This window comes from Chaetodon auriga, chromosome 16, assembly GCF_051107435.1.
Source record: "Chaetodon auriga isolate fChaAug3 chromosome 16, fChaAug3.hap1, whole genome shotgun sequence".
NCBI classification, from domain to species: Eukaryota; Metazoa; Chordata; class Actinopteri; order Chaetodontiformes; family Chaetodontidae; genus Chaetodon; species Chaetodon auriga.
In genome coordinates, this window is record NC_135089.1 from 12,415,861 (window position 1) to 12,557,066 (window position 141,206).

Here is a 141,206-nt window from a genome sequence, read left to right on the forward strand (position 1 = left end):
TTACACCTTCCTGCCACTTTATTACCATCTTCTCTCACTAATGAACTGGCCATCTGCAGAGGCCCGATTCAGGCATACATGGCGTTCAAAGTCTGGTTCATACGTGACGTGGAGTAACTGATAACAATGACTGTATTTTCTTGCTGATATTAACATGTGTGGAGGGCCTTTTTTCAGTTGTGGATTGAATTCATCTGGATTGTCCCATTGACTTTTATGAGGTTGCCCCAATCCCATTTTTTTGCCTTCTGATACCAATTCTGATATCCAATACCAGTGCTCTCTTTTTCCCAAATTTAAAATCAGCATGCCTCACTGTTTAAAAATCATAGTTTTATAAGGTAATATGAGGCCAGTGATTGGTGTGGCACTAAAAACTGAGCTGACAACCTGCTATGATGCAATGAATGTAATTGATAGCAAAACACCGAATTTCATAATGATAGACAAAGCGACCATATTTAATGCAGATGGGTCCCATCTGACCGATACCTGACAGTCTCCACTGTTCTACACCAAACAGTGCTGTTCATCATTTATTTATTTTGTAATATGCAAAGGTTCAGCATCAAAATGTCTTGCCTCCTGACGGAGCTTCTGTCACAACAGGATTAGACCCAAATGCAGAAAAGCAGGCAGGCAGGATGATTCCAGTGATGCACTGATAAAGAGAGGCTGACAAGCAGGTACTGGTAGGTAGGCAGTTAGGTATTGATACAGGTAGGCTGGCGAGTGGGCAGGCAGGAAGGAAGGAAGATTCAGGTCAATGTTCAAGTGGCAGATGCTCAAAAGCAAAAATAGAAGGCAAGAAACCAACATTGCAACTGAAAAAGTATGACTGTGAATGGGCTGGTTGAGTATCTGTGGGGCTGACGAGGAAATGAGATTCAGGTGAGGAGGAGGGTGAAGTGGGAACAGGTGTGTAGATGGGCGGCACGGTCAGGTGATGTGGAAGGGGTGGAAAGTGAAGGGACATCTGATGGACGGGTGGAAAATATCAAATGTTTTTTTTCCAATGAAGCTCCACTCACTCCACATCAGCGGGAAAAGCACAGAAGAATACAAAAACACCGAAACCTTCTGTGAAATTACGGCACCAAAACTGCAGAGGTCTAATACTTGTTATTGTGTGACCCCCCTCAATCACGATAGGTGAAGAAAAAATATTATTTAGGGCCTTTCAATGTGTGTTACCACTGTTGGTCCGGATTTTCAGTGCCCTCTAATGTGTTCTCAGCAAGAGCAGGGTAAGATGAAAAGCAGAACAACCCACGGACAAATTTTCCACCAGGCAACAGGAGGATCAAAGAAGTCATAGTTTTGAGCGAGCTGAGCCGAAATCCTTGATGTGCACACTGAATAGCCTAATTTTCAAAAGCAGAAGCTCCATCTTGAACTTTACATGAATTAAATCATGTTCCACCAGAGTGGCAAGAAATTCACACAAATGAAGTGTAAAAAAACATCCACCCCCGTCCCCCTCCCAGACCCCCTCCCTGTCTTTTCACCTGAATGTAATGCAATCATTAAGCCGGCCTGTGATGCCCGTCTAACACCAGGCTTTTTTTTTCCCCCTGACCAATGTCTCTAATAAACCCCTTATTAATTTTGGCTCCCGCCCGGTCCCCACTATTGAACAAGCTGAGAAACAAGCTCCTTTCTCCACAGTAACACTGGACTGACTGGGCTGAGAGGTTGGAAAGTGACAGTAAAGGCCAACTAATGATGCTGAGCGGCAAGAGGGGAGGAAGCCGGGTCTCTTAGCAACAGTTTCTCCTCTCTGCCGACACTCTGATACCAGCTGGAATAAACAGAGTTGGTCTGTGTGTCTGATATATGTGTCTGCTGTAGCAGGCGTCATCAGTTTGACACTACAAACAGCTTAGCATAATGTCTTACGGCAACTTGGACCAAAAATTGCCTTTGTTTTCCTGTGTGTGCATGTGTTAGTGTTTGCCTTGTGTGCGGGTAATGAATTCAGCTGGAGAACAGTCTGTCGAAGAGATTTCAGACTGTAACTTCAACAGAGTGCATCACCCACCAAACAGAGTCAACTGCTCTTTAATAAATCTGTGATGTGGGTGTGTGTGTGTGTGTGTATGTGTGCACTGCATGTATTGTGTCTGTAGTAAGTGAGTGTGTTGTAGGGGTTTAAGTAATATAACTTATATATTTAATTATATATACATATGGTATATATTTCATTCTTCCTGGCTGTTTGCAGCTGCTCAGTACCACTCGTCCTTACTTAAAATTCCTCAGAATCCCAACAGTAACTGTATGTGCACAAAGTTTTTCAGTGTGTGCATGCTTTTAATAATAGTGCTGCAGAGTTGTGTGGGAGTTGCAGTTCGAGCCATGGCACATGCAGACCTTTATATTTGTGGTAGTTTGTGATGTACTGTGTGCATGAATCAGATTCTGTGTCTGTGCTGGTGCCTCTGTGCTGTCTTGTTCTGTGACACTAACAGTGTAAGAAATGTATTTGAGATACACAACACATGCGAGGGCATTGCACCCTCTTGAGTTGAGACATAAGAACTTCTGTTTCCTTCCTTTACAACACGGAGGAAAAAGTTATTTCACCAACTCTGAATGCCACCAGCAACAGCAATGGCAGTCCACTGCTGTGTGATTTACACAAAACTAATGAGTACTAGTCTGGATGAATCTTAACTGTCATGACTTTCACTCTAGTTTTACTGTATAACCTTATAGCCAATACATGCTGCATCTTCAAGTTCATCATACGATATTGTCTTCTCTTACTGATAATTCATACCGTGCAGCATATGATCAGGGTCTTCAGGGTTTTAAAAATTCATTTAGTCACTGTACTTAGAGCTCAGCAGCTGGCCATGCATACCTCATGAAATTCAACATAAAATGAATGCACACATACATAAAAACACACACATGCTGTTGACCTTTCCTGCAGAAAATAACACAAGTATCTACAGTTCCTATTGACTGTGTCGTGCTCAACATCGTGACAGAACCAGAAAAGCCTTTTCTTATTGCGTGTAAATGAAAAATGAAACAAATTTTAAATACTACCGCCTCTTCCTCGCCTTGCCGTCACCTGTGATCAGATATGAAGCTCTCTGCTGCCATCTGCCGATTGAAAGCAGTACTGCATGTTTTGATTTTCTGCTCCGTTCATGACGTGATAAAAGTTTTTGATATGAGACTAACAAAGCACAATATAAAACTTTAACAAGTAAACCTGGATAACACGACTTTCCTCCGGAAAAAAAGAGATCCTGGTGTGTTTCCAGTAATATACATCATTAAGGCATTTTTTTCCACATGGGTTTGTATCAGATTCATTTATTAATGGCGGAGTTCAAACGGGGCAAGCTTTACTTTAACTGCTGGAAGAGCAGGGCAAATGGTGGCTACATGATTACACATGGATGCACGGCTACACTACAAAATAAACATCTTTTAAGCATCTTCATTAATATTTTACAGATCAGCTATAAACCATTAATATGAAGAATTTGTGGGTTGCCAGGTTGTGGCTGGTGTTTATCCTCCACCAAGACGCATGCTTTGTCTTTTTAGCTCTGTAATTCATAAATACATTTGAAGACTTGAGAGGGAAAAGTGGTTTTATTTTGGTTTTGAAATCACATTTCCAGCTGGCTAAGGCATATGTTAAAAACTTTAAAACAGCAAGCTTTAACTCGCGGATGAGTTTCAGAACCATGGCCAGCTCCAGTTATGAACCAGGGTCAGATCTACAACTGTGTTCAGTCACGGATCAGAACCAGAGACTGTATACAGTCCATGGCATTTAGAGGAGAGCATCAAGGGGAAAACTACCTCTGCCAAGGCTTTGTGAGATAGATGCCACGGTATCACATAGCATGGATGGTTAAAACGTAGGTTATCATCCCGTCTTTGTGAATTAAATCACTGAGCTCCTCAAGCTCATTATCTACGCTGCCTGTCCGGAGAGCTCCGGTGTGTTAAACGAGCCAGAAAAACACGCGGGACTTCCGATCGCGTTTTTCAAAATAAGATCATGTTTGACGCAAAGGGAAATACCGATTCAGTCAGTAGTACTCAGATTAAGGAGCTACAATACACATAAACTATTTGTCATATTCATTATACAGTAGATCAGAGGCTGCGTCGTTCTTCATTGTCATGCTTTTACAGTGAGGGTCAAATCCTCCCCTTGTTTCCTGTCTCTCTCTCCCTCTGTCGCTTGACGAAGCTGCTCCAAACGGCTGCGCATCCCTGCACGGAGCTGTCAGGAAAACTCACAGGACCACGAGGCACGCTCGTAGATTTGGACAAGTGCTTTCAGGTGAACACGGTGAAACGAAGAGCTGAAGAGCCCGGGAGCGACGGAGAGCTCGATCCTTGACCTGGCGGCAAGAGGAAGCCGCATGAAGCTGCGGCTGCTGTTGCGAGCGACTTGTTAGGAGTTTGATTTCTTGACTCTTTCCACAGCTGCAAAAATGATGCTGGCTGAGTAGTTTATACAACCGACAGCGGCAGTTTTTACAGCAGGGTTATTGCAGCCCTTGGAAGACCCTCTTGCACTTTGGTTCTGCTGTGTGTGTGTTTGTGTGTAGAGACTCACGTAGGCACAGCAGAATCGTTGCAGGTGCTGCAGATGCAGAAGTGAGGACGGGATTCAGTGAATTCGTCTCAGCGGTCTCGTTTTGTTGGACAAATTATTTCAATTAAACAACTGATTTGTAGGATCGGCCCCCCAAAGACCCGAAATCCGACAAGCTTCACCTTCTTCTGTGTTGCTATCACCGTTGTGCAAGGACTATGTTGATGAAGGAGTACCGCATCTGCATGCCTCTGACGGTGGAGGAGGTAGGTGAAGTTTATCTTGGTTTTTATGATGTTTTGCATCCTGCTCTGCCTGCTGATTGTCCTCTCTTCCATCACAAATCGATGACTACCAGCTGCAGAGTTGCAGGTTGCCACGTTTTGTTTGATATGCTGTAGTTTTTAGCTGTGGAGCTGATTATCGCAAAGTTATCAGTAATGCGCTTATCATTTTGCACCAAAGGACATGCTGAGCTCCTACAACCGAGGTGCGGTAAGGCAGCCGCCGCGGGGTGGAGCTGCTGTTGTCTCTCCTTCAGTCCGTTGTGTTGTGTTCAGGACAAGTCGTGCTGTTTTCTGTAAGGAAGATTGTGTACAGCAGCAGCAGCAGCAGTAGAGGGAATAGTGTGATTATTTGAGGTAGTGAAGGACAAATCGTGGATTTATTTTACTGTGAGTGTTTGGATTGTGATTGTATGCTGTGTGAGTGGTTACAAGTTGCAGATAAAAGAATGCTTTCATGCACAGTTCACAACTCTTATTCTGTGTCCCAACGCCATGTATTATACCCTGGTCACCTATTATAAGGACTCATATTCACACCTATTAAAGGAATGTAACCTTTGTACTCATTCCTTGCAGGAATGAATGCATGTGCAACTGTGGCGTGAATTATATATCACTCTGTCTTCGTGCTAAATGACTAAAATGCAGACTTAATTCACATTTCTGGTCTTGTTTCATTGTGGAGGCACATTTACGCGCAGTAGTTGTGTTCAGGGATGGGTAGTGTGAAAGAAAGGGTGAGGGAGAGGAGCATCTGCTGGCTGAAGTTCCCCTCAGGTCACAGTGACACACAAGCAGCTCATGATCAAGCAATGCTGCTGTGTTTTCACATTTTACGACGCAAATAAGACACAGTATTTCTTGAATGTTCAGTGCTCAGCTGCATTGATTTTTTCCTCGGTCCTTGATCTGCTCTCATGCTTCCTTTGAATGAAGTGACATTAATCGCATGAATGGGCACCCACGCTTCATGTCTATACTTTTCTCACACAGTGCTGGTATGTGATATTTTAAACAGTGTAACACATTTGTAACTGTGTACACTTACTTACCCTCCTGTTGTAAAGCAGATAGTGTCCTGATTCTTTCTAGTGTTGCCTGAATATGAACAGATGCTGGTTTTACACACCATTTAACCCAGCTGACGATGTGACAGGAGCTGCCCCTTATAGAGAACCAGTTCACTTCTGAATAACTGTGTTATCAGTGTGTTTTTTAGTGTGTTGTGCTGTTTGTGAATATTCAGTCCTTCACTGTCGTCAAGCAAAACCCATTATTGTGGTCTTAGGTTGAGTGAGGATGAAATCGGAGTTATCTGAACTCTTAATCAGAGATTTGAACAGCTTCTCCTGAAGCCTATTGATCCTTATCTGACTTGATTGTCCTGCTTTTCACCCTTAAGTAATGTGTGAGTTTCATGTTTATAATTACCAGGATGCTGCTTTATCACATCTTGTCCTGAGGCTGATTGGCTCCTCTGCTCTGCTCCTGCTGTGCTTCAGTGGTGATGGAAGATGCTGTTCTGTGGACAGCTAAAGGCTATTACATCTATTGTAACGATAATAGTGGGGTCCAACCTAATCTATTGATCTGTCATTGACTTTACAAATGAACATGTCTAATCTCTACTCACATATCTTCCCTTCTTCTGTCCAGAAAATGGTTTTCTAATGCAAATATAATGTGAAAGGAAAACCATTTGCTGCTCTATCCTGTGTCAGTGCAGCAGCAACCAATGACGTGGCCAGTGTCTTTCAGTGGTGCTGTCATCTGGAATGGTGCAAATTACATATCTCCACTGCTGTGCGCTCCTGTGAAAATTGGATGCACGATAACGCATCTTCACGGAGTCAGTAAGCTGCATTTTTCCTTGCATTCATGATGAGTAATGATTCACTTAGTGCTTTGATGTCTTGGTTATATTGTCTCCTGGAATGGCGTTGCAGCATGAGGGCAACATGCTCCTCTTCAGATAAATGAGTCTCTTACTGAAGTACACTGTTGTGCACAAAGACATGACTAGACAGCTAAAAGTTAAGTTGCATCACCAGCAATCCTCCACACGCCCTTAAGGAGACTCTCATCTTTGAATGGCGATTAAGTTGAAGCACTGCTGAGAAAACCACTCGGAGACACTGATACATCATCTCCTCATGGCAGAAGTGCAATTCAGTTTTTTTGATTGTTTTTTTTTTTTTTACTAAAAACTTGTAACTAAAGCTGCAGTGCTCTTTTTTTCATGCAATAACCTGAATATACTGTATATATATATATATTGTGTTTCTCTCACAATGATTCTGCATTCATGCTTGCACTAACACAAACCATGTAAGGAATCTTCTACTGCAGCATGAGAGGAGAGACAAACACCTGTTTTGATTACGGTGACGTCAGTCGATGTAAGGTCAGTCTCTGGGGGTTTCCATATGTTTGTTTTTGTCACTGCACTCTGAGATGCCCCACAGCACGTCTAGGCCCAGACCCAAGATCTTGTTTACGTCCCCAGAGTGGAGGCTCGGTGCTCTGACTAATGAGAAGCCTGTTCCTTCGTTGTTCCCTGAGGAGCTCGTAGCTCAGCCAGACAGTGACCTGGCTCACATGCACCAGATGGAGAGAAGCATGCTTATTCAGATCGTCTGCTAGACGTCAGAGAGAGAGAGAGAGAGAGAGAGAGAGAGAGAGAGAGAGAGAGAGAGAGAGGAGAGGAGGCATGTGTGTTGAGAAGGTGATTGATTGCTTTGGGTTCTGTCTTGCTTAAGTCAGCATGTTTTGTTTTGGTCACTGTAATTGTTCTGCACGTCGATTATTCTCAGAAGCATCTGTATAGGCACAGATATTGAGGCCCTCTAGATTAGTCGCTTCTATTTCATGATTTTTATTCTCTGTATCTTCTTTCTAATATGCCTCGAAGCTAGAACACAGCAAGCAAGTGTCACCCCACAGGTATATATTACTATACCTGGTTATTATCTAATGATGTCTTCAGTACCCACTAAAACAAATCTCACATACAACTATGGAGGATTCATCCTGACATTTATTTTCAGACTATGCTGAGCAGAGCTTTCACTGCCTCATCAATTACCACACAATTTCCTCTGCAATTAATCAACCATCCACTGGTTAAAGAACAGAAAGTGTCTTTTCTGCACCTGAGCAGTGGCTGAATTACTCTCACGGCTTGCATGAGCAGCGCCTGAATAATGAGCTTCGGAGGATATGTTGAGGGAACAAGAGCGTCACCTTTTCTCAGCGTGGACAGGCGAGGTGTCAGTTTGCCCTCATCATTCACTAAAGGCGCTAGTGTAAATTAGCCCCCTGCTTCATTAAAATGGAGCTTGGTTCCACTTTCAGGCAGTGGCAGCATTTAAGATGCTTATCAGATTGGCCTTGGATCTTCATTAAAAACCTCAGAGACCACCTCTGATGCTCAGTGATGTAGAGGAGCATCACTGTCAGATCGACAGAGCCATCAGTCCAGATCCATCATAGCTCATTCAGTACTTTCACTCAACTGTTGAACCATATGCCACTTGCTCAACGAGTGCCGATCTGGAGCACATTTGTGACTCTTTCAATTTTGCTGTGTGGATTTAATCGTTAAACGAAAGAAAGAGAGTTCATGACGAGAATACGTGAACTGGTTCTCTTTCTCATTCTTCACTTTATGTCTTCCAGTAACAGGTTGTGTTTCTCTGTTGGACTGTGTTTAGTCGTCTGAGTGTGCAGTCGTTCAATACGCCTTAGTTGCGTTCCACCGCTGGTTGTTACTGATCACTTCTCTACCTGCCGTTAGTGTGATTATTTATCTACATACCATTATTTGAATTGCTTCCATTTGCCTGACTTCTGTGGTGATACAGCTGCCAGCCTGCTGACTCACAGGACAGCGCCCGCTGTGTGGATAATTGAAACCCTGGTGGTATTTTCAAGGTTGCGCACAAACTTTGTCTCAGATTATGCTTCTGCTATTAAAGCTAATTTCCTCTGTTTCTCCAGCTGAGAACCCTTCTTTCTGCATCTGGCTGTTGCTGTTTTCTCTCTAATACATTATTTTGAGATCTTGCAACAAGGAATTTTAAGCGTGTTACATTGTGTTCAGCGTCTTAATCTTTTGGAGAACAATTTGAAATTTAAAGCAATTTCGACAATATTTCTCTTCGGGCTACATCATTTTAATGAGCTACCGCAGTGTGTTTGTGTTGCCATGTTTTGTGACCCTCTGATGAGACGAGGGACTGCGGGGATTCAGATTTTCGTGCACTGGATTAGTGAAGCAGTGGCAAGTCACCACAGACACCTTTTACAGCAGAGCGAGGGCTGGAATACACTTACATGCATCTTGAAAATCTGTTTTCTGTTTATATTTTAAAATGCAGATGTTTTACTATTGGGATTCCAAGGTTTTTCATATAGCATGGCCTGTAAATGGATTTAGTGAGTGTAATGCAGTCTACTGAAAAAAGGACTCTGTTTCAGCCATGACCAGCAGTGACTGAGGGTGTTAAGTATTAATAAAATAAGGCACAGAAGGATCATCAATGAGATAAACCTGCCAGGTGAAAAAACTAATAAAAAATACATAAACTGCTGTTGTTGGTGGAAAGTACACAAGCTGCAGTGTGAGGAGAAAGAGGGGTGATGTGCAACATTTGGGAGGTATGTCTTAGTAATTCATCAGTGCACTGTCCAAAACAGCAGTGCAGAAAACAGCCGTCTGACAGTTGTCTTTTGGCTCCATCACACACTTGAAAGCCACAGCAAAGTTCAGTTTTGTGGCCAATAAAAGACACCTCTCTCTTATCTCATCTTATCTTATAGTTAACTTGAAAATGAACTGAAATCACCTCCAGTAGCTCTTCCCGTAGCCCATGTCATGCTCACAGCTTGACATCTGTTGTGCCCAGTTGCTGCTCCTTCTGGCGCTGTGTTTGAAGCGCCGCACATTGCAGCACTGAGCCTCAAGCAGAGGTCCTGTGGGGTTAGAGAAAGCAGACACATTTTTAATGCTCCCTTGCACACACCGCAGACACGCATGCACTGACGCTCCCCAAGAACCCAGGTACACTGCTTTAAATCCAGAGAGCAGCTTCATTGATACATTATTTATTTTGCAGAGTCTAGTAGGATGTGCAGCAGCAGAGTGCTGCTGAGGTTGTGGAAAATTGAGGCAGATGTGTGAAATGCAGGGGTCGCAGAGGGTCTCGACCCCCTAATTAACACCTACGACCCTCTGTGCACATCAAAATCACATTTTTGACAACTGATGCAGACTGTGGCAGCTGATACCGGCAGTGCCAGCAGCAAGTGCATGTTTGTGCGTGCCACAGATCAGACTGCACTCCCACCACTTTAATGGGCAGCTAACATCATTCACCTCATCAGAATAGGAAACTCTTAATCACCCCTTTCTGCCCGTATACCGCCTCCTCTCTTCCTGTCCCCCTAAACCTTACTTACTGTCAACATCCTGTCTAAACAAGGAGAAACAATAGCTACTGAGAATAGAAGCTGCCCTGACACACTGTGAATGTGTCAATAGAGTTATGGGACAGGTGTTAGAAGAGATGCAGCATGAGCGAGGGAGCAGCTGGGCATGCCGCACGATAATGTGATCACAGTGTATCAGGACGCATGGTGCACTCTGATTGGTGATGATGTATGTGATCAGACTCATTATATGATAATGGAGAGTGACGTGGTCATTTTCTGTATTTAAAATTACGCTGATTCCCCTAATCCGCTTCCGCCTTAACAAGCAATGCAGTCTCATATTCAGCCTTCAATATTAAGTTAAAACAGGAATCAAATCTGCCGGGTTTCGGCTGAGGTAGACGTGTTTGCAAACCTTTTCAGAGAGCGGTTTATGTTCACTTATGTGCGTCATGATTTCATTTTGAACTCAAAGATCTGCATTTGCACATTGTCCTTCCCCATCACATGAATTCACAAAGATGAAGACGCTAATCATGGTAGCATTCTCATTCTAGTGGTGGTGGGGAACAAGTGCATGTGCCGTTAACCTTCTCAGCATGTCAAAGGTCTTCACTGTAAAATGGCCACACACACACACACACACACACACACACACACAAACATATGTCCATACCCATCTACATTATGTGGGCGTATGCACAGATACACAGTGTGCATACTAGAATAATTGGTACAAGTGTCCCCAGTTGCTATAGGAACATCAGCAGCTCACAGCTGATTAGAAATCTCTTTGATGATGAAGTGGCTGTCTGTTCATGTGTGTGTGTGTGTGTGTGTGTGTGTGTCCGTCGACTTGAACCCAGCTGACCCAAGGAGCCATTTGGTTTTCCTGAGAAACAGCAGCGGGAGAGAGTTTGCTGGAGGGCACACACTTATTAGCAGTCATTATCGTCTCACATTAAGATGTTCAAATTAAAATGTTCAACTGCCTTTAATGATTTTTGTTGTTTTTGAAAGACCTGAAACTGAGAACAGCTGTTGAAAACGGGGCTGCAGCATCCCAAAGGAACAAAAAGAGGCACTTCTTTTTATCTCAATGAACTGGTAAATGTCACCTACTGCGAGATGTGACAAAGACGCTTCACGCGTCAGAAAACCGGCGGAGACAGACAGAAGAGCATCGTCCCAGGAGAACATCTTTGACTGAACTCATGTGGGCAAGCATGTGCACAACAAAAAGCAATTTGAACAAGCTGTTGCATGACATAAATTTTTCAAATCACCAAGTCAAAAGGAATGAAAATCCTCTCATCTTGTGGAAAATGAGGTGATTATGGCATTCTTCACAGTGCGTGTCCTTCCTTTTGTATTGTCAACAGTTGACACAATATTTTCTTCTTTCTGTGTATTTGTTCCTGCCTGCTCTCTCTGACTCATTGTTCCTGGGCAGCTAGTTAGTGCCATGTGTGCAGGTGGCCAGCAGCATGGATCCTCTTCTCTCTCCCTCTGCATCTGTTGCTTTTGTCAGCAGACTCCAATGAGTTATCCTCCGCTCTCCAAATTACTATTTAATTGCAGTGATGCGACTTTTCCAGGAGCTGCTTTCAGCGCTATTCAGTTGTTACATTTTCCCTCTTCCCCAAATGACAATCTTTCTCTAGACAAACATAACACATGGCTTGACCTTGTGCCCAAAATCATTTTGAGCTTATAAGGTGAAATATAGAGTGCCAAGTTGTTTCTATTCACACTGACGTTCTTGAAGCATTTTTATTGACATACACTATTCTTGTGTGACGGCTATTTTGGCACAGAGGTCATGAACACTGCTCTCATAGTAAAATATCATTGGCTTAATGCCTGTGAAGATCATGTGAGTGTGTGTGTGTGTGTGCGCGCCTTTGAGCGGTTGCTTGTAAAACTCTGCAGCTGTCTTGACGTAAGCCTGCACTTCAGGCACTGAGCCGAACGGCTGGACGTATTTGCATGCACGTCTCTCGTCTTTCTCTTCTCCACTTCACAGTCGACTTTCAGTTAACCTGATTTTTTTAAACGCACCAATAGGATCAACAGTTTCCGGTGTGAGGGTTGAAGAAGCCTGATTTCTCCAGCTAGATTCTCTTGGAGAAAGCCAGTTTTGCTCCCATGTGCTGTGCTGCGATGCATTGTCACGTTTTAATAGACCTCCACCCATCGTCCGACTAAAACTGGCATAAAGTGGCCTTTGACAAACATAATTCTCTTCAGTTGTTTTGTACTTGACAGTCGTGTTGAAGTATTGTTTTTTTTTTTTTTTGGGGGGGGGGGGGGGTCTTTCTGTGGGAACTTCATTTGACACAGAGATCAGTCCCAGCAGAGAGCCTCCACACATCAAAACACATTATATTAGAAGCTTTGGTGTCTTGCCACCAGCTGTCCTTTGTTCTCTGGTCTGTGTGTCGGCTACAAGATTGGAAGAAGCAGTGAAGGCATGACACTGTGTTATATTAGCTGTGTGCTGTCTGCAAAGGCTGTGACTGTTAAGCGCCAGACATTCATTCATCCACTTAGGTGCTGGAAAAACTCTTCACAGTTCCACATTTGGCGATTTTTTTTTTTTTTGTATGTTTTTACTTGATTTTTAAGCCTCAAAAGGTCTTGACATCGCCTTTGAATTGAAATCTTTTGATCCGTGGGCTGAAAAATCACACTCACAATCATAAGTGCGTCCCAGTTGATGTTAAAGAGAATCTTTTTCCAAGGCTTTTGTGGAAGAAGTGCGTTGGTACAGATTTCAAAAGAGGGAAAAAATCCAATTATTGTTTCTTAGTTAGAGCTTTAATTCAAGATCAAACGCTCAATTTCTGCCTGATTAAAGTCTGAGTGCTACTCAAGATTCACTTGTAATTGTATTGGAATATCCTGCAGGTGTGTGTGTGTGTGTGTGTGTGGACGTGTATTACTGATTTATGGGGACATAAATCTGTTTACATGGACACAGAGTAGGCACTCGTCTGAGCTGCACCCAGTCTTCTCCCCCAGGTGCCTCCCGTGGGTGCCAGCCTCCAGGTGTGAAGGGAAGCACTCTTCTTCTGTCATCACGGTGCAGGTCGCTCGCTCTCAGCCAGGCCAAGCGTTGGCGTTTCATTCAGTCCTGTGTGGTTCACGGTCACGCTTTGATAAAAGAGGGCTGCACGACGATTAAATGATCTGAATTATTTATCGTGATTATTGAATATTTTAATTAACATTTACAAAAACGTCTGCCTTCACTATCACTTCAATCTTACTGACATATTTAAATCAAACTTGCTCTAAATATTTACTTGTATAACCTTTTTCTTACATTGGATGCATTTTAGTGTGTAATCGAAATAGCATACAATTTTGGATCATTTATTTATTTTAAAAAGCATTTACAATAATGGAGAAAGAGAGAAAGAAATATAGAAAAAAAATACATGAAAAAAACGATCTGATGGGATGTCAAGGTTGTGGGATGTTGTGTTGCGTTCATGTGATTTTTTTTTTTTTTTTTTTTTTTAAGGTATGAGGAAAGGTTGCATCGAACACAGCCAACCTTGACAAATCTCATCTTTCTCAGTGAGGACTTGAGAGCTATACGACGGCATGTTTAAATACAGAGGGACTGAAAGATAAGCGCTCAGGAGCATCTCAGGAGCAGTTTGCATCAATGCACAATACAAGTTTTTTTTCCCCCTTTTGCATCTAAAAAGGTCAATGTTTTTATGAAATTGTTACCGGTATAAATAGTTGTTGCTGAGTTGATGTACAGATTGTTGTCACAGCTATGGATGCTTTGACTCAAGTGGTACTCAAGGTCTCAGTTCTCACCTATCCAGTTAAATATCTCAACATCTACTTCATGGATTGACAAAGTATTTTGTACCAACATTCATGGCTCCCTCTGACTTTGTTGCTGTTTTGTGGTTTTGAGTGAAATGTGAAATTTGAGTGAAAGCGGTTAATGCTAAATGTACCAATTGCAGGGTTGCCCCGTCAAAGAGCTCCATCAATAAAGGCAAACGCTGAAAAAAATAAATCTTCAGAACATACGCTGATTAGCTTTCCTGCACAGAATTTTAATAAAGTGTAAACCTACACAACAATGAGGAAACAACCTTGTCACAGGTATTGTTGGCAAAACAGAAATCCTTGGTTGTTAACATGCAGTGCAGTGAAATGCAGTAATATAGTGAGGATGTTTGGTCACATTACTTTATTCCAAGGGTGGGAGGATCCTCTGCCTACCACTGCTGGTAGGCTGCAAAGCATCGCAAGAACCAAACCCATTTCTTGACATGCGATCTCATCAAACTTATCTTTATTTATGATTATCATCATTCCAGTTAAACAGGCTTTTTTCAGTTTAGCATTTGCCTTGCTCTTTCCCAGATGTGCAGCTTTTCTGGGTTACAGGCTCCACCACAGAGAAGATATGAGGTGGTAGGAGGCTGATGGAGAGGCTGATTTTACATGTATGACCAAACAAAGATAGCATTTGTGGTCAATCCTTTTCTCTCTTTCTCCTTTGCTCTGCTTTTCCTGCTCACTTTTTCCTCATCTCTCTGTTTCTCAGCACAGCTGTAAGAAGTACACTGTGCTCTCTCTATCTATGCATAATAAATGAGGTGGTTTTCCCCAAGCAACCAGAAATTAAAGTGTACCGAAACACTCCAGAGTGGAACAGAGGGGCAAAAGCCTTATGCAACATGGAGGGAGACTCAGACCTCATTCACTTGGTTTATCAACCAAGTGAGTCAAAAAAAAATCACCTGGTTCCTCAAAACTGAGTTCTTTGAAAAAGTAGAGGTGGATATTTGACTGAGAATATTGTGTATTGCTGGTACAATAAATGATTTTTAATGTCACAATGAGTGCAGCCCCAAAATGAGTTGAAACACAGTGTTTGTGTGTGTGTGCCCACATGTGCATATTATGCACGAATTACAGCAATCAAATTGCTCGAAATGAGCATCACTGCTGATGTGTATCGCACCTTAGCATCCACCTGTGGGTTTTGCTTTTTTATTTATTCTCCATGAGGGTGGGGTGGAATTGATTGATCTCTCCCTGCTCCTGCCTCTTACTGGCTTTAAATTAAGCTTTTGCAGGGAGTTATATTAAACAGACTGGATAGCTAAGTAAAATCCATATTTCCATTTGTTCTTAATTAAATTGCTCCATTCAATATTTGAGTTCACTCACAACATGTTTCTCGTTGCTGCAGTCAACTGAACATCACAAACCATTCCCAAATGTGTGCTTGTGTGTGTGTGTACTGGACCCCATATGACTTGAATGAGGAAATGGATTTAATCTAGCATTGCCATTCGATGGTGAACCAAAAGCCTTTGGCAGCATGGAGCCTTCACTCATTGATTCTTTCAAGTAGTAACTCAGTTTTATTTCCTCTGCGTGAGTCTCTGTTTGGCTGTTCTCTCTTAGTAGTTCACAGTGAGTATCTCTGATCTCTTCTTCTTCTCACATCACACAAATATCGATCCCATCTTAAAGGCTCTACTCATCACTAAAGCACTGCCTGCACTTCAGGATCTCAGTACGTTAAATGAACCAGCATCACGGGGCGTCAGCAGTTAAACATCAAAGGTAAAATGGCAAAAAAAAAAAGTCTATTTCCTGCTGGCTTTTGAACAACATTTGAAAAACGCTTGTCGTTCATTCAGACTGTACTTTAAGATAAATGCTATCATCAGTAAGCCAACCTGCTCACAATGCTAACATGCTGATGTTTATCAGGTATGATCTTTACCATGTTCACCATCTTAGCTTAGCTTGTTAGCATGCTAAAATTGCTGAGGGTATTATTATTTTGCAGGTATTTGGTCATAAACCAAAGTATTACGCAAATTGCAGCTTTGACCTGATGATGCTGTATGAACTGACCGATCGATCAACTGGCAGATAAATTGCATCCCTACAGCCATAAATCACAGCAGCCATAATATTCCTTTGGCACTGTGTTTACACTTCAGAGCAAATTCCTCTATTAGATGAAATCTGAAAAATATAAATAAACACACATAATCTTGCACAACACACAGTAGGGAGGAGGAATAAAATGGGACATAAGTGTGAAATCAAAGCTTCAAACTAGATACAATACATACACATAACACATGATCCAGTCGTATTTAATTGTCGTATTTTGCAGGCATTTGTCACATCAAGAGTCCTTTGAAGCAGCATGATTATATACTGCCGCCACTGCCAGCCCAGTTGAGGTCTAATGTGTTGTTCATTGTGACAGATTTTCAAGGCTGTTATTGTAGGGTTTGAATAAGATGGGTGCGATGCCTTCAGGCGCTACAGCATCGGAAGAATGTCTGACATAATGATGCTGTCACACCTGGTCTGTAGATACAAGAGGCAGAGACAGAGAGGGGAGGACATGAGAAACACTAGGAAGAGGGAAAGAGTCAGTAATGCAAAGCAGAGTAATGTCAAAAGAAAAATGTTGAAAAACGGTGAAAGGAGAAAGTGACATGCGTCATAAAAATGGGAAGAGGAGGAGGGCAAGAGAGAGACAGCTGTCCTCAATCAAATCCTCTTATGTAATGGCTCAACATTCAGTTTCCTGACCATCTTTCTTCTGCAGCACTTCCCTCTCCTGCTCTCTCATTCCTGCTCGTCAGCTCTCCCTCTCTCCTTCACACTGCACACCAGCCCATCCCTCTCTCCTCACCCTTGGTCTTTCCTGTTACATGCATGCATATGAACACGCCACTTCAGTAGGACACCCAGTGTGCTGCCAGGCGGGGAGCAGAGATGATGCATAGTGGAGTAATCTGTAGTGAGTGATCTTGACGTTATGTAATCTTTGGTTCAGTGACCTCTGCGGGATGAGAAGAGATGGATGAAGAGAGAAGCACAACAGGAGAGTGCTTGCTCCCACCTGCAGCCATCAGAATGAATAAGTTACACCCCTCCACATGTCTTTGACATAGTTTATGTAACGTTTTTCACCTGGCAAAAATAAAGTGCAAATGATTGTCACCCAGTGATGCTCATTTGAGCAAAACACATTAAATTCCCCTGCATTGTACTGAGGTGTGTCTCAAAACCAGTATCTGTCTAGATTTCTGATATTGTTGCTGTGCATCCTGCGCGTGATAGTTATACAGTCTGTGCTATATCTGAAGATGCATGCAGGTCCTCTAATGGCTGATTTTATGACACTAGAGTAGAGATTTACATTTCCCGTTCAATTTTCCCTTAATCTTCCCCTTAAGAAGCACAAAACACCATTAATCAACAGTATAGGCAAGCAGGTGGTTTGCTCCAGACATGTTTTTTTCAGACTTTAAGTGCTTTTAAGGAGTTATGACTACGACTGGTTATGACTAGGACTTGTTTACAAGGACACATGACTACATCTATATATCTTGTGTAAGAGGATTTGCTATAGCAAGACTATATCTCAAGACTATACAGTCTAGAAAATTCCTTTCTGCTTAGGTTGACACGAGGGAGCAAGCCCACTCAGTTCAAAATGAGCCTCCTGGAATCTGAAGCTGCTGTTCTTCATGAGGAAAAGGCACTGACAGCAGGTTAACCTGCTGTCGGACCTGTCACGCCCCATTGGCTGCTGCACTGCCTGATTGACGCCATGAAATTAGGAAAGGCAATTGTTCGCCAGTGTGTTACGGCATACGTTCGTGTTGAGCCAAGTACCACCACGCACACTGCTTCCCCCAAGCCGGCCACCATCCTTGACAGCCTCCTTCATTTGCCTATGTGACCAGCACAGCTACAGCATGTGAATTTATCAAACCATTACAGGGAGTTAACATTGACCTTCACGTTTTGCTGAATCAGTGTGAAATGGAGCGATCGGTCATACTGTATGCGCTCACTCTCAGGAGCATTTCTGCTGAAACAGCAGTGTGTGATGTGTGTGTGAGTTGTCCTTTAGTCCTTGTTAAAAAGCACTGTTTTAGAGCTTGAGGCTGAGCGACTTTCTGCAAAGTGAGGTAACATCATCCGAGTTAAGGTTGGAATGATTGTTGGTTTGGGAGAAAGTCCTCAGCGGTCGTCCGATGTGGCCCTTTCTTTTTCTGTTCTGGTTCTGTTCATTTTCTCTTCATATGTGAAAATGAGCCCATAAATGTGTCCTGAGGTGTTGGTAATCATTAGCAGCAGCATCGCAGGAATACTTGCGGACACATCAGTTGATGCAGAGCTGAAGCTGCTCTCGCGCTCTGTGCCTTAACAAGCTCAGCGGGCTTCCCTGTATATCTCTGCTGTCTGGTTGAGAAATGAGTTGATTGGTGAGGTCGGGCTGTAAGCTAAATCATTGGCTTCAGGAATGTTAACATGGTAGCATGAATGCCCACCACAGTGTCAGCTAAATAAGACTTCCATCCTGTGTGAGGTCCTGTGTGGTCCTGTGTGGGACTCCCACTCCCCTGACACAGCTCTGCCCTGCAGAACATGTCACTTATAACAGTGAATGAGCTCGTGCGCCTCTGTGTCGGCCACCAGGCCTCCTGCTTGTATTTTTAATGGAGTTCTGTGATCTCTATGTTTGATATTTAGCAGTCCTCTGTTTACCATGATGCTGGCTGCTTTCATTAAGTCTGTGAGATGAAGAAGTAAATGGAGGTTGCTCTCTCACACTGCCTGAAGGCACGATGCAGTGTTGTTGTATGTGTTTTTGCTTCATCTGCTGGCAGATTTTGAGTCTGTTTTTTGCAGCTAGCTCTGTAGAAATATGTGCTGTGCACCTGCGGAACCACATGTAATATGTCAGTCAATGTCCTTATCTAGTATGACTTTAGATTCAGGTGATTATGGGTCCATTATAATGTACAAGCAATGTACAGCATAATTCTTCCCAGTCTACTGTGTAATTTTGTGTGTATGGTGTACCGGTCCAGTGCATATGGAGGTGGAAGGGAACAAGATGTGAACACTGACAGGAAATAACTTGTTTTAACCTCAGGTTTTTGTTTTTTTTTAAGATACATTTGCTGCTGCAGTGTTATTCATTCCAAGAATTGAACATATTTGTGGTCCAGGTTTTGGAATATGCTTGCTAGCATATGGTTCGATAAATCAGGAACCATCTTGGCCAACATATATGAATATGTCTGTTTACATTTGTGAAATTTTCATTTGGCCACTATTTGTGTGCATCTGCCATGAGAGGCTTCACGTTTTTTTTATGTGTGCACCCTCTGATGCTTTATTCACCATATGGGCAGATGAGATAAAACAAGATGGATTGCACAAGGATACAATGGAGTATGGTATTTTGTAAGGAATAACTCTGGAGCCTTTCGGTTTTACACATCGTATGTTGAACTCAAGGCTCTGATAGTGCACAATGTGAATCAAATCACAGCTTCACATATACATGATTACACAATGGGTTACCAAATGAACTGGGCCAATAACTGTGCCAATAATGTGATGTTTTATTTATCCCCTTTTGTGTGAGTACTGAGTCAGATGAAGGACGATCTGCCTACGCACATGGACACACATACACATCTCTGTCTCTCTCCCTCATTGACACACTCACAGGCCTAAAATGGACATTTAACGCAGAAGCTATTCATCTCAACGGGAGCACAGTCATTTCTTCAAGAATGCAGAGCAGTCACAGCACTAATTACTCTGTCTGTGGTTGAATTTTAATTACATGTTTGCATTGCGCCCAGTATTGTCCTATGTGTGTGTGTGTGTGTGTGTGTGTGTGTGTGTGTGTGTGTGTGTGTGTGCGCGCGCGCTCTGTCAGGACTCTTATCTTACACTCACACTAACACACTTCTTGGCTGTAGGACAATGACCACAGCTCCCCACCACCTGCTGTTGTGTGAGAAGACAGAGCCAGAAAGGCAGAAAGAGACACAGTTTGATCACAGAATAGACTCAGTGCTTTCATCCTTAAGTTCAATTCTACATTTTATATATGCATATTAAGCTATGATCACTCATTTTGCATGCTTATGTACTTTTTCCTTGTTGTTGTTATTGTTTTTTGTTGTTTTGGGTTATTTTTTGGCATTTATTGGAGAAATCATTCTCAGTTCAATCATTCCCGTAACACCCTTCTATTTCTAGGTTTCTTCACAGAGGAATAAATCCAGCTTTGGTTGAGATTATTGATACTATTGTCATATTTGTCTATTGGAATATAAGGCTTAAGCCCGCAGTTTGCTAGCTTAGCATAGCACTAAGCTAAGACTGGAAACAGATGGAAACAGCTGTCCTGGCTCTGTCCAAAAGTAACAAAATCCACCTCTAAAGCTCACTAATTAACACGTTACATGTCCTTTGTTAGTGCTTGTGTAAACCCGTCAGTTCACCGTTTGACCGTGGATTATGTACCGGACTATCTCTTGGCTTGCAGCGAGGCTAGCTGGCTCTAACCCATTTCCAGTCTTTGAGCTAAGTGCTATCGATCTTCTCATCTAATTCTCCACCAAAGAGGCATATTTCCATAAATGTCAAAATATTCCTTGAACTTTTTCCTCACCCAAAATTCTGTCCCCCTCCTCCTCTGTCTCCACCGTGCCCCAAGTTTATTCAGGCTTTCTTTCTTTTTTTCTTTGCACTTTTTGCTACATCATCATATCGAATTTGTGATGTGAAAACAGAGGTGTTTCACAAAGGCACTGAAAGGAAGGTAGCAGAAGGGCCAAAATCAGATGTGTTTTTGGTGTTATTATTTGTCTTGGGTCAGCTCGCCCTGCCGGTTTCCCTGTTAAAAGTGGCCTTTTAGCTGTCAGAAGCCTAAAATAACTGGCTTTAAGAGTAGCTCCATGTGTATGATGATACTCCATGATACTCTGCCATCAGTCAGTTTCAAGTTCTGACAATTAGCTGAGTTTTTGTATAGAGGATATGGCGGAGGACAAAGCTCTCCATCCTACTCAATTGCTCTACTGTCTTCAGAGAGAAAGAAAGCTAGTAAGAGATTATTTATGGACACTGTGATGTGCGCAGTGACTAATTGCTCACATTAGAGTGCCCATAAGATTTCCAAAGACAACAACAATGAAAACAGCCTCTCATTCATCAGCCGCAGCTCGCAGGTAAACAGCCATCAGGAATACAATGGCAGGTAGGAAGAACATTGCAGCAGCTGGCATGTTTATACAATACGCCTGAGCCCCGAATGAATGAAGGGAAACAGGAAAGATGGTGCTTAATGCTAATACATTACTGTTGGCAGCCATCAGTGTGATCAGAGTGGCACTCAGGGGTCCTCTCGAGTGGGTAGTCTGCCTTGATGCTTTTCATCCAACAGGGAGACTGACGTATGCTGTTCTCTCGTTCTAACGTGAATCTGTGGAAGTGCAATTATTGATCAGCCGCGTCCTTGTGTTTGCAGTCTGAACGTCATGAACTCCCTCACGCTCCATCTCTCTCGCCCAAATGACACTCACAGTATATTGTTTGACATACTCAACAAATAATACTTTGACGCTGTAGAGCATTACAAGGAGTGGACAAGATGATGGGAATGTGAATTATTCCAACAATTACTTCGCCTTTGAAATAACTAACTCACTTTAGCGAAAGTGGCAAAGACTTAAAATATGTAGCCCAAAAGAAGCCACAGTTATCTTAAAAGTAGTGCAGCCAGACTAAAAACAAGTGCTTTTGTTTGGATGTAAAGAGATTCTGACTTCCACAAAGCAGTTTTGTTCTTGTCAGTGTTGATCAAGCAGCTTTATAATAATGGAAACTCTTAAAGCATTAAGTTAGTAGAAAAAACCTTGAAACAAGTGAAATCCTCAAATTGAAAAACTACCTGGTAAGAAGATTTATTTCATCAGACAAAAAACAAGCATATATTGGCTTGATTGATTATATTTCATCTCACTTGTTGCAGTGTAGAGCAGTTTTTGAATTGTTTCAACCTGCATTAATACATTTTTGGCCCCTTGTGTGGAGCGCAATGAGCCACAAACACAAAACTGACATATTATCAACCTATACAGATGGATAATGGAGTATCAATGCATTAGCAAACAGTGGCTTATTTACACATCCAATAGAAGCAGAGCAACATTAGTATTCAATCATGCAGTTGTTTTTGTGTACCTCTGACAAAAGTCCAATGTTCACCATCATTTTATTTTATTTTGATCTGCACCAACTCCTGAGGGAAATATCTGTCTCTTTAGCTGCTAAATGCTCCACTATGTTCACCGTTGCTAACTCTGTCTGTCTGCTCTTTGAGGCTTGGCAGGTAGTGCACGATCAATTTTTGTAAAAGCTGTCGTTGCCTCTGAAAATGACACCCGTGAGACTCAACCAAAACTGTGAAGTTGAGGGTCATAAAAGCAAAACACTGAGTTAGTCGACTGATGCTTTGTGTGCCGTTATGCCTGCCCTGTGACTGGTTCACTGCGGCGGAAAAATTATGCCAGACTCCAACAGCTGTTCAGTCAGAGACGCACCGCCATCAACATTCCAGCTGGGAATACTCTCTCCCAGCCCCTTTGCTTTTCTGTCATGGTCGGCAGATGGAAAAATTTGACATTGTGATATAAGAACTTACACCCTGAGCTTGTTTACCGGTACATACTGGCTCTGCTTTTATTTCCACTGCACGATCACATTTCTCTTCTCTCCATTCCTTGCTGTTTGTGGCTGGATGTAGAGTCACAAGTCAGGATCCCAGGCAGTCCTTGTCCTTTTTTTCCATTAGCTTAACACAGCTATCCTTAGTTGGAGCTCTGTTTATGTGTGTGTGTGTGTGTGTGTGTGTGTGTGTGTGTTTTGCAGTTGAGTCCCAAATGAAGCCTTGGCATTCCAGCAGAGTGCCATAAGTCACCATCATGGCCGGATCGATTTCCCCGGCCCGGAAATAGGCCTCAAAGTAATCGGAAATCTCCGTCCTGGAGCACTCTCGCTCCAGTGCTTGTCGTTTTCCAAATGTATGGAAAATAGTTTCCGTGTGACGCCCCAGTCCGGCCTGTCAGGGCGGCCAAAAGTGATATTGTCAGTGGGCCAAGTGGGTCAGTCAGTGGTTTGAAGAATGAAAGCTGTGGGTGTTGACTGATGTGTCGCAAGGGGCCGTGGGATAGGGTCACCTAGCTGGCTACTGGTGCTGCTGTTACTATTGTTGTGCTGCTTGGTCCAGACCTGATCTGAAGCCTTTGTCACTATGCTGCCGACAGCTCCTAATCCCACATCTTTTCTTTACTCTGGCGACTGTCCCCAGGTGGCAGGGCAGTGCAGTGAGAGTGGTAATCCGGGTATTTTCCCTTCTGCATCTATTTTTATGGCAGCTATTAAATGATACCGTTGAGTCAGTCGTTGGACTAAAAGCAAGTGCATCTTGTTTCCATTCAGAGTGGCTTCACAGTCGTACTGCAGATGTTTGCTGCTGTCAGGGTGACAGATTTAATAAAACAATCAATCTCTAATTTCAAGCGTCTTTGTTTGTCTCCTGTCTGTCTTTCAGTACCGGATTGGCCAGCTGTATATGATCAGTAAACACAGTCTTGAACAGAGTGAACGAGGGGAGGGGGTGGAGGTGGTCCAGAATGAGCCGTATGAGGACCCCGTGCACGGATCGGGCCAGTTCACAGAGAAACGGATTTACCTCAACAAGTGAGTGTCTTCCTCCTTCCATGTAACACATGTTCGGTTTACGTTGTTGTGTGTTTTATGTGATACTCCATTGATCCCTAAAGGAGAAACCTGCCCACAGATTCTGCTGAACTTTATATTTTCTTAATATTTCATCTCACACTCGTAATCCTCAGCATTCTGTCACCAAGTAACCTCATTTCACCGCTTATAAAGCTTTGAGGAGACGATGCGACACTGACTTTAGATTAGTCATAGGTTTATGTGTCTAATGATGTGTTCTTGTCGTCGTCTGTAGGCTGAGTGTATATGCTCGCACAAAGCACATGATGATAACATATTATTTCACATATCATAAGGCTTAGCGGGCTCCACTAAGCATTGCTGCTGAGTTTCAGGAATGAGCAGGGAAAAATGTATTTAGGGGTCTCTTTTCATCGCTCTCCAAGCCTATTTTCCGGCTTTGAGCTGGCCCTGCACTTTGTAAAACCTGATAAGCATGAAATTGAGCACATGATTTTCTGTTATGTAGATTGAATTAGCTGCTGCGTGCAGTCTGGAATGTGTTCTCCTCACTCTCATTTGTGACCCCGTCATTACACACCTGCAATGTTTTCCTCTGTGCTGCAGAAAAAAAAAAAGTCATAATTGTACAAAATGTTACAGACACTCAGACTTTTCACTGAGGACACTGATGAGGTGAGTCCAGGTCACCTTATTGATTTCCCTTATTATATCTGCAACGATTGCAAAGGTTGGGATGGAGACAAACACAGTGTATGATTTGGAGAAGAATTTTAAAGGTTTGAGACAATTGAAGCATGATTTTTAAAGAGATGCCTGCAAGTTAATATCAGCATATATTGATAATATTCTACACACTCAATGTTAGGTACAAAATCTAATGCAGTCCAATACAGCAGCCCTGCCATTATGTCTGTCTTTACAATGCTCATAATGCATTATTACTCATCATAATTAGTGGTGGTGTTGAACTGGACTGCATGATTAGAAACACCTCTCATTATAATGCAGTCCAGTGCAACAACACCACCATGATGCCAGTGCTAAGATATATGATTTAACACCTCTATGTACAACAAAAACAGGCATCATAAAAGGAGATTTTATGGCAGAATGGTTGTGTTGGATTGCACAGGTGTGTCTGATAAAGAGCGTATTTAAACACCATCTGCAGACGTCGTGCTCATGCCGACCTCATATTATTTACTGGCTCTCTCTTCGGACTAGGATTTGTTTTTGTTTTGTTTTTGTGTGCATTAATCAGTTCATGGCTTACTTCTACAGTAATAATTCAGTTTGCTCATGGCCAGTCATACACAGTAGGCCTATCATCGCCCAGTCAATGGGTTCAATAAATCCATACCAAACACTTGGCAGGAGCCCAAATCCATCAATTCAGCCAACTCTTATAATGTGATTTGAAACTATTGATTTCCATAGACCGACTGGAGCACAGGGTCAGCTGCAGTGTACTTGCACTGGTATGGATTCAGAGTGCTGGTCCACATGGGCTATTGGACCAAGGTGGGACGTGCAGGCGTTTAGGCGGGACCTTAACGAATGAAGGGTTTCACAGTTCAGTCCTGCAGGGCAACTCAAGTTCAAACTAAGTCAATGCACTACTTTCTTTCCAGGACTTTCACACTGTCAGACAGAAAACTGACTGCAAACAGCAGTGACTAAGCTATTATGCTTACACAAGAAACAGCACAAGAGACGGAACAGGAGGTAGCTGTTTTCTTACATGGTGTTCACTGCAGCGACAAGGGATATTAGTAATATATGCGGAAACTATTACACAGAACAGGCATTCAAATCTATTTGAACATTTTAGGTGTAAACAAATTATTACGTTCTAGGAGTATACAGCAATTTTGTAACCTATCCTTATGATAATGAGGCCCATTATTATGAAGATAGGTGATGAAATTGTCCCTTAGTGCACCATTTGCTCCACTCATCTAGTTCTTTAATGCTCAAACTGAAGAACGTTATGGCCAGTTGTCCCACAGTATTTCTGCAGAGTTTCATTTCTATGTGTTCACCTTCTGCTGTGATAAGACGGCTGATAAGATGAAGTTCACATGAAGCAGAATCGAATACTGTCACGGACAACTCAGCCACGCATTCCCCTAAAGTAAGACAATGATCCACATGGAGGAAGTGAGAGGCAGAGAGGGTGAGGTTCAGTGGACACAAGTGACAAGTAAGTGGGCCTTTGGGAAATGTGAAGTGTCACTGGCAAACTCTGAGAAGAGGAAAGTGTAGTACTATTATGTGTGTGTGTGTGTGTGTGTGTGTGTGTGTGTGTGTGTGTGGGCAGAGACAGATGAGGTCAGTGTAAGTAATGGATAATTTGAGCAGTCACTCTCGGACGTTGCGCCTGCTTCTCTCCACCCACAAACCACCTGTTACCATGTTATAGCTGCAGTGTGTGTGTGTGGCTTGTGTTTAAGGCAGTGTGAGGACATGTGACCAGTCTGCTGTGTGTGGACCCCCCCCCCCCCCCCCCCCGGCTGTTTGACAGTCTATTGGAGAGAGACCAGAGGGAGCTGTCTTTCTCATGTCCCAGTGGTCCATACAGACTCTTAGTATAATCTCTGCATTCAATTACAGCTGCAAGACACAAAATAAGAAGGCAGGAGGGTGAAAATGTGGGAGGTAAAATAATCAACTGTCTTTAAAGTGATGGCTTTGTGTCCAGTTATGGTGCTACTTGCCTTGCTAGATTGATTCAAAAGTCTGCTGTATTCACCTGTGAATGTCTCAAATCTGTGACTTGGTCATTTTCCCCCAGCTAACCAAAGTTTGTCCCCCATTGTTCCCCTTCCTCAGGAATCATTTCCATTTTGATTGGACGCCCAATAAGGTGCCTGGCTCCTTGGCTGCAACTGTCAGCATTTAGAATCCATTTGTGCTGAGTAATAGCTAGTTCTCTGTACTTTGCGCCCTCTGTGCCCCTCTCTGTATCTGTCACAGTGCCAGCTCCGATGAAACTCCACTGCAGGGTTCAGGCTGTAATCAGTGTAATCAACTTCCTTGGGGGCCATCATGGCCGCCTTGCATGGCCTCCATTATGGCTCCACACAGCTGGATGCTTGTCATTGCCTTTTCTGGGTGGAAGGGCCGAAGGAAAAGAGTGGAGCAACTTTAACAGAGGACTGTTTTTGATAAATCCATCCACACTTCTTTCTCTGTGTTTTAGCAAGCTGCCCAGCTGGGCCAGAGCAGTGGTCCCTAAAATCTTCTATGTCACAGAGAAGGCTTGGAACTATTACCCATATACCATCACAGGTAAGGCTTTAATTCCACACCTTGTGCTTTTGTCTACAATGAAATAGCATGTGATTTATCTGAACATTATGTTATCTAACAAAAATTAGCATTGGTTTAAAAAAAAGTACACAACCGTTGCCTCTTTGAATAAGGGTCTCTTTCTGTAATGGCATGGCTTCCTGCTGATTTGTACTAGAACAATGTACACACACACACACTCACACACAAACTCCCATTTTCTGCAGCCCTCTACAAACATGGCTCTGCTCAACTGCTGACAGCCATTAGATGGGATCATTGGGAGGGCAAAAGCACATGGAAGCAATATTCTATCCAACACAGTCGACTGTGAGCAGAGAGGAGGGAGGGACGGAGGGACGGAGGGACAGAGGTCGGGAGGGATGGCGGAAGCGATGAGTAGAGGACAGGGAGGTTTAACTGGAAGATAACGAGTGAAGTGAAAGGCTAAACATGACCATGAGTTTAAAGCACAGTCACGATGTGCTTTTCAATTATAGTTTGTGTCTGACAGTGAAACGCGTTTTGACCTTTTTGTCAGTAATTTGCATCACACAGCAGCAACTTAAGTATGACACGAAACCGGCGCATAAAAATAACAGGCTCGAATTTACATTTTAGTGGACTGGTCATGTTTTGCAACACCATGCTGTGACGTGTTACATAAGATATGACTGAACCTGTTATCTGCAGCTCATCATATATGATTTTTGACACACTTTAAGAGATGTTTTTATCATCCACTTATACCAGACTGAAATGTACTTCAGTTTTGAAGCGTTCACAACAAACTTGACACAAACATCGTATGTTGTAAAGAGGAATTCCTGTTTCCTTTAAAGTCATCAAGTCTGCCGAAAACCTTTGAAGATGTGACAAACTTTTTGAAGAAGCGCAACTGCTTTACAGTTTTTCAGTAACACACACATCTCTGTACTGAGTTCCCTTTTTCTAAACTGTTCAGACACTTCTGTTTACCAACATGCAGCTCAGCATGATTCTTGATCTCACACCCAAAATGCACTAATGCACCCAAAACACTCAACTCTTGTACCAGAACACCGACAACATTGTCTCCCAACAGGAAAACTTTGAGACTTAAAACAAGTCTAACAAGCAGCAGCATTACAATATGCATCACTATTGTCACTATGTATTATCTCATTTTATTTTTGTGTGTGTCATGCACATCACACTTTGTGTCCTCTTTTACACCTGCACTCCCTGCAGTCTTCTGCAGATATACATCCAGCATTCATTTGAGAGGGACATCTGATCACGTGGCTGATGGTCATAAACCTTCCACCTCCTTGAGGAAAAGAATTCCTCTGGGGGGTTGAGGACCCTCTTTGGAGCCTCTCTGTGTGTGGCTCAAATACTCAATCCAAACCCTTTGACAGTATAGACAGGGCATGAGATTGAAAAGCATGGTCACCTGGGTTGGTGATCATGTTTGGGAATTAGCTGCACTTGCTCTGTTTTTGTATATTTAAATGTAGACTTAGCAGAAATTGCAGTCTAATTTGAGGTAATTTTGTGTTATGGAAAGTTTTGAACATAAATAGCTTTTACAGTAGTACATAAACGTGTACAAAATGGAGTGTAAATACACAGAGGTTTGGTGGTGGATGAGATTGAGTGTATTTTGCGTCAAAGCAATGAAATATGATCCACTGTTTAGTTCACACTGACTTCTGCTCTGCTGACTGTGTTAAGAGTTTTGAAGAAGTGAACTCAGTATGTAAGTAATAAGTAATTCACCACAATCAGTCTGCAGATGTCACATTGCTTCATGGTCATGTTGAACTTTCAATAACACTGCAGCATGCAGAGAAACACAGGGACGTCGTCCATGTGACAAAAACATGTGACTAAATGTGCCCTCAGTAGGACCATGCGCATATAAATATAATCAGTGTCACACATTTAAAAAATGGGGCTGTGTCACAACAAAATGGGCTCCTCGCATGAGCTTTTGCTGAGACTAAAGTGCTATTGCTGAGGCTTAATGGTGCTGCTTCCATTCTGAACTGAATTATTTTTTCTTCTCTATTTTACTCTCATACTCGTTTCATTCCTTTGTTGTCTTCTCCCTGTCTGCCCCATCACACATCTCCCATGTCTGTCCATTACACTGATGGCCTCTGCTGGGGATGTGGTCAGAGTACACGGTGAGTACCTTCATTGTGGCTGCACTCTTTCACATGCTCACACAAAATCACACATACAAAATAATACTTTGATCCAAAAGTGGATATGTAAATCTTTGTGGTAGAGCTTAAAGGTGAGAGTGGCTACTCCTCCTGAATGCTGCTGGCACAGGATGGCATATATGTGAGGTGCCTTTTCTGATAAAATCCAGTCTCCAGCAGGAATTCATGGTTACTTCCACCGTGACATACAAATGTCTTGCTGCACCATCTGTCACACTGTGTGCACGTCTGTGTTTCTGTTAGCTGTGCATCAAAACACTCGTGTATTGCAATATCATCTCCTGCCCCAATTTCACATTAGCTGTTTCCTTCTTTTGAATATTATTTATTTTTTAAATCCAAACAGGGAGTTTTATGCTTGCTCCTAACTACATACATAAGTGTAACCTACTGTAGAAATCAGCATCAACCTTCATTTTCCACTGCTTACCTGGGTTAGAGTCATGGTGGCAGCAATGTAACCTTGATCTTCTTCCTTGGACATCCCAGGCCAAGTGGTATGTGTAATCCCTCTGTCATGTTGTGGGTCAGTCCCGGGGGTAATAATACTCCAAGGAGGTGTCCAGGACAAATCCTGGTCAGACTCCTGATCAACAGATGAAGTAGCACCAGTTCTACACCGAGCTCCTTCCAGATATTGAGCTCCTCACCACGTCCCTGAGGGTGAACCCAGACACCCTGCAAAGGAATCTCATTTCAACCGCTTGCATCTGAAATCAAATTGTTTCATTTACTGCTCTAGAGCTCCTGACAATAGATGAAGGCTGAAATGTGAAGTGGACTTGTAAGAGCTCCACCCTCAGGCTGAGGTCTTTCCTCAACCCCTGCATCTCTGCTGCACCAATCTGCCTGTCAATACCAACTAATCAAGCAAATTCCCTTTAAAAACATTAAGAACCCCCCACAGCTCTTAACGGGGATGACTGAGAAGAAGCACTAATGATTTGCTCTGGGACATTAAAGGGACATTAACCTGCCCACCTTATGTCTAAGGCAGCAAAGAAACATCAGTGCAGCTCATGAAATCAGCTGCAGGCTGAACAGAGACATGGAGCATCTGGGCGTTTGGGGAAATGTCACGCCAGCTGATGTGAAAGGAACTTTTTCTGAGTAACATGAAGAAAAAGGGTGTTGCTGAAAATGAGTTTCTTTGAAGAATATGCTGGACAAAGCCGCCCACAGTATCCTCAAATCAGCAATCATCATGATTTGGATAAGAGCCCCAACAAGACAGAGACCCACTTATAAGTTAAGTATTTATAGTCTGTGTTGATGGTGCTTGTGTAGTCACGCTGACTCATGGGACTGATTAAGCTTGGGAATGTTTTGTTATGATTAGCCCAAGGTGGGTGGTGGTGATGCAAAAGATGAGGATAATTACCGGCGGTGACAATGACTTTGTTATTCCACAAAAGTGGCCATGTTATAATCAGATTGCACGTACACATTTGTGCCCCCCTCAGGGTGAATTGTAGTCACTTTGGACATTTTAACCAGCACCATGACCGTGTCCAAAATGAAATTTATCTGATACTTTGAGAAACAAATGGCATCGCCTGAAAACACTGACTTTTTTGTTTTACGCTAGTAAGCTAATGTTGTGTTTACACGGTGAACAAAATACCAGCTTATCATCAGCATGTTAGTCTGCCGACACATAGCACCACTGAGTGTAAGTGCAGCCTCACAGAGTCGGTTGCATGGCTTTAGACTCTAAGTCTTGTTTCAATTAGCAGTGATTGCCTGAGATGTAGAAATGTCATTGGTCATCTTTAGTAAGAAGAGCAAAAGTAGATGATACCAGAATAAATTTAAATGTCTTAAATCCTCCACACCTAAGTATTCACCTTGAGCTCCCAGCATCACGCCGTATAACCATTGTTCTGTCTCTGCCCTGCTGTGCTGCACGAAAACACACATACATTGTACATAAGCTTGTACATCAGCAGCTTATGTAACCAGTATTCCACTCTGGGTTTCTAATAATTGGTTGGTGTTAAGCTTTAATCTAATCAAAGTGTTGTGTTTAAGGGAGCATGTGCGGTGCAGCTGTAAATCTACACTGTGAGAGAATAATCATGATTGCTCATCTGGTTTGGGCAATAAAACACGGACATAGAGACACATCATTAGTCTGACCGTGGATCAGCTGACAGAAGTTATCATCGTGCGTATCGATTTCTCACTGTCTTGTCTGTTCTGTTCCCTCCAGTGCTCCTTCCTGCCCAAGTTTTCCATCCACATAGAGACCAAATATGAGGACAACAAAGGGAGCAATGATAATGTGAGTGGAGCTCAGAGTGAATGTGGTTGAGAGGGTATTGCGTGGGTGGATCTGACAAAGAAAGAGGGGATCTCAGCATGGCTTTTCAGCATATTAGTGCTTCGCTTGTTTCTTAAGCGTTTTACACTCTTTTCTTGTACCTCTGCCTGCCCCCTGTTAAACACTCTTTACTCCCTCATCTTTTTATTAAGTTAAGGATATGATTTAGCACTCAGCTATGTTCTCAATCCTGTAGAGTTTTTACACACAGCGTGATCAGTTCTCTGTTATAATTGGTAGCTCACGCAAGCTAAACAGCTTGCTGGAGGTAAATCTCTTTTTTACTCACACACAGCACATGTCTTATAATGCTATCTGATGTCTTGATAGTCATATAACAATAATAATAGCAAAGAAAATTTGAAGAAAACTACTGCATAAGGTAAACTAAATGCTGACTTTCTCCATGTGACAAGTTACACATGCTTTTGTTTAGTCTTTCATCACAGTCAAAGCACTCAACCTGCTCTTCACCTCTCCTTCAGTGCTGCCCAACACTTTGCTGGCAGTTAGGGCAAATCTGAAGGTTATGCAATAACTACCTGATCAATACTGTAGCTGAAAACGAAAGGCCACAGCCCCACTTAGTGGTGACTCGTGGGAGTTACAGACCCATTATGATGGTTTCACAGACGGTCATGATTACACATTTCAGACTGACCGTAACAAGCGGGGGTGTTTTACAACTGAATTAAATACAAGTGTTTGCTCCTTCCGCTCTCAAGTTTACGCTTTCTCCCACCGCCCTCACCATTTGTACAGTTCTTCCTCAATTCTTCTCTCTTAAAAACCTTTTCATCCCTCCCACTGCCCTGTCCTCCTTCCACTACACCTGCATAAAAGTTTGAAGGACACGGGACATAGCCTGCTCGGTCCTCTGTGACGCAGGAGCGGTGAAGTTGTTCAGAAAGGAGCGGATAACCAGCCGACACCGCTTTGGTGTTCGTGTGTGAGTCAGACACAGGAAGAAATCACTGGCCACACGGTGTGTCACTGCCTGTGTGAGTCACATTCACCCTCACAGTTTGTTTAATGTGTCGTCTGAGGGTAAAGCCAGGAGGGAAGAAGGCAGCTCATCATGTACTTTTAAAACCAACAGGAAATTAAAAACTCTTTGAACCATCCCGAGTGACAGGGGAAATCACAGCACATCATCCCACAACATTTTGTCAAGGCCCGAAGTGCCGCATTGATTTAACTGTCCTCTTCACACATTGAACTGCTCCCTGCTCCTCAGATCTTTGGCAGCGAACCCAGAGAAGAGGAGACCGAGGTGTGGGTCGTGGACATCGCCTATGATGAGATCCCTGAGCGCCACTACAAGGAGTCAGAGGTGAGGGGCAGCAAGTCGCTGACCTCAGGACACACAGTTTATGTTTGTGTGTCGTCGAGGAAGGTGGAAAGAAGGATGTGTGCGATCTTTCTCTAGCAGCAGTGGCTCATTTTTGACCACCAGCTGGCCATCTGCCTTCCTCAGAGTGATGGAAAATGCATGTTTGTGTGGGGGGAGGTGACGGCCATTAGCTGTGATGATGTGACATTTGTATGCGTGCGTGTGCGCCCGTCTATCAGGGTGTGATGGCGATAAAAAGCTGAGCTATTAATAATCAAGAGGGGTCATGATGTCACCGCGGTGGTGTTTTATTATTGACACCCCCGCTTACACACACACAAACAAGCACACACACACATATACTCATCTGGCAGCTGGATTTATGGTCTTCTGCTCTTATTCCATCAGAGCTAAGAATAGCTCAGAGATGCTGTCCAGGGCTAAAAATGGATCTTGTGATCATTGAATTTTACAGAACGATGGGTTTTGGAGAGTCACCAGAGTAACACCTGACAGTGCATCACAGAAACCAGTATCACACGTGATTGAACCACATTAGCAGCGTGATCGGACGCCTCGAACGCAACGATGCATTCATTCAGCGTGCATGTTCTTTTTATTTATGTGCTGGACTCACCATAGATTGTCTTGTTCCAATAAAAGACAATCGTCACAGACGTGCTTTTCATACTCTCTCCAGGCTCATTTAGATATTAAAAAAATAGAAATAAATAAACTTTATTTATATTGCACCTTTAATACACAAGACACAGATCAAAGTGCTTTACAAAATTAAGAAAGACACTTTTTACTTTTTTTACCAAGAGTTTGATAAGTAGATCAATACTGCTTTCAAGTCTGTACACTAAGTATGAAGCTACAGGCAGCAGCCAGTTAGCTTAGCTCAGTACAAACACTGGTAGTAGGTAGAAACAGCTAATGTGTTTCTGCGCAAAGGAAACAAAATCTGCATACCAACAGCTCGAAAGATCATCTGTACGAAAACTGAAATCTAAGATCAACACATTGTTGTTTTAATGGAGGATAATTAGTTGCTGGACTATTTCCTGGCTGGGTGCAGTCACTTCCTGGAGTTTTGTTGCCACTATATGGTCGCCAGGCACCCAGCAGGGACTTCAGGAAGCTACTGCACCCTGCGCATTATCCCCCATAAAACCACGACGTTCTGTTTCCAGTCTTTACACTAAGCTCAACTAACAGGCTGCTGGCGCGTATTTAGCATACAGACTGGAGAGTGGCATCAGTTTTCTCAGTGAATAAGCATATCTCCCAAAAATATCCATTTAAATCAGAATTTTACAGCAGCGGGCATCTGTAGTGATGTTACTGCAAAAGTAAGTCATACTGCGGTATATCAAATTTTAAAAAAGCTCTGTATGACAGTGACTTATCACTTTTAACACCAGAAATAACATTTTAAAAAGGACACGTTCTCATTAACTTTCCTCATCTTTTAAATCTTTGTGTGCCAGAAACTTGGTGACACATTTTATGTTCAGACAAATGCAACAGGCCTGTTCCACCTCCACCGCAAGTGCCTTCCCAGCAGAGTTGTGTATCACCCCCGCACACACACTCACAGTCAGACACATGAACCTAAGACAAATGAGCGTTACAGCATAATTAGTCTATAGGGAGCAGTGAGTTATGCACGTAAAGGCTGTGATTAGAGACTCCTGCTGTGCAGCCTGGTTGCAACCTGCATGATGCTCGTAATGAATGCAGGTGATCCTGTCCTATAACCAGAGGCGTGTGTGTGTGTGTGTGTGTGTGTGTGTGTGGTTGTGTATGTGTGTATGAGAGTGAGAGAGATAGACCCAGAGACAGAAATGACTGGAAATTGAAAAGCAGTTAACTAATGCTTTATGGGGATGTTTGGTCTCGCCCTTTCGCAGACACGCTCATGCAAATCTTTTTATCCTGAGGAGGAATTCCTTGTTTTTCTGGTGTCTCATGATCTTGCAGGACCTGCGGTATTTTAAGTCGAAGAAGACCAACCGAGGCCTCCTGCAGGAAGGATGGATCAACAACCAAGACCCCATCATGTGCTCCTACAAACTGGTCACGGTCAAATTTGAAGTCTGGGGCCTGCAGACACGTGTGGAGCAGTTTGTTCACAAGGTTGGATGGAAAAGTTCTTTTGTGATTTTTTTTTTTTTTGTGTTGCAGACTCAGAAATACTCTTTCCTTACAAACTTTTTGACCCGTGAAGGTCAGTGTCAGTGCCAGAGGTGTTTCATTTTCTGCTCTTAAAACATGTGACATCCAATTCATTTGTCACCTTCCACAGTATGTGGCCTGTTCACATCCTACAGATTGCCTTGCACCTCCTCCCTTTACCTTGGCTGCACAGTTTAAACTTCCTCTCTCCTATTTCCCAAATCCATTTCACCTAGCCCTCTACAGCATCTGTCCCTGGGGTGAACTGCCCCTGTACTCTCCTTGCCAGAGGCGCACACACACACAAACACACACTCTCTCTCTCTCTCGCATACACACACACACACAGGCAGGGTCATTACACACAGGGAGTGACTCATATTAATCACAGTCTTCCAGTGGTGAACATCTTAAAAACTCTCCAGCCTTCAGAGTGAACTCATTCTGATAAACACTGTCTTCCTCCCTGCTTCCATCCCTCTCTACCTTTCTTTCCTCTATGATCTTGCCTCCTTTGCTTTCTTTTACTCTCTTTATTTTTCTAATTCTGCTCAGGTGATTCGAGATGTCCTGCTGTTAGGACACAGGCAGGCCTTTGCCTGGGTGGATGAGTGGATTGGTAAGTTTAAAGGGTCTAGAAGGGCGGTTTTTATGTTTGAGTTCACTGAAAAGCATCAGGTCCAGCCAGGTGATGCATATTGGTTTTGAACTACACAGCAGGAACCTTCTCTGATCTTTGTACTCGCAACATTTTGATGCTATTCAGCTTTCTGTTTGAAGAATACGTTGAATCATCGGTGTAAAATCAAAGAATAAGTGTGTAGCAGGTACTATAAAACTAACCTCCACTGCAATGTTGTTTTCAAGTGATTAGCACAAATATTTTAAATGAGGCTTCTGGTCAGCGAGTCCACGTGCCTTTGATTTATCATTGATTTGTCACGGTCAATATTCGTTTTGTCTGCTCTTCTCACTACTTTAAATAGAATTGCTTTAACAATAATTGCACTTTTTAATTAAGCTTAACCATAAATGAGATAAGATAAGGCTTTATTGATCCCACACAGGGGAAATTTACTTGTTACAACATCAAGAATAAAAGGGAGAGGTAGAGAAAAGATAGATAGGCGCCGTCCATTTAATTTCCTAAGCAATCGACTTTTTCTGCACCGGATATTGTATCGTTGTCTCACGTAGAATTATATTATGAACCATCTTTGTCATAATCAGACCAAACGGTGTGTAATGCCTCCATCCCAACAGACATGACCATGGAGGAAGTCAGAGAGTACGAGCGTGCCACGCAAGAAGCCACCAACCTGAAGATTGGCACCTTCCCCCCTTCCATCTGCATCTCAGAGACCCCCTTGCCATCCAGCACCCGCAGCGGCCCGAACAGCGCCCCGTCCACCCCCCTCTCCACAGAAGCCCCTGAGTTCCTGTCAGTGCCAAAGGAGCGTCCCAGGAAGAAGTCCGCTCCGGAGACCTTGACCCTGCCGGACCCCGGCCGCAGGGATTCAATCTTCAAACTGCCCAGCTTTTTCTCCTGGAACTCCAGTCCACAGCCAGAATGAGAGCGGGGCTGTGCCACTGGTGAACACCCTCGACCTGTGGATCAGTGGAGGATGCCTGCCCAGCACATCCCACAATGCCCCCTCAGTCAGCTGAAGTGAAGGAGACTTTTCGCTGTCCTGGTGATCCCAGCCCCTTCAGCAGACTCGCCGGTGTTACAGCAAAGCCATCAGCTCTCAGGCTGCCTTTACACGCACAGGCAGGCAGCCTGATCTCCACAGCGAAAAGTCCCACGAGGTGTAAAAGTTACAGCGCATCCCATTGAGAGTCTAAACGCCGCTGGAGGCTCCTCATTCTTCTCTCCTCCTCGGAAAACGGACCACCAGCACCGTGCACCAGACAGTGTGGAGTCCAATTAGTCAGATTGAGTGTAGCGTACATTCCTGAAAAAGTTTTATCCCACAGAGCGTCACCTTCCTTTCATCCAAGCTCAGGGTGTGTTGACAAGACATGTTGATATCCAGTCATGTACAGAATTTGTTTTTGTTTCTGCGTTAAGTGTCAGAGTCTCTGGCTTTGTTAACTGGAGCTTGTGGTTTAACGTATCTACATATTTATGCGGTTGGGGTTTTTTGACAGATTCGCCACTGTATCAGTTGAGTATTATGGTTTTCACAGACAGCTGTAAGGTGATTATGTATTCTTGTAAATACTGTATGAACATTATTTAACCGGTAAAATGTCAGTGTTTTAAAAAAATATATATCATATTCAGTCTTGTGCATTTTGAGGGACAGGACTCTCTCTCTTCTTTAAGTGTTTATTATAGTGAGTTCTGTCAGCCTCAGTGTCTGTAAACGATCTCTGTATGCATGATCTTGACTCCAGAGGCTGCTTTTAGATATTTGTGAATTTTAAATATTCTGTTTTCTTCGTTACTGTATCTCAGCCTCATACTCAATGTCGTGTTTTAACTGAGTTTTTACGGACTGTGGTTTGCATGTTGTTTTGCTGCGTTCTTCATTTCAACTGTTTTCATTTTTCAGTCATACTGTTGATGGGTTTTGTATTCAGTAAATTAAATTAAATCCTGCTGCATTCATTATTGTGTTGAGTCTCTGTTAATGCCATGTTTTTGAATGGAATTCACAAAAAAGAACGTTTGGCTGCCATTTGCCATTCTCAGACATTCATGTATCCTCTTGTCAAAGCACCATGCAGAAGTCAGTGTTTAGAAAAACTTTTATTTTAAAAATAATGACCTGACTATTACAGTGTTGGACAGACAAGTAGGCACTTTTAAGAGTTTTACTTAGCAGGACAAACCCACTAAACTCTTAATTCATTTGGCCTATAGTCAACAGGATGCTGTTCTGCCCACCACAATACATAATGTAATAAATATTACACTTAAATGTTCACACAGTACAACCACAAAGCACATTTTCCTGAATACTCCTCTTCTAATTTAATTTAATGAAATGCGAGTCAACGATGGCAAAGTTATGAGTTGATAAAGTCGGAGGTTACAATGTGCAAGTTCAGTTTTTAACATAAAATGTTGTAACATCAACATTAAAAGTAAGCGTCCAGAAATCCAGCCTAAAACATGAAATTCATTCTAAAAATTCAATGCTTGTACAACACAAGGTGCAACGACAGCACAAGGACAAATAAAATGAGGTTATGTTTCCATCCTTACATGTAAACACCACAGAAACCACCACAGAACATCGACTCTGTTGATAAGTGCTAGCAAAGAACAAGGAATGAGTCCATTTCCCGTGTGCATGATTGTGCCATCATTCCTTTTTTCTTCCCCTTCATCATCTCTCTAAGTCTTTGGTGAGGCTGTTTGTTGTCCGTCCCCTCTGGGGGTTTCGCATGGCATTGAGGAAAAATTCATACCAAAAAAACGTGAAGCCTGTTGACAAGGCAGCCTTCACAAGGCTGGGTGAGAGGCCTTTGAAGAAGCCTCGGATGCCCTCCTCTTTGGCTATTTGAAGCATGCAGTCCACCAGGCCTCTGTAGCTCCGCACCTGCACGAGAGAAACAGATGACGCTTAAACGCCCAAAATATGAGCCCCGAAAATGTGAAACATGACATGGAGGAGCTTACCTGCCCAAAGTGGACTCTAGCTGCCTCAAAGCCCCCCACCTGCAGTCTCTTCTTGAAGAGGTCAAAGGGGTATGTGATGGCTTTGCTGATCATTCCAGCTCCACTGCCACAGACCAGGCTCCTCAGGCTTCCTTGAAGGGGGACATAAAAAGTGAATACTTCACATGTGTGTGAAATAAATACCATGGGCGGGACGATGAGTTTGACCTCCTCTGACCTCCTGAGTTTCCAGTTTTGGGTGGTGGAGCCAACAGTTTTTTAAAGACATTGTAGGAGAAGAACTGCAGCCCAGCGTAAGGAAACACTGCCATCAGTGTTGGAGACAGGCCGCGGTAAAATGTCAGAACTCCCTCTGAGCGGAGCATCGTTGACACAGCATGTCGCAGGTTGCTGTACACCTGAGGACAGATGAAGCATAACACAGGGAAGTTAAATACCGGACAAAGCTAATTATATGTCTTTTTTTTTTCAGTACTTCCCAGCAGTAAATAGCAATAGTTCCATAACTGAATTATCAAGACCTGTACCCAGATAAGCAGCAGAAAACAGATGGATGCATTCAGCAATTAAACATGATTTATTGATGTTCAGTTAAGTTTTAGCACTTGCTCGTTATGAGTCAGTGAGCTTCCCAGCTGCTGTACTGACAGTGTTTGCTACAGGTCTGAGGGTGCTGACTGAAACTCCACAAGAAAAAGGGACACAGTCCACTGTCACAACAGTCCTAATTTTAGTTTGTATGTGCGTAACGTCTCCAGACAGCCACAGTCACATACAAAACATTTATTATTCACTAAACAGGCAAGAAAATATTTGATTTTTGTGAATGAAAATTAAGACTTTAAAGACTTTCTAAGGCCTTTTTTGAGGAAACTGAATTCACAGCTTTTTAAGAATTTTCAAGACCGTCAGATACGCTGTAAGAGTATGAAGTGTAATCATATTTGCATCATTACAAAAAGAAACACATAAACTGACCGTGATGGCCCTCATTGGTTTGTGGAATACCATTTTAAGACGTGGTAGTGACTTGTCAATCAAAAAGACAGCCACACCCTCGAGTATACCCTGCTTTATCATCTTTTTTTACTCCAAATGGGACCGCAACTTACAGAATGAACATCATGCTGTATAGAAGAAGATTTGAAACTGGTGACTTAGACCATAAACTCATCAGGAAACTGTAGTAAATGCATGGAGAAATGCTGTTATTTTCCCATAAGCTTACATATGATCGGCCTCCTGCTGGCCGTTCGAAAGAATGCAGGTTTAAGGTACACATTGGCTTCACTTCTCAGCTCTGTCCACTGTTTAGACAGCCTGTGGTTTGGTTTCTGTCTGAACACGGGACAGTTTTCTCAATAAAATCAACTCACCAAATCAATCAAAAAAAATACTAGAAGAAGAACTATGACTGTGAGCTGAGTTGAGGAATTCTGTCTGCTAGCAGAAACTTTCTGACAGCTCCAGAACATCAGCAGTGGCGAGTGCTACCTTGGGTTCTCCCTGAGCTGCAAAGCGTGTCCGCAGTGTGTCCAGAGGCTGGCAGACCACTGTAGCAGAGCAGGCAGCCAAACCGCCACATATGAAGTGAACTCCTGCTGTCTGGCTGTCATACGGCGTCGTCTTGTGGACCACCTCAGTCAGAAACTCAAAACTGGTAAACTGCAACGCACACATGCACAAGTAAGCAAATCCTGTAAATACAGGTAATGGTTTCATTACTGTCAGATAGTTTTAAGAGGTTTCCTTGTTTGTGTGTGTATGTAGTTTACAGTTTACAGGCTCTACCTGGACAGCCCCAAAGCAGATGGAGAGGAGCTGTGCAGGGATGTGGCCCTTCCAGAAAGCAGAGAGTCCCTCCTCTGAATGAATGCAGCGGGACGCCTGAAACAACCCCCGGTACTTCCCCTCCGGCTTCTGTGAAGACACAGGCTCAATCTGCAGCTGTGGGTAAAGAATACAAACAGCATTAACAGCACATTTAACTTCTACAGCACAAGTTTGTGTGGCACTGAATACACTTTAGTATCCTGCAATATTTAAATATTTAACAGCTTGAAATGTGAAAATATTGAAAAATGATTTTTTTAAAAGGATCTGATTAACAGACACATCATCACCTGAAATCTTATTTTAAGCACGTCAAAGGGGCTGATGAGGGCTCGGGTGACCATCCCAGCAGCTGACCCAGCCAGGGCCGCCTCTTCTGGAGAGGGGGTCGCATCTTCATTGCTGGGGTCATAGCCCACCATGTCTCCACAGCCTCAAGATTACTGTTAATGCTGCAGACAGAAACCATCAATAATTTGTGTTTTGTTCAATAAAAGAGTTGTGTGCTTATTTTCTGTCATACTACATACTATGATGATTGATCATTTTCCCATGAAGTGGCTCACCATAAACCTGAAACACTCACATGATATTTACATACTATTTATTCTCATTTCTTTTGTGTTATATGGCTGTGGTGGAATCAGATCTTATACTTAAGCAAAAGTAGACATACAATAGTGTAAAATATACATATCTATTGGATTAATATTATAAATGCATTAAATTGTCAGTAGCATTTAAATGATGAGCAAGTCAAGGTAGAGCAGTTTTGAACACTGCATCATATTTTATACACTCATCATGTGTTTTCTATGTGAAATCTTAATCTGCTACGTAAAAATTCAAAATTTTCATAATTTTTTTCTTTTCTTTTTTTTCACTTTTTGTTTGAACAAGCAGGATCTGGCTTGTGTTAATTTGCGGTGTCTTGTAAGACCAGTAGTTGTTCCCATCACACATTATAAATAACTTCATTCCTTCAGGCGTTTGTGGCATATCTTCCTCCATGGAGATCTTACGTAATGCTGTTAAACCTAAAATACTGTCAGATTCTCAATAGCAAGACAAAAGCCCGTGATATAATACAGTATAAATACTAACAATAGGCATGGAACACGCTGAGGATCAGAGAAGGTAATAATCACAGCATGTAGAGGACATGCAGTGGGACCTTGGGACTGGCTAAGGTAAGCTAAGAACAGAACAGCTGTTTCCTTTGTACCGAAGCACGCGGCTACAGCGGTGAGACAGGTAGAAAAACACTTACCTTACAACAGTAGGTCCCTCATAAAAACTACAGCTACAGTACGTATTCTTGGCGCGTACAATCCGACACTAACGGGACACGAATAAGTGTCCATGGCACGCCAAAATTTCCTGATATTGCTTCCGGGTTAGCTGACGTATGCTGACTCCACCTTTCAAAGCAGAAGTATCACAGCAAGATGCATCACTGACGGACGTAACATAACCACCACGTGATCCATCGTTTCCTTCGTGTTTATACGTCGCCGTAGAGATAAGCGGGTGTTTATCTTGCCGTGACCCTTCAGCTCTGAGAGGCTGTGTCGAGTAACGTTTGCATATATCTACCCAAGTGGTATGACCGGCTTCGATATAAAGAATTTGTGTAAATTTTAAGTACAATTTCGCACATAATTTTCGAAATGTAAGTAATTTAGTTCATCTCTTTTTTCTACCAGCTCGATATGTAGTTAATGTTAACCCGTTTCTTCCTTTTGCGAGCGGTTGTAACGTAAATGTTGGTGAGTTAGCGTGAGGTTTACAACTTAACGCTAAGTCGTCTTAACGTTAACGCTAACGTTCAGCGCTTTCGGTTATTTCTGTAATTAGCAAATTCACCGTTTTACTGTTTGTGCTAATATCAGCTGTTAGCCTGTTGATAACAAAACAACGAAACTGTGTTAACGCTAAGTTACATTAGCTGTCGTTAACCCAGCGAAATAACGTTACTCAAATTGCCGTTAAGATAACGTTACATGTCGCGTTAGCTAACGTCAACGCTTTCGTTACATGTAACGATTAGTGTAAGTTACTTGTGGTGGGAAGCGGCTAATATTTTGGCATTAATACCTCACTGATGAAACGACTACTTCGTTCTTGTGTTATGCGATAAATCTGTTGATTTGGGGGTATCAGGTGACCTTTTGGTTGACCTGAGTAATCCCTCCGATCCCCCAGTGAATGAGCTGTGGGGAGCAGCCAGTTTGATGACAGCACAGGATTTTGCAGTTATTGTTGTCACACAAATCATTGTGTCCTCTCTGTCTGTAACGTATTTAGTGCCCAGGCTTGAAGCAGAACCCCAGTCTGTTTGTGAAAAGCTTGCATTTATTTTAAACCACCTTTCGTACTTTTCCCACCCTATAATGCAGTAAAAAGTCTTGTCTGGTCTTCACAGCGTGACAGCTCTCAGGTGTATTTTGCTGTCATCCATCATGGAAAACTCTACTGAGGACTACAGGATCCAGTCATTTGACCTGGACACCCAGATGTTGCTGAAAACAGCCTTGAAAGGTCCTCTTTCTTATTACTGATTTGTAGGAATTTCAGCATCATGTCAATGCTGCAAACATTTCACATAATTTCTGAAATCTTACATGCATAGACCTGTTGCTGAAACATAATCGAGCACTCAGTGTTCACTGTGGTGATGATATCTTTCAATCCTTATGTAAATATATCTTTTTGTTCTTTCAGACCCAAGTTCAGTCAACCTGGAGAAGGTTTCCAATATCATCATGGATCAGTCTTTAAAGGACCACGTGTTCAGTAAAGAGGCCGGACGCATCTGCTACACCATTGTGCAGGTCTGTGCAGTTTGCAGTTTGATGAGCTGACATTTCATTTCACAGTAGTTGTTGGCCATGTTAGTTTGTTTGATCAAGACACTGAGCACCACCGAGGCAGAGGGATTAAAGAAACCAGAGCAAGACTTAAACATCTGATTGAGTCTCTTTAACCAAATTGTTAATCCTCTTACCTTATTAATGCCTAACTGGTAGTTTACACCTGAGCAACAGGAGGCTCCTAAGCCAGCTTACCTACACCACTGTGTTTCCTGTCTTTGTGTTCATACTATACCTTGTCTCTGACCTCTCTTGGTGACATCATGCAGGCTGAAGCCAAGCAGAGCAATGGAAATGTGTTCAGGAGGAACCTGTTGAACCGGCTCCAGCAGGAGTTCAAGGACCGCGAGGAGACAAGGGGGCGTTCGCTGCAGGAGTGGGTGTGCTATGTCACCTTCATCTGCAACATCTTTGACTACCTCAAAGTAAGCTAGTCTTGTTTCACATTCGGATATTTCAAACTTCATCATGTTATCATATTGTCTTCATCGTGAATACAGAGCAGCACAGAGCCTGATGAAGGAAACCTGGGTTAACCAAGAAAGTTTACCACCGTTGTGATGCCCATCATCTCTGACTGGGGCTTTAGGTTTTGTCGAGCCAGCTCACACAAAGAAAGCCTGGCTATGTTGAACTTGCTTCATAGTATGCCCCCCAGGGTAGGAGTCCCCCTGTTATTTGGAATTACCCCATTCTATCACTTTCACTCTCCTCCATGTTTGGTTGTGTTGCTTTCATGCAAATTTCCTGCCTGCATCTATGTGGTGCAGAAGAATGCAAAGCGCCATCCAGACAACAACAAATATTGCTTTAAAGAGTGTGATTTGTGACAAAAAAAAAAAAAAATTGTCATATTGCACAGCCCTAGTAAATACTACGTATGTCTTTACATTTAGGTGAACAACATGCCAATGGTGGCCCTGGTCCATCCTGTGTTTGACTGTCTGATGAGGCTGGCCCAACCAGATGCTCTTATGAATGAGGAGGAGGTGAGAAGAATTATAATTTTCTTTTGTTTGTTAGATGCTTATTAGGTAAGCTTTTATACCACATCATACATAAGAATACATTAATATTCTTTGCATATATTGTTGTACTCCTTACCTTAGTAATGGTAAACAATACTGCAGAATGTTCAAATTTCAAGTTAAAATACACTTAAAGCAGAGTTTGTGTTTCACGACAGTGTCTTTAGTTTTCTATAAGTTACTGACATGTCCTCCACCTCCCTGTGCAGGTGGACTGCCTGGTGCTGCAGCTGCATCGAATCGGAGAGCAGCTGGAGAAGGTGAACAGCCAGCGGATGGACGAGCTATTCTTCCTGCTGCGCGATGGCTTCCTGCTCCAGGAGGGCCTTTCATCCATGGCCCGTCTGCTGCTGCTGGAGATCCTGGAGTTCAGAGCCGGCGGCTGGCTGCTCAGCAGTACTGCCCACAAGTACTACTACAGTGAAATTGCTGACTAGGGTTGTTGCAAGGACAATGGCGCTGAACAGCTGTTTTGCAGGTGCGTTCGCCAACCTTCAAGCACCTTGAATACCTCTCCTTAGTCACCACTGATTATAAAACCAGCGACATCCTCCAGGAAATCAGTAGAGGGTTTTGTGAAGAGTGCGGTTCATAAACTGTAAAAGACTTTCATTTTGCTGGATTGTTCCTCGCGTTTGATAATATTACTGAGACGTGGTGCCGTGGATGTGGAACGTGCAATAGCTCACAAGGAGTTGAAGTTAAGTTAACGAGGTTTAGCCGCATTCAGGTAGACTTTGTTTAAGGTCTGATTACAGCTAAAGAAGCTGAATAGGTTTTTTTTATTTTCTTGTTGTTTTTTATCTTGCAGGCATTCCTGTTTTGAGAAAACATTTCAAAGTCCTAGTTATTTTTTACCAGAACCAAAGGGCTTGGAACAGACATTCCAGTCAGGTGCAAGCTGATTTGGTCTTTGCTTTACTTTTTATTGTTGTGTGACCAACATTTTAATTGAACTGAAAATCAATATTTTACTTATTTAGTTGAATTTTTTGCTGTAGAATTTAAACTTTACAAAAGGTTTGAGATGCAGTTCAGAGGAGTTTTTTGCCTAACCCTTTGTCCTGTAAGATTCCTGTATTACTGGTTTGTTACATCCCGTCATCTGTGGCCGCTTTGTCAGATGAAGCATTGTGTCTTAATTCAGGGATCCTTTTTTTTTCTTTTCTTTTCTTTTTTTACAGCTCCACTTTTAAAGAAATTGGTCACAGTTCATATTTTAAACTGTTCTACAGATAAATCAGTCAGATATTTGATTAACGTTTGATCGATTGTTCGTTACGCAAGTCGTGCCAATTTAACAAGAACAGCATCATCTAATACAGGACACTTGACAAAGCCAAAGCTATGAATCTGTAGTAAGTGCTGGAGGACAATGGTGGAAGAAGTACGCCTATCATTTACTTAAATAAAACTAGTAATACCACTTGGTAAACGACCTGCATTCAAATCTTTACTTAAGTAAAAGTATAAAACTATGAGAATCCAAAACTACTTAAAGTACTGAATATAAAAATGCATATTCTGCAGAATGACCCATTTCAAAATCATTAAGATTATATTATTGGACTACATTTATTGATCCATTAATTTGTACATCACTTTAATGTCGCAGCTTGTAAGGATGGGGCGAGCAGCACACTCTGTGTAGCTGAGCTCAGTTGTACGTTGGAGTCTGTTGTTACCTTTGTTGATACTCAGTGTCGGCTTCACAGTCTTGAAAGCTGTGCCTTGGAATCAGACGGACACAAGTCTTTGAAATGACGTTATTTTAGAAATGCTGCACCTGTAATCATGTTAAGCTTTTTTTTTAAAATTGGCAGTCAGACAAATCAACTTTGATCAATTCAAAGAAAGAGTCCTCAGAGTTAGACATGAAATGAAATGTGGACATGCAATCAGCAACACAGCAGTGAATATAAGCAATAAAACAAAACCTGCATTTATAAGGATTGGTCAGTAAAGTAATATGACCGTCCCACAAAAAGCACACACATTAAGTCCCTCTAATAAATGCAATTTCCCAATCAAAACCTGGCACAAGGTCAGGGATATCTGCCCACCATAACGAGTCTACTGGCAATAGGAGGCATGTTTTCTCCAGAATACAGCCATGAATTAGTAGACAATTCCTTTTTGTTCGAGTTTCACACAATACTTTGAGCAATGAGAGCTCTTCAAGTGGAGCCCGCCAAAGGATGCCATAGCTCTTCTTAACTGTAGGTAGAAATAGAAAGTGGAGTGTTGTACATTAAACCGGATAGCGAGCTAATTGGATGCTTGCCAATCATCAACGCATCATTATTGAAGACAGGAGTTCCAACTGGATGAAATCCGCTCAGTTTCTGTTCCCCTCCAGGCGGCCGTTAGGTAGAAATGAAAGGAATTTAATGAAAAGCCCAGCCATGGTCAGGAATTAGGACGTTATGTCTCCTCAAATTGTTTTTTTCTAGTTGTGTTTCACGTTTTGTGTATAAGCTTAAATATTTGTCACCACATTCAGATCAAGTTGATAAAACAGAGACAAAGTAGGTGTAACTGATCCTAGTTCAGTTTGGAATAACCAGGATGGAACGCTGTAGAAACGAGGCGCTGAGGAGCACAGGACTGACTGTAATATATGTTTATATATTTTATTACACTGTTGCAACTTTTTTACATTACTCAATTCCATTTTTCACGGTTGGGTTGTACATTTAATGCAAACTTATTTGTTCTAATAAATCTTGGACGTTTTTCATGAATCCAGTTTTATGTGTTTATTGGGTGTGAATTAACAATCCAGCTGAGCTCGGGTGTTTATTGTGCAGAATGCAAGTAATCCATGTTACCCTCCTACAGCACGTTTTACAGCACAGTCCTTCCACCACAGGATTTTCATGGTGTTCACGATTTCCAATAGCGCTTTGAGCCAAAAAATGCGTCACTGAATCTTCTGTGACACTTTGTGGCCGACGCAACGTCTGTCAGTCTGAAGAAACATTTGAAATGGCAGCGTTTCAGTCCGGACAGTTTCTCTCTACCACCAACGGTAGTGAGCATATGCTCTGTTGGATTCGGCCATCTTGTGCAGCTCATACTTCTTCTTGATGACATTGCCCTCCTTCATAGAGGCTGCCAACAGTTCCTGGGAAAGTTTTTCATACATGTGCGTGCGCCTGTGTTTGTTGACCCTGCATTCTGTGATCATCCATTTCATGGCGAGGAAGCGGCGTCGGTTGTCCGAAAGGGGGATGGGCACCTGGATTGGGATCAAACAGCATATATTTAGACTTTATGCTTATTCTTTGTTGACACAAGATCAACAACAAAGGAGCACTGATCTGCCTCATCACTGACCTGGTAGTTCTTTCCTCCTTTCTGTATGGTGGCCAGCCCAACAACAGGCTTACAGTTGTCCATAGCCCGGTGAAAAATGGCGTAGGGGTTACACTCAATCTCCTCCTTCTTCCCTTCTGGAGCTTTGTGGTATTTCTCCACTTGTTTCCTCTTTATGTCCTCCAGGGTCTGGAAGCAGAAAGACAATTTGTGGTAATTCCCTTACTGTTAGAGCAACAGCAAATCTCCAGAGACTATGAGCAGTGTTCACTTTCTCACCTCTGTGAGGATCTCTCGGGCCAAAACCTTGTTTCCGTGTTTCATCATCATGTTGATGAATTTACTGGAAAGTGAAAATAATAATGATCACCTCACATGAGAAATCAGATGCACAGCTTTGACTTAACATGTAACACCGTCCTGCAGTGAGCTGGTATGTGTTTGTTCTACCTGATGACTGGGTCGTCAAAAACCGAGCTGGTGACTCCACTGCCTGCTGCTTTGATGGGTCTGACTGCTTTGAGCTGCCGCTGCTCCTTCTCCTCAGCGCTCAGCTCTGTCTCTGGTTTGCTGTAGGTCTCCTTCCTGACCTCTGGCTCCAGATAGTAAGGGTTGTATCTGCTCCATCTCACCAGGAACACTCTGCAAAAAAAAGGATAGAGAAGAGTGTTTATGTGTGTTTAAAACTTGGCACTGGATTACCTGATTACTTAATCAGCACCAATCACAAAGTGCCAATGATTCACTGGCTGTGAATGGTCAAATTTGGTCATTTGCTGTTTTGTTCTGCCTTCATAGTAAATTAACTTTCCTTGACGTTTTGGCTGTTGGCTGGACACGACAGACAATTTTAAGACTACAACAACTCAGACACTGAATGATTAGTTGAAGGAAAAAATATTTAGGACATTAATTGAATGATGATTAATCTAATTGATCAAAATTTGTCTTTTACATATTGAATTGTATTATTAGTCCTGATGTTTTTACTGTTTTTACAACTTGTCGGTCAATAAAAAAGTAATAATAATAATAATAATAATAATAATAATAATACACAATGAAAAAATAATCTTTAGAGGCAGCCCTGTTGAAAACATGACTCCGATCTGTTAACGTGAGATGGGAATGTCATTATTTTTGACACTTTACGGAGAAAATTATCGATAGTCAGGTTAAAAAAAAAGATTGACATTAAACACATTAGCGGATTAATAATGAAGAACGTGTTTATTGCGTCCTTGCTACTATACATTTGTGTTGGCTAATCTTTGGGGGCTGATATTTAGCATAAGAGCTAGTTCGCTATGCAACCAACCAATTTCCATTAGCGTTTTCATTCTGAATTGCAGGAAACATGCACCCATAGCACGGACATGATAACTAGACAGTTAACACCGCCTGTTATTGTTTGTGTTTTTTAAAAAAAAATGACAATTACCTTGGTGTCCAAGGTTTTAATAATCCTGTGATGGAGGCAACCATCTTGAAAATGTGAGTGTTGGTTAGGACCCCAGATTAGTATGTCCTGCACATGCCTTCGAAAAGAGTTTAAAAAAAAACAGCGTTCCATTCGCCAGAATTTAATTTCAACAACAAAGGCAAAATTTGTTTTTCGTTTGTTTATTTATTTATTTTTACAATAGCTGATGCTGTTTTTGTTTTTTGTTTTTCGCAATAATTCCGAACAATAATGTTGGACTCTCGCGCACAGGCTGGTGACATCACGCGATGTTTTTAGTGCTATGGCGTACCAGGAAGGGGAGTCGCTTGAATCTTGGCTTAGTGAGTGATTAATCCCATTTTATGAATTAAATAATATAGATAATTAGCTCGACATATTGCTCCGGGTGACAGGGCAGTAAATCCGTGAGTACAGAAGCTGTCAGCGCGCTGAGAGCCGCTTTCCGCCTGATTCCCTGCTAGTAGAGGGTCCTGCTTGACAGTCTCCTGTCTGCATCATTAGCAGGTTGGGTGGAGAGCTTTAATAATCACTGTCTGGGTCACATTTACCTGTGACAGCTCAGTGTCTGCAGTGATTATTGAAGCTCGACAGATGGGTATCCCCCAGTACAGCTTCATACTTGCAGCTGTTGGACAGAAAGCAGATTCGTGTGAATGATGAATGGGCAGCACTGCCAACACAAAGAGCACTACATCAATAATTACAGAGTGGAAGACTGTTAACAAATACTGCATCGTTATGTTGGTCACAAGACAAGGAGGGAGCCATATTCAGAGTATGATGTGATGTGCATTCAGATGTATGTTGCACAGCATAATGCTCTTCAAACAGTTAATGTCTCTCTCCAACAGATAAAGCCACTCATCCAACAAACAGACAGGAGGACTGGGAGTACATCATAGGCTTCTGTGATCAGATCAACAAGGAACTGGAAGGGTATGTCTGTGAAGTATTTGCGGACCATTTTGTCAGTCGCCTCGGAAAAAGGTTTCTCATCTGGAATTTATTCTTGCAGCCCTCAAATAGCTGTACCTCTGCTTGTCCACAAAATCCACTCACCACAAGAATGGGAAGCCCTTCAGGCTCTGACAGTAAGAAATGCTTCACCTAAATGTCAGCGAGCAGCCTTTTCTCCACCACTGAAGCCCACGTTTAATCTCAGTGGTTTTGTGTGCAGGTATTGGAGGCGTGTATGAAGAACTGCGGGAGAAGGTTTCATAATGAAGTCGGAAAATACAGATTTTTGAATGAGCTGATTAAAGTGGTGTCTCCAAAGGTGAGCAGACTACAAATTTATATTTCATGCAAATGACAGGTGTGCTGACTGTATGCCCTACTATCCAACCTCTCTTTAACCACCCCTTGTTTTTAGTACATGGGTGACAGTGCACCTGAGAAGGTGAAGATGAAGATTGTGGAGATGCTGTACAGCTGGACAGTGGCTTTTCCAAATGAGGCCAAGATCAGCGAAGCCTACCAGACGCTGAGAAGACAGGGTGTGTTGAGACGATTAGCATAATGCATGTGAAAATACATGTCATAATAGTGTCTTATCAGTCCAGTCCTCCCTCTCTTCACCAGGCCTTGTGACACGTGACCCGGAGTTACCGCTAGACAGGACTCTGATTCCTTCTCCTCCAACACGACCTAAACATCCGGTGTTTGACAACGAGGACATGGGCAAGGTGAGCAATCGAAGGAAGACAATATCTGTAGTGTAATGCTGTTTTCCATGCTGTATAATAATAATGGGCAAAGAGGTGGAGCGGGGGTGGAGCTGAAGCGGGCAGAATGAAGCATGGTTGGTGAAACCTAGCGACTAGCTGTCACTCAAAGCAGCCATGTCCATAATTATGCACAAGCCTTCAAGCCTTGATATAATTTTTTTTACAAAAGAGTTATATAAACACTCACTCCTGTACAGTTGTTGTGAACGGGGACATTGGCCGTTCTGCTGTAAATTTGGGTATTTTTTAATATGGGGGTCTATGGGGATTGCCTCGCTTTTGGAGCCAGCCTCAAGTGGCCATTTGAGGAACTGCAGTTTTGGCACTTTTGCGTTTGCTTCACTTGTCAGTGCCAGAGGTTTCCGCTTGGAGAAGACTTGGTTTAAGGTCAGGGTGTGTCTCCAGGAAATTAGTGTAATGTACTGAAATAATGAAACACAACTGTGTGTGTGTTTATGTTTAGCTGCTTGCTGAGCTTCTCCGGAGTAAAAATCCAGAGGACCTCCAGGAAGCCAACAGATTAATCAAAAACATGGTGAAAGAGGTAAGAGATGTCAGAACTGAATATTCATTCGTCACATTCATTTCAGATATACCACCAAGATGCTCTTCCTCTTGAGTTTCTTTCATGGTGATATTACTTTAACATTCTTCGTATGATACGGCCATTTCTAAGTGTAGTATGCTTTGTGTCTTGTTGTTTTTGTCAGGACGAGGCTCGAGTGCACAAGGTTACAAAGCGTATACACACACTGGAGGAGGTGAACATCAACGTTAAGTTGCTGACAGAGATGCTGACCCACTACAATAAAGACAGCTCCACTGACTCAGACAAGGAGATCATTAAGGTGTGTGTCCACACACACTCTCTCCCTCTCTCTCTAAAGTGTGTAGTCACTTTAAAATAAGAATTGTGTTTTTATGACCTTTGCTCTGTGATATGAAGGGCTCATACTAAGGTAACGAAAACAGCAGTTTGTATTTTCAGGTGCTTTTACACTCATGAAAACATACATAATATTCTGCTGATAGATCCCCATAATTCCTACACAGTGGACCTTTAACTAAGTACTGGAATTGAAACAACACCAGTACACACCAGCTGGTGTCAAGGCTGTATTTGAACTGTACAGAGCCTCCTTTGTATTTCCTCGCAGGAGCTCTATGAGCGGTGTGACAAGCTGAGGCGTGCTGCTTTCAAAATGGCCACAGAGACAGAGGACAATGACACCAGTTTAGGTTTGTTAGTTTGCTGTTTCCTTTGTCTAAAAACACATTTTGTTGATTTCTTTGCATGTAATCTGTAATAACCTTTGACCTGTGACTCCTCAGGTGACATCCTGCAGGCCAGTGATGACCTCTCCAGGGTCATCAACTCCTATAAGAAGATAGTTGAGGGGCAGCCCATTAATGGTGACAGTGAAGAGCCTCGATCTACAGACGGTCACAGCGAGAGTGGTGAGAGGCGTTTTCTAACTGTCCGCATGTTTGTACATTTTACATGATTGCTTTATGGTCCTGCCATTAATTGCTCTGCCGCGTTCAATTCTCCTCTCTTTGTCACTCAACAGAGACCACAGATACACTGATCGACCTCGCCGGCCTCGACACTCCCAGCCCCCCTCAACCTGCCGCCCATCCCTCCCTGTCCTCAAATCCAGTCTCCACCAATCCCTTGGCTTCCTCCATCCCTATCCTGCCTCCTCCTCCCAAACGCCTGGCCGGCTCCCATGGTAGTCAGAGCAGCAGCCCGAGTCACCCCCCCCTCGACAAGGCCTCTGGTGCACTCTCTCTTCTTGATGATGAGCTCCTGTCTCTAGGTAGGACATAAGACTCCAGGTGGTACAGGTGGTTCTGCATTGACTTACTGAGTTAAAGGATCAGTTGTTCCATTTTGGCAAATACAAATAGAATCCTCCTACCAGCACCTTTAAAGCTCACTAAAAAACATGTGACAGCTTGTTTGTTTAGTCCGGACCTGTAACTGCTTGGAGTCTCCACTGGTTGCCTGGCAAGTGCTTCCCATTAAGAGGTAGTTTGGCATTATAACCCCCTGCAGAATGGTGAATTGATGTTTTTGTATGGATTAAACAAACAAGAACAAATGAGGCATGATGTGTTGATTAGTGAGCTTTAAAGCTGTAGTTGTAGCATCTTATTTAATGGCCCTATCTTTAGCCGTCCACCAGGAGGAGACTAAGCGTATTTTAAAAATAGTCAGACTCTTGCTTTAATGTGGCAGTTGCCCTCATGTGGAGCTCCACTGAGTACTGAAATAAAACCTGGGATCACAGGTAAAAAAAATGTTCAAATAAAGCACATAACATAAAAGATTTTCTCCCTTTTGTACCTTCTTTCAGGACTGAATGACCCGCCCCCTTCTCTGAGCAGCCAATCAAAACCCAAGTTGAGCCAATTGTCCAATCAGTGGACTTCCCTGCAGGTACTCATGAGCAACTTTCACCAAACCACAGCGTGTTGGTCAGTGTGTCATGGGAGAGGGTAAATAATGTCTGCACATCTCCTCTGCAGGCTCCAGTTTCAAGTGTGCATATGTTTGGCAGTGCAGCTTGTTCAGGTCCAGTGGGGCCCCCACCCGAACCAGCTGCTGCCACGCACAGTCTCCAGAACCTCCAAGAGCTGGCCATGATTGGCTTTTCAGATCATAAGAGGTACATGGTCATCTACGCTGTTTTACCTGGAAGTCAATTTGAATAATGGAAAACTCAATATATTTCCGTAGCTCTTATTATGCTCTTCCTTGACCAGTCTAAAGTGCATTAAGGTCACATAGAGATCCATCAAGTGTTATTTTCAGTTTGTCCAGCCAGATGACGTCCAGAGGAACCAGCTTTGGGACACCTGTGGCAGCACCTCCCCTTGTGCCTGGGCAGGGCTGTCCCTCCTCACCCTCTCTTCTCCTGGGTACAATGCCTGGCTCTCCTGCTCTGTCCCATGCCAAGACCCAGAGCCTGGGCTCAGCCCCGGGCAGCCCGCTGTTCCGCTCTCTGTCCCCCTGCCACCCTCCACTCCAGGGCAGCCCGGCCAGAGCCATAGACATCTCCCTGAGCAATGTGCACGTCCCCCTGGAGGCCATCAGACCCAGTAAGGACAGGAGAGGGCAGGGAGAGAGGAATCATGGGCTTGAGGGGTTAAAACAAATGATAAGAAAACACATATCTGGATGTAGACTCTTTGAATAGCACGTCTGCCTGTTCCTGATTGGCTGTGCCCCGTCTGTCCTCAGGTAAAGTGTTGCCTGTGACGGCCTACGATAAGGACGGTGTTCGCATGCTCCTCAACTTTGCGTCTGACTGTCCCCCCGGCAGGCCTGACGTGTTGGTGATGGTGGTGTCCATGCTCAACACAGCACCCCTGCCTGTTCACAATGTGGTACTGCAGGCTGCTGTCCCCAAGGTACACATATTTACTCCAGTCCATTCAAATGCTTTGTATCCTCCTATGTTTGCTATGTTGTCATTGTCTCAGTCCTCCTTGGCACCTCCTCTCCTGCGTTTTTTGTTCCCAGTTTATCTAAAATGATGGCAAAATCCACAGTCCTCATTCTGTGTAAAAATACATTCTTGAGTTCAGGCACCTTTCAGAGTTATGTGTGTGTTTATTTATGTATAAAATTGACATTTTGTGTTCCTGCCCCTCAGCCACCCTCAGTAAGCAAACACTGTCAGCAGAAACATAAAGATAGAATTGGGGAAAAAAGGTGAATTCATCCTTCAATAAAGGCTCTTTCTTTCATCCTCCAATAGTCAATGAAGGTGAAGCTGCAGCCTCCATCAGGAACAGAACTGGCACCGTTTAACCCTATCCTACCTCCAGCCTCCATTACCCAGATCATGTTGCTGGCCAATCCAGCAAAGGTAGGTGACATAATAACACGACCAGGCATAAAATGCAACATTTCTGCACTAAATGTCTGAAAATGAGAATGAACACGTAATCATCACAGTGTAACACCAAGTCAGTTAAACTTCAGGGATATCAATCTGTCCATTCAGGAAGCACAAGTGATTGTGACTCAGTCACACCTGCTTTGGTGCAAATGACAACAGGTGCGACAGAGAGGCAAAAGCAATCCAACCCCCACAAAGGGAAAGGTTTTGCATGTGGTGGCCACAGACAGTTGCTCTCTCCTTATCCTTCCTGACTGATTATTCTCTAGTTAAGAGTTCGGAGACTGGCTGTTACACAAGCATAGCTGGCCAGGGCCGTAGAAGGGCATCAACCCAGCAGCAGGACCAGTATCTGCTCCCTTGTGCGAGGAGGAACAGGAGGAGCACTGCCAGAGCCCTACAAAATGACCTCCAGCAGGCTACTGGTGTGCATGTTTCTGACCAAACTGTCTCCATGAGGGTGGCATGAGGGCTGGGTGTCCTAGTGGGACCTGTGCCCACAGCCCAGCACCGTGCAGCTCGATTGGCATTCGCCAGAGAAGACGAGAATTAGCAGGTCCGCCGCTGGCGCCCTGTTCTCTTCACAGATGTGAGCAGGTTCACACTGAGCACATTCTCTACTTACTATAACTTCCGGGGAAACGCGTGATGGAGCACAATTTTTCAATGGCAGTGGAGGTTGTTTAAAAATGAAGACAACTCCCATGATCCCATTCGTAGGTGACAACCGATGACGCCTAAAGATCTGTGTCTCTGTGTCTTCACAGGAGAAGGTGCGTCTGCGCTACAAGCTGGCTTTCACGCTCGGAGACCGTCTGTGCAACGAGGTCGGAGAGGTCGACCAGTTCCCCCCACAAGAGACATGGGGTCATCTATAGCAGCGTGCAGGCCTGCTACCACTCAGCAGGGACAGACTGGTTCATACTCCATGAGGGGGTATGCCGTGCTACCTTCAGCTTCACATTCCTTACAGTTGTTCATTTGTTTTGGCCTTTGTTATTCTTGGCAGCGAGACGCTAACAGCAGACACTTATTTATACAGTGCTTGTATATGTTTCTGCAGATAGCTAACAAACTAAAGATATACACTGGCAAGTGAGACAGCCATGGTGTTTACAGGTCGGTGGTATCGAGATAAATATTTTAACGGATTTTCCCCAAGATGAATACAGCGGCTTTGAATGTACTGTAAATAATCAATGCATTAGGGCTCAGCCTCACACTGACGGGATGCATTACAAATTAACCTCTTAAAGGGCCAGTGTTTAAGGTTCAGGGGATCTATGGGGAGAAATGGAATATAATATTCAGAAGTATGTTGGCATTATAGGCTTGGAAAGGGGTGAGGCGAGGGGTATTTTGGTGGTTGCAACGTCCCACCTCACCACTAGGTGCCACTAAATCCTTCACACTGGTCCTTTATGTTAACAGCCTAAGAGACAACGGTTGTGCTTTTATTCATTCTTCTGGCTGAGCGCTCGCTCAGCGCACAGCAAATATACTTGAATACATCCAGACATAAGAAAGTAGGATCTAGTAGATGTGTTAGGATGGAGTTAAACTGGAAAATAAGTGAAAGGTACTGTCACAACGTCACTGCTGCAGGAAGATAGTTGAGTGTCCATGTATTTATTACATGATGGTTAAGTAACTTAATTTAGCCCTATTTTACATCAGTGGACCAATAATATTGAATTTTATGTTGTAAAGGCAACCAACTGCACTTTATAGGATCATTTCGAATTACAAGTGTTTCATTTTGACTTGAGTCAGAGTTCAACTGGTTTCATATGATTAGTTTTGTTCTTTTGAAAATAAATTATTTGCAGACACTGTCAGCGTTTCAGTCGTGGTTTTAGCAGTAGGTATCCTTGTTTTTGTTATGTATTTAAAGATGTTGACTCTTCTACCAGTGTCAGTATTGGGAGTATTTATGTCATTTATTATTTTCTGTTATAGTATTTCAGTGCATCACTGAGCCGAGAAAATGTGAACTGAGAAATCTGAATTTAAGTTTGGTAGCTTGAAGGCGAAATCTGTCACCAGGCAAATAAGTTTCCAGTGTGCAGCAGCAGGAGTAAAACTTTCATACATCAGTCCACCTCATCCTCCCTTAGTCCTCAACTGGTCATGTGAGATTTATAGAAGTGTGTGTGTAATGTACATAGTATGTAATGTACCGATCGTTTGTTGTATGGCAAGTTACGTGAACATGTGATGTGTACATTTCGGGAGTGTTAGGTCTGTACATACTGTATGATGTGCCATGTGTTTGCTGCATGAAATAAACATTTCCTTCAGTGGACGTCTGACACAGGTTTTTTTTCACTCGACTAAACAATATACATCGTGAAAAGTATTTTATTATCAAAGAGCTCATTTTGATCACTTGAAATATATGTACAGTACAAAAATGCAAAAAGAGAGCCTTTCTTTTCAAAGTCACCACTCATGCCTCCACAGTTCCCTCTTTGACTATAGCCATGGCCAGATTCCTGGCCAGAGCGAGTCTCAGGAGCTCCACTTTGGTCAGCTCGATGTCTTCATCCTGAAATGACAGAAACACTCAAATAACACGTGTGGTGGATTCTATGTAACATTGTGGCAGATCTTTGTACTGTAACTGAAGAGGAAATACACTGCTGTTACTACAGTCAGATGGCTGAGAGGACAACTTTGAGGCTTTTAGGTTGTAGAAAGTCCTCTTTACAAATAGGTATTTTGCATGAAGGGTTTGCAGAAAAAAGTAATGTTTTGTACATGGAGACCAAAACGCAGTGCAATGGTCCAACTGGCAACTGAGAGGGTAGACAGAGACAAAGATACCACTGAGCAACAGTTAAATAGGAAAATAAGGCATCATGCAGTCACTGGTGAACGAAACTGGAAGTTCAGTTCAGGAACAGGTTCCTGTTTCACTGTCAAGTGCACAATAATGCCTCCAACAAGCTGCAATTAACAGACGTGTTGCTTTAGCAAAGCTATACTTAAAACGTCTAAATAGAAACAGAAGGTTAGTCGAGGGTAAGACTGCTGGAGTATCAGATGAACATACTACCCGAAGAATGCACCATTGAAAGAGCTCAAAGGCACCAAATCAAAGAGTGTTTGGGGGAAAATGGTTTCAACAGTACTCTCCCCTGTCATGACACACTGTGGGAACATTGACTGAATGGAGATTTAATCATTTAATTCTTATTGTTTAGGGGTCACAACTACTTCAAATGTAAATAATAAATTTGGTGTCTGAATTATACTGTTTTTACCCATGTTAGAATAGTGATTATTGAAGGAAGACTGGTAGTGAATGATGACAACAGCAGCTGAAACCAACAATTTTACTGGTTTCAAAAAGAAAAAAAAAAAAAATGGCACCTTCAACTGAAAGCTAGTTTCTCAGACTAACAATGAACTGCATCAGGACAACAGAGTCACCTGGGCAGGATTAAGGCTGTGTGAGGAGATGCGTACCTGCATGGGCCTGTCTGTGCTGGGAGCGGTGGTGTTCAGTGAGGAGGTGAGCTCCTCCAAACAGAACATCAGCTCATGGGTTTGGTCTGCTGAGAAGATCACCTTTAAAAAAAAAGAAAGAAAGAAAGAAAAATCAATGAACAAAGCCACCACAGACCAAATATCGATGTTCCACTTTTGTTCACGCTTTTTCTCACCCTAAAATTCATTTCGGCAAAAGAATGCAGGAGAAAACGGTGTCAGATTTGGTCTTGAGACTCGTAACTGAAAATGCTTGATTGGACACGTTTATCATCCAGTCACAGACATGAAGTGAAGTAAAGAGAGCAACGCACAAAGTTCTCCGAGCCTATGAGACAATTTCCACACATGAAGAGCACAAATAAACGAAGAAATGGGTCAATCAGCTGCAAATCAGACAGATGTTTATCAAACTAAAACCATATGCTGTTTTAGTTGGAGAGACTGAATTAACCACTGTTGGTATAAACCAACAGCTTGACGTGGACGTAAGTCTGTCCTGCACATTTCAGCATGGTTCCTGCAGGTTTCAACAAGTTAAACGTAGACTTCTTAAGAGCTTATAAGACCAATATGAATCAGGGTTTGTAACATGATCCAGTCAGTGATTATTATTGTGTTAAGTTGTTTTATTTCCATCCATTTAAACTGTACTTATATATTGGTATTGGTTTTGTTATCAGTGTCACTGGCATTATTACTACTTTTGTTACTTCTATTTGAACTGAACCAATGTCTTGTGATTACAGTGAAATCCAGTGTAGTGAGCACTTTGTGGCGACTGACCTCTTTCTGCTCCAGCAGCGGCAGGGCGTCGGTCAGCAGAGTCATCCAGAAGCTTCGGGGGGCGATCTTGGCCGTCATGAGGGAGAGGAGCAGCTTAGCGGCCTCGCTGAAGCGCTTCTCTCCGTACAGCTTGTGGAACTCGCGGTACTTCCCTACGGATGGCGACAGAGCAGCGTGTTCAGACTGTAACTGTCTTACCTCTCATCTAAATGAACTGTCCACACTCATATTTACTGATCTGTTTTTCTTATCTGTTCTTTGTCTTCATTCTTCCTGCGGTGCTCCAAACGTCACTGATACCCACCAAAAATTTTGAGCATGTTCCTTTTTTAGCAATGAAATGTCAAACACTGAATCATGAACTGTTTAACTCCTTAATAAATACACACGTCTATTTATAAACTAGATAAGTGGCTGGTCTCTGAGAGGCTTACACTCAAGATGGCAACAAAGATAGCAAAAACAAGGACTTATACGTCTCATATCAAGCCCAGCTTCAGTAGATCATAACATATCGGATATGGAACTAATCTGCAAATGTTCCCATTCAAGATGAGACCAAACTTTTCTATGGATGTCAGTTATTGACAGTTATTATCGGCCCAAGCGGAAACAATATTCCAAACTGAAGCGCTTGTTGATCACTTGCAGCCCCTATAGGCCGATGAAGAAGAGCGAGGACCCAACAGTCAACAAGCACAGAAAAAAAGCTTGTAGGATGCAACTAAGAAAGTTTACAACAGACATAACCCACAGAAAGGCCGTTCCTTTAAATGTACTTGTATCTATAAATGCGTTCTCTCTTTGTAGATATTCTTCCAGTGAAACACGGCGTCACATGCTGCTGCATTAAGCCGTTCATAGCTTTATTTATAGCTCTGTGTGCACTCATGTCTCTGAGGCTCATGTGACAGCCTAAGAGAGACGATTAGGGAAGAAGTCCAGGAGACGATCTGCCCTGACTGAATGTTCTCTCACTTAATGTGTGACTTTCACTTGTGAGAGGGGCTGAGTCACAAGTTGAGCAGTGCTATCATTACTGCAGTGTGTGTGTGTGTGTGTGTGTGTGTGTGTGTGTGTGTGTATGTGTATGTGTGTTGTTCGTTCATACCAAGGAAAGTAAGCCTGTCGCTGAGCAGCATTGCTGGACCCAAGTTGTCTATGAGGTCCAAATCAGAGAAGGTCCCTCTGGCGCAGTAATCCTGTAAGAACCTGACACACACACACACACACACACACACACACATACACACACACACACACAGATACTTCTAAGTCTGAGGATAATACAAGAGCATGTCCTTGGTCGGTGCTACAGAACAGTGTTCATCTGGCAAAAGCTTAAAAAGGCCTCCTTCAGTGCAGCCATCGGCCATGTTGCCAAACATCTTGAACAATAAAAGTGTGTTGTTCAGGGAAGTCACCTCTCTGAAATGAGGGTAGCAAAGGCAGCATCTTTGGCCCGGATGCTCCAGGAGAGAGCCGAGCCCAGTCTGTTGTTCCTCAGGGCCCGCATAGCCATGATCTTACAGATGCTCCGCACTGGAAGAGGGCAAGAAATTAAAAGGTTTCAGGCCCAACTGCATTTTAAAAAAAACATGTGATTATATTAATGAGAGGTGGACTGAGAGTGAAAGAGTCACCTTGTTCTGACATTTGTCTCTGCTCACAGATCCGGAGCACCTTGAGTGCTTTGCGCTCCGTGTCCAGAGGAACACGCTCAATCTGCAGCTCCAGATAGACGCGGCCAAACTCTGGGCAGTGGTCAAAGTAGTCCACGGCCAACTGCCACAGACTTCACACAAGCACACACACAGAAAGGAATTAACAGAAATTCCACATCAGAAGTATGATTAACAGACTGAGTTAGATAACATACCTGTGATGAGTGAAGAGACCAGAAGCATATTCTAACAGGAGAAACTCTCGCAAGTTGGAGCCAAAACTGAACACACACACATCAGAGAGAGACACAGTATATGTTAATCAAGTGTGCAATCTTGTTCTCTCCAGATTAAAAGTGTACGCAAGGACAAACACAGCCAAACAGAGTCCTTACTGTAGATTGTGAGACTGGAGGAGTTTGCAGTGATCCAACAGATCTGTCAAATGGGCCACAAACCACCAGTTGTTGAGAGCAATGCTGAGGAGACACGTGGCAAAGAGTTTAAGTGCTGTTGACATAAAGATTTACTGGCTTGTGTGTGCTGTATACATTTATATACAGATGGATGTAATCATGCATGTTACCTGCAGTCCTTGATGACCTGATGGATGTCAAACTCAAAGGCAGCCAGTAAGATGCTGTCCAGGGGCTCTGGGACACTCCTCGGGTCCAGAAACATGGTCATGCATGACTGCAGCGCACGCACACACACACACACACACACACACACACACACACACACACACACACACAGTAATTGACCTAAATGTAGCAGAGGTGAGTATGATCCTGAGTTGTGCAGCAGCAGGCAGTTTAGCTTACCTGCGCATAGTAGTGTAACTCAGTGGGTTTGACTGTGGGGTGGCAGAAGAGCAGTCTAGTGACCAGGAAATGATACCAGGTGCTCAGCAGTTCTTTGTGCTCCAGCAAAGTGTCTTCATCCCCAACTAGGATCTAAAATGAAGTGAAAGGACAGGTGGGGAAGGGTGTTAATGTTTGAGATTTAAAAACTCACACAGTGCAATTAAAGCACTCGAGTCTGGAAGTGTAGGTGCACAGATGTATGGAGAGCTTAATAAAACAGTACACTCCACTGTCTTGACAGGACTTCCCATTGGCTATACAGTGGCATGCACAAGTGTGGGTACCTCCGTCAAAATTTCTGTTACTGTGAATAGCCAGGTGCATCTTTTACAGTTTCAAAAGAAAAAAGGAAAAGGCCCATACACCCATATAAGCCCTATATACAAAAGATAACATCTTACATATTCCATACATGTAAGAAAAAGATGGACAACAGCTCAGGGGAAAAGGTCACTGACCTTGCAGATGAGCTCCAGGTGTTTGTTGCTTGCAAATGAGTTGTCCTGCAGGCAGCGGTCCACCTCCTCATGCCAGTGTCTCCACTTCACATCAAACTCTGTCAGGGTCTGGGTGCCACCAGGCTGAAGGATCATCACAGAGTAGACAGTTCAGAGGTGAAAGCCTCAACTAGTTGGTTTATAAGCTTTGGTTTCTAAGTCTGAATTATGCAGTAAGTCGTCGACAAAAGATACACAATGAGATAAAACACTTGAAGATGATCTTACATTGTAGAAGGGCATCTTGCTGAGCAGAGTGTCCATCAGTTTGTACATGTTCCTGGCAGCAGGCTGCAGGGTGGCCTGCTTCACCAGCATCTGTCGGGCTTCCTCCAACCTGCCCTGCAGCACATAACTCACCACCTGCACAGTTCACATGTAAAACGTGGTAACGTAAGATCTCAGTGTGGTGGTTTTGTCAAAGAGAGCAGGATGTGTGTGTGTGTTGCACCTACCACATCCCAATAGTCATGGTGCTCAGCAGGGCTCTCACTTTGCAGCACTTCTCTGGCCTTCTCATCCACATCAGCCTTGTGTAGCCTTACCCAGTCCAGAAGGTGGAGCAACAGGGAACCCGCTGAGGACACATGCACGCATGCACACGCACACGCACAAGCAAACACACACACACACACACACACACACACACACTTGTTTGTTTTCATAATCTCAAAGTCAAGTTAGAAAATGTATCTCTAAAATAAAGAGGGTGATTCACTAAAAGCCAAAGTCAAACTCTAACCTGGAGCAGCATCAATGAACAGCACTTCACACAGATTCCAGATCAGTTCTATGGCCAGCAGGATGGACACCTGTCACACCAAAACAGAGACCAAGTTAGGACCATGTCAATGGAAACAAAATAATGCAAAAGTGAATTTCAGTCAAAAGTTAAAATGTATTCCTCTACCTGAGCACCTTAGCATTCATTGTCTTGCTATTACAACCCGTGCATTACTATATCATCACAACACCATTTAACTAAAAGATAACTAATGTTAATACTGAATTATTGCCTTGCTTTACTGAGAAAAAAATACACTGATGGCATCCTATATACATTTCACATAAGGATGCAATGTCTCTGCATGGTGTGGCACACACACAGTAGAAGGACACACCTGATTTCCATATTGCATCGCCACTTCTGCAACTTTTGTAGAAACTGCAGAGAAGAGTCAAAGTTCAATTTGATGATCCATCGTGAATCACACTGAAGACTAAAATATTAACATTTTATTTCTAAATTCTCACCTGCAACTTGCTGAAGCTCCTCCATACAGGCTCGTATCACAGATCTATAGTTCTTACTGATGCTGACAAATCTAAGGAGCAAGATGGAAACAAATCACGATGTGTAGTCATTCATGTAGATGCTTCATCTACCTTTTGCAACAAGGATATGGTACTGAAAAGCAATACAGTGACATGCACAGGAAGAGAGGATCTGTCCATCAGGTGTCCTTACTGGGGTTTCTTATTCTTGCTGGGGAGGTCTTCTCTAATTGTCTGGAGGCCAACAAAGATGTGATGCGACTCATTGAAGAGTTTGCGTAAAATGGGGGAATATATGTCCTCGTCTTTCCTGACCTCATGGATGACGGACCATCCTGATCCTGCAGCACCTGAAAACACAGGACAGTAAGAAGAAAAGAGTCACATTAGGCAAGAACGAGGGCGAGAGAGTGTGAAACCTTAGGTGGGGGCGTGTATCAATATCTACACATACCTGATGCTTTGTAAAGGGTCTCATACACGAGGATATCACCAGGTCCCCATGCAAATCCCAAATGTGTCCCATCACTGGCTGCAGGAATGTTCTGCATTTAAAGAGGACAGATCACAGTAAAACAGGTGATCCAAAGACACAAATTGCCTACTTACATTGTGCTTTCTGTAATATAACCACATTTCCGACTTTGTAGTAACTTAAACTGTACTCTGTAACTGTAACCTTCCCATGATGCAAGTAGACTACTAGTTTAATTACCCAACGATAAAGTTGGACATTGACTAACTAGTCCTCTAGTATTGTACATATGTTCTTACTACTTTGAAGCATGTCACACGCTTTAAGACGTAGCTATGTATTTTCGTAATTAAGCGTTAATGTGTCTGACTTTTCTGACAGACGTTATGGGACTTTCTGTGTTTATATACTTACAGTAAGAGACATTCAGTTACGTTGCTGATATAGAGTTAGCTAGCTTTTTAGCAATGCTATTCAGTGGGAGAAAAGAGAGAACACTAAGCTACAGCGATTACTTACGGTGATTGCCGGCTCAACATCCACCTCCTCCATCATGGAAAAATGAAATCACTGCAATGATATTTGTGAAATGATTAAATATTCAGCTGTAAACACTTCACGCCATGAACTACAGGTGCAGCGCTGCATACGCGCCTCACTGGTTCATTCGGAAGCCCTTGCGGCGCATGAGTTATGACGTCACGACAGGGCTGCCCTTCTTCTTGCCTGTTTTTTCATCTGCTGTGTTTGGCTCTTATTGGTTTTTGCTTCGAAATACAGATAGATAACTATAAAATTCATAATCAATAAGTACAATAATACAGCTAATCAGTAACTTTAAAGTACTTTCGAAACAGGTTCACATACAAAATGGAAGTAATGAATCATCTAAACTTGGGAATAGTTTTTTTCTGTTATCCATGTACAAACCAAACATACAAATAGTTTCACTGGAATCTGTAACGAATCAGTGTTTAGGTTTGACTTATGCAAATACACTTTTTCAAATGTAAAAGTCTTCCTTTTAATGTATAGTGTATCTTCATCATCACACAAGAAAAACAAGATGGCCGCTGGGATTTATGGGGTTAAAAAAAGAAAAACAAAAAGTGCAAATACTATATTACTACTATGTGCACTTTATCATGGTGATGACTGAACCCTGCAACAGTGATGAGAGAGCAGCAGGGTAATGCGGTGTATGCTGTGCGATCGTTGTACCTTTACAAACCTGTCAACGAAAGGAAAATCATCGCTGTGCGCGTTCATGTGTTGCTGAGTGTCTCTTTAACGCGCACTGGGACTCTCCCGCCCATGCCCAGACTGCGCTTTCATCCATGTGATTACCTGCAGCCAGTCAAAGCCCGTTGCTGTGGACGCGCACTGGCTCGTGGCCGCGCACGTTAGGTTCGAATGATTTAACCGTGCGCGCACTCGTATTCTTTGTGTGGCAGGGTAGAGAAGCGCCAAAAGAGTGACCATGGCTGATGAAAAACCAAAGGTGAGTGTCTCCACATTGTACCAATATACCATTTTATTTCACCAGATATGTGGCATAGATGTTCATGGAAAAATGGGACATTTTCACACGTTCTCTTAACCTTGTTAAAGTTGAGAGCTAAATTTCAACTACTAGCTATACCTACTTTGATAGACCGGAAGGTTTGTGAACGCGCATCCGCAGGCGCGCAGGTCGCTCTCTGCTTGATCACAGCCAGCCAGCTGGTGTCATCCTCAGTGCATGCCCCAATTTACCACCGTCTGTTTGTGCGTTTCAATGACTTATGCTGCGAATAGCTTGCGTGTGTTCATTTATGTAAGTGGGAGAAAGTTTGTGCGCTCAGATGTGGTGTGCCAGTAACAACTGCCACCACTAAAACTACAGTCTCCTCTTTTGTCGTACTCGTGCTTGAATCAGGCTGCGGTCAACTTTGCAGACACTGAAGCAGAAGGTAAACAAAAGCAAAATGTACCCCAGGAAAGATTTGCAAGCTTGCTATAATGCATTTTCTGAAAATGCATTTTAAAAACCACACCTTAGCATAACTAAACTGCATGATAACGTCTGTTCTATAACCCAGCGAGTTAAATATTTCATCACGTTGATGCAAAGATCAAGTATATTCAGTATTATTTGCAATGTTGTCAGCACTAGCTTATAGGTCAACCAGAGTTACTAAAGAGATATCTGCCTGGGTATTAACTCTAGAGCAAAGCCAGTTTTCATTATCTCTTTTGACTCAGTATGTAATCATACTTCCTTACTTACCTGAATGACATGTTGGAGGTGAAGTTCATCCACCCTGAAGTAACCTGTTACATGTAGGTGTTCATCTAATCTGTGGCGGCTGTAAATGTGCAGTTGTTTACATCTGTAAAACTATAACCATAAAATAACTTCTGCTCCTGATTGACACATTTAGTCAAATGTGTGAGTGTGCCAATATATTTTCATTTGTAAATGACTGCTTATCTAACTATTCCAGCTCTGCTTCCCCGCGTGCTGATGTGAACTGTTTTTCTCTCTGACTTCATCCTGCAGGAAGCAGTCAAGACAGAAAACAACGAACACATAAACCTGAAGGTAGCAGGTCAGGATGGATCTGTAGTGCAGTTCAAGATCAAAAGACACACGCCGCTCATCAAACTCATGAAAGCCTACTGCGAGAGACAGGTGGGCACGGCGCAACCTCAGCACACCACCACCACCACCACCACCACTGATTGACTGTGAACACCGAGGATGGTGCTACAGATTCAATACAGAAGCAGTGATTCTGGGGGTGCAGAGCTCTTGTAGTGTGTGTGTTTGACTTGTGCACATAATGTTATTTGTTGCACATGTGCACATCATGCACTTCTCAGCACATACGGCTGACCTCATTTTCTATAACATGTTGTTCTCATGTGGATACTTCCTCTTAAGATTTACCGTCAAATCTAGTTTTGAGACTACATTGTCTGCAGGGAGGAACTGCCCCCGACAACTTTCTTCATCTTTCTAGAACGAAAACTTGTAGCAACTCCACTATTACTCACACCCATTGCATTTAATGCAACCATTGATTCAATTCTTAGCAAAACTCCTGCTGTCTCTTAACTGGTCTTTTCACTCCACGATGACTCCCTTCCATTTAAGTGTCCCAGTAAGCCACACCAGTGAGTCAGCTTGCACGGTACTGGGGCCCTGGAACTGGCACACCTGAATATAATACAGCCATTAATAACGCTATTAAATATCTTGAGCTTTTCCTGCCTTGGCATGTCAAAATGTCTGCCAATAAAAAACCTATCAGAGTGGAATATTTTGGAGACTTTGCAGGCCTGAATATGTAGCCATTCATAAGAGGAGTCTGTTTCCAACTGTATAGACAGCATGGATGAGGCCTTGGAAGAGCCATGTTGCTAAGTTATGCTGCATTTACATCATATGGAAATAATTATTAGAACTGCTTGATGGTTCAAAGCAGCTGCTTTGAAGTATGCACATGTTTAATCTTGTTTGAAGACTAAAAAGGCTGCGATAAGAATAATTATTTTCAGCCCTTTCACACTTGGTGTCTGGTAATTTCAGCTTTTGTTGCACAGTGCTCTAAATGATGCAATGTTAACCTCAAGCAAACAAGTCGTTATGTCTGGGAAATTTAAAAGTCCTACTTACCACATACTGTAAATGGTGTGGTAAAAAAAAAAAAAAAAAAAGGTTTTGGCCGTGATTTGACGTGACTCAGGTATTTACTTAATGGTAAGGTCACAGTTAGGTATGTTGGAGAACTCAACACATCACATAAAGCCACCTAAAAAATATTCATTGCTATCATGTTTTCAGTCATTTCTTCCTGAAAGAGTTGTTGTGTATTGTTTATTGGCTATGATCCAGCTCTGCTCCAGTGTTGTCAGGGCTATGGAGTCAATGCAAATCTTCCCTCTCTCGTCTCATCTGCTCGTCATTCTGATTCCACATATTAAACACAAAAGATGTCTAATTTTTTCCATCAGCCATTATGAGCGAAATCACTTCTGAAGTTGTCTTTGCCAGACTACTTCCTATAATGGGATGCAGGAATGCTGACTTATTCTTATGACTTATTCCAGTGAGTTAACGTTGGGATTTACTGTTGCTGTCATGGCTACAAAAACAATCCAGAGGTTTGATGATAATTATAACAGTCTGAGGTATCTTTACCTAAAAGCGAAGAAGACAAAATCTGATGAAACACAACCTCTGACATTCCTCTTTAATCTGAAAGTCAAATGAGTGTTCAAGTCTCTGGAAGAATGGAAACCCAACACCAGTGTTGTCTGTTCCTCTGACTGCCAGCAGGGCAAAAGAAACATGTTTGTCAGGCAGCTCAGTTTTAAAAATCAGTGAGAGCCAGATGTTTTTCATTATTCCTTTATTTGTGTTTCACTGCAGACAGTGTAACTCATTTTTCTGTGACCTTCAAACTTCAGGAGGCATGTGTTAAACAAGGCAGTCATTGCTTTAAAATGTTAGAAATATGACATCTATATTATTTTCTTGGCTTTTAGAATAGACGTTTCCATGAAAATGTGCAGTATGTGACTAAAAAAATGTGCTTTTTTGTGGCTTGTCTAATTAATCTTTAAATCAGACCACTTTTTCTTTGTCTTGTCCAAAATAATAGTAATCTATTGTTCTTGTATTAGACTGTTTTCTGACTGTAAATCACTTTATAACTTTGTTTTGAAATATGCTGCACAATTAAATGGATTTCTATGTTGTTAGTAGTGGCACTAATGCTAACCCATTATTTGTTGAGACCCACTCAGCTACAGTGAAAACAAATAGAAAACTGGTGGTTTTATGCATTAACCTCACAGTGAAAGTGTTTTCCATTGGCCGTTTAATTTTCCATCACATTACATCAAGTTGACAGAATAAAGTAATGGTTAAAGTTTAAAAAATGGTTTCTAAGTGGCTGTTGAGTTTTCAAAGAGTTGGTAAAAGTCTGGTATGCACAGTCTGTTTAACAATTTGGCCGTGCAGGCTTGATTTACAGCAAACATTTTTATTTGTTTATCTCTCCAGGGACTTGCAATGAGGCAAATCAGGTTCAGATTTGATGGACAGCCAATAAATGAGACAGACACACCAGCACAGGTAAGTGTAAAGTCTTGAAGCAATGACAATGACAATATACAGGAGAAAAGTTAAATATACAGCAGGAGATGCTAAACTTTGGTGTTCTTAAACTTGTGTTGAATATGACGCTAAATAGATGCAGTAGACTTGATAATATACTTAATATAAAGCAAATTTAAAATAAATACATGAGATGCAGACCAGTTAGCTTTGAAATGTAGCCAAAAGAGAAACTTCTGTTATGTGACACATGTTTAAATCTTTTTTTTTTTCTCTTAACAGTTGGAAATGGAAGATGAAGATACAATTGACGTGTTTCAACAACAGACGGGAGGCCTGTTTTAATCACCCACACGCATCACCATTTTCCTCCTTAACACAGCCGACCTTCCCAGCCTGCGATACACAGCGGCTGCTTCTTTGCAACTTGTCCTATTGTCTCAACAGAATTCCATGCAGAAGAAGTCGTCTTTTCTCTGCCACACATAACTGCTGTATAGTATTGTCATTCTTGCCCTTGTTACTTTTCTGTTTTTGTACATAAATCACATCCAGATCACCCTGAGTTTTGTTTGTTCATGCTGTATTGTGATAAATGTTAAGGACTTCCCTTTGCAGTTTGAAGGGCTTCCTCTAAGGTTGCAGACTGACAGGACTGGTTATAGAGTGACAATTAATAAAACTGACTGAACTGATCAAATGTCGTTGCTCCGGGCTCGGTCAGTGTCCAGCATATCTGTTCGTGTTAGTGAACTGTATACCCAGTTTGAGAATGGGGCTGGAATGTCACTCGTTTTCTGTCATCATCAGAAATAAATATTTGATTTTCTACATTTTTATATAGTGGATGTGTAGAGAAATGTTTGGATTGATTGTTTAACTAGGCCAAGTTTTAAATTTTGGGAAGCCTGAAGAGATGTTTCAGTTAAATAAATGACTGTATTGTCTTTTAAGATGCCTGTTAAAATAAAGCTATTGTCTTTTTCCAAACTTCCATTAATTTTGTCTGGCTCTCTGTCTGGGCTCATACAACCACTATAAAATATATTTGTGGAAGTGTAACAAGACCACAGGCCAGACAGGAATTTTTGTCTGAATTCCCAGGATGTTTTTCTTAACCCTTTAAAACACTTTGCAGATCATCATGATCAATGCTGATTGATCAGATAACAGGAAAAAAAAGCCCTCAAGGATGTGGACGCGACTGTCTGATCACTGACATGCATCCGAGACCTGCCACCAACAAGAGAGGCGATCTCTAAGGTTCTGTCCAATGGGAGAGGAGTTCTGTGATGTTCTGTCCAATCAGAGCTGGCCGAACGCTGGTGGGATGGGTCTCGTGGGCTGGCACCGCAGAACCAACGGATCTGGTCCTCGTTATGTTTTTCAGTGTCGGGTGGAGTCTACATCCTGTCGCATCTCTGCGGGGAAGGAGGAGGACTTTTTTTTTTTTTTACACTAGTTTCTCACTGACTATTTCTTACTGCCAAGACATCGAAATACTCCTTAAAGATGACGACGACCACCACCTTCCAAGGAATGAGCCCCGGTGCTAAAAGCAGTTCCAGGTAAAAGAAGCTGAAAGCCTTTCATGGAGGAACAAAAGAAGTGTGATGCGGGCGAAGCCTCTGAGCTAGCAAACGCCTCTTTCCTGCGTTTGCCCAAAGGCAGCCTCACATTAGCACGCTGGTGGCATGGCGAGGGATTTCTCTGGATTTAGCTAAAGTGTCACATCGTCTCGCCAATTAAGTTAATCTTATTGGGTGACTGATGCAGCACACCGCCTTTAGCGACATGAAGTTAGTCCGGCTAGCCTGTCTGAGCGTGGACAGTCATTAGACATGCGACTGTGAGGGAAAAGGGAGAAAACCCGAGGGGATGTTTTCCATCTATTTTCTGGGAGAAACGGTCGTAACGTTAGCTCTCGACTGGCTGTGGTCGACCTCAAGATAACTTTTTTTTTTGTAGTTCAAGTCCAGGTTGCTTCCTAAATGCTGCTCGTTGGAGCTGCTGAAAATGTTAAACCCACAGCGTTAGTGGATGTGTTATCTGTGGATTTGGTAGAGGAACAGAGACACAGCTCAAGAGTCCAAGAGTCCAAGTATGTGATTGACTGCAGAGAGACTCCTTTGGTCTGCATATGTCATTATCACTGATGGTTACGGCTAATGGAAGTTTGGGGAAACTCGGATGGTGTCCATTTGAACTTTCAGTAGATATGTCTGCGCTATTGTTTGACGCACAGTGTTTGAACAGTGTCTATAATCGTGGAAATCACCTTAAGAGGGCCACTCATCCTCCAAACACGCAGTCACAGCTTTCCAGTAAGTGATGCATCTCGTCTGGATGCTTTCCTGCCCCCTTTTGCAGTGAAAACAATGCAAAGAAAGCAACTTGAAACCATGTCTGGCCCAGTAACGTTGCGTGATTTTTAAAGGGCCTATCAGCCAGATTTTGAGGAAAAGTACTAACTTTACTCGCGTTTTGTGTGTGATCGCATCAGATCTCGGTCAGTCTGAAAGCGTTTTGAAGCCGCATCCTGTTTTCGGATGATGCGGGGGCTTGGGTGGGGGCTTTGAGCTGGTTAAGCCTATAAATCTTTCCTTAGCGCTTCGCTTTTGCTCCTTAAAGCCCCCCTCCCTTACAAGCTGCTGGTCATTTGTGCTGCTGGTCGACGGAGGAGATCCGTACGGCAGCAATTTGAGCAGAATGAGGCTAAAATCTTAGTAGGCCATCAAAAGCCTCCTGCCCTGCCTTATCAGACATGCCATCTTTGGCTTTGGCTCAGCTGCATCTGCCCGAGCTCCACCTGCCTGAAGCTGCCTTTAAGCTTCTCAACATTAATGCCGTTTCATTGATATTATTTGCAGTTTCATTCTAGGGTGGGGTCTGCTGCCAGGCAGCTAAAAGCTTTTCCCCCCAATAGCAATCCGTGTGGAAAGCATGAGCTCATCCTCTCTGGCCGGGAGGTGAAGTCTGGTTTAGGCATTACTGTCACAGCCAAGTGTGACGAAGAATTGATTGAGAAAATTCAGGTGGTTGCAGTCCACCCGGCGTGGATCTGCCTCCTCCGCTTGCTTTCTTTTGTAGTTGTGCTTGGAGAGCAGGGTTGTTTTTTGGACTCCATCTGCCCGCCTGGCCCTTGGACAGCTGCTCAGTGTGTCAGCTGGTGGCTTCAGGGGCTCTGAGGAGAAGAGAGTTTGCTGGAAAAAAAGAGGGAGGGGTCCAGCAGGGCCGCTGCAAACACATCAGTTTTTGTCAGCCACCCCAACTGTCCTTCAGCACGGCAAGGAAAAAGGGTTTCCCTTCTCGTTATCGCGCTCCTTTTGTTCAGCCTGTGGTGGGAGGAATGTCAGTGCAAAGTGGGCTTTGTTGGTCTGCATGCAGGCCTTCTCTGCTCTTCTAGAAGCGTCTCTTGATCAGATGACCTACATTCGCTGTGCACCGCAGACTTTTCACCTCTGTTGTGTAGTTTTGACCCAGAGGAGGCATCGGATTTAATCTGCTCATTTAATAATGGAGTAACAATGCAAAACCAGGAACTGACACCGACCCCGCTTGTGTCACTGCAAAGGAATCTGTGCTGAGGAGAGGCAGCAGCTAGCCAGCTAACTCTGTGATTATATGCGAGTGGAGTCAGCTGCCGGGCAGAGATTGTGACTGTCTGTCTGACAGGCTGACAGCCGGGGCTTAGAGAGCAGAGACCTTGCTGGTAGCTTGTGAGTTTTTGTGCGTGTGGTATGTACATAAAAGGGTTGGGGTGGAGTAGAGAGGAGGCTGGAAGTAGCTTGAGGCGTCCTCATGTTATATTTGACTATTGATTTTATTTTACCCCCCCACCCACACACTGTGCAGCTAATCGGTGGCGTGTGACACACGGTTTTTTTAATCGTGCCTAAAAAGTGGGCGTTGGACGCATGAGAGCACGATGTCAATCAAATGGCATTATAATCCATCATTTGTTGATCTCTAGGGTACTACGACCGCCAGGCGGGGACTCCAGCTTGTCCTTCGGCACAGATGACAACACAACCCCCCAGCGCAAGAGCAAGATGGCCTCCAGCATCTTTGCAGAACCTGAGGACCCCCATGCTCATCGGAGGAACAATCCGCCCAGTAACTCAATCTATTCACTCTATTTTAGTTCATTTTCCATGTGTCAGTATCAAAGCCAACTGAATAGAAACAACAGGGTTTGGAGTTAATGTTAATTCATTTTGCACAAGGTAAGAACTGATGTAAGCGCGACTTCAAACGTGCAATACTAAACAGAACTACCAGACGCCTTAAGTAAGCAAAAAGCGCCATGGGAGCGCCGAGTACCGTGGAATTAGTTCCTCTAACTTGAGCTCGGAAAAGATACAAACTGAGTGTTTAGTATTTTTCCATTTAGGTTGTCAGAAAGAACATTCCACAAGTGCAATAGCCAAAAAGCCCCGCAGTACTGGGATAAGGGTAATTTGAAGCCAAGCTTTGTTAAATGGGATGAGGATCGGCCCTCAATGGAAAGAAATAGGTCAGCTAAAAAAATGTGTCAGTTGGTGAAATGTGTGGCCTTGTATAGACACGAGGGAAGTTTTATTTTGAGTACACAAGGAGCGGCAGACAAACGCAGCAGCGGGGGGGAGAGGAGACCTGTGAATGGCTTCGAGTTGTCAAGGTCACTGCAAACATACAGCCACAGAGGCTTGAATGAAAAATTAATGCAGTCTGACATTATTGTGCCTGCCAGTATATGTTTACGATAACCAAGATAAAGCTTTAGCCAAACATAAATCACTCCTCAGTGTGCATTATCTTTATTGCTTGTAATTTAAGGATGTCCATTTTATCCCAGCTAGTCAGCGTTTGGTTAAGGCTCAAAGATTTGATAAAGTGCATAAAGAGGAAAATTCAAACCCCACAGCAGCAGGATTCTGTTTCAGCTCAGTGCTTTGAAGTTACTCACGAGCCAGAGATCATGTTTTCACACTGGCTACTTTATGGAAAACTGTTAACACTGTGTATCCAATCTTCTTGGCGTGTGTGGACGATGAAGAGTTTACAGTAAAATCATTACTTCATCCTCTGACCTCTGCAGCCTGCAGCTGCTCACAGCAAAGCCTTTTCCTGCTTGCATTGTTTCATTTCGGTCTGGGTCATGTTCAGGGGAGCCTTTCCATAGTTGTCCCGGATACAACTGGATGAGCATATTTCTCTCTGCCTGAATGAGCAAACTTTATTACTCTAACAGGTTTCATAAGCATTGTGCCGTCTGTCTGACTGGGTATGAACTCCTATTTTAAAAGAGCAGGTGTGTTTGCTTTGGCATGCTGTCCTGTGAAAATCTTTTTTAAATACATCTTTTTATATGCCGAATACATATCAAGACCATCTAGAACAACATGCGTTTTGTTGTGAATACTGTGCTGCAGCACACATCCAGGCCCCACCCCTGCTGTAACCATCAGCTTTGTTATGATGGGACGTTTCATTGTGAACACCTGCAGAAATTAGATGATACGTCTTTGCATTTAGCCTCAGAGTGACAGGACGTATGGAGAAGATTTGAAGTAGAAATGTTGTATTTAAATGGACTATTCATCCCAAAATTTAAAAAAAAAAAAAAAAAAAAATTCCTCTTACCTGTAGTGCTGTTTATCCATCTAGATTGTTCTGGTGTGACTTGCCAAGTTCTGGAGATATCAGCTGAAAGGGCGTCTGCCTTCCCTCGAATATATAATGAGACTGGATGCTACTTGGCTCATGTTGCTCAATGTGCTGTAAAAATCCATTTGAAAACTGTCTCTTTTTAGAAATCATGACCCGGTTACTCAAGATAATCCTCAGACCTCGTTGCGAGCGGTGTCATGTAGGAACTAGTTTCTGTCTTTGCAACTCCACCCACCAACCGTATTTCTGTAAGTGTGCATCTACTCATGGACAAGAGGCTCATGACAGCGCAGCTCCTAAACATTAATGCTGTCCTCCTCGGCTGAGGTGTAACGTTAGCTGGCATATAAATGATCTCCACAAGCTAGCAGTGTCAGACAAGGGCATGCTTCCCTTTGAGTCGTGATGTGGTTGGTTGGTGTAGAATGGTAGAAAGAAAATAGCTCCAACATGAAACTAACTGGGTTATGATTTCTGGAGAGAGATATTGTTGCTGCTGCTGAACTGTACCTTTTAGGTGCCACACATCTTAGACCACTGGGCCATTGGGAAAGCTGGATTTTTATGATAATTGAAGGTCTACATTGGCTGTGAGAAGAGCTTATGTTGTAGTTTATGGTCAATCAGAATTCAAATATCCCTGACTTTACTCCGGATAATCCTTCGACGTCACTGTGAACAGTTTTAACACATATTTCCAGTGAGAACTGTTCACAGCAATGTCTGTGGATTATCCAGAGTGACTAAGATGTTATGTCTGGAAAGACCTGTTGTTGAGTTCTTCAAGCATTGTCTTTTTTTTTTTTGCTTTGAACAATCACTTTGTATTTACTTTAATAGTGTTGGGCGGATGGCAGTAACTGATATCTCTAAACCCGAGTAAACAAACTTAAAAGTGTCTTCATGGCTCCCACTAGGAGTACCTTATTATTATTCATAATGGGAGGTTGCGGGTCAGGTTTTATGGTTTTCAGATACCAGAGTTGTTGGTTTGTTAAGGTGCCCTCAGCTTCTGGCCGCATGAGGAGCACTCTGTAATCAGAGAGGAAGCCAAGACTATCAGCAGCTGCATGATTGCTGTTCCTGTCTCCAAGCTTGTTGACTGGTGAGGTCAATGTTATCATACATTTATATCATGGGCCCAGGAGATCTATAAGGTTAAGTAGACGGTTATGTGCTGTAGTGATGATAACATAATGCATCAGTGTCCAGCCCATGAATCTAGTTTAATCCTCTTCCATTTGCTGTTTGTTGTTCACTGTCCAGAGGATTGATCAGACGGAGGAACGTGGAGCCAATAATGAAGGAGCCCTTGTTGAGTGATATAGGCTCTCAACAGTGCTGATTCACTTCAGTCTATTAACAACAATGGCCACTCCTCTGCTTCTTCAGCAGCGTTGTTCCCCTCATGACAAAGACTGTCTGTCCCCTCCCTGGCCCTCAGGGCTGGAGCTGGGCTGTTACCTTATGTGGCTTTGGTTAGCACAGCTTCGCCACAGTGGGCCGAACACTGTGCTTTAATGCTCTTTCTGCTAAAGGAGAATGCAGGCGCTACAGGGTTATGTGAGTTTTGGCATTCAGGTCGTCTGCCTGGAAGTGTTCCACTGTGTTTCTGGGTCTGTTGCAGACGCCCAAGCGGATTTGGTGATGTTTCCTGTTGGTTCTCAGTGATTTTGCCTCATGTTTTTTCAGTCCAATTCCCTCTAAAAGCTGATGTTTTATCAAATCTGAGAAGATGAATCTTGTGGTGAGCACGGTTAGACTCTTGTGTTAGAAACATTGGGGTCTTGGGTGGCTTTGCGGCTAATTGGATTAGTGTCCATATGGTATGACTCTGCTGCTCTGATGCCTTAGTCATGTTTCGTCATTTGTCTCTTGTTTCCTGTCTAGCCTCAATTTAATCCGCTGGCCAAAAAGGGACAAAATATGCATGACAGCTCATGTATTTTACTCTGCTTAATTGCTCTATCCGTCTCACTCTTACCTTCCAAGGCGGGACACCCACAGGAACCCTGTGCGGGGAGCCTTCAGCCCCACTGAGGCGGTGCCAGCAGCCTCTTCTCTTCCCCAAGAACCCTCAACCGGAACTGACCACCATCCACAACTCCGGGGCAGCCTTGGTCTGGACCCAGAGACAAGAGGTACCTCTCATTGAGTCTGACAGGCGCTGTTTCCAAAACAGAGCCACAGCCTAGTTTGGGGGCCGAAAAGCACACAGTCATAGATTAAGTATAATTCCAAACAGTTCAGTGGAAAATTCAGTGGGGGAAGGATGATTTGATCCATCTATTTGAAACTGACCCAGGATGTTGTTTGATAGATACTCTCCACCGACGTTTGTAATCCCTATGGAGGTTTAATTTTTACTCTGGGAGTGTGCCAGTCCTCACTGCCTGACATGGCTGCATGTTTTTTTTTTTTTTTCTAAATGGCAGAGCCATAAAGAAACAGTAGACAGCGTATCTGTTACGAGACGTAATGCGAGGGCAAGGGTCCACCTGGTAAATAAATGCATGCAATGACTTATCTACTAGAATATATGATATGTTCAGGGTCAGAGAGCTCAGTAGGGGTGTTATTAATCACTGATAATTAGCTGCTGATGGTGCAGAAGCTACTGCTGCTTCAGCCTCTGGAAGTATTTTTCTCTGCCTTATTTTCTGTTTTGGCTTTGTTTTATATTTAACAACACTTCCAGACTGTTTGTTCAGGTCACTGTGTTGGTAGAAGTGATGGGATTCAGTTATAGGAAAACAGGAAGAGGGACCGAAAAAAAAGTTACTTTGGTTAAGTAACAATCGCTGATATCATTGTCTTATGTTTTCTTTGTAGGTTGAAAATGGCCAAGAACCAGCAAATGATGGTGAGTATCCTGGACTCTTGAACTGTTTATAAAGAGGCTCTTAAATTTTGTCACAGTCTCACAATGTCCATGACTGAGATTATTCAGGGAGCAGCTCCATGGCACACGATAACCAATCAGGTATTTGCCCTCTCTTGCCTGGTGACTGGTGTTGCCCCACATGCTGCTGGCATACCATAATTTTTACACTACCATAAAGATACAGTGCACACGATCTCCCTTTCTAATTCAACATCGCATTATCTCTTTGATGTTTTTTTTCCCCTGTCATGATGGCGTGATGGTCTGTAGTCAAGCAGCTGTTCTTTGATGGCAGGCTTCACTTAGTATGAAAAGCTTTTTATTAACCTCCAGGTGCACCTTTGTGAGAGAGTGGCTGGCTCCGCAGATAATGGAGGGTTTGACCGCACATCTCGGCGGACATTTAGAAATCAAAGACCACTTATTTGCTGCTGCTTTTGAATATGACTGGAATGTGTGTGCACTCTGAAGTGTCTTATGTGCGCGTGTTGCCGTTTGTATGTCCATCAGCAAATAACTGAGGGCTTCAGCCACTTTATTAACACGGTGTGACGAGTAGTGTTTCATTTCACACATTTCTTTGAAACAAGCAGACAAGGCCATGGTTCAAGTCCGCCTGAGAAGAAACTGTTACTATCACTCAGGATATTACTCATAGAATTATGATATTAGCATCCATCTAATTAGTAATACTTTAGGCAATAAAAACATTAATGAAAAAAGACATTCAAATTTAAGTTTGTGTTTTTGTGTCTAATAGTTAATCCAGTGGAAAACATAGTCATCCTGTGTTAACATGCTATTATGTGCAGCATCCTCCCTTAAATGTATGTCATGAGGAGAGAGGCGCACCTGGCAAACACCAGCACAAATGACTTGTAAACTGCTGCTCCAGGTGCATCTGCTTGATAAACACAGCACGTGTGTTTGGGACAGAATGTGTCACATCTGGGGTTTTCACAGTATGAGATTTTCATGTCTTATATGGTGTTACAATGTTATTATTGTTGTTGTTTTTAGTTACAATCACCCCTAAATGGATGAAAGTAGGATGTTTTTGGTTTTTTTGGTTTGGTTATGTCCTGGCAGACATGGAACTTGATGTAAACTTGAAATATTTTTTTTGATAATGCCTAATACAGTAGCATTAAATACTTTAGGTAAGCAACTGTACCTGGAATGATAACTGTATACCGTGAAACCGGTATCGTGCTGCAGCCTCAGCCACATCTGCACCTGGAAAAAGGCTGCAAAAGCCAGAGAGAATCTGGCCCAGATAGTTAAATTATGGGAGCTCCTGGATGCACACTGACCAGGCCACGCTGAGCAGTCCCAATATCTGTGCCGCCAGTCTCTTTTATGCAGCTGTCACAGCAGCCCTCCGCCTGTTCTTACATCAAGCTGAGAACATTTGAGAGTCCATTCAGCCTAAAAAAAGAATTTGAAATAAAGCGTTGACCTTATTTGTGACATTTAAGTTGAAAAAGTCCTCTTGAATTTGCACATTTCTACAGTAATTCAGGCACTAATGGACAACGAGAGCCCAGTGCTTCAGCACTGATTTCATTACAGAACTGCTGAACCTCACTCACACGCTGCAGCCTTCACAACCAAAAAGCAGTGAAGTCAAAGTTTAGTTAAGATCGGTCTGGCTTTTTGTTTTAACACAAGAGTAGCAGCTGTCTTTGAAATGTAGATTTTAGGAGAAAAGCTAAGGCCCTAAAGTCATCATCCAGAAACCCTCTGATGGTTTGGTTTAACGCGTCGTCTCTTCGGTGCGTCTGCAGAGTGTCCTGACGATGCGGAGCAGCCGGAGCAAGACCAGCAGAAGGAGATGCCACAGCCCTCTGACCCGTCGGATGGTGCCAACGCCGCCACGGGCAGCCGAAGAAACCCACCTGGTGGCAAGTCCAGCCTCATCCTGGGTTGAGACCACTCGTTTTTTTTTTTGTTTTGTTTTTTTCATTCGAACGCTTTTTTTATTTTTTAAAGATAAATACCCCCATCACTCTCTTCCTCCTCATCAACCTGTCACCTTCCTCCCTCCTTCACCTACTTCACATGCACTCGTGCCGTCACGTCCACGGACCCCCGTGTCCTCTCCCTCCGCCCTCAAACCTTTCGTTTTGATCCTTTTTTCTATTAAAAGAAGAAAACTGTTGACAAAAGCACTTTATGTATCTCCTCCTCCCCCCCCACCCTTCCATTTCAGCCCATCCTGTAGTGCATCGCGCCTGCTGGGAAAGGCATGACGTTTAGCTTGTCCCTCATTCTTCCCTGTTGTAAATGGTAAAGGAAAAAAATAATAAAAAAGATTTGATGCGTGGATTTCTAAATACAATAAAGATTGATATGAATTTCCTGTGGCTGATTCTTCTTTTTCTTTTTTCATGTAGCCATAGTCTTGTCATAGTGAATATTGCTATTCATTAGTCATGTGCATAATATAACGTCCATGAAGTAAAATGTCAGCATAAAATCAACAGTAGAGTTGCTTGTCCTCAGTTTTCATGTTCATGAACGTCTCACCACATGGAGCTGAATATTATTTATGTGCAGCGAGATGGAGCCTGAAGACTGGGACTGTTGAGAGCAGAGACAGGCTCTGGACTGGAAACCTGCCCAGCCAAAGTAATCGCAAAAGCTGCCTCCAGTTCTGCCAAAAGAGAAACTGCACTATCTGTCATGACATCACACGCTGGATATTTGGCTCTCTTTGCAGCGTTTTTTGATGTCAGATAGGTGTTGCATTTTGTCAAGAATGTTAGCCGGGACGTTTTAACTGAACGTTGGATTCAAAAGGTGATGTGATTCATGCAAGATGTAATGTTACTCCTGAAACATTACCATGAGCAGCATTCCTCAAAGATGGCTTTATTTGGAAATGCTTGTCTGAGTTTATTGCCGTCTTCAGCACCGTGAGGAACACACAAAAGTGGACACAGTGCACCAATTGTTCTTAACCAGCACCTGTTATGTGTATCAGACTCGTCCAATATTGCCTCTCTTCATATTTTCACATGTTTAGAGAGCACAGTTTTCTGCAACCCTCTGACAAAAAATAATACTGATAATCTTCACACTGGCAGCGAATGTGTAAATAGTTATGAATGTCACTTCTTATCATGCGTCGACTGAGGATCACTTGGATTTAAAGTCATCTTGTCTTAACTCCGTGACTTTGATTTGTATTGTTGACTTGATTAGTCCTTGTAAGCCTCTTACTGTGGAGCTGAAGGGGCCCAGAGGGCAGATCATCTTTTAGCAGTGATAACACACTCCTCAGAAATTACAGGGAATGACAGAAATGGTAATTTGAGTGTTGTTCTGCAAGTTGTCATGCTGTGCTCATCATGGGCTTAAGCAAACAGTGTCCACTAAATTGTGCTTCATCTACCCACAGACTAGCTTCATGCTGTGGGTGGTGTCCTGAACAAAAGTTGCTATCGGAATAGCTTCAGTCTCTTTCTTTTCAGCCTCCTGAGCTACAACTGGAGCTCCTGCAGAGCCAAACCCTGAGCGGCCCGCGAAGAGTGCTGTGGTGCAGCAGTGTGTTTTAAGCCCTCATCTGCAGTGAAAGGCATGCAGAGGTCACTCAAGATCAGGAAAAGAACTTCCTGCCCTGGAGAAATGCCAGGATGTTGGAGTGCAGTCAATGAAGGCTTGTTTTCAGTAAGTGCTGTACCCGCAGGGAAAGTCCTGTGCCTTTTATTATACCTCAAGACACAGTCAGCCTGGATCTCTGCTGCTTTCCTCAGTCCTCTTCTTACTTACTGCATTTTTGTTATTGTTGTTGCTGTTGTTGCCACTGGTGGAACTCAACTAAGTACATTTACTCAAGTACTGAACTATGAGGTACAACTCAACTACTACTTGTACTCCACTATATCTCAGAGGGAAATACTGTACTTTATACTCTGCTGTTTATCTGACAGCTCGAGTTACTGGTTACTTTACAAAATAAGATTTTTACACAGAAAACATACAAAGAGATTATAAGATAAGATGAGACAACTGCTCATCTTACAAATTACATTTTGTCATAATTGATGACAACATTATAACATAATGTAGGATTTTGTTATGAATTAAACTACCCAGCAGTACACAGTTTACAAGTACAGCTGAAACCATCAGCTGATTCGTCAATTGACAGAAAATTGGTGACCTTTTTGATACACTGATACATATTTTGAACATTTCCAGCTTCACAGATATGATGATTTGCTGCTTTTCCTTTTAATTTGTTTTTCAAATGATCTTTAATAAGTTTGAGGTTTGAACACTTTGTGAAGGTGTAATTATGGTGACATTTCTCCCTATTTTCCAAATATTTACAAGCCAAACAATCAATCGATTAATGGAGAAGATAATCACCAGATGAATCCATAATGAAAATAATCATTCGCTGCACTCTGACACAAAATAGTTCAAAGTGAGCTCCACCTCAACCAACTACAACAGTAAAAACTAGTACTGATAATCCACTTTAATGATCATTTACTGTATGATATTATGAGTTAAAAGGGACATTTTTTGGCATTGAGTACTTTTGACATTCTTAGTACTTTTCCCTGATCATACTGACATATGTGAGTAACATTTTAAAAGCAGAAATGTGTAACAGAGTGTTTCTACATTCAGGTCCATCCCTGGTTGTAGCAAACAAATGCAACGCTGCAGTTGGCCCTTTTGTCCTGGTCAACAGCTAATCAGTAAAACCACATTAGAAGCAGACTCTCTTCTCTATCCCCCTCGATCATCCTACTAATCTTTCTAGAAAGACGGGAGATTACCATTGTCCTCCCCCCACAGCCATATGCCGAGTCATTTAACTGCTGTCTGTGATGAATGCGTAAGCATGCTTGCTCATTGACAGGGTCATTATGCCGTGTGCTCTCCAGATGAGGCCCGTGAGATGTCTCAAGAGGACAATAACGCCGGAGTGTTGAGACGAACTGGGGAAATGAGATGAGTCATCTCTGAGTGGCATGACAATCGATCAATCAATCAATAGCCACATTCATACTGCACTGACTCAGCAAATACCAGGCAGGAGGAAGAGAAGCTATAGGAGGAAATGCACGACTACACAATGCCGGCCATTAGTATCCTAACTAATAATTCTGTTATCATTGGCCTATAAAGAAAAACTGAAATGATTAAGTTAATGGTCTCCCCGTGTTCTATTGTTGTTGTCTTCCTGTCCTCTCTGTGACCAGAGACAGAGCCTCCTGATTGTCCTGCAGGCTCACAAACATATAACACCTCCCACCCACCAGAAGCCCTAAACAGGAAGCACTGGTTGGCAAATCTACTGGGCTGTTTCCGCACTAACAAAGGGAGCGTAAAAAGCCCTCCTTGCAGCGTCTGCTCTGGCTCACAGTGCACCTTCTGAGCCGGACGAGACTGGAGGAGGGGAGCTGATGGGGGGGGGGGAAGAGCGGTGGGATGGACAGGGACCTTTTTAATTCTGCCCCAGAGGGAGGCAGAGAGAGCAGGAGGTGGGTGTGTTTTTGAATTTATCTCCAAAGACTGGAGAAGCCTTTATTGATGTTACTGATGTTGAGTCTTTCGGTTCCCTCAGGACAGAGGCATGTTAATGGAGTCTGCTGAGGTCATTTCAGCATCAGACAATGATCCTCACCTTACGTATGGAATAAAACCCTGTCAGCTATACGTACATCCCTGTGATTTTACTGTCTCCTGATATGTGCTGGGATATTTTTGTTTCAGTTTTCTCTGATGCAAACACATGCTGTATTTATTCAGTTTTTGTCACTTCATACTCTCCATCATTAAGTGAGAGATTGGATGGTCATACGCCTGAGTGAATTTGAGTGAGTCCATGTGATTTCATGGTTTTCAGTGTGCTGAGTGAGGAGGAAATGGGTTTCCAAGGATGTAATCAGAGGGGGACCACCTTTACGCAACAAATTTGAGTTCAGGTTTTGGTTAAAAAAGAGGCTTGTGTGTGGTGATTTTAACTGTAAGTTCATGTTCTTGGCTTAGTTCATCTCAGTGTTTCAATCCTGAAATCTCAGGAAATAAAATGGGCAGTGTTAGAGGGTGTGTGAGGAAACTTTTTCATTTTTTTAAGCCAACCCTTTCAATGTGTCTTTTTGTGTTTTCTGTCATAACTAGAGATGTACTGAACCAGTGGTTTATCTTCCCATAGATCTTAAATATAGCATTGACTTGCATTTTCTCCATTGTCACTATATGAGTATATCCATGTATCCTATGACAGTTACACTTTTCTGTCATTCATTCTCTGTTTGTACACCAGCCTCCATTTCTTCCATCGGTGCCCACAGGATGACTTGTAGCTGTCAGCAAATTAATGCTGAATAGCTTTTAACATAGGGGTTCAGTATATTCCATCTAAATGGTTAACACTCACACATGTTTGTTCTTCTGCCACTAGAGGGCGATGCAACCGCTGTAAAACTAAACTTTTGACCTACTTTTCGCTGTGGAATATGCTTTGACACCCTATTCCTGTGGTGCAAGCTCTGAAAAACACAGCAGGCCGGGCTGATGTCTCTCTTTGTGTCTGCTGCTTCAGAGAGGTCTCATGGAGAACAGTCTGGCGTTCGACTTCACTTTCAGTATGCGTCATGTGGGAAAAATTGCTTTGTTTTCATGTTCTTTCAGAGTGATAAGATATTCTATGCCGTGCATGAATTTTGCTGAACCCTTTTTTACTGACCCTTTAATTCAGTATTGGTTTATGTCACACCTGCTGATACTGTATACTGAGCCAGGGATGTGGTTTCTCCTCCTATATCTGAAACACGGCCTTGGCTGGCACTCACGCCGCTGCCTGCTGTCTGTATATGAGTGCATCTACTCAGAGTAAGCTCATCTTTTAAACATATGGTATATTGTACAGTTATGATTATCAGTACACAGCCAGTGCTTGTGACAGCCAGCTTCAATAAAAGCTCTTTTTACAGCAGAATTGCACCCAACTGGTTCTAACTGCTAACATTTACTCTTATTTTGGAAGTATTTGTACTTTACTTGATTTTTTTGCTGTTTCATACATCCGCTCCACTGCATTTCAGAGGTGAATTTTCCACTTTTTAATAGTGCATTTATTTGACAGCTTTAGGGCTAAAACTTTCTCAAATATTAAAAAAAAAAAAAACCCCAAAACAAATTTGTGTAGCAAAACCTTTTATCTTTATTTTCAACTAAGTGCATTTAGCTGATAGTACCTGTAAGACTTTGAATGCAGGGATTTTACTTTACTTTTACATTGCTGTATTTTTACTTGAGTAAAGATCTTAATACTTCTTCCACTGGTTTTCTAGCACTTCTTCTTCAACCACTAACAGGCACTGTTGCTGCAGAACAGGGACCTTTCACCCTCTGCTAATGCTGCAGCTGCACTGGTGCAAGCTCTCAAAACATACCGTGATAAAATCTTGCCTTATGTTTTAGAGGAGGATAAAAGCAGTCCAGTTTCAGTACAAGTGGGTTGATGCAGAGAAAAGTTGCTCTTTACAGCAGATCTAAGCCGGCGGTCTAATTATAATGTCGGCTGCTCGCCCACAACCACTTTGATATAGGTCACGTGTTGCTCGTAATCGTGTTGGGTGATGTGGGTGAAAACAAGCACATTTCCTACTAAGGGGTTAGAATTCAAGTGAACCCTGTGTGACAGTCTGTCAGCATGTGTGCTGTCTGGTTAAAGCTCGTAACCATCCTTTGTCTCTCCTGCACAGCGCTGACTGGCCCAGGTAAGACTGATCACATGAATAATGCCTAAACATGAAACAGCTGTGTATTGTATTAATTGATGGAAGGCGGGGCGAACTCATAAAGGTTTTTCAAATGTAAAATGAGACAAAGTTGTTTTTGTGTCTACCTACATAGAGAGTGGTGGAGTGGTATGGAGAGATTTTGGAGGATCAGTCACTATCCAGTGCAGATCTCCAGAGCAAGACCAAGAGTCCCTGAGTCTGAAGAAGGGTCTCGGGGAAGATGAGATTTTGTTCAAAGAGAGCAACTCAGAAAAGCCCACCATTTCCAGTGAATTCACAAGCAGACTTGAGCTACATGGAGTATTCCCCAGCATGGACATTTTCATCAAAAACTTGACCTCAGCCGACACAGGACCGTACTGGTGCACTTACACAAAGTTTGACCAGATGACCAGTCAACGCGTAACCATGAAAGGCACAGGGTCTGTGCTCCTGGTGGTGACGGGTGAGCCTTATTAATTTACATGTTATCTCACAAAACCTTTAGTTTTTACAGTTCAACTTCATCATCTTTCCACAGGCTAGAAGTTTCCTCTGAATGCCAGTTTAACATTGATCCATCTAACAAGCATGTAGAGGCACAACAATGCAACGTAACGGTCGGCAACTGATGTAACTATATTGTACTACTGTAAGCATTAACTGACTGTTTGTAATCAATCCAGGAATAACACATACTACTGCAAAGTCTCAGACACATAACTTAAACTGAATTATATCCCTGCTTTCTACCCACGTCATTGCCATTGTGACTGTTTTTGACTCCACTACCTAATTTAAATAAAAGGTAAACAACAGAGTCGGTTCACACACATTTCTGCACCATTTCAAACACAGGGCTGGTACACAAACTTCTCCAAAACAAAATTTTAGAGGGAAATTGGAAGAGTTTCACTCAAAATGCAAAGTGACCTGAGCAATGTACAAATGAAATAACACAACAGACAACAACATTATGGCAGTGAGAAAAATGAAAGCCTTGACAGCTTGAGCCTCAGATTAACACGCTGTGTGTTGATGACAGATACGATGAAGCAGTGTGACCCAGAAAATAAGAATCTGGTGCTGGTGTCTGTTGTGATCTCTGCTGCTGTGCTGCTTGGGATCATCATGGGCTTCTTCATATGGATCATCCTCAAGGTACCAAAGTGTTCTTTTTTTTGTTTTGTTTTTCCTCTGAGTGTGTGTGTGTAGGTGTCATTTCTTTGTTTGATTGTATTTTGTTATGACTCACAAGCCCTACTGGAGTCTTGGGGTTGTTTCCATGTTCCTGTTTTTCTCTTTGCTCTCAAAAGAACACGTTCTTGTTATGTTCGACAGTACAGTATGGTAGAATAAGAGTTTGACACATAGGAAAACTGTTTGTGGAGTTAATTGTTTGTTTCAAAGCTGATGTTTATTGTCACTGTCACACTTTTTCACAAATGAATGCTCATGAATCCTGATTTTCATTGGTGGAGTTTGTAAAAAAAAAAAAAAAAAAAAGTATTATAATTGTAAGTATATTCAAGTATTACTCAAGGACTACTTGAGTACACTTAAATATACTTGAAGGCAACAAATACAGGACAAAGTGTAGACTTCAAAAAGTATAATTTAAGTATGATGTTTTTCACCTGGGACAGCCCCACATCTAATATGTTGTCAACAATATCTGTTGTTACCAGACAAAGACTTTGCGCAGCACAGTGAAACCAAGGCACACCACCACCAATGATGTGTATGAGGACATGCGTGGAACGCTGAGGCGCTAAAAATCTCATTCTGCAAACAACCTGAAACTCCATCTCTGCACCACTGAGGTGCAAGTGATGCATCTGGAGCCATGTAGCAACTCAGCGTGCTCTCTGACATCTCTTCATGCCTTGTGTGTCTCTGATCGTATTCAGTGAAAGACAACTGAGGCAACAAAGTGCATGGATTGCTATACAACATGGGGACAACTGCACCGTCAGTGAACAGCTTGGCACAGCGTATGAAAATACATAACGCAGCTCCTTTTGAAAGTAAAGAAGCACAAAATGTCTGTTTGTCTTGTCTTTCAGTGGCAAAAAAAATTGAAACTGAAGTGTACCCTGACATGGTCTTGGCATGAGAGTCTGCTATGCGTGTTTAATGTAAATATGTCTTCTTTAATTTCAGTCATTTCTTGTTTTTTGAATGCCATAAACGATAGATACTGTGTATTGTAACAATAATAACTGTAATTAGTTGTCTACATAAATAAAACAGGCAGTTTGTCTGAAATCATTTACGTTTGGATGGTGAAATATCTGAAATGGTGAAACTCATTTACATAATACCAGGATGCTCGCTGATTGTGGCACCACCTCAATGACACACAACACAACACAACACAACAAAAAAAATCCCAAAAAAACCAACCAAAAAGGGCTTTAAATTATCTGAAGTGAGTTTACATTTCAAGTTCATATTGTATAAATAGATGAAAAAGATCAAAAACAGGTGAACCAGAAATTAGGAAAGTATTGTATTTTGTGACTTTTTGCTGGGGAATGTTCACTGTATCATCTGTAAACCATGAAGCATGAACCACGCAAGTCTTATCTCTGATCTTTGACTTCAGACTTTGATGATTGATTAGCGGCGCGGCAGCGCTGGAATTATGTGGATAGCTGAAAAAGTGAGCAGGTGACGACTTGAATTCATAGCAAACCTGGATGTCTGTGGTTCAAATATTCTCTCACAGCTTCAGCCACCACATCCCCCGTCAGCTGCTGAGATTTTTTTGAAGCCAATTCTTTAATGACTGAAACACCACACCTTCACCGTGACACAGGATAATTCAGAGTCCCAGCTGAACCACACAAGAAGAAACAACTTTCTGAAAAACAGCACAGTAATTTATCACCAGTGCCAAGTCGAGCTTAGTGCATGTGTTCACTAATGCAAACACTGTGTCTTCAAACACTGTAAATCAAGGAGCAGTTCAAACAATATAAGTCAGGGCAAGTTGCCTCCAAACTCAGGCCTGAGAGACACACTGTGTGAGTCAACATTAAAATGTCAGACAAAAACAAAAAAAAAAAATCTCATCTCGTAGCAGCTTGCAAGACAGGAGCGTGTTTACTTGTGTTCTGCATCTGTGTGGTCACAAGCTGCTACTTTTTTTTCCTTGAGCGAGCACCAAAGTTGAGCCAAAGCGTTAAAGTGTGAAATGTGTTTACGTCTGTATGCGAGGTGTCAGTGGGCTGAGAGTGCAGTTTGTGTGTGTGTGTGTGTGTGTGTGTGTGTGTGTGTGTGTGTGTGTGTGTGTGTATAGGGGGACCACAAACAACTTGTAGGACGTCCAGCGAGGAATGGAAACTGCGGTCGGTGAGTGACACACACAAAAAAAAAAAAACGGAAATTGAGACCCCTCAAACAAGAAAAACAGCCAAAGTCAAGAACATCTACACCGCAGTGTCGCCACTTAATCTGAGACTGATTTGAATCTTTTTTTTATTTTAACCCAAATGTCCCATTTTTTTTAATCAAGTGTGGAAAACTCCTGAGCAACTGCAGCACTTTCTGTACCTGTCACAACTTGTAACAGGAAGCACCAAATGATAAGGTATGTAAGACCCTGAGGTACAAAAATACTGTATGACACTGAAAGAGATGATAATCTAGCCCAGCTTTAAACAGCCAATAGGCGTTGAGATGCATGTTTAGAAAAAAAAGAGGAAATGCATCTTTACTTTGAAGCCACATTTAGTGTACCCCCCCACCCCCCCCCCACCTACACCCACACACACACACGCACACACACACAGGTGTTGTTTATAAAGAGTAAAGAAGTACATCACTCCCTCCTCGTGTTTTTTGAGCTGCTGCAGAATTTGTCAGTAACAGAGGTCAGAGCGGAAACTGTGACAGTCACCAGGTGCTTTTCGAGGTGTAGGAACATGCTGTGTGAAAAAACAAAAAAAGTTTTCGACTCAAAGTGGTTGGTTTCTATCTGATTTGTGTTTTCCATATAAGCGCCATAAAGTTTAAAAGATTTCTTGGTAGACTCAGTATGTGTGCCTTAGATAAGGTGTAGTGTAGTAACAGGATGTGGCTATGGCCTTACATATGACAGCATAGGTCAGAGACCTTATCTTTATCAAGCTAAACTTGTATGTACAGCATATAACTTCTTTTTTCCTAAGGGTATATCAACATAATTATATCTGCATAGGTATATTTAGAAGTAATGCTATGTTGCAACCTATTTCTTGGAATTATGTCTGTGGAAGAAATTAGTATTTTCATCAGCAACTGCATGGGCACATTGATGCCTTAAGTCCAGTCCAGCAGAACCACCAGAACTGACCCTGTCGAGTTTTACAGAGGATTCACCGAACAACTCTTTCCTCTTAGTTAAATGCCTGACTCACATCTTGTTTATGTAGAAGCTACAGCAGCCATTCTGACTGGCAAGCCTCTCCACGCAAAGCCTACGCAAACTTTCAACAGATTGTAATACTGGAGGACTTGGTTGGTGTCAGTGTTTGCCGCTGGGTTCCAATCATGTTATGTGCACGGTGGCTTGCTTTTTGATCAACAATATTATGCAGCTTTCCTCTTTCAGTGGTTGGCAAACAGTGTGGTTTTCTGGTGTTCTCATTGTGCTGATGCAGCACATGCTCATCCTCTTGAATCTTGAATGTGGGCCAAAGTGTCTCCACTGAACATTGGACTTCATTCTCCTCGGCGTGAATGCTGCAGATGTTTGGGATGCTCGCCCTGCTGCAGAGATCTGACACCATGTCAGACCACAGGGTCTGTCATTTGATGTAATGATGGTGGCTGATGTGCTGTATGGAAACTGCGCTCGGCTGGGTTTAGACGGGGACCTGGAAAAAAGAAACACAATTTTAGCTGATGTTTGACTGACATTTTAATTATTTTTTTTTATTTTTTTTACTTTAATAACAATAGAAAATGAAAAGTTAATACAAAAGTATTGTCAGCCTCAGATTTCTGGTGGGTTCTCGGTTTTATTCAGTAATACTATGATATTTTAGTGATGCTGCGTTGTGACATTGGGCCCAGGAGTCCTACAGTGATGTTACCGCCTCTGGCAGTCACCACAGTTTGGTACATCTGGAACGCAGAGACACCAAACCTCTGAATCAGCAGTTACAGGATATTATCCAATTCCTGGAGAGGGGCATGATGAGGTTTCTGGCTGCTGCTGGTGAGAGATTCATGGCGCCTGGCGATGCAGGACTTCCCACATTTGAGACCGTACAGAACACAAAGAAAACTGACCAAGCGTGGTCTTTTCACTTTCGTGACTTCAGATTTAAAGATATTTTAAAGGTCACCTGATATCATTCTCGCTTTTTAACTCACAAGTACGTTTAGTTTTATTGTGTTACTGTTTTGGTGCTTATCCAATCAACCAATCATCAATCATTCAGTAACTACTTAACACCATGTGGGTGGAGGCTTAGGACAGAAACGATTCGACATGAGTGTGATCACTGAGAATGTCTTTATTCTTTGTTACTGATCTTTAATCTTTGTGGCTGAGCCTAAAGCCTCAAAGCCTTCGGCACGACAGCTTCATCAACCTTTAACAGTGAGGTACAAACACTCGGCCGTCTCTGGCCGCTGCACAACAAGTACATTCATCTGGTTTCTGAGAACAGCGATGACTCACTCGACTTTTTGTGCCACTTCCCTTGCAAACCTGCATCTTCAAGAGAGACGGTGTGACTTTTAAAGAAGTAATGCATCCTTCCTCCCACAAAAGACAAGTTAAAGTCCTAAGCCATTAAACCCGCCTAACGTTGATTCAACACACTCGGCGGCCTTGTTGCTACATCTGCACCTTACTCCATCTGTTATGACCAGTAGCTAATGGTGCTAATATGAACTAATGTTAGCAAACTTTAAGTAAATATTTCTGTATAACTGACTACGCATTCGGTTTACTGACTCATTGCATCTTGTGCTACTGCTAAGCTACATTTTAGCATTTAAGATTTTCCCATCTCTTGGGAGTTGCAGTTGCTCAGCAAAGCTGTTGCTTAGAGGTGCTAAATAAGTATCTATAAACAGGCTCGACTGTTATCTGATTCAGGATCTTGCTTATTTTCAGCTTGCAGGTCCACCCACAGTCCATTTCCAGTATCAACACATCAGCAGGTTTTCTCAGTTAATGAAGCCTCTCACAAACACGCTCAAACCTGAACATGCTTTTAAGTAACCTAATATCAGCTATTGTGCCATTTCTTTTAACAGGAGTCACTCTGCCTGGATGAAAGATGCAGAATTGAGCGGTGGACACGCCTCATAATACAGAGATCTGCTGTGTCAAAGCAGACCAGAGATCAGCGCTGAGAGGAGGAGGACGAGACAGGCAGCAGCCACAAGAGGTCTCTGCAGCTCAGACCTGCGGCTCCCTGAGGCAGGACGTGAACTCAGGTCCTAGGAACATGAAGTAGGTTGCCACATTTTGACGCGGAATTTGGAAAGGTTAAAGGGCGTCAGCGCAGCTTAATATTTGAATGGATGTGAGCTAACTCAACACGTGGTGGCTTTACCTCCACCACAAGAGTTTAGACGACAAACAAATTGCCCCCGCACAACCCCATGCCAAACACACACGCACACTCACTCATGCACACACAACACACATGTGGTTGTGCGGCACGAGCTCCCTCATAAATTGTAAGCTTTTACACACAACACACACAAAGTGAGTAGAGTTATTTTCTGAGTTTAAGGACGACTATCATGTCTCATAATCTGTTGGATGACATCGATCATTTGGGTGCGCGCATGCCCACGTTACATGTTGCGCAACAAACGAGACCCGGGCATGTCTGATTATCAGGATTACTGAGCTGTCCAGTTTATTGAATTTGCTTCAGATAGTTTCCTTTAAACCACAAATCCCCATCAGACATTCTTTAAAGATGGCTTTATTCCACCTCAGAGCTCTCGAATGTGAAAGCCCCCACAGTTACTGTACACTTAACCACTCCCGCTCCTGGACTGGGCGTGCGTCAGGAGCGCAGGTGTGATTGTATCCATTCCCAACAGACTGTCTCCTGAAGTGTCTCGCGGTAGGAAATTAAGACGGGTTTAATAAGTAGTGAATTTACCTGCGACCAGGTGCGTTTGGAAAGCTGAGCGTCCAGGAGTGGAAGTGGAAAGAGAGGCGCAGAGAGAGAAGGAGGAGCGCACAAAGAGAAACAACCTGGAAAAGTTGCGGATGCAACCGTCCCATTGGCACACAGAGAAACCGGAGCGACCCATCAACTCGATCAGTTGTGAAACCACTTAACGACTAAGAGAAGAAACATCTACAATCATGAGGAAATCTTCATATACAGGTAAGTGCTGCTCTTAAATAAAGGGACGAGGGTTGAAGGAGTGTTTTTGTGTAAGATAGCATCAGGCTGTACTTGTAGCCTGATTATAGGAAAAGCCTCCAACTTGTAAAGCACTGGTGAGTGTGTGAGAGCTGGAAACAAGCAGAGAGAACGGGTTAACATCATTTCTGGTAAATGTTTAACAGCATTAACTTCTATCACTGCCCCTCCACATTTCAAAGTGCGTCTTTTGAATGTGGCCTTTCCAAAAAAAAAAAAAAAAAAAAAGGCCCACACATGGATCTGTGGTTGTAAAACATTTCTCCAAATGCCAGATGATGTGTTGACTGTCACGTCACACACATGACATCATGACAGATAGGTGGCACGAGCAGCTGCAGCTCATTCTTCTGTAAGTCGTCATGCAAAGTGTGGGTTTATTTCAGGCTCTGAAGAACACAACAAAGCAGATGGTTAAAAACGCACCACAGAAAACAAGGACTAATTTGTAGTCGGTATAAGTCGGTATACTCCAATCATGAGACAGTTACCTTGTTAATCTTTTTTGATTGACAGTTTTATGGTGCAGTTCCTTCACTCCTCCCCTCTAACAGCCTGGAGGATGGCTTGATTTATGCATCTGCATCAAATCTGCAGCGCACAAACCTATTGGATCAGTTTATTCTGGGACTGTCTGGATCTGATTGTGGTTTATTGCGAAATAGTCTTTTATAGGACGCAGAGGTTAACTGGATATTGGACAGTTTGCTGCTCATCAAAGACCTCTGGACCATTGTATTGTGATAATACTGATTGTGCAGGTACAGTCTAATGTTGCTGCCTTGCTCCAAGACACCTCAGCAGAGAAAGGATTGTTGCCTTGAGGCTTGAATCAAAGCTTTTTGTGTGAAGGATGGTCTCACTAACCACTCGGGCTCCCTTGTCACCCTCAAGCAGTCCATCACTGCTGTATAAGGCCTGACTGATACTTCATCCCTTTATCCCCTTCTTCCCTACTTCCTTTGTCTCTCTTCTCCTCCAACTCCTCCTCTCTCATTCCCCTCTTCCCCCTCTTTGTTTTCAGCACTGCTTACTATCACTTCCATCGTCTTCTGAGCCTCCTTGCCCTCCTCCGCCCCCCCCTTTCCCTCTAAGCTCCAGCTCAGTCCAGTGTACACAACCATATCCCGCGGAATGCCGACTTTCCCGGCTCCTCTTCCTTGAGTCTTTGTGCGATGGAGCGTCCGACGGTTTTCCATCAGAGCCAAATGCATGTTGGGTCATGCCGCCTCTCCTCCTCCTGTGTGTGTGTTCTCCCTCTGCTGTGCGACATGTGTGGAGCTGTCACATTCTTTGTCAGAGCTTCACCCGGGGAATAGTCTAATAACAAAGTGTGTGTGTAGTCTGATGTGTGTTGTGAAATGCCCTCCTCTCTAATGTGCAGGGGTGTTTAGACAAGCATCAGAGATGTGGAGCGGTGACTTTGAGAGAGGAAGGTCGGCCTATGTTTTGCACGCAAATACCCTTGCGCGCACGCACACACACACACACACACACACACACACACACACACACACACCTGAAGTTTGAGTTTTTATGTACTCAAATGTGTGTATGTGTCATCTTTTTCGGGGATGGTGTGGAGGGGGTGGGTTGTTTATACGAATACATGTGTGTGCCTGCATTCACTCATGCAACCCCTTGCAGCTGAACCCTGCTCGTGGAGCCATTCCCTGCCTTGTACACCACTCCCTCAAGTTGTCTGGATCAATGAGTAACCTGTATGAATAACAGCCCACTCCAACACACACACAGAGCCATTATTTTCCAAATGGGCTACACTCCCCCCCGGTATGTGCTTTTATGCCCTACTCAAAACACACTCATACACACCTAATTCTGCTTGTACCTGTGTGACAAACGCCTCTCTCCGGGCTGCGTTATACAGCTTTTAGCCTGTTTATACTGGAGAGTTGACACAGCTTTGATATGGAGCCCAAAGCTATTGTTGCATGGTAACTTGAAAGTCAAGCTGTAAACTGTGTTGAGACATATTTGCCCTGTCATCTCACAGAGCATGCCGAGGATGGTCTAACCCTCAATTTGGCTTCCTAGAAGCCTGTGAATAATGGACTAATAAGCTACTGGAACATGTGGACATGCACGTACAGTACTCTATGATCTAAAATAGGGGTGGATTTCAGTGTAGTTTTTCATGCTCAACATGTGACTGTTTTCTCTTCCTAAGAGTTTTGATTTTATGAATTGACCGTTCGCTAAAACGCAATCACAGTTTAGCAACCGTAACTACCTTTGGATGTCGGCACATGCTGAAACAGTGTGCATAAACACTAGGGCTGTAGTAAGAGTGTGCAAAGAGTTTGGAGGATGGTTGGGTTTTTTAGTTTTTCTGAAACCTGAACTACAAAAGAAAAAGTGTAAAGAGTGGATTAAACAGAGTGAATGCAAACGTTAGTACGTCCATTAGCAGCTTTGTCCTGCTAACCTCAGCCAAACATATTTCCTTAAAGCCTTGTCACTTATGATGTATAAAGTGAAACATACCATTTTAAAATATGAACAATAAAGCATAAATCTTACCTCTGTCTTGATTGTCCGAGTGTGTAGACTAAGAAAAGGAGCTAAACTTATATATATTAGCATGAAATAACATGTTACAGTATAATCCAAGGACTAACTAGGTTTAAACTGCAGTACAAAGAGAGTGCTGTACCTTTATTTTCAAGTCCTCTACCCAGATCATGAACCAATCAGGCGCTGGTCTTTCCAGTCTTTTTAGCACAATATCATGTATTAGCCATCAAGTGTATATTTAAAACCAATTTTCAGAGTTCTTGTTTCAACATGAATGATCTGGAAATTTAAAAGTCACAGATTTCAACCACTGAGCTTATGTGTGAGCTTTATTTGTTATTTTGGTTGCTGGCTAGGAATTGGAAGATTGCTTTTGTCTTCCTTTGGCTGAAATCAATGACCCATTGTTTCCAAAATTACCAAGAATTTGGTTAAGAGGTAAATCTATCTGTTTTTTCTTATGAGGAATATGAAGATCGACAGGTGGAGCAACAGCAACAAAGGGATGTGGCTTAGTGAACAGTCAATTTTGGCCATTTTTCTTTAGAGATAGAGTATTACTTGCAAACCACTCTGGTTGTGTACAGAGCTGAAATGTATTTAACTTATCAATTACTTAACTGCTTTGAACTACACTATACTCAATAGTCTTTTAAACACAGTGTCATAGATATGCTCTGGAATGTGGAGTTCCCCCGATTGCAGGAGACCTACAGTCCTTGTCTCTGCTGTGCATGGTCCTCCCCTCTCAGCCATGTGGAGCCTGCTCTGAAGTGTCCACTCCACTCAGTGTTTATTATCTGCAGCCAAGAATGCAGCTCTGTGATGCTGGCTGCTGCTGCTGCTGCTGGGGGTGTCAACTGATACAACAGACTGCCTGTACTGTAGGCCTGAGGCCAGGAGAGAGCCTGTAAAAAGATAATAGCAGGCTCAGAGAGGTTCTGGTGTGTGGTAGAACATGTGCGGCATCTAGATGTGTATCACAATAATGAAGTGCAGGCACAGACACACATATATTCACCATTTCAAATAGTGTATTGATTGAAATACTTCAAACTTACCTTAAATTCAAGTTCACTGATTAATTTAGAGACTTGATGGGAAAGACTTTACCACTAATCTGTAGGTCACAGAGACAAAGCCCACACAAGACATAGCAACTCCACCATTTGGCAGGAGCAGCCACGTCCTGTTGTGACATGAATAAATATTTTATTGCAACTAGTTTAAGTGTCAGTGATTCATATTGATTCAGCGAGCCTTTTGGCGTGGAGATAGAGCTCCTGAATTAGAACAATAATGCGTCTTAGTTGCATTGAGCCTCGCTGTTGGCAGCGTACAAAGTCTTGATCTCGTTTACAGCAGAGATGTGTTCAAGACAGCCACTCTTTATGGCATTATGATGAGGTGGGAGTTGAATGAACAGCACTGGCTGAAGTCATACTTCTATTTCAGTTTTGCAAAAGAGATACAGCTATAAAGTAATGTAACGTTTTCATGCACATATACAAACCCATGCATATGTAAAAGCATGTGTTCATGCAAACATGGAAATTCCTGCAAAAGCGCAGATGCTGAAATGCTTAAAAACACCGTTTAACCTGAAATCTCTTTCTTTCTATTGTTCTCAGATTCCTGAACATGCACATAGATAGAGCTCACCCTCAAAGTTGTTCACCTGTGACATACAGTAACAGCATGTCTCCTGGGGAAGTTTCAGCCCATAAAGGCCTATTGGCCATTTAAATGACTGCGTGGGTTTTAAAAGCCTCACAAGAAGGAAGGCCGATCCTTATCTGTCGCACCAGTATTGTTTTATAGACTGCTGTGGTATCCTGTCTAACCCTGGCCTAAAACACTTTTATGTATTTGGGCTTGTGTTTGCATTGTGAAGAGTACAGAAAGGTGGCTGTGTGTTTGGCAAAGCGGTGTTGGTTTTCAGTGAGCGCGGTGATTGAGGAATAGGTTCGCGTTGAAAGCGCAGAGGTAGGAAAAGGTGTTGCCGGTTCATACCTTTGGCGCCAGAACAACAGCTATTCATTTGGGAGGAGTGCAGTTCAGGGTCATGGCCAATGTCTTTCCTCGAGTGTATGTGTGACCACATGTGCGTATGAGTCTGCCGTGTGGGTGCGTGGGTGTGTTTGGTGCGGTCCATCCAGGTAAAGGTCTTATCAGGGCTGTGAAAGCAACTTGAAAAATGGTTGTCTAGCCATTCAGTTTTTCTTTCTTTCGCTCGCTCTCTTTCCCTCCACCCATCCACCCACTCGTAGCTATTTCACAGGCAGAGTTGTGAAACGCTGTGTTTGCAGCATACCCCCAACATGTGTAATGAGGGCCATAAAAACACAATGAGCAGAGAAGAAGAGGGATGGATTAGTAATGATAACATTTTCACATACATCACAACAACAACAAAAAGAAAGGGTGATGTATGATAACCGTCCATAGTTAGAGCATCTTTAGTCTCCATCGTATGATGTATTAGATTCGATTGGATCTCTCAAAAGTGGCTTTTCAAATACAGAGTTGTTGAGAAATATAGACATAAAGACCTTTAGCATATAACAAGAGATAAATAAACAATAAACATAAGAACACAGAACTTTTAGAATATCATTCTTGTCTCACTGTCTGCCATCTAGTTAAAAAACCCTCACATTCATTATTACATTTGAGTTTTCAAATAGAATCTTAAGCTGTATTGTAGAAATTGCAATATTGGTATATATTGTGATTTAGTAACATTTCAGAAAATTCATCTTAGAAATGATCAATCGATAAAATAACCAGACAGGTTTCACAGAGTGTTTTGTCATATCGCCCAGCCCTGCTACCACACAGTTTTCTCTGTTTGATTTAACAAATCTTACAAAGCCTGATGTTTTTTAAATAAACCCAGCAGATTTAACAGAGAGCAGTGTTTAGTTATGATAGCTTTATACCCGTGGGCAGAATATAATGACAGCAATTATTATTGATTAGGATTTAAAGAAATCACCTCTTCCATCACAGCATTGTAGCTTCACCTCAACAATGAATGGCGCACAGTTGATTAATGCTCAAATCAAAACACCACCTTGCCCTAAAGGGAAAAGTGGAAATACAAGAAGACAGGGTAAAAGGGAGGACAAGAAAGGAGGAAGGTGAGGATCCTTCACCTCCTCTGCCCCCCTGCTCACATGAGACACGGCGTCGCCTCCTTTCGCAAACACAAGAATCTCCGATAGTTTCGTGTGTGAAAGAGACAGAGCATGCATCATAGTGTGTGTTTTGTACTCTGTGTTTGAGTGGGTTTCCTCTGGGATTAAAAACATGGATGTTAGGTTAATTTTCCCATCAGTGCCGCTGACCAAGTGGCTTAGAGCTTGAGTTGGCAACCCACTGCTGCGCATACTTAGGACATGTTAAATATAGAGAATGACTTCCCCCACGGGGATCGAGAAAGGACAACTTAATGTATCACTCCACCCTAGTATGTGTGTCTGTTTGCAGGTCTTCATTCATGAGTGTGTGTGTGTGATTGCTCTTGTGTTTGAAGCATGTTAAAGTGCTGCACCCTCTGCCCTCTGTTTACCTTCTCTAGTCATCTGAGACCAATAACTAATCAGTTGACATGTTTGTTCAGGCATAGCCATGCACTTGACCGGTCATGTCTCACGCACACACACACACACACAAACACACAGCTAAGTAGTTCAATTGACATCAATCAGTTGAGGCCTATAGTAAATACACAGGCAGTCATGCATTGACTCTGGTCCACAATAGCAGAGTCAATGCATGACTCTGGTGACTTGCAGCACTGTTTAAAGTGAGCTTTTCCATTAGCATGAACACTGGTTTCATTCTTTTCATCTATCATGTGAATGCAATGACCTCCGTTATACATAGCAGTGTCAAAAGACAAATATGACCTCAGAAGATTACAAATCCCCTTGAGGTGAAAAAAGACATGGATCATAGTGTTGGGAGATTTTTATGAAACCCGTTCAAGCTGTTATATGTGTGTGTGTGTGTGTGTGTGTGTGTGTGTGTGTGTGTGTGTGTGTGTGTGTGTGTGTTTCTGTGGCCCCAGACAAGACTGAGCAGGTGAGCACATCCACAGATTCTGCATGTAGACACACACACACACACACACACACACACACACACACACACACACACACACACACACACCTTTATGCCAGCATACAGTTAAACTTATCAGGTGTCACTCCTTTAGTTTGTGTTTAAGCTCGCTGTGATTGGCTAATGTGTATTTGCTTTGTGTCTGTCAGGACTTTGCTCTCACTTAAAACCACACAGCTCCTGGCCATTTTGAATTATATCAGTTTAATGCCACATGTCATCAGCACAACTTTGCGGTGTTGTTACGGCTTCTGTGGCACAGTACTTTGTTGCTATGGTAAACTTTGCTTACTCTCTGTGAAGCACTTTGTGTTGTAAGAGTGTGTCTGTGTGTGTGTGTGTTCACCTCACCTCTCTCAAGCTGCACTCTCAGCTAAAAGAGTAAATAGGTACAGGCATGCTTTTTGGCTGCAAGGCTTGAAAGACTTGCCTCTGTCTTATTTGTTCTGTCGTTTTTCCATACGCTCAACGCTCTAAGCCACAAGTAGATACACACTCACATAATGGACTGATGGTGCTATCAGACAGCTCATGGAAGATTAATGATTTCCAATTAAAGCGAAGTTAAAAGAGGCTGACTCAATACTTCCTCTCTGAATCAACATTGAAGTCAGAAGCCGCTCTGTTACTGACATTTAAATCAACTCTAGAGCAGCGTTTAGACATTTCCTCTGCGATGCTGACAGAAGTCTCTTTAGTTAAATCCGTGTTATTTGCTGCACAGATGGTTAAAAATTGATGTCAACCGGTTTTGCAGCTCTGACATTTTCACCATGTGCCATAGCAGGACATGGCCTTTTGCCACTGGTTTGACACAGGCATGTTTGTATGCCTCCGTGCTGGTGACAGCCGTGGCCAGAGGCAGTGTCTTTTCAGGTTGTCTGTCTGTCTGTCCGTCCCATTCTTGTGAATGCAATATTTCAGGAACGCCTGGAGGGACTTTTTTGAACTTTGGCACAAACGTCCACTTGGACTCAGGGATGAACTGATTAGAATTTGGTGGTAAAAGGTCAGTGTCACAAAAAATGACTTTGCCCATAAGTCAAGAATTCCTGCTCTAATTATGACAAAATTTGCTGTTGCTGAGAGGTTATTCTGATCTGGACCTGTACACACTGACCGGTTCATTTCAATGCAATATTCTCCACTTTTTAAACCATCCTCTGCCTCCTCTTATTCACAATCTTCCCTCCAGCAAACCACGCAGAAAAGAATAATGTGATTGTGACACTTTACCACGACTCTGCTGTCCAACCTGGCATGATGCCTTTTTTCCATCAATCTATTTTTTTTCTATTACAAAGTATCACAATAGAAAGGTTGACGGAAATGGCAAAATTTGTTTAAACGCCCACGATTTCTCAAAAAGATTTTTAGGCTGGTTTGAGGTGGTTTTTGCCTGTTGCAAAAAAAAAAGAGTTAAGGCACTCAATGGGAGATGGAAACACCTTTTTCAGATGAGTTCTGATGTAGCAAACATTTAACTCACATGACTGATCAGCTGTTTCTGCTCTGAGAGAAGAAGTTTGAGCACATTGAGCTCAGAAGCTTTCGACCGCCTGACAAGCAGCTCGCAGCTCTGATGAAGCGTACTAGCAGCTGCGCTTAACCTCACATTTCTCACACTGAAGATGCAGCAAATGACATTTTTGGCTTAATTTGTTTGCTCTCACCTGCAGCACAAATCGTCTGTCTCGCGGAGTTGATAGTGGCAGAAATAGTAGGATACTGATCTCAGTCTGTGAGGGGTCATGCTGAAGTGCTGAAGGAGTTTCTGTAGGAAAGCAAAGGGAAGGAAACACTGCACATTTCATCATCACCACATTTACAGTAGTTTCTTTTATTTGCTTTCATCCCTCAAAGGGTGACCAACTTCAAACTCTCTCCCTCTCTCACTATGTTTCTCCCTCTCTCTCTCTCTCTCTTTCACATGCACACACAGCACACACACACACACACACAGATGCCTTAGTCACGTCTTCCAGTCATACAGTGGCACGTACGAACCAGCTGTCTTTGTGTTGAAACCAGTACAAACACAGGCAGAAAACCACTATGTTTGCTGGCATTATTGGCAGAAAATGAATGTCATGTTGCACACTGATTTGCGGTAGGAAGTATTTCTAAGAACTTAAAAACAGGATGGGGCAACTGACTCACCCGCCACCGGATGAACTTACCTCATCTGAACAGCCCTGACTGGGTTGATGCGGGAGAGGAACAGAGGATTGGGGAAGTGGAAAGAGGAGAAGAACTAGTACGTGGTTGACCTAAGAGAGGTGTAGCATCTAGTTATTGTGCCATCACCTGTTCCAGGAATGGTTAAGCTTCACTGTTTTATCAAGCTATTCCCAACACCAAGCACTGTTATTAATAAATACATAGTGTATCAGTCAAGTAAGGGCCACTATATTAGGTCTTTTTTATCTACTTTTTGCTTACATGAAACATACTTTACAATGAAATGACGACTTATAAAGATATCTGTTCACAACCTGAGCTAACACGAGGTTGACTAATTATTTAATGTCTACTAGCAGGTCTGAGAAGCTGCACAGCTGTGATTTGAGTCGCTTTGCCTAACATTTGCTAATTAGTGTTAAACACAAAGTACAAATGAGGCTGATTGGAATGTCATTAGTTTTGCAGGTATTGGCCTAATTAAAATTTGTACCTGCTTTTAGTGGTAGATAGTTAAGAGAGAAGTTAAGAGAATCATCACAGTAATTGACAATTCATCCCAAAGGGGGACATTTCACTCAAAACCAGAAATGTGAATCCTCTGTTGGAGAGGAAGAAGTCAGGGGATCACCAGCGTCATTAGGATTCATTGTCTGTGGACCCTGAAATTTTAGAGCAATCCATCCAATAATTGAGATATTTCAGTCTGGAACAAAGTGATGGAAAGCTCAACCAACTCACCGTCTGACAGTAGATCTCCATGCCAACTCTGTGGCTAAAAATACAAACAGAAAACATCAAGAATAACACAATTTTGTGATACTTTCACTCTTGGTCAGAGAACTTCCTGGAAATAGTAAAGCATGCAGTCACATGTACCATTCACTCATATGCTTTTCAGAAAATAGACGTCACCATTTTTCTAGTGGAGCTGAATCACCCATCTGAACAGACACCACTTGTGTCCCTGTGCTGGCTCATTCCCTGCCTCACTCAATGGCTGGTGATTCAGCAGAACTGAGCAAGCACACACGCACACACACACACACACACACACACACACACACAGCCGATCAATGAGAGATTACTCTGAGCATTCCTCTAGTGTCAGGGACCAGACAGTCGGCCAAGAGGAAGTGACATTCCTGTGATTCTCGACCCAGCCAGCGTCATGTCGGCCCTGGCTGTTGGTGCTGGGAGCTGCTCGATGGGCATGAATGAGGATTTCAACCATTTCGTATCTGTCTCTTATTCTTCATTGTTCCCTACAATTGTCACTCCTTTGAAAAGATGAAATCAATACTAGAAGATAAACTTGGCTTACAACGTTTTCTCCTGCAGAGATCAGATTCGTCTATGCTTTCATTGGCCATTTCAGTCAGCATATTGATTTACTTGCTTTTTCTCTGCCTTTCCACTTTGACAAATTTGTTTGACAGTTATTTAAAAATAGTGGCTTTGGTCATTAATCCTGTACGTTGCTCGGGCACTTTTTAGTCCGTTTTGTTACTATGTTACTTCATGCATTTTGTTCCACATGCAAGTTTGGTCTGAGTTATTTCCACATCATCCGCACTATTATAAAACTACAAACAAACCACAAATGAAATTGAGACAAAAAAAAAGATGTCCGGCTTTCCTCCAATAGCCGAATGTCAGTTTCTCTGTGGTCAAACAATAATAGCCATCCTTCAAACATTGGTTGACTTTGTTTTTCCACTTGACAACTGTAGACGATTTGGCCTCGAGGAGAATGTGAAGTTTCCACTTTGTGCTTATACATGTTTTGCTGCATTGTTGAGATTTAACTGATGCTCCCATCCAGAACATTAGCTAAAAAGCTAATCTTTGGAACAGTCAGAAACCAAACATGGCACTCAGGCTTTTCCTCTGTAAGCATTAATATTTCTAAAAGTAACCAACATAGAACTGAGGAAGGTGAAGTATTTATCAGAAATTATATTTCAGACCTTGTGCAGAAGCGATTTTCTAATGCTGAACCTCTTGTTGATGAAGCGCAGTGGTACATCTGTATGTTGCAGTACAGTTTCTCTTGACTTAACTCATTTGTCTTTCCATCCTTGTCTCCATTTACAGGAAGATCAGCCAGCGCTCGGGTGAGGAGACCAGAAAGAGAGGGATCTGGCATCACCAGTCCCAGTAAGTAGACTGCACCCCTGTCATTTTCATACATACATTTATCCATTCATTCTTCCATTTAACATTCAGTTCCTATATATGTACAAGCATACATTTATTGCGCCCATATATCTGAAAGACAGGCCACTGACAGATTCATGTCTACATGTCTGTCGTCCATTCAGATTCGGTTACTGTCAAAGTCTACGCTCCCTTTTCCAGCTTCCTCTTAATCACTGACTATTCCTGTTAAGTGTTACGTAAGTCACAGTCATTGACATTTAGCAGAGGGATGTGGTAACACTGAGGCCAGAGCAGGTACTGTTTCCTCCCCAGACTGCAGCTGATAACAGGTAAACAGCAGATCACAGACGCAGTAATAAAGACAAAGACCAGAAGACGTTTGTGTCTCTGTAACTCCTCTGTCACTCTGGAGTATCGGGACATTTCTTTGCTGCTTCATTTGCTACTTTCTGTTCTTAAGATTTTATTTTTGCGTCCTACACCCATTGTGCACCGATGCTGCGTCTACCTGCACTCTAAGAAATAAACCAAGAAGAAACAGTAAAAGCAGTTTTGCGATACTAACTGATAATATTTTTGCAATACTTTTAATGTGCAATTTCAAGCCATGCAACAAATAGATGAAACCTGACAGTTGTGTCCTTTGTGCCGTTTGTGCGTCCGCATGCAAGCGTGTGTGCGTGTGTGTGTGTGCACACACGCTAATACACAGTATTGGTATGCAGGCTGAAGTTGTGGCTCACCACTAAGGCATCTTCTGCAGCATCAGCACATAGAGAGGAGGGAAACAGAAGAGAGGAGGGGGATTGAAACACACACACACACACACACACACACACACACACACACACACTAGGTTTGTACACATAGCTAGCTTGTAGAATGTCTACAAGCTATGTCTTGTAGACTGTGACTTGCAACACACTTCCTTTGGTGTTCATTTTTTCACCTTCAACTAACATGCATGAGCATTCAAGAGGACTACAGGACTCACACATGTATCTTTTGGAACAGGCCCCAGGATGTGTATTCATCCCACAGACGGCTGACAGGCAGCGAGACAGCAAACACATTCTGACAGTGCGTGGTGGTTGTGTGTGTTTGTTTATGTCCAAACAAATGAGTATCTGGGTAGAATATTTGATTGTGTGTGTGTGTGTATCAATGTATACTTCTTCAGTATACACTGACTCACACACACACATGCATACACAGATGCATATATGCACAAGTGGACACACATACAGGATGTTGGGAGGTGCTGAAGGCTGTGGATAAGGCCCTGCTTGTCAGCAGACCTCCCTGATATTGATGCTGTTGCCACAGGGCATGTGTGTGTGTGTGTGTGTGTGTGTGTGTGTGTGTGTGTGTGTGTGTGTGTGTACGTGCGCTCATTGGCATTTGGAGGGAGATGCCCTCACACAAAACATCTGCCAATGGGGCAGATTTACGAGCCGGCAGGCGGGTGTTTGGGAGAATGCTTTACTGTAACCTCAACTCACACACACTTACACTCACACACACACACAAATAAACACAGACAGGTCTATCCAACACTGTCCCTATTGTTTATCTATGTGCAGTAAATTCCCATGTGGCAGTCAGCAGATCCTGCTGCATTGGACACACGCAGTATTAGTGCTGATCACAATCAATCTGACAATTCAACCTCTTTTTTAAGGTTATTTTGTCAAACAGTGACCAATGAATATTAAATTTATTACTGTTAGTACATTTAATGTACTAAGGGTACTCCACTGTACTGTACTTAAGGACTCAACAAGCTAGACTTACATTTTCCTTTCACTTCATCTAACTTGGCTAAAGATCAGATTTTTTTTTTTTCAATTTGTCAATAATCCACAATAAGCAAGATTTTATGTTTAAATATAAACTGTTTATTTACAGCAGCTTGCAGGCCATCAGAGTTTCATATTTTGTCCATCAGGGGCCGCCAGTGTACAAATTTTCCTTATTTTATCACCATATGCTTCAAAATGAGGCAGCTGGCTTTAATTATTGAATTAATAAAGATATGACTAGAGACAGATATATAAACACGATGCGCAAGCACATGGCACGCAGAGGTCACCATGAAATCCGTGAGGTCACTGGAGCGATGAGTGTTGCACAAGATGTCAGTCTGACATGTCTGAGTGTGTTTGATCTCTCTATCAGTGCTCAGACGCTTGCCATGCGACCTCTGACCCCCGGCGCAGCGTGAGGGGCGTGCCAAAGGCCAGAGGTCATCTGAGTTTCCTGAACATGGAGACGCACACCCACTAGTCCCCTTTCTTTCTCTGTCTCGAATGTGCGCTCTTGCTGTCATTTTGCCTCTCCTGCTTTAACCCTTGAAAACATTTTTGGGAAATTTGTTTTCATAGCGTTCCCCCCTCCTCGCTTCCGTCCTGTATTATTTTTGCACGTCAGTTCTATTTCAACAGGCTGTCATCCTTCCACACGCTTGCAAAGCGCAGAGCGATTCATCATGAGGAAGTCTAGAAGTAGTTTGTGGAATGTCATTCGCTCCAGCTGGACAAGATTGCTGTTGGTATCAAATGAATCAGGGCCACTGCGCGCACACACACACACACACACACACACACACACACACACACACACACACACACACAAACACACACACACAAACACACACAAGGAACATTTTTAAGTTAGCTGACAGAAGAGTTTGCAAGTCCAGCCGGTTATTTTAGTCTGTAAGGAGCCTGTTCATGTCACATGGTAGAGCTAATGGTTTCTATTTTCAAGACACAATGCTGCTTCAGTCTTTTGGTCTCATCAGAGGAAAGAGCGGGTAAGAGCGAGAAGGAGAGAGCGGCGAATGCAACATATGATCAGCACATGGGGATGTCGTAATTCTGAATTCATTAGCAAGACACACTGAAGGAATCAAACCGAGGGAGAGGGAGGGAGAGCAGAGAGCCCAAAAGGAAAGAGAGAGTAAGAAGAGGAGGAAGAGAAACAGAGGGAGGGAGAGAGGGACGAGAGAAAGGGAAGTCCAAAAAAAGACAGAGAGAGAGAGAGAGAGGGAGAGGGAGAGAGAGAGTGGAGTCAAAGAGCAGACACTACATGTGGCTGTGGAGGGAGTGATCTGGTTATGGAGGGGGACAAATTCTCAGGTAAGACAAACTCTCCGGAAACTGTCAGCCCAGATGAGTTCACGCTTCTGAATGGAGAACGAAGTGCAGCTAAAGGTTCTTCAATCAGCTTTTTCACTGTGATCGAGTGTCTGTTCTGTAAGAGCCTGCCTCTATTTTCCCCCTCTATGGTATTTTCCACTCTCTCATTCTGTCCTGTTTGCTGACTGCATGTTTTCTTTGGGGTTTGGAGCCGGAGCTGGGAGCTCTGCAGGGTTTGTGTAGCAGCTTAGCGGACCTGTTTTGATTTATCTTTATCTGTTCTGTGCTTGTTATGCTTGCAGGCTTTTCTGTGTCTTGTTTGTGCCCACCATCTCCACCCCCTCTGTCCCATTGTTTCCAGTTAAATGTTTTTGTCCTTACAGGTTGCCGCTAGGTCAGCACCTCTTTTCCAGTCCCCGTCTCTGTCTGTCTGTCTTTACCCATGTTCATTTTTCACGATCACTGCGTGAAAGTAAGATTGCTGGAAAAAACAACTTTCCGGAGGGGCCGATTCTGTGGTGAAGTGACACAGAAGCAGCTCTTATTTCTTAGACGTTTCTGCCATTTTTTTTCTCCATCTGCATTCTCCCATTCTTCTTTGGTGTGAAAACAGGAAAAAGCTCTGTTTGAACAGTACTACTCTTGTCCCTTGTGGCTCTGATCCCGCTTCGGCCATCAGTCAGTCCCTCCTTTAGCTAACAGGATAGAGAAAGCCCTGCTTCAGTCCACTAGCACAGAGAGAGCCGACTCTGCAAATAACAATCCTTACTTTTTCTGCCACTCTGGCGTTGTTTTCCCCGTTGGATGCTCCAAACAATATACATATTGAATTGATAAGAGTTTGCCTGTGTGTGTGTGTGTGTGTGCGTGTATGTGTGTGTGTGTGTCATACTTTATGCTAAAGTCATTAGTGAAGCAATGCTGTCTGCTTCTTAATGGTATTTTTATGAGTTTTGGTGTGAGTGTTGTTAAAACGGCACAAAAAAAACATAGCTGGAGTGGAACTGGTGAAGTGGCTGCAGCAGTGTGTGTGTGTGTGCGCGCGTGTGTGTGTGTGTATGTATGTTTGTGACAGTTAGAGCAGAGCTTGTAACACCAACACGGTGTGAGAAATCTGGATGAAGGTGAGACCACTGACAAGTGTGTGTGTGATGCAGGTATCGCCCTGCCCCCCCCCCCCCCCCTCTCTCTCTCTCTCAGTTTGGCCCCTTGTCTCCAGGTGCTTCCTCCAATGAGCTGTAATGGCTTCAGCAGGACATACTTTCTGTATGTTTCGGCTTTGAGTGAACATTCACTGGAGTATTTATGCATTCATACACACATTCATATGCACAGTGTATTTGCATGTGTGTGTGTATGTCTGTGTGCTCTTGGGTCAGTGTGATATTGTTGCGTATGTGTACACAAAGAGGAGGAAAATGTCTGAGTGTGTATGTTTAAAGGTTGTTTGTGTGTGTGTGTTTGTGTGTGTATGTGTATGTGTGCACAGCTCATGGCAAAGTAAAGACATCAATCCCATCCATCAGTTGTGGGCACATGTATGAGGTATCATCAGTGCCTCGCACCTGCCTCTGCTAAATTAGGTCAATTCACCTCTCGCTAATGTTCCTCCCTCACTGGTGTTGATGCCGATTTGTGAGGCTCCTCCTTTGTTTCCTGTGTTTTCTTCTCATATGAATCAACAGTGATGACGCTCCCAACGGAAACTGTCCATCAACCACACAGAGATTGTGAATGAAGCCTAAAGGGGCTCATTCATTCGAGTCAGAGCGAGGTCAGCTGATGATGCTTGATGAGTGTGTATGACGCAGTAACAGTCAGCATTGACCAAAATCTCAGGCTCGTGATTTGTAGCTTAGCTGACCCTCAGACCTTTCAGTGAATTCAGTGAAAGATTTCAGTCATCTTGAATCCGTGCTGCAAGTTTTCTGTTTGATATGTAAAATACGCTTTCACCACTAGGTGGAGCTGCTGAGTTGAGTAATCCAAAATGCTCTTTTTATGTCACCCTCTCTGAGTTGTGAACACTCACACAAGGCAACAAGTGTTGTTTTGGGCTATTTTCTGACTTGTTTTCTTCATCACAGCTGACTTGTTTTGAATGTGACCCTCTATAGGTTTAAGGCGAATTTTTTTGGAAGGAAATTGCAAACCGTGTTGCTTCCTGGTGAGACACGGTTGGTGTTGTTGGGTGGGTTGCCGTGGCAACGTGCTGAGCAGAACAATATGTGAGTGCAGCGGGAGCAGCGAGGATGGCGATCACAATGCTGGCTTGTTGACGCACTAAACAGTGTTATTACCCGGTGGAGCGATGGAGCCGAGGGCGGAGGTGGGAGGAAGACAGAGAGAGGGGCCTACTGAGAGTCATCTGTGATGGAGGACAGCTGCTCTCTCTATTTACCAAGCCATTCCATCCCATGCATGAGGGAACACACACACATGCAGCCAGCAGCATGTGTGCAGACAGTCGATACACTCGCGCACACACACACACACACACACACACACACACACACACACACACACACACACACGGACCGCTCACTGCAAAGAAAAACCAATGAGCGAAAGCAATTGAGGGGGTATGCCAGTGTGTGTGTGTGTGTGTGTGTGTGTGTGTGTGTGTGTGTGTGTGTACATGCAGTGCAGTCGAGCCATGTTTCCAACAGGTGCTGTATTTGATTAAAGTTAGCAGAGCCTGGCTGGGTGCTGCTGTTTAACATTTGGTTAAGGGCAGCTGCTGTCACTACAGCTGTGCATATACTTTAGACGAAGCTACTTCACCATGTGGGCTCTGGGGCCACATGAGGGGTTTTCATATGCGTGTGTGTGTGTGTGTGTGTGTGTGTGTGTGTGTGTGTGTGTGTGTAAAATATTATGAAACTGTCTGGTCCTCTTTAATGCAGACTCTTACACAGTGTTCAGTTTTCTTTTGTTTGCATTTTTTAACATTTCTGGATACGTTTACACTACCTGTGCTGCTGATTTCATTAGTCATGCTGAAGCTGCTCTCTTTCTGTGTTTCTGTCTTTTTTTCTCACACACAGCAGGGGGGAATGGTCCTACTTCCTAGTTTCCATTAAAACCATGGGGGCACTCACATCTCTCTTTCTTTCTTTGGCTCACCTTTTCCCACCTTTTCTCCTCCCATTCATGTCCTGTCCGTGTATCTCTCCCCTCTTAAGGCCTGAGCCAGGTAAAGCTGCTTATTATGGGGGTTGCCATGTAAACAGTGCTGAGGTAACCACCTAGTCACATCCAGAATATACACATACACACACACATACACATGAATGCACGCACTCGCCAACACACAACACGCACAGATTTTACCTCTCCCAGATGGCTTATTTGATACAGCCTGACTCATGGGTGAGTCGTCTGTGTGGAGCCCCACAAAGCTTTTGTTGTTTTAGGATGAACTCAGCAGGAAGCTGGGTTTCCTCTGTTTCTGATACTGGGAATGTTTGAAATAACAATGACTTTCCAAACCTGACATGACCTGATCAAACACAGATCGTTATTCACGATATAAAACAGCCAAATGATGCTCACACGTCACCTCTTTAAAACCTATTTTCATAAACTTGTTATCTATATAAGAACTTTAATTTGACAGAAAACTGAATTAAAACAAAGACATTTGACCAGTGAATCATGTGGTTAGATGATTCGTCATCGAAATCTGGTATTTCATCCATTACATTGTTTTTCTCCTGCATCTATACAAGCAAGCTTGTTTTGAATGTTGTAAGAAGTTGCATTTGACGCAGCTGTAGTCATGAATAAAACAGTTCAGGTGCATCCTTGCAGAGTCCATAGATTGCAGGAGGTCTATCCACTGGCACAGGCTGGACCGCAGTCAAGGGGGCAGACTGGCGCCGAGGCATGTGGGCCTGTTGCTGTCTTTGTGTGCGCGCGTTCATGTTTAGATCGGCTGCTGACGTTCACAACCTGCTGCTGCCCTGGCATCGCCCTAGCAACTGCCACGCCGGCCTGGCATCCATTTATAGAAGTTATCCTCTTCTCCTCCCACTCGGCTCCTCTCATTTTTCAGCTCTCAAGAGGGCAGGACCCACTTTAGAGTCGTGGTGGTCTGGGTTTCTTTAAGCAGTAGGCGGCTGTTTCTGTCTCTCTTCATCCCTGGGCTTCAGTGCAATACAACACCAGCAGCTGCCTATTCAAATACATTACAGTAATGTACAGCAAGCCTGAGACCCCGAGAGGTTCATTATCTGGATTTAACAGATGTCAGTTATCATCACTTTCATTATCAAAACTAATTTTTGAATCACAGTCAGACAGGATCTCTCTCTCTCCTCATGATGACTTTGTTCACTGTTACTCCTGCATTAAATCTACATCTCATAGTTAATTATCAGTGTTGACAAGAAACAATTTCGATTTTTAGAAGCAATCCCTCCTCCCTTCTTTTTTCCAAGGACGATATCCATGACACAGCAATAAGGTTTACCAGAAAGAAGAGTCAGCGTAGTGGAATTCACACTATAATTAGCTAAAGATATCAACGCTGATATATGGCTTCAACATGACCTTGTGAAACCTTTTACAGTCGCACAAACATTTAGGCGATTAGATAATGTATCCAAGGTATGCTCTGCTAATGGGAGATTGAAACTGTCTTCATAGCAGTGCATTGCATGCTGCATCACTAAGAGTGTGTGTGTGTGTGTGTGTGTGTGTGTGTGTGTGTGTGTGTGTGTGTGTGTGTGTGTCTTTTAGTGGAAGGGTTGGGTGCTGGGCTGAATGCATGGTGTTTGTGCACGTTCGTATTTGTGAATGCATCTGCCGCACACATATTTGTTGCCTGTGTGCATGCAGCTCGGTGTCTGAGCAGGAGTGTGTGCCAGGGAGTGGAGGAATCTAGCGCACATGTGTTGGGCAGGAGACAGTGTGTGTGGGTTGAAGGGTGTGTCCAGAGCAGGATTCTCTTCATTTCTCCATCTTTATCTGTTTCCAGATCACATTACTGTGTGGTAGTGACACGGCTACCACTAATACTGTAGCCCATAGTGACATGTTTTAATAGGAGCAGCGCTGACCCCTACTGGAGGCAGTCACTCAATGTCAGATACGGTGGGGTTCATACCTCAAGGAAACACACTTGAAGTATGTGCTTATGTAATACAGATGTGTGTACTTCTGGGTGGAGCAATTGGATGATTAGGAAGAACACCCTAAAACTTTTGAGCAGCACATTAAATCTCCGTTGTCTGCATGGACACTGTGCTTTGCGCTGTCTAACAATTAAAACAAAAGTTATGTGTCCTTACAGTCTGGCCACTTGAAAAGCTTCCACCTGTCCTGACTTAAAAATTCCAGGCCCACGTCCAGTTTTCATGTCAGCCAGAAATTCATTGACGATTAGAGAGTTTTCTCACGCACTTTGTGGGCTACATACTTCCAATGGCAGGGGAATGCGCTGTAAGATTAATCTGATTGCAGGTTTTGGTACAGTAAAGCCTGATTTTTGTTTTGATATCTGTGCATCAGTGCGTGCTTGTGCACTCACACACATCTGTGTTTAAGATTGGTAAACATGCCCAAATCAACAGAAAATGCAAACTTGGATTCCAATGTAAGGAACACTAAGCTTGCCAGACATGTAGGATTTCAGTCCCAAACATTTTATGATAAATCACATATGGGACAACAGCTAGTGAGGATTGAATTTTCCTGTCACTTTCCAGCCTGAGTGATTGATTACAGCTTAAATCCAAATCATTTTCAATATGTGTCTCTACTTTCTATCATCTCTCCAAATGCATGTTTGCCTCAGGTGTTGATGTCTCATGGGGCTGCCCTTATTTTGAAAGCAGTAAATCTTTACAGTTTGAAGAGTTATGAGCACACACACACACACACACACACACACACACACACACCACTGATGTTAGTACATACTGTCTGGTCACTACTAAGTGGCAGTGGTGGAGAGTAACTTAGTACATTTACTCAAGTGTTGTTTCCAGGTGTGACTGTCTGTTTCTACTCCACTGTTAAAAAACCACTTTGCAGATTTTGATTGATAATATAAAACCACTGCTAAATGGTTAATTTTTGTGAAGATGCTAGCAGCAGTGGTTCATCGCCATTGGCCTGTGACCTGTGACCAACGCCCCTGTCCACCCTTCCCCCTCCGCCCCACACACAGAAGCTCATTCACATGGTCATTAAGTCATTAGGCGACTTATTTATTGATGTCTGCCTCCAGAGCGACTGAGCATGTCAGACGATGTACTAACCGCCTGCGTGAGCCTGTCCTGACCATATTAGTCCACAGTATCCTTCTGTCTCCAGTCTGCATTTATTTGTGTATCTACTGCAACATTTCACTCCATCCACTGTAAGATGTGTTTGAATGGAGACCTGCCTTTTTCCAATGCGTCTTTGAGTGAGTGCCTTGATTTGTGTGCTCATAGGATGCTGATGTTGGCATTTTCAAGAGAGTAAGGCTTTAAAATCCTCACTGTGTTTCATCACTTGCCCAGAGTGTGTTAGTCATGTCATCGGGCCTACATGAAGTGTGTTTGAATATAGCCTGCGTAGAATTTGACCAACCCAGTCAAAAATGAGAGCTTTCAAAGAAAGGAAGCAGTCTGAGAGGACGGCTGCAGAAGGGGAGGGAGGAATGGAGGGAAGGAGAAATGGGGGGGGAGGGAAGACAGCGAGCTAGAAAGAGAGAGAGAGAGGGAGGGAGAGGAGAGGGAGGGTGGGGGGTTTGCCTTTGCTCGCTCATTCCAAGCCCTGGAAGTTGAGAAGGAGGAGAAGAGAAAAATAAGTTGCTGCTGTAACACAGAGAGGAGAGATAGAGAGAGGCTTTGGATCAGTGAGCTGCTCAACTCTTGTGGGGTTTTTTTTCCCTCTCCCCTCCTCTCTCTTGCACAGGCTCCTAATTTGGGATTTGTTTAAAAGCGGGACTGCGCCCCAGGAAGACTTTTCCTTGCTGGGGAAAGGGAACCCTGCTCCCTCTCTCGCGCATTATACACACCCGCACATACACACTTGCTCCCCAAAATGTCTGATTCCACTGTCAACGCTCACTTGGAAGGGATCATATCAGACTTTGAAGGTTAGTTTTGTTTTTTGCTTTTCTCTCTTGAGCTCTGCTGCTTCACGGCTTTTCTTCTTCTTGTCACTCTGAGGAGCGAGGCTCTCTTTAACCCTGCCATGAGGACACTATAGATAGTTTCCACATGTTTGATCGGAATCGAGTGGATCGGGACAAACGGAGAGTGCAAAGGGCTCGTTGACTTCTATGGTGGGCTGTGTTGCTTTGAAAGGGAAACCACAGTAAAAGTTGTTGTTTTTTACTGCTATGGTTGAGATGCATTAGTGTGTTTGTTACGGCTGTCATGTATGTAGTCGAGTCTGAGATGGGTCAGAAGAAAGTGTGCAACTGATTTAGCCTCTAATCTGCACGATAGAGAGGCCGTATAAGTGTGTGTGTGTGTATACTGTATGCTGAGCACTCAGGAGACAGCAACTGACCATACGGCTGCAAGGGGAACACCTGGAACACCTCCCCCCTCTGTTCCCTCTGCTCCTCTTCCTTTTCATGACTCTACCCCTGGCCCACAGATTCCCCCTGTCATCCCTCTCCTCCCTCCTCCTCCACCTCCTCATCCTACGGCTGTGCTTCCCCTCTCCCTCTCTCAGCAGCTCGTCCATCCTCAGCCCCTCTCCCTTTGGCCTGCTGGTGGATGCGAGGAGGGTAGGAGGGGTTGACAGGCCGACACCTCTCCCCCAGCCTGTCTTTCTGGCTATCTGTCTCCTGTCTTTCACAAACACATAGCCATTAGGAACGCATCCGCACTTGTCCGGAGCTGCTCCTCTGTCAACACCAGTTTGTTGTGGTATGTATGGTGAATCTCTCTGTCTCCCTCTCCCTCGCTCTCTGTCTTTAAACCTCTGGCTTACACAGTGCAGCAGAGCAGAACGATAAGTGGCGTTCAGAAAAGAGAGGCATCGGGGGGAAAGAGTGTGCTTTAACCATGTGGCTCAGTCATGCTCTCAGACATCCCCAACATAATGGTTTACTGTTGTGATTGTCAATGGTCTGTGTTGCCCCTGGCTGGGCTGAGTGTGTGGTGATACCTTGGTGTCACCACCATGCACCATGATGTATGGCCCCATATGACTCAGTGAGGGCCGCAAGGCACCGATGCGGCCAACAAGTCGATAGGAATCAGTTTTGGAAAGTAAATCATTTTAAGTGCTTGTCTCACAGGGACAGAGTAGCTTTCTCACTTGCTTTAAAAAAAACCCACAAACTCATTCTAAACTCTAAAAACTCAACTTTCACTGTTATAGACATCACAAAATATTGCATTATATTAAATTAAAGTGCTTTTGAAAAATAACAGCCTATTCTGAAGTCTACAGGTCGTCCCATTCAAATTTGCTTTGAAGCTCTTTTCTCTGTAAACATCATTGTTACAAAGAAAGAAAGCTGGACACACACACTCAGGTCAAAATGACTATTATATTACTATTATGATGCCTTTTCACTGTGTCCATATTGTAATCAAGTAAATGTCACTCAGAGACTTCCTCCAAAAAACAGTGCACTTTTTAATTCACTAACTTTCACGACAGCTAATCTTAAAGTGAGACTGTGTAATGTTTGAAAGATAAGACAACACAGTCTTGCTTTTATGAATGAAAAGCTGAATTTAGAAGCAGTAAAACACACCCTTTCTTAATGCGCTACACTCAGAGGTTTTCACTGCTACAGCCTTACTTGGTCTGGTATGACCAGTAGCTTATGATGGCTCATGTTAGCAAACCTTTGATTTGTCATTTCTCTGACTCAATGACTCTTCTCTGCCTGTGCAACAGTTTAAGCTGTTCATTAAAGAAATTCATAGTCTCACTTTAATTCCAGGTGGGCAGTGTTTGCACTGCTTTTGCCCTACATCTGTGACAGAGGAAGATTAGACAAAAAGGCCAGGCCTACATTGCAGCGTAGCCTGTGATTGAAAACACATTTATTTTCAATGGCTGCATTTTTGGTCCTCTCATGATTTAATATAGTAGTGCATGGTTGACTTTGCTCACAGATACTTCTATGATTAGATTATTTTTTGATATTCACATCATGTGCTTGTCAAATGATTACAGCTCTTACAAAGCACTGCAGAAAAACGTGGATCATTTTATTCATAATGTGACACTAATTTGTGCCAACCACTACACTACTACCACTACACTAATACAGCATATATGTACATATACTATGTACACTATACAGTAAATCTGTGTGCAACAGTGTGCAGATTTGCCATGTCACTAAAAGTGGCCCTTAGCTGATGATGCCAGTGAGCTGAGAGGGATAGAAAACAGGATTTTACTTGTCCATGAGGTTGATGACCTCAGCTCTGACTTCACCCTCGCAAACCGACACCGATCATTGACCAGGCCACTGAGCTTTCCACTCAGCAGAACGGACACACACACACACACACACACACACGCACATTCATACTGTGTCATTGTGTTACAGTTCCTTCAAAGAGGTCTGCTCTTGCAAAAGCTCCTTGTATTTCTTACTCAACTTGAAAATATCTATATTTGTGAGACATTAAGTCGTTTAATATCCCATGAAGCAGTTGTGTCCAAGATAACTGACTGAAGTTGATTCTTATTTCAAGCATTGGTACCAAGAAGCTGCCACTGCTACTGGTCTCTTTCCCTCTCTTACTCTCTGTATGTCTGCATGTTAAGGGCATTCACTGGTCCAGTGAGAGGAAATTCCACAGGAGTAGATTTCTGTGGTGGGTGAAAATGTCGGGGCAGGCAGTGGAGGAGAGGATATGAGCACAGCCGGGCCTTTCTCTCCAGATCTAGCCATCTTTCCAGATCCGACCCATCACAGTAACTGCAAGTTATGACAGTCGATGATCAAGATTTAATGAACAGATTATTAATACGACACCTTCACAATCGCAGTTTAGAGCAGCTATTGGTTTTGGTGTGTTTTTTCACAGGTATTGTAATTCATGAAATAATATATAATTATATTTGATATAATTTGTAATTCATAAAATGTTAGTTATAAAAAGTCCACATGAAATATTTAATCCTGACACATTTTAAGAAATTGTCATTCCAGCTTGTAACCAGCTGTGACACTGTGCTTTTTACTTTTATTGGATAGTGACGGGTTGAGGCACACAGGAGGATGGGGAGAGACAGAGGTATGACATGAAAGAGAGGTCGCCAGCTGGAATCAAAATGGCGACAGATGGACCATGCGGCCATGTGGCATGCACTGTAACCATTCGGGTACGAAGGCGCTCCACAGAACAGTTTTAACAATCTCTTCTACAGTGGGGGACCCACCTTGTTTTGTAGGGCAAAACTGTTTCATGGTGATGGTGAGAAATTTGACGAGGGATCGCCTTTCAAACGCCTTTCAAAATGAAAACTGTCATTATAAGGCAACTGCCACTTAGCTGTGGTCTTGGATTTTTTTCAGGAACTCTGTTAACTTGCTCTGCAACCCATCATGCACCGAAAGTGTGCTATTAAAGCTAGAGTTGGTAGTGTAATTTAGAAGCATGTTTCTTCTATTTGTTGAAATTCTCTTTACATCCTTACAGCAATCAATAAATAAATTGATCTGACTTGTCGGCTGGTGATAAACCTATTCAGTCATTTCATTTGGCCAGAATTAAATGACTAGAAAGCCTGCCTGTCTGTCTGTCTGCCATACCTGCCTCCTCGTGAGCGCTGTGCTTGCACTCACAAATGACTGGAGTCTTCCTCAAGGTGAGGCAGATTTATTGCTAAAGCTGTAGTGAGCTAATTGCACAAGAATGGCAGAGAAACTGCAGGCAAAATTTCTCAACACTAACATGTTAGATTGACAGCTGTGGATACTAGCAAGAGCCATGATTGTAGTTTACATTCATTATGATAATGGTAGGTGTTTTGTTACATGTGAATAAGACATGAGGTAGTTGGATACAGTTAATGTGCTCCAGCATACACCCCCTGAGTATTGGCTTAACAAAACTCCACGAGGAGCCTCATTGATAGCGCTTGTGCATTAGAGGGAGGAAGTGTCTCCTGTCGGAGGCTGATGATAGCCGTCCTCAGGAGTCTCCATCCTTATCAGCATTATCAGGGCGCTCTATACTCACCAGCTAGGACAGGTTTCCTGCTAATGACGCCAACAGCAGCGGAGCTGCTGGGAAGCGCTGAGGGTCACTCTGAGGTAGAGCGAACACAGCAGGTCTTTGTCAAGCTTTAAAGCTACTTGCAGTTTTTCCTCCCTGCTGGACACGTGGAGTGAAACCTGCACCGATGCCGACCCCAGGAAAGACCACAGAGTTATCAGCGGGCTCCATACTATGGCTAAAAACAACTAGCCTGTGATGAAAGATTTTCGTTTGTTTATTGAGAAGGAATTCAGTTTTTTTCTGCAGGCAATGGAAAGTGTGTTCGACAACTGTAATACACACCTCCAGAAAACAGAGTTGGGCTTTAAGACTATATTTAAGGGCCAACTGCTCTCATTTCAGTGGTTCAAAGCACATTATGACATGCATGGCCTTTTTAGGCTACTCTGGTCATCTGCAGGACTGTTTTTAGAGAGAGCACAAGCGTGAGTGACTTCAGTTGTGACTGCTCAACATTTCAAACTGGCTTTATTGTAAAGTTTTGACAGGTTAATCCGGCAGTTTAATGCTGCAGCAAACACTCAGTTAACAGCTACTTTAACAGAAGTGCAACCGTTTACGGTGCAGCCAAACAGACATGTTGGTTGCTTTGATGAGGAGTTGGAGGTGTGCAGCCTGTCACTGCAGCTCATCTAAGTTCACATTTTGACTCCTTCTGATTCCATCACTCACAAAAATGAAAAATCCATTGACAAAAAAAGAGAAAATGCTGAAAATGGCTGCTGCCTTGAGGTGGTAACTGCTGTGACAAATTCATTGCATTTCCTGTGACTGCTTCACAATAAAAGCCATCCCGTGTTTTGCCAGTTGATTGCTTCCAATATGAAGTTGGAGCAGTAGCAAATATTGTGTTCGCATTAGTGGGAACTTAACAGAGCTCCGTTAAGTCTGTGGGAGAGTGAACAGTAAACAGTGAGGCTGCCTGTGATGAAATGAGAATTACAAACAGAAACACTGTTTGACACGCATGCCTCGTTTCCTGGGAATCCCCCATGTGTGTGAAAGCAATTTGAGCTATCAGAATGGTGGACTCTGCCATTTACAATGAAAACTAGAGAAAAAAATCACAAATTTAAAATACATTGAATGGCTGTTGCTACAAAATGCTGATCATAAATATCATCAAAAACAGGGTTTGATTTTATGAAAATCTCAAGGATTAGAATTTAAGTGCACATATATACCACAATATGAATTAGAGCTAATATTTATGTCTGATTATGACACGGTCACAGTTTGGAGATTGTACTCTGTAGTTTAGTGAGCAGTTTTGCAAAATCCCTCCTTATACTGTAGTGCTCCTCAGCAACTGAAGACAAAAGGCAGCACTAAATCTTGTTGGCCAGTCCAACTCATCTGTTGTCATGCTCAGAGAGGCGTAGAGAATGTCCATGTGATGCTCAACCAGTAATCTAACATGCTACACTGGAGAACAGAGTGTCATCATCATATGATTTTTCTAGCAGTTTGACCATGTTTCAGTGTCTGTTAGTTGAAAAACATCATGCTTGGCTGCAATTCCTTCCTTATTTGGCCGTTCAGTCTGCTAGCAAGTTCACAGTGTGTCTAGAATTAATGGGGTTCAAAAATCTTCAAAGCAGATTTTGTTTCAATTAAAGATTAAATGAGAAGTAAAGAGAGAAATGGAAAGAGACGACTGAGGATGACATTTGGTTTATATTGGTGCTCATAGGTATCAGCTTGGCTGAAAGGGCTGTGATCACGGGTGTTGTCTCAGAGCAGCATACTACAACTTGGAGACATCAAATGGTTTTCTTATTGATATCACATAAACACACACTCCCGCTGCTATGACATTTAAAAAAATTACAAACCTGCATACGCACATTTCCACTCAGACACAAACACATGGAGTCATAAATAAACATGCAGGCACATTAATAGTGATTGAGATATTACAAAGGCAAAGTGACAGTGCCATCTTCTTTGCATAAATACACAAAGAGAGATATTAATGTGTGACTTCCCCATCTACCATCATTCTCACACACACACACACACACACACACACACACACACACACACACATATATATCCCAGGATGCAGTGTGGTATGACGTTAACAGAGGCAGAGAGTTTGGCTCCCACCAGGGCAGCCCAGGATGTGTTTGCTTAACTGTACAGCTGTGTTTAAACACACACACATACAGAGAGAGAGACAGAAACACAACTGACAGGACCTCTGTCTCCACAGTGTCTGTGAGGACCTCACTGTGTTGGGCTCTTCTGTCACCACAGAGCAGGCACACACCACACAGTTAGCACGATTCTAGGCAAACGGGTCATTATATCAAAATCACAGTCAAACACAGTTTTAAGTGGTCTGTGGCACGCTTAAATACTTTCACAGCTCAAGCTCTTGCTGAAGCTGAGCATCGCATGGATAGCTACTGTAAATTCGCTGCTCCATAAGTGGTTTATTTCCTGTCCCCACTGACAAGAAATTCTCCACCTTGTCTTAAAATAGTTCAAGTCCTCAGCGCTGCATCCAACGAATTTCATGAATTTTACATCTAATTTAATTGTGACTGGTTTGTCATTCCTTTGCTTATTTCTCGTACCTAAAGAGGCACAGAGCACACTGACGACCCTTTCTTTCAGGGACATTTCAAGGCCAGTTTTCTCAAATAGAATTATGTTTTTCCATGCGAGCAACATAAAGAGCTTTTTGTCAGAGACAGAACGATCTGTGGTGCATACTACGTGCATATACCATTAGAGTTTGAATCTAAGTCACTATGTTTTTGTCAGTGCCTCTAACTTTTCCTGTCAGCTGTCTATGGTGTAATGAAGAAGTGCCAAAATTGCCACATACAGTTAACATGCAGGAATTTATGTTTATGGTTTTCTTTATTCTAGAGGATTTACTGAGAACATATCAAACCATCCCACAGACATTTGAGGACACATTACACCAGGGCCTAATATACAAAGAATGTGTGAATGCGTGTTTAGTGACCCACCCATTCCAGGAGTAGAAGGGGGTTCTTGGAATTGACCTGTAATTCAAACTTGTCATTAATTGCTGTCCTATTTATCACAATCACACAAAGTAAGAAATATTGATAATATGTTATGTGATATATCTAGGAAAATCAGGACGCTCAATCTTACTGATTTAGACACCCAGTTTGTCAGTAGACCATCTGATATCAGGCACAAAAACCCGCTGAAACATATTAAGGATGTAAATATAGTGAGTTCCAGGAAGAGGGTCTTCTACCATGCTGGTGCTTGGCCCGTCAGCAGTGAAGCAGGCAGCATGCAGGCTCGGGTGTTTATCTGGGACAGAGACCGCGTTGCTCCAGGGTTTGTAGCTGCACCAGTCTCTGGGCTGAGCTGAGGTGAGCCAGGTGTCAGCCTCACATGGGACATGGAGTTTACTGTGGCAAGAGGGAAAACCAATTACCAAGCAACAACAACTCAACCAAAAAGTTGGCAGTGGAATATTGGCACACTAAATTTATATGGAGGGAGAGAGAGAGATTTTTCAGGCACATAATATGAAAGAAATTTGTAGGTGGTACCAATTCAAAGCAATTAAATTAAATTTAAATGTACTTTTCAAGAGTCGTTCTTTTCAAAGCAACAGCACTTCAAATGTCAGACATTTACATGGAATTAACCATAAACACAAAGCCAGAAACTGAGTTTAAAAAGGTAAAATAAAACACAAGCTGTGAAATCAGCAAAGGCTCTTTTCCGACAGAACACCTTAACGAACGTCCCTTTGCGTAACAAGAGCCACGCGATCAATTAGAGCGCTCGCGAGGCCTGGTCAATCGGACAGTCGTCATGTCAACAGGTGCGCCAGGTGTTCGGCTAGCTGAGCATAGTGAGAAGAAGGAGAAGATGTCCGTGTAATTTAACAAACTATTTAAGCAGAGGAATAAATACTGGCCGTGTTTTACGTCCAGTGGTAGATTTGTGTTTGTACCGGACGATATTATTAAAGCGCATTCGGTGAGATTAACGGAATATTTTCATCGAGTCTATTAGAAATTAGAAACACCATGCTATCGAGCTACGTGAAGCGTGTCAAATCCGGTGAGATTAGCATGTTCACGCTTATGTTCATTCATGATTTTAATTGTATTTTTCCACTTACTTGCCACACTACCTGAAATGTGTTTGTGCGCAGGGTCCTGGGTCTGTCAGTCTGAACGGAGCCACATTATTTGTTCATGTTGATCAACATTTCTTGATAGCGTGTTACCGCTACCGGCTGTCCTGCTCACTGCTTCTCGTTTTTAGTTGCATATTTGCTTCTTCACGGCAAAGAATTAGCCAACAAGTTACTTTTGTACTTTGTTAAATCAGACAATTTGCTGGCCTGTAAAGATACGTGTTTTCTCTTCTTGTTTTGCATAATAATCATGAGATGCTTTAACAATAAATAAATGTGCTGCAACTCGCACCGGTGTAAGCATCTGTATGGGCTATAAGGGATTCTTCTGTCTCTTGTCTGACCACAAATGTTGTGTGTTTTCCCAGCGCTGAAACGGTCATTTGAGGTGGAGGAGGCAGATTCATCCACACACCCTTCACCCCTGTCTCGTCGGACCACCAACCCCCTCCGCTCATCCACCTCCTCCACATCCAGCCAGCGGAGCTACGACCTGAGCTCCCGCAACTCCGACTACAGATCTTCCCCCTCTGAGTCCTCCAATCCACGTTCCCCAAAGGCCGGCATGAGGCGCATTGAGTTATCAGCGGGTCGCAACTCTGACACAGCCTCTTCCCGCCGCACAGAAATATCCATTGAGGTGTCCTCGAAGCAGATTGACAACTCACCCAGTGCTGGCATCGCCCGCTTTGGCCTCAAACGGCCTGAGGTCAGCCTTAGCAGTCGGAGTACTCCCCTGGACAGCTCCTCCAACTCCATCTCCAGCTCCACAAACAGGCGGGCAGAGCTCAGCATGACACGGTCCAGTGAGCCCCCCGCCCCACCCAGGAGGATGGATGCCCAGCTTTCCTCAGCCCCAGTCTCAAGGATCCCTGAGCCCCCTCAGAGAAGAGCAGAGCCCCCATCCCCAATCCTCAACCAAGTTGAGGGGGCCTCCAGGAGGCCAGAGATGCCTGTCTTCAGACAGCCAGATGGTTTGGTCCCAGGCACTGCTGTGGAGAACAACAGCCACCCGCCTCCAGCACCTAGTGCTCCCCTGCCTTCCCTGGCAGAGCCAAGGGTGGAGAGGGTGCAGTCGCCTGTTGCGGAGCCACCCACAGCTCAACCAACAGACAGTGAGTACCTTCTCAGTTCAGCATGTTTTCTAAACTAACTTATGTCCAGGGCAAACTGTGTCAAAGTGAACTGCTCAGGCAGGCATTTTAGCCTGTTTATACATACAAGTGCTGCTTGACTGTAGCGTTTCCTCATTTTGGTCGTATCCGCTTTCAACAAGGCCCGTCTTTCTAAATTCAGCAATTTGCACCAGTTTGCTCTGTGATGAAATCATCTGATTATTGCCTTTCCATGTTACTGCTCAATTTCTCTTTTCTGATAATGAAGGTTTCATTTTAACCCAATCTTGTAAGAAACTCAGTCTTGAGACACTTAAACATGCAAACATTTATAATATAAATCACATTTAAATATTTCTGCTTTGATTCACGTACATTATACGTCCCCTTTGTCTAAAACCCTAGTCTAGCCACACCTACACATTGAACACTTTGATTAGAAAACAGAGCTCTGTAATTCAGTGTGACACCAATTTAAACCTTTACTGTGTTTATCCAGGATTTCTTTTCATTACACCTATGAGGCAGCAGTGAAGTAACAATACCAACCATAAAGAGCACAGACATAAGTCCTTGTGAGCTTGTCAGTCTAGACTAACTGTGAATGTAGGTCAGGGAGGGTGATGATGAGAATCACAGGGCTGCTCCCAGGACAGCAGTTAAAAAACGAGCGCATACAGGCAAGCAACTGAATCGGCCATCTCAATTGAACTTGAATCAGCCGATGGTTTAAAATGTTAAATATACAGTATGTGCATTTACTTGAATGAACTTAATCAAGATGCTAGTGACACTGCAAGTTTGGTAGCTACTGGAGTATTTGTCCTTTGTGTGTTTGTTCATTGTTTGCAGGACTTTTGTAACGTAAGAAGTTACACCACACCACTATTTATTGTTTTAATATTATGATTTAAATGAATGCAGAGTCGATCTTTGTCTAGACAATGCAACTACTGCTGACAAACCTCCCAAACAAGTAGTATGGAGATGAGGCCAAGCTCAAACTGAGTGTCAGATGTTTTTGTAGTAATTTGTGCCATACGCTTTGGTTTTACTGAGGCCAAACATCAAGAAAAGACCCATAACTGTGGGGAGATAGCGCGTGCTGGTGAGTCATTGCGCTGTTGGACTAACGTTTCAGGCAGACCAGGTCGAGTGAAAGAACAAGGCTCTTGAATGTTATATGTTTAATCCACTCATCCCACAACAAAGCCTTATATAATCTGATGGAGGAATGTTTATTTATTTTCCTTTTTAGTGCCAAATCTAGCAGGGTGTAATGATGAGAGCTTTGGTTGAGCATCAAGACATCTTTAGGTTGCCTCTGACCTGTCTGCCATGACATTAACATGAATTTTGGCATTTCCAAGAAAGTGATCTGAATAATTTTGGTCCCCTCCTGACCTTTGTCAGAACGCCACTATCTGGACAATCTTACAGTGAGACCGCAGTGCACAGCAAGGTATCTTTAGAACTAATAGCTGGATTTCCATGAAATATATTCCTCTTCCTCAGTGAATGAAACCTACTAAGGAAGGTTACCCCATGACCTTTCTTTTAGCACCACCCTCAGGACAAACTCTGTACCTTTAGTTGAATTACTGGTTAAGTTCTACGAATACCTAAATTGTCAGTGTGTTTATTTCGCCTGTTTCTTTGCTAGCGCGGAGTGTAATGACTCACACAATGTGCAAGGCTGGGAGTTAGGGAGCATAGATTATGTTTATGTTACAGTTTCAGTGGCATGCTTTTATCTTTTTAATGTGTTAATTCACAAAAAGACTTCATTAGAGTTTGAGCTTGGTATTGGTTGCCATTGTAGTGGGAATATATGTGTTTACTTATGCTGGTTTGTATGCTGTGGCCTTGGCTCTTGCAGGTTATTTGTACTGGTTTCTTCCCTTACTCTTATCATATTAGAACAGCTCATCTTTACCCTGGTGTGTGTGTGTGTGTGTGTGTGTGTGTGTGTGTGTGTGTGTAAGTAACACTGTTATCTGGAGACAGCTGTGCTCATTGGTTCCTCTCACTGGCTGAGTAGTATCCAGGCGTAGGCGGCTGGGAGGTGATACATTCCAAATCTGGAGGTCGTAAAACATAAAAATAGAAAGCCTCCAATTTCCACTTTTTATGCTGTGTGTTGCCTCTCTGTGTCTCTGTCTATTCACTGCACTTCCTATGCACACAGCTAGGTATTAAATTTTATATCTGCCCCTTGCTGAGGACATTTCTTGTCTATAGATTCCTAGGTACCACAGTATTGGTGAATCAGTTGGTGAGTCAACAAATATACGTGCTGAATATCTGAAATGTGGCCTTGTGTGAGTAGAAGGGAAAGAAGGAAAAGGAACGGAAAGTGAAAAGTGAGCAGATTAAGTCTCAACTTCTGCCACGTTTGGCTCAGATTACCACCTTCCTGCTCAGCCGTGCATGCAGGGAGGGAGGGAGGCCCTAGAAAGAAGCTTGGGAAGAAATGAGGAGCAGATAGGAGGTGGGGAGAGAGAGAGAGAGAGAGAGAGAGAGAGAGAGAGAGAGAGGTCAGTGGGCAGGAGAGAAGAGGGAGAAAAATGGAGAGAGGCGTAAAGCATGCAAGAAAGAGAGGGCGATTTCTTGTAAAGTCTGTCTGCAGGGAGAAAACAAAATGAGAAAAGCCCACTTAAACCTCCAGCCATTTGGGAGTAAAACTAGACCGACAGACCACACTGCTTTGACGCCATGCCTAAAACTACAATTTACTTTCCATTTCCTCAATAAGCACACACAGCACAGATAAATTCAGAGAATATCTTTTTCTGAGTAGTTATTTTTCCATAAATATGTTTTGTAGTTTTTAGGAGGGAAAACTGGGAATGTTTTCAGTTTACTGTACTGTATATCTTTGTTGTTTACTTCTGCTGTAGCTTGTTTCAGCGCTGTATCCGGTGGGACGCTGGTGAAGACATTTTGTGTGGCCCATTAGATTATTGCTTGAGGGCTCGTGTGATATTTCACTAGGCTGTACCTGCCTCGTGGCCCTTTGCGCATTTGCGTCTCCGTGCACATGTGTGTACATTCATCCTCACAGAGAAGACAAGGTTAAGAATGTCTCGCCCAGGGGAGGGAGACTGATGAACATGCTGATAAACGATAAGCTGGTTGTTTTTGTGGTGGCTGTAAAGCACAAGGTGCTGTAATGACATGCTCTGTTTTGGTTGATTTGTTGGCTATAATGATGAGCAGCTGTATCCAGTCTTGTGGTGTTTCAACAGGATATGATCTCATGTTGTTTACAGACAGACAGACAGACACACACATCCATTCATTCTGTACACTGCTCATTTTAGTTTCCTGTCCCATGCCTTGACCTTAATTTATTTTGTCTTGGCCACTATGATACATATTACGGAGTCAACTTAACATCTGGGAAGAGGCACTTTTATTTTGCAAGCATAAACATGGCTGACATTAAATAAGGAAGACTGACTTGTAGAGTATGGATCCCTGACGGGCTGTGATCCAAACACATGTGAAAGTAAAAGGATAGCAAGATGATGGATTTGCAGGTATTTCCTGGTGGTGATATTGATGCGTGTGCTTTAACTTAGGCAAGTCCCTTGGTCAGGGGTCAGCATGGTAAGACAAGGCAGGGTGAGACACCTTTACACAAGGACACTTTGAAGTGCTTTACATAAGGTGAAGAAATTAAATACATCAACTGTATTAGGACAACATGTAGGACATTTAGTATGTATTCCGACAATTGGACAATGTTCATAAAAATACAGGTTCCTTGTTTATTTCAGTGAGACCACTGCATTGGCACAGCTGGAAGGACACTGGTTCAACCTTTGCTGCAATTCAACATTATTCTGCTAGAACATCTTGTAGTGTGTATGATGTAGCATTGTGCTAATTTTATTTGTTTTAACTTTCCAAATATGTGCTGTGTCTTGGTGTCAAGTAACGCCTAAAACTGAACTTCTTGTTTCATATTTCATCTTCTCACCTCTACATTTAGGTCTGTGTTAGTCTGAACGATAATTAACACTGATAAATAAGGCTCAAGTGATTAAAGCTACTTTAACCTTGTATATGCAAACATTAGCCAATAAAGCCAATTCTGATTCTGATTACATCAAATATCATAAAGTGAAATAAAGGTCACAAAGGTCAAGACCACTTTTTTTCACTTTATATAAAGGGGTGTGTGTGTGTGTGTGTGTGTGAGTGAGTGAGTGACTGACTGACTGACTGACTGAGTGTGGGAGTGAGCCTGAGCCCACACACAGCACTTGCAAGACCAGTGTCAACATAATCCATTTCCATATGACCCTTCCACACCCATCATTACTAACACTGACCTCCTTCTGATCTCGAAAAGTAATTGAATTATTTCCTTCACATCCAATGGTATTAAGTGCCTTAGTAGGTATTTGCAAATAACATTCTTGCATCAAACACACTCCTGTTGTTGTCCTACTCTAATGTTTGAATGCAGCATCATAGTATGTGCTGTGGTGTGTGTGTGTGTGTTCTCATGCGTGCAAGTGTGTGTGTGTGTGTGTGCGTGCATGCGTGTGTGTGTATGTGAAAGAACATAAAAAGAATTTATGTCACTTTTTATAATAGATTAATCATATTATTTTGGGATGGAAATAAGGTGTTTTTCCTCTGCATTGACCTGGTTATCAAACAAGAATGTCTTCACAGCTTGGGAAAATGTTATGCATAGACGATTAAATGTATCAGCTTTTTTTCATGCAGCAGAGCCTGTTTGTCATTAATAATTGGCTCTGAACTCCATCACTCTTGAGCGGAACGTTTGATTAGTATTTTCTTAAAGCTGAGTCTGCAACAGTTTTTAGTGGTGACTCATTATCTTATGATCTGCTGGGTCTTGTGCTGGCCTGCTGAGTGCTATCCTAGTTTCACCACATTACAACAGTATTCATCTCTTTCACACAAACATAAAGGCCTTTTGATAAGCCTGCCTGGGACTTGGCTAGAAACAAGGACTTGTGCATGTCACAAGGGATGGAAATGGTCTTGCTGATAAATTGTTAATCAGTGTGTGGGTGTCTGTTTTCCATGAGGCATACATGCTGTTATAAAACACAGACACTCACCTATATTCATGATTAGATACATCTAACGTGCTCATCCAGTTTCCTTGAACTTAAAATAAAAACACCAACAGACACATGGACAGGGTCTGACATTACAGTATAGTTTAATAACACAATTTTCAACATAAGAAACAAAAAAAACAAGTAAAATATACTCTAAAAATATAAAATATACTATTTTTTAATCTAATACATTATCAGTGAAGGTTGTCCTAATCAGACCACAGAGCCTTACACTCATCCGTTTCATTTATCCAGCACAGCAAATTACACTCTCCATTTCTATCAGACAGAGCATGAATCTGCAGAAACACAACCCCTTTGACCTCCTTTTTGACCTCCCCTCCAGTCAAACGAAGATTAACATAAGAGAAATCACAAGATTGTCACAGAATGCAAAAAATATCAAAATAAGATTGGAAGTGCAAGTGTTTCAATACTGATGTTTTGTTTTCAGTGCCAAAATTTGAAGTCACTGTCCTAGCTCCATGCATAAGTGCTCGATTCATTGTTCCCTGTCGACTTATAAGTGGTACTGGTCTTCATCTTCCTTTCTAAGCACCACCTCACACCTTGGTTTAGACAATGTCCAGGAACATTGCTCTCCCTCGTTTCTCCTCACCCCTTTGTAAAGTAGACGTACAAAACAATTGTTAATATAAGAAATACAAAAAAACAGGAGATCGCCAAAGCACACCAACAGCATCGACGTCTATTTTCTGATCTGCTGTTGTTTTCTGGTCTGTAGGTGATTTCCTGTCTGTTGTTGCTGTTTGCTGGTCTGTTGTTTACTGGTCTGTTGTTTCCTGGTCTGTTGTTTACTGGTCTGTTGTTTACTGGTCTGTTGTTTCCTGGTCTGATGTTTCCTGGTCTGTTGTTTACTGGTCTGTTGTTTACTGGTCTGTTGTTTACTGGTCTGCTGTTGCGTTGGGTGGATGAGTACTTTTCCTCGATCACAATAAACAAGAACAGTCCAAGACAAGCAAGGTTACCCCATGTGTTTCTGATGCTGGCATCATCAGCCTGACTTTGAAAGCGGTTTCTGAGATACAACAGTGGCATTTGGTTGTCTCTCAAAGAAAACTCTCTGATTTGTCTCAAGAGGTTCATAGTGATCTGGTAGGTATGATCTGGATCATAACGTGTCCCCAGATCTTCAGAAGTGTCGTAATGCTGTGTGATATACACTTGGTCAATCCTCCGCAAAGCCGCCTGTCCTGTGTTCTGCTCCTGGACTCTTATTATGATCCTGTCCCTGTTTCCTCCCACATACTCTCTTCGGGGATTGATAACATAAGATGGAAGTCGCACGGACACATCTTGGTAGAGATTACCAACAGTGTAGTACTGGTATCTGATATTTCCTCGAGGCAATGGGTCCAACAGCCCCTCAAAGTTGCCATAATGATGTGAGCCATAATCCCCATTGTTTGGGTCAAAGGTCAGCCATATGACATTATTATTGTCAATGTTAACTTCGTTGGCGAACCAGTGGAGGAGCACAAGACTGTGCTTGGGCACAGATTGAACGAAGTTGATTTTCTTCAAATCGGTGATTGAATTGAGCTTTTTGTGTGCAGCTGATACAGAGGTCAGGGCAAGGAACAGCACTACACAGCAACTCATGACTCTTCCGGACATCTTCATCCTGTATAGATATTGGAAAAAGTTATAGCTGGCGTTATTCATCCATATCGTACATTCTCAATCCATACATGTGTTTGTCACTAGTTATGCGTCTGATTCTTTCCATGATTTGAAAAATGGAAAAATATGGCATATTAACATCTGAAGGATGTTTCATGTCTTTCTTAAAACAATAGTCAGGTGGTAATACGAACACTGAAACATATCTTTCCTCGTGCTCATACTGTGACTGGACAGGACTGGACAGTCCTCTTTCTGTGCAAAGAGTTTATCTGTGGTGAATGTGAGCTGCTCCAGCTGCCTGAGTTAATAAGTGACTATCAACCAAAGTTACAAAATCTCCACAGACAACGTTTGAAGGATACTAGCACAAATATGAGAGAACTCTCACAAAGAAGATTAAATGCTATACCAGTCATTTGAAAAAGTGTTATGATAAATCAAAAACTAGCCATCAGGAAATAAGAGAGCTCACCTTGTTAGTCTGCTGCCATCAAGTATCTGATCGGCTCGATCTGGTCTCTGTGTTTGTGTGAGAGCAGGCGGGGCTCACGTACCATTTCATTATAAATGAAACTAGCACTGCAAGCATGGCTGATGGTTACAGGAAGTGTTACAAGAGGGTTTCCTATGCACTGCAGGGTGAGGCACAACAAGATTTGTTGTAGTGTCTCACATATTCTTCTTACTATTTTTTCCATTCCAAAATTCAAAATTTTATTGTAGTGTTTTTGTAATTTCCATTGAAGGTCACTGTTCAATATTTACTGTCACCATATATTTACCATGACTGTCTTCATATATAGTTTATTGTTCTACTGTAAAATGTCATACCCTTATGTTCCACAGCTCGTCATCACCAAATTTCGGGGATCATTGTTTAAAGTAGAGAGAAATATTGTCAGGTATATTATTGTCAAATTGTTATTCTTTGATCTCTTTCATGCCAATATCAACCTCATAAATGTGGTGAGTTTGTTATTTTGCCTTTACTTGTCAGAACACAGTAGAATGTGCCAGAAATTATGGGTTGAGTGACAAGGATGAGCTGCAACAAAAGATATCCAACTAGATTTTATCCAAGTATGTGGTGGTTTTCACTGGGTCACCAAGACACCCAGTTTTTTTGAAGGTTAAAACTGATTTTTCTAATATTTTCCCATCCATAGACATTGATATTTTAATCCTTTAAGAATATCAGTACAAATATGAACCTCATGTCACAAAATGCAAGTTCAACAGTTGACAAATCTAAGCAGTAAAAAGCAATGTTTGACCAGTACTAATTTGTTGTTCAAGGCTGATCGCACCAGATATCAGTAGTATGCTTAATTCTGCGTGTGCCTCTCCTGTCATTGTCTGTAGAATGAGGAAAAGTTAAGGTTGTCTTCATGATTTGACACATCTAACTTGTGCCCATCCTGTTTTCTTGAAATTAAAAAACACTGAGGTTGGCCTGACTGACACAGTTTAATTTAATAAATGCACACAATGTCAACAGTCCAAAAAGAATACAAAACCACAATTGAAGTGCACTCCTGTTTTTTAAAGCTAATACATTATCAGTGCGTTCAGTCCTTATCAGACCAGAGAGCCTTTCACTAATCTGTCATATCCATCAGAGCAATTTATATTCTGTACATTTGATCCTTTGTGATGTTTCTGTAATTTTTCCAAGCAGGTAAAGTCCAAATTTTTTTTTAGCAGTTAGACAGTGCCATGTTGGTCAAAGTCCGGAGGTTTTCAGTTGAATGGCTGAGTCAGTGAGACTGAAACCCTGAAAACCCTCAGCTCTTCATAGCACACAGTTTGAGATGGGTGATTTGATGTATTTGGCCTTAAATTATAAGCATGTTATACAGATTCTGTATCTCAGTCTTAACTGAACAAAATTTACAACAACAGCTGATATAGCACACAATACAATGAAACCTAAGGAGGCAAAACTAAACATACAATAGTGACAGAGAATTGAAACTGAAAACCACCGTCACTCAATCGAAATTGTCAATGTAAAAAAAGTTAGTGAATACACTAAAAAAGACTGGCATGAAGAATTACAAGATTGTCTGTCTCTATACATACCTCCCTGATTCCAAATCGACTTATAAGTCGTGCTGTTTTCATGTTTCAATGCACCACCATCACACCTTGGTTTAGACAATATGTAGGAACGTTGGTCGTCCTCATTTCTTGTCATTTACTTGCAGATCGAATGAACAACACTATAACGAATAAAATGAAAACAGCACATCCAAGCAACATCGTAGCAACATCACGACAGCGATTTTGTCCGTGTTGTGGTCTGCTGTTGTTTTGTGGTCTGTTGTTGATTTCCCGTCTGTTGTTGTTGTTTCCTGGTCTGTTGTTGCGTTGGTTGGACGAGTACTTTTCCTCGATCACAATAAACAAGAACAGTCCAAGACAAGCAAGGTTACCCCATGTGTTTCTGATGCTGAAATCATCAGCCTGACTTTGAAAGCGGTTTCTGAGATACAACAGTGACATTTGATTGTCTCTCACAGAAAACTCTCTGATTTGTCTCAAGAGGTTCATAGTGATCTGGTAGGTATGATCTGGATCGTAAGGTGTCCCCAGATAATCAGAAGTGTCATAATGCTGTGTGATATACACTTGGTCAATCCTCCGCAAAGCCGCCCGTCTTGTGTTCCTGCCCTGGACTCTTATTATGATCCTGTCCCTGTTGTCTCCCACATACTCTCTTCGGGGATTGACAACATAAGATGGAAGTTGCACGGACCCGTCTTGGTAGAGATTACCAACAGCGTAGTACTGGTATCTGATATTTCCTCGAGGCAATGGGTCCAACAGCCCTTCATAGTTGCCATAATGATGTGAGCCATAATCCTCATTGTTTGGGTCAAAGGTCAGCCATATGACATTATTATTGTCAATGTCAACTTCGTTGGCGAACCAATGCAGGAGCACAAGACTGTGCTTGGGCACACATTGACCGAAGTTGATTTTCTTCAAATCACTGATTGAATTGAGCTTTTTGTGTGCAGCTGATACAGAGGTCAGGGCAAGGAACAGCACCACACAGCAACTCATGACTCTTCCGGACATCTTCTTCCTGTATAGATATTTAAAAAGTTATAGCTGGCGTTATTCATCCATATCGTACATTCTCAATCCATACATGTGTTTGTCACTAGTTATGGGGGACAACATCTACAGTCCTCGTCTACAGTCCTCAAATCAAATGAGTATTCTCCAAAGTTATTCATTTTAAAGCTCTGTGTTTACTTGTTCAGTTGCATTGAAGGGATAGTAACACAAAGACAAGAACAGCTTCTCACAATGAAGGCTTGAGTTAAATGTTTCATCAATGATGTGAAATAATGTCGTGCTAAATCCAAAACTAGTGATCAGAAAATACGAGCTCACCTCGTTTGTGTGCTGCCGTCAAGAATCTGATGTCTGTGTTTTTGTGAGAGAGGAAGTTACTTTTTCTCTGAAAACAAAACCAAAAAAAAGCACTGCTAGCACTTTAGCTGTTTAAGTTTCAGTTTCAGTTTGACATTTTGTCATCATTGCACAGTAGAGTGTGCCAGAAATTATAGGATGAGTGACAAAGATGACCAGCAACACCAGATCTTCAACTGGATTTGAACCAAGAACATAGTGGTTTTAGACCTCTGGGTCACCAGGACGTCCAGTTTTTTAAAGGTTAATACTGATTTATCCAATATTTTCACGTCCATAAAGGGTGATATCTTCATCCCTTTTTAAGAGTCTTAGTACAAATTCTGGTTCAAAATAGTTGAAACTTTTTAAAAACTCTCTTTTTTAAGGCATTTAAGATTATTACTACACCAGAACATGCCAATTCAGTTCAAAATCTAAGCAGTTAAAAAACAATGTTTGACCAGTACTAATTTGTTGATAGCACCAGATATCAGTGGTATGCTTAACTCTGTGTGTGACTAGTTAAAGTTGCCTTCATGATTGGACACGTCTAACTTGTGCTCATCCAGTTTTCTTGAAATTGACATGGATCTGACTGACACAGTATAGAGTAACAAACATATACAATTGTCAACACTACAGAAAGAATACAAAGACCATAATTGAAGTACATTCCTGTTCTTTAAAGCTAATACATTATCAGTGCAGGCTGTCCATATCAGACCAGAAAGCCTTTCACTAATCTGTGTCATTTGTCCATCAGAGCAATTTACATTCTTCCCATTTGATCTTTAGTGATGTTTTAGTAGTTTTGCCAAGCAGGCAAAGTCCAATCCCAAAGTGTTTTACAGCAGCTGTCTCAAATGTTTCCATGGTGGTCATAGTCTGCAAATTTTCAGGCTAAGCAAACCCTCATCACCTTAATTCACTGATCACCTCCTCCTCTTTGTTGAGGAAGATGTGCTGATCACTTATATTTATTACTCTGGTCCTTTAGTCTGAATAAAGTTGAATGACTCAGTAAGACTGAAACCCTGAAGACTCTCAGCTCTTCATAGCACACAGTTTGAGATGGTCGATTTGAAGTATTTGGCCTTTAATCACAAGCATGTTATACCAAGCCTATATCTCAGTCTTAACTGAACAAAATTTACAAAAAGAAAAAAAAAGCTAATGTATTACACAATAAAATGAAATCTAAGGAGGCAAAACAAAGCATAAAACAGATTAACAGAGCAGCCTTTGGCTGTTGTTCAAGGGTACTGAGGTGTTGTAACTATGGAGCCAGGTCAGCCTCTGTTCTATGCAAATTACATGGAATCACATGGTCCGTTACCCGCCCCTCAAACCCCTCCCCTCCACACCAAAACAGTTACAGAGAATTGAAACTGAAAACCGCTGTCACTCAATAGAAATTGTCAATGTAAAAAAGTTAGTGAATACACTAAAAAAGACTGACATGAAGAAGAAAGAGTTACAAGATTGACTGTTAAAAACAAACCAGAAATGGAAATAAAAACAGAATGCAATCATTTTAAAACAAACTATGGTTACAAGCAAAGGTTTTTAAAGTGTTCCTGAGCCCATGTAGTAATGTCCTTTATACAGTCATGTGTTCACAAAGTGGTGATCCTCCCTCTATCCTTACTTGTGAAAGGCTGAGCCTTTCCAGGATGCCCCTTTTATACCCAATCATGATACTATCACCTGTTACCAATGATCCTGTTTACCTGTGGAATGTTCCAAACAGGTGTTTTTTGGAGCATTCCACAACTTTTCCAGTCTGTTGTTGCTTCTGTGCCGACTTGTTTGAAATGTGTTACTGACATCAATTTCAGAATAAGCAAATATTTACAAAAATGAGTGAAGTTGAGATAAAACATCAAATATAATATCTTTGTGCTGTTTTTGATTGTCGAAAGGATTAGCAAGTTAACACATTTGATTTTATTTATGTTTTAAACAGTGTCCCAACTTGATTGTTATACTGTTATTGTACTTTCTTATTTTTCAGTGCCAATACATCTTTCAGTGACAGCGCAGTTGTTTCAGAAAACACATTTCAAGACCAGTGTTTCCTTTTTCAGTTTGGGTTTTGTTTTCAATACCGAAATTTAAAGTCACTGTCCTGTCTCTATACATACCTGCCTGGTTCCAAATCAACTTATAAGTCGTGCTGGTTTCATGTTTCAGTGCACCACCATCACACCTTGGTTTGGACAATATGTAGGTACGTTGGTCGTCCTCATTTCTTGTCATTTACTTGCAGATAGATCGAACAAAATTATAATTAATAAAATTAAAAAACAGCACATCATCAAAGCAATACCACCACAGTGGTCTGGTCTATTGTTGATTTCCCGTCTGTTGTTTCCTGGTCTGTTGTCGCGTTGGTTGGACGAGTACTTTTCCTCGATCACAATAAACAAGAACAGTCCAAGACAAGCAAGGTTACCCCATGTGTTTCTGATGCTGAAATCATCAGCCTGACTTTGAAAGCGGTTTCTGAGATACCACAGTGGCATTTGGTTGTCTCTCACAGAAAACTCTCTGATTTGTCTTAAGAGGTTCATAGTGATCTGATAGGTATGATCTGGATCATAATGTGTTCCCAGATCTTCAGAAGTGTCGTAATGCTGTGTGATATACACTTGGTCAATCCTCCGCAAAGCCGCCTGTCCTGTGTTCTGCTCCTGGACTCTTATTATGATCCTGTCCCTGTTTCCTCCCACATACTCTCTTCGGGGATTGACAACATAAGATGGAAGTCGCACGGATACATCTTGGTTGAGATTACCAACAGCGTAGTACCGGTATCTGATATTTCCTCGAGGCAATGGGTCCAACAGCCCCTCATAGTTGCCATAATGATGTGAGCCATAATCCCCATTGTTTGGGTCAAAGGTCAGCCATATGACATTATTATTGTCAATGTCAACTTCGTTGGCGAACCAATGGAGGAGCACAAGACTGTGCTTGGGCACAGATTGACCGAAGTTGATTTTCTTCAAATCACTGATTGAATTGAGGTTTTTGTGTGCAGCTGATACAGAGGTCAGGGCAAGGAACAGCACTACACAGCAACTCATGACTCTTCCGGACATCTTCATCCTGTATAGATATTTAAGAAGTTACAGCTGGCGTTATTCATCCAAACCGTACATTCTCAATCCATACATGTGTTTGTCACTAGTTATGGGGGACAATATCTACAGTCCTCGTTCTGTGCAAGAATGTATTCCAAATTTTATCTGAAGTTGATATGATGTGTCAGCAGCCTGGATTAATCAAATCAAATGAGTATTCTCCAAAGTTATTCATTTTAAAGCTCTGTGTTTACTTGTTCAGTTGCATTGAAGGGATAGTAACACAAAGACAAGAACAGCTTCTCACAAAGAAGGCCTGAGTTAAATGTTTCATCAATGATGTGAAATAATGTCGTGCTAAATCCAAAACTAGCGATCAGAAAATACAAGCCCACTTTGTTTGTGTGTTGCCGTCAAGAATCTGATACAATTTTCAACACTACAGAAAGAATACAAAGACCATAGTTGAAGTACATTCCTGTTCTTTAAAGCTAATACGTTGTCAGTGCAGGCTGTCCTTATCTGTGAAAAACACACCAGAATGCAAAACCTATCAAAATAAAATCAATTAATAAGATTGTTCACACCTGGTCAAAAAAAAAAAAAAAGTCATATTCATTCCTTATTGGAAGTTTGGATTTCCTTTCATGCCTGTAGTATATTTTTTAGTGCCACTACTTTTTTCTTTGTCATTACAACTTTTTCCTGTCACGCATTTCCATATCTATGTTTCCTCTTTCCTAGCCCTGTCAGCATGCCTCGCTTTGTTTTTACCTTGTGAAACTGTCTGTGTATGTGTCATCATAGCACCGATTACAGCAGGAACTTACTACAGAGGTGGTTTTGAGAATACTTGACAACATTTGGATTTGAACATAAAGAACATTTTCTGACAGCCTGCTGGGAAATGCTCTGAACATCCATCTGTATGAATGAAAACACTAATGAGCATATGAATTCAGCACATAGTCATTTTTTGTATTACTTTAAGGACATGAACACGACACTCACACATTAGAGAGGCCACTGGCAAGTGAGACAATTGAAAGGAGAGGGTGATGACAAAAATGGATGGCAGAGATTGTGTGAAATAGTGTTATGGTAAATCCAAAACTAGTGATCAGAAAATTAGAGCACTCACCTCGTTAGTGTGCCACCATCAAGTTTCTGAAGTGTGTGTTTGTGGGGAAGCAGGCGCTACTATTTGTCTGCAAATGAAACCAGAAAAACTGGCATTGCTTCTGGTTGCAGGAAGTACTTGTCATTTGATTACATTCCTTTTGCATTTAACCGAAGCAGTTCTCTCAGTGGTTTGTTGATGTTTACCAGTGATGTGGTTTTATGTAGAATATGTTTTCATTGTAGTGTTGTACATTTTTGTCAATACTATAAAGGGTAATAGTGTCATCCTTTTGTAAGAGTTGAGAGATATGAGTAGTATGCTAACCCTCTCTGTGCCTTCCCTTTGATTGTTTGTTAAACAAGTAATTGATAAATTTGTGTAACTATGATGTTCCATAGCTCTGTTCAGCTGTCTGCACTGCTGCAACTCTACCAGTAGCCAGCAGGAGATGCTGTCACACAGGTAGTCGGGCTCACACACCTGGAGGGTATCAGTCCTGGAGCTTGTAAAAGCTTTCTGTCTGTGCTGTTTTTATATCCCATTCCTGTTTACATTTAGCAGAACAGATGGATTGTTCTGCGTTTGTATACATACAGAACATGACATGGTTCAGTGCTGGGAGCTGTTGTGAGGCTGCAAAAGCTGTTTGTTTTTGTTTACTAGTCATCTAAGTTCTCTAAACTGGGGAAGTACTTCAGCTCTTCCCAGAGAAGTGGATTCATGTGACACCTCCAATAGCACACACACAGATGTGTACACACAGATCAGACCTCTTGATATCCTGTATGGAGGCTGTGGTATTCCCTTTGGGAAAGGCAGAGAGAGTTTCAAAAAACACAAAGGAAACATTTAGTTTCTTTGTGGTCACCACCCACATCTTTCACATGGGCAGCACAAGAGCATCATACAAACAATTCTATGTAATGGTGCTCTTGTAATATAGAGAGTGATAATTTAGTTTAATTTTTGTTTCACAGAAATTAATTACTATTACGTTACTTGGCAGAATTGAAGCAGAATTTGACCAAATTATCAAGTATAGAAATTGAACAAATGTTCATACTTAGCATTCACTTCACTGTCTGCAGAGGAAAAGGACAAGACAGTGATGAATTTAATATAATGCACCCAGTGAGTCATGCTACTTCTATCCATCATGTTTGTGTTATGGAAGACCTTGGACAGCTGCAAGAAAGGCTGTCAGCCAGGCAGCCCTATACTCTGCCTGCCAATACATGACACCATCTTGGCTCAGCACAGCCTAGAAACATCAGAGCTGCCATTGGCTTTCTGTCACTCCATCCCCCGTCTCCTCAAAATTAAGATCTTTTTATCTGAGAAGGCCACGTTCCCAGCAGGGCAGCAACTCTGTAAGAAGGGAGCACGCCAAGTTATGTCGGCTCAAACAAATAATGGTTGGCTCACTCTGCATGCATGCAGGGTTCACCCAGGAGTCTTTTCAGACAAAGCTTCCAAGGGGAGAGAAGGGAAATGTTATTTCTTGGAAAACGCCTTTTTTAACCTTTTAATACCATCTGTAAAGTCAGCGGTCCGCTTACACTGCATAGTTTTTAGAGCTGCTGCGTGTGCTATGACACACTGAATTTGTTGTTTTGCATTGACACGTGCTGTTGTAACATCTGATAGTGAGAAAGGGCCGAGCTAGGCTTTAAGATCTCCAGTAGAATATGCTGTTAAGTACACAAAAATTGAGCTGAGGTGATTAAAAGCGCAACTAGCAGAGACTGGCAGACTCACCAGTAGCTTCTAAACCCACTAGTAACTGTCAGTGTTACATTTCAGCCAGTTTAAACACAAGGTTTTTATTGGGGCGATAAAGTGGAGTTTCAGAGAGAGGGAGATGAAAAGAGGGAAGGCAAAGACCAGTTTTAAGAGAGGGGGGCCCCGAGTTTGGGGAAAATGTACCATTTCCCACATTGTAAAACTAAGTATAACAAGGGTTTATTTTAACTCCTTATTTGGTGAGACCTGGTTTTGATCACACTTACAAGGCCATCTGTGTTTGTGCGTACGTGTGTTGGGTTTTTTTTTATATCTTGTGTGTTTACATACTGTGTGTTCGTATATTTCAGAAGACCTGTGATGATGCTTCAGATTGGTTAGATGGACATGGTGTAAATTTTGCGCTGGGTGTAGCAGGCATTTGACAATGAGGTGCCAGCGTGTGCAGGGAGAAACGTTTATCATGGCAGCTAAATCTTATGTAATGAAAGAAACAAATCCATCTCTCCAGCCTGTTTTGCCTGCTTTGTCAGAATATGACTCTTTATTTGGAGGAATGCAGGTGCTGTCCTGTGTGTGAGTGTGTGTGCATGTGTGTGCGCGCTCATGTGGCTGTAAGGTTGCACTCAAACCCCTGCACTGGTGTATAATTACACTTCCTGTGAGGCTGGAGACAGCTGTTTCCTCTCCTCTTTAATCATACAAATATACGTGCCCCATAAGAACAGTAATCAGCCAAAGTAATTGGTTTGCTCTTAGGTTTTGAAAAATAAGTGAAGGCTGTATTTCTGACTAACAGAAAATCTGCAACTGTCGAGGCACCTTTGAGTTTTGTTATCGTTACACTGTCTTACTTCTCTTAAACATTATATATTGATGCTGCCTGTATTTACTGCTCTGTCATGCAAATGGCTTCATCCACAAATGATGCTGTGTTTGTTGATAATAGTTTTATATTGATTAAAAAAAGTGTTTTTTTACAACATGCTAGTTAAGTTTTTTGTTGATTAGAAATGTGTTTATGAGGATGTTATTGCTGGGTTATTCACTTTTACCAAAAAATTTCTGTTCATTTCCTGGGGAATGATGCAATAAATGCTCATGTTGTAGCACATAAGATCATTGCATAATCCAGTAAATATTTCAAAAACTGTGCAGCCCTGATCCATGGATGATACTAATATCCCAGAGGTTTTGGGCACCAAAGTGTGTGATAGTATCCTGAAAGCTAAAAGCAAAGTTGATCAGAGCACCAGCACATGTGACGACAAAGGCAATCCAAGTAGTTTGATGTCATGTGTCGCAGGTCTGTGTGAGAAAAATGAGAGGGATGCGATGAATGCAGAGCCTAAGGAGCAGATGAGAGGGTCAGGCCAGGTAATTAGGGTTGTAAATTATTAGAGCTTAGGAGAGGGACATTCACCTGGCCCAAAGGCTCCAGTCAACCTCAGTGTAGATCCCTGCAAACACTGTCTCTGCCGTTTCCTCTCCAACATCTAATCACCGCACCTCTTTATATTAAGCTCATTTATTTTTCACAATGTTGAAACTCTACTTTTTCATAATCTTACACAGTCTCTGCCAAA

General features: G+C 42.6%; 12 protein-coding genes across 14 annotated transcripts in view; 7 read left to right on the top strand and 5 right to left on the bottom strand.

Annotated features, from left to right (window-relative positions):
• The first annotated feature begins 4,256 nt into the window (after window positions 1-4,256).
• pitpnc1a (phosphatidylinositol transfer protein cytoplasmic 1a) lies at window positions 4,257-37,859 on the top strand. The gene is made up of 8 exons (XM_076752066.1): window positions 4,257-4,842; window positions 23,747-23,895; window positions 27,104-27,197; window positions 31,618-31,689; window positions 32,966-33,061; window positions 35,048-35,203; window positions 35,798-35,861; window positions 36,506-37,859. The coding sequence occupies exons 1-8, from the start codon at window positions 4,795-4,797 to the stop codon at window positions 36,814-36,816; spliced, it is 990 nt and encodes a 329-aa protein (XP_076608181.1). The 5' UTR covers window positions 4,257-4,794; the 3' UTR covers window positions 36,817-37,859.
• Window positions 37,860-37,979: 120 nt separating this feature from the next.
• On the bottom strand, window positions 37,980-42,105 carry slc25a19 (solute carrier family 25 member 19). The gene is made up of 7 exons (XM_076752067.1): window positions 41,977-42,105; window positions 40,997-41,158; window positions 40,665-40,820; window positions 40,368-40,538; window positions 39,091-39,271; window positions 38,874-39,004; window positions 37,980-38,793 (listed from the first exon to the last, which is right to left on the bottom strand). Exons 2-7 carry the CDS (start codon window positions 41,126-41,128, stop codon window positions 38,581-38,583), a joined length of 984 nt encoding a protein of 327 aa, XP_076608182.1. The 5' UTR covers window positions 41,129-41,158; window positions 41,977-42,105; the 3' UTR covers window positions 37,980-38,580.
• Window positions 42,106-42,260: 155 nt separating this feature from the next.
• mif4gdb (MIF4G domain containing b) lies at window positions 42,261-47,351 on the top strand. The gene is made up of 6 exons (XM_076753236.1): window positions 42,261-42,378; window positions 43,132-43,247; window positions 43,431-43,540; window positions 43,849-44,004; window positions 44,476-44,568; window positions 44,817-47,351. The coding sequence occupies exons 2-6, from the start codon at window positions 43,169-43,171 to the stop codon at window positions 45,042-45,044; spliced, it is 666 nt and encodes a 221-aa protein (XP_076609351.1). The 5' UTR covers window positions 42,261-42,378; window positions 43,132-43,168; the 3' UTR covers window positions 45,045-47,351.
• Window positions 47,227-49,450, bottom strand: mrps7 (mitochondrial ribosomal protein S7). Its single transcript, XM_076753235.1, has 5 exons — window positions 49,367-49,450; window positions 48,376-48,567; window positions 48,205-48,268; window positions 47,947-48,114; window positions 47,227-47,848 (listed from the first exon to the last, which is right to left on the bottom strand). Exons 1-5 carry the CDS (start codon window positions 49,408-49,410, stop codon window positions 47,627-47,629), a joined length of 690 nt encoding a protein of 229 aa, XP_076609350.1. The 5' UTR covers window positions 49,411-49,450; the 3' UTR covers window positions 47,227-47,626.
• Window positions 49,451-49,602: 152 nt separating this feature from the next.
• Window positions 49,603-57,333, top strand: gga3b (golgi associated, gamma adaptin ear containing, ARF binding protein 3b). The gene is made up of 17 exons (XM_076751668.1): window positions 49,603-49,710; window positions 50,242-50,326; window positions 50,406-50,481; window positions 50,568-50,666; window positions 50,763-50,886; window positions 50,972-51,075; window positions 51,581-51,661; window positions 51,828-51,965; window positions 52,275-52,356; window positions 52,450-52,575; window positions 52,689-52,937; window positions 53,478-53,560; window positions 53,650-53,789; window positions 53,936-54,222; window positions 54,365-54,534; window positions 54,885-54,995; window positions 55,796-57,333. Exons 1-17 carry the CDS (start codon window positions 49,671-49,673, stop codon window positions 55,904-55,906), a joined length of 2,106 nt encoding a protein of 701 aa, XP_076607783.1. The 5' UTR covers window positions 49,603-49,670; the 3' UTR covers window positions 55,907-57,333.
• Window positions 57,334-57,373: 40 nt separating this feature from the next.
• nup85 (nucleoporin 85) lies at window positions 57,374-64,769 on the bottom strand. The gene is made up of 19 exons (XM_076751669.1): window positions 64,603-64,769; window positions 64,063-64,153; window positions 63,802-63,958; window positions 63,588-63,658; window positions 63,455-63,498; window positions 63,076-63,145; window positions 62,789-62,910; window positions 62,562-62,696; window positions 62,295-62,417; window positions 61,795-61,926; window positions 61,557-61,663; window positions 61,366-61,449; window positions 61,186-61,251; window positions 60,950-61,101; window positions 60,731-60,848; window positions 60,418-60,518; window positions 59,307-59,458; window positions 58,500-58,601; window positions 57,374-57,576 (listed from the first exon to the last, which is right to left on the bottom strand). The coding sequence occupies exons 1-19, from the start codon at window positions 64,636-64,638 to the stop codon at window positions 57,478-57,480; spliced, it is 1,962 nt and encodes a 653-aa protein (XP_076607784.1). The 5' UTR covers window positions 64,639-64,769; the 3' UTR covers window positions 57,374-57,477.
• A 742-nt stretch (window positions 64,770-65,511) lies between these two features.
• On the top strand, window positions 65,512-70,190 carry LOC143333583 (small ubiquitin-related modifier 2-like). Its single transcript, XM_076751671.1, has 4 exons — window positions 65,512-65,584; window positions 66,626-66,757; window positions 69,137-69,208; window positions 69,473-70,190. The coding sequence occupies exons 1-4, from the start codon at window positions 65,564-65,566 to the stop codon at window positions 69,533-69,535; spliced, it is 288 nt and encodes a 95-aa protein (XP_076607786.1). The 5' UTR covers window positions 65,512-65,563; the 3' UTR covers window positions 69,536-70,190.
• A 386-nt stretch (window positions 70,191-70,576) lies between these two features.
• LOC143333582 (jupiter microtubule associated homolog 1-like) lies at window positions 70,577-80,083 on the top strand. Its single transcript, XM_076751670.1, has 5 exons — window positions 70,577-70,758; window positions 73,164-73,306; window positions 76,835-76,983; window positions 77,675-77,705; window positions 79,514-80,083. The coding sequence occupies exons 1-5, from the start codon at window positions 70,703-70,705 to the stop codon at window positions 79,654-79,656; spliced, it is 522 nt and encodes a 173-aa protein (XP_076607785.1). The 5' UTR covers window positions 70,577-70,702; the 3' UTR covers window positions 79,657-80,083.
• Window positions 80,084-85,371: 5,288 nt separating this feature from the next.
• On the top strand, window positions 85,372-87,751 carry LOC143334375 (uncharacterized). Its single transcript, XM_076753151.1, has 4 exons — window positions 85,372-85,474; window positions 85,611-85,943; window positions 86,523-86,638; window positions 87,166-87,751. The coding sequence occupies exons 1-4, from the start codon at window positions 85,408-85,410 to the stop codon at window positions 87,250-87,252; spliced, it is 603 nt and encodes a 200-aa protein (XP_076609266.1). The 5' UTR covers window positions 85,372-85,407; the 3' UTR covers window positions 87,253-87,751.
• A 4,774-nt stretch (window positions 87,752-92,525) lies between these two features.
• septin9a (septin 9a) overlaps window positions 92,526-141,206 on the top strand; it is a 68,640-nt gene continuing 19,959 nt past the window's right edge. Inside the window, exons 1-3 of one of the 3 annotated variants that reach the window (XM_076752894.1) lie at window positions 92,526-92,832; window positions 103,813-103,875; window positions 122,741-123,487. In XM_076752894.1, coding sequence (XP_076609009.1) covers window positions 92,811-92,832; window positions 103,813-103,875; window positions 122,741-123,487 — 832 coding nt within the window. In that variant the 5' untranslated portion in view covers window positions 92,526-92,810. Of the gene's footprint in view, window positions 92,833-103,812; window positions 103,876-106,846; window positions 107,019-113,975; window positions 114,112-122,740; window positions 123,488-141,206 lie in introns of those variants that run through there. The other 2 variants (XM_076752896.1, XM_076752895.1) reach the window with 2 other exon arrangements.
• LOC143334223 (uncharacterized) lies at window positions 128,829-130,236 on the bottom strand. The gene has a single exon (XM_076752899.1). The coding sequence runs from the start codon at window positions 130,231-130,233 to the stop codon at window positions 129,211-129,213; it is 1,023 nt and encodes a 340-aa protein (XP_076609014.1). The 5' UTR covers window positions 130,234-130,236; the 3' UTR covers window positions 128,829-129,210.
• Window positions 134,145-137,933, bottom strand: LOC143334225 (uncharacterized). Its single transcript, XM_076752900.1, has 2 exons — window positions 137,896-137,933; window positions 134,145-136,779 (listed from the first exon to the last, which is right to left on the bottom strand). Exon 2 carries the CDS (start codon window positions 136,776-136,778, stop codon window positions 135,924-135,926), a length of 855 nt encoding a protein of 284 aa, XP_076609015.1. The 5' UTR covers window position 136,779; window positions 137,896-137,933; the 3' UTR covers window positions 134,145-135,923.

Excerpts from the sequence above, each read along its gene's own strand:
- pitpnc1a (XM_076752066.1), top strand. The coding sequence starts at position 4,795 with ATGTTGATGAAGGAGTACCGCATCTGCATGCCTCTGACGGTGGAGGAG. Across the intron at positions 23,896-27,103 it reads AAACGGATTTACCTCAACAA|CAAGCTGCCCAGCTGGGCCA; the intron begins GTGAGTGTCTTC and ends TCTGTGTTTTAG. Across the intron at positions 31,690-32,965 it reads ACAAAGGGAGCAATGATAAT|ATCTTTGGCAGCGAACCCAG; the intron begins GTGAGTGGAGCT and ends CCTGCTCCTCAG.
- slc25a19 (XM_076752067.1), bottom strand. The coding sequence starts at position 41,128 with ATGGTGGGCTATGACCCCAGCAATGAAGATGCGACCCCCTCTCCAGAA. Across the intron at positions 40,539-40,664 it reads TCTGCTTTGGGGCTGTCCAG|TTTACCAGTTTTGAGTTTCT; the intron begins GTAGAGCCTGTA and ends TGTGCGTTGCAG. Across the intron at positions 38,794-38,873 it reads CTAGAGTCCACTTTGGGCAG|GTGCGGAGCTACAGAGGCCT; the intron begins GTAAGCTCCTCC and ends TCTCTCGTGCAG.
- mif4gdb (XM_076753236.1), top strand. The coding sequence starts at position 43,169 with ATGGAAAACTCTACTGAGGACTACAGGATCCAGTCATTTGACCTGGAC. Across the intron at positions 43,541-43,848 it reads TCTGCTACACCATTGTGCAG|GCTGAAGCCAAGCAGAGCAA; the intron begins GTCTGTGCAGTT and ends GACATCATGCAG. Across the intron at positions 44,569-44,816 it reads CTCTTATGAATGAGGAGGAG|GTGGACTGCCTGGTGCTGCA; the intron begins GTGAGAAGAATT and ends CTCCCTGTGCAG.
- mrps7 (XM_076753235.1), bottom strand. The coding sequence starts at position 49,410 with ATGGTTGCCTCCATCACAGGATTATTAAAACCTTGGACACCAAG. Across the intron at positions 48,115-48,204 it reads CCCGAGAGATCCTCACAGAG|ACCCTGGAGGACATAAAGAG; the intron begins GTGAGAAAGTGA and ends TTCTGCTTCCAG. Across the intron at positions 47,849-47,946 it reads AAGGAGGAAAGAACTACCAG|GTGCCCATCCCCCTTTCGGA; the intron begins GTCAGTGATGAG and ends ATCCCAATCCAG.
- gga3b (XM_076751668.1), top strand. The coding sequence starts at position 49,671 with ATGGCGTACCAGGAAGGGGAGTCGCTTGAATCTTGGCTTA. Across the intron at positions 51,966-52,274 it reads CAGACAAGGAGATCATTAAG|GAGCTCTATGAGCGGTGTGA; the intron begins GTGTGTGTCCAC and ends ATTTCCTCGCAG. Across the intron at positions 53,561-53,649 it reads ATCAGTGGACTTCCCTGCAG|GCTCCAGTTTCAAGTGTGCA; the intron begins GTACTCATGAGC and ends TCTCCTCTGCAG.
- nup85 (XM_076751669.1), bottom strand. The coding sequence starts at position 64,638 with ATGATGGAGGAGGTGGATGTTGAGCCGGCAATCACC. Across the intron at positions 63,146-63,454 it reads CGATGCAATATGGAAATCAG|GTGTCCATCCTGCTGGCCAT; the intron begins GTGTGTCCTTCT and ends TTGGTGTGACAG. Across the intron at positions 57,577-58,499 it reads GCACAGACAGGCCCATGCAG|GATGAAGACATCGAGCTGAC; the intron begins GTACGCATCTCC and ends CTGTCATTTCAG.
- LOC143333583 (XM_076751671.1), top strand. The coding sequence starts at position 65,564 with ATGGCTGATGAAAAACCAAAG. Across the intron at positions 65,585-66,625 it reads TGGCTGATGAAAAACCAAAG|GAAGCAGTCAAGACAGAAAA; the intron begins GTGAGTGTCTCC and ends TTCATCCTGCAG. Across the intron at positions 69,209-69,472 it reads AGACAGACACACCAGCACAG|TTGGAAATGGAAGATGAAGA; the intron begins GTAAGTGTAAAG and ends TTCTCTTAACAG.
- LOC143333582 (XM_076751670.1), top strand. The coding sequence starts at position 70,703 with ATGACGACGACCACCACCTTCCAAGGAATGAGCCCCGGTGCTAAAAGC. Across the intron at positions 70,759-73,163 it reads GGTGCTAAAAGCAGTTCCAG|GGTACTACGACCGCCAGGCG; the intron begins GTAAAAGAAGCT and ends GTTGATCTCTAG. Across the intron at positions 76,984-77,674 it reads TCTGGACCCAGAGACAAGAG|GTTGAAAATGGCCAAGAACC; the intron begins GTACCTCTCATT and ends TTTTCTTTGTAG.
- LOC143334375 (XM_076753151.1), top strand. The coding sequence starts at position 85,408 with ATGTGTGCTGTCTGGTTAAAGCTCGTAACCATCCTTTGTCTCTCCTGC. Across the intron at positions 85,475-85,610 it reads CACAGCGCTGACTGGCCCAG|AGAGTGGTGGAGTGGTATGG; the intron begins GTAAGACTGATC and ends CTACCTACATAG. Across the intron at positions 86,639-87,165 it reads TCATATGGATCATCCTCAAG|ACAAAGACTTTGCGCAGCAC; the intron begins GTACCAAAGTGT and ends TGTTGTTACCAG.
- LOC143334223 (XM_076752899.1), bottom strand. The coding sequence starts at position 130,233 with ATGTCCGGAAGAGTCATGAGTTGCTGTGTAGTGCTGTTCCTTGCCCTG.
- LOC143334225 (XM_076752900.1), bottom strand. The coding sequence starts at position 136,778 with ATGAAGATGTCCGGAAGAGTCATGAGTTGCTGTGTAGTGCTGTTCCTT.